We start from the raw sequence: 144,179 nt of genomic DNA on the forward strand, positions 1-144,179 counted from the left end.
TTATTTTTTATTTATATAGTTTTATAATTTTTAGGTTTTTTTCTTATGACTTTTTCCAGCTTTCAAATGGGCGTCGCTGACCCCTTCTAAAAAGCAAATGCTCTGTAAGGCTACAAATGTATTGTTATTGCTACTTTTTATTACTCCTCTTTCTATTCAGGCCTCTCCTATTCATGTTCCAGTCTCTAATTCAAATCAATGCATGGTTGCTATGGTAATTTGAACCCTAGCAACCAGATTGATTAAAATGCAAATTGAAGAGCTGCTGAATAAAAAGCTAAATATCTTTAAAACCTTAAATAATAAAAAAGGAAAACCAATTGTAAATTGTGGCCGAATATCGCTCTCTACATCATACTAAAAGTTATCTGAAAGGTGAAGAACCCCTTTAAGTGCTGTCTTTAAACCCAGAGTGATGAGCTTTAATTAGACAAGGAAATGCTGTGGTTAATGTTCCCTTTCTATTTCCCAGCAGCACCTCTCTCTCTCCCTGACCCAAGACTACTGTATTTTTCTTTCCAGCTCCCCTGCTGTCGCTCCCACCCCATCTGAAAATCTGCTGTGGAGTCAGAATGAACTGGATGAAATCAAAGCCGGCCTGCGGCTCTTCTGAGGACGTCTCTTTATTTCCCTAGATGCCCCGGCCGGATTGGATCCTGTGCAAGATGTGCTGGAGACACTGCAAGGTTCCACTGACCCTGTAATACTGCGGCATCAATGTGCTCTAAAAATACAAAGTGTGTTATTAGCAGATGTGTTCCTTCATTTTCTACGTCTTTGTCACTGCCTGACAGCCAGACCTACATATGTCTGCCAACGAGAAAGATTCCATTTCAACATGCAGAATCTGCATAAACTATTGTTTCACCCACATTTCATTTAATGGAAGGAACATCCATGTTGTTTTTTTATTTGTTTTTGTTGTTTTTTTAAAGAATTTAAACCATTAAAAGGTCAAAAAAAGGCATATTTTTGCTTTTTGATGAAGTACCACTTGCTTTCATGTACATACAAGGGTAAGTTCACCTTTAGGTTAGCTTGCAGTATGTCATAATATGGCCTATTCTTGGCAATATTTCAGTTTTCAGTCTTTTTATAGTTTACGGTTTTTGAATGATTTGACTTCTTCTTCTACCTCCTTTCTTAATTTCAAAATTAACCCCCAGCAGGCTCTCTCCTGTTTGTCTTCCAGTCTCTCATTCAAACAAACGACAAGCTAAATAATTCAAAACCATAAAAAGAAGACCAACTGCAAAATGTTTAAGAATATCACTGTCTACATGATCCAAAAAGTTAATTTAAAGGTGAACTACCCTTTAAAGGGCACGTAAAGTCTAAAATAAAATAAGGCTAGAAATGCTGTATTTTGTATACTAAACATAAACATGAACTTACTACACCACAAGCCTAATCAAACAAATATTTTATGCTTTCAAAGTTGGCTATAGGGGGTCACCATCTTGTAACTTTGTTAAACATCTTTGCAAGACTAAGACTGTGCACATGCTCAGTGTGGTCTGGGCTGCTTAGGGATCGTCATAAACAAAGCTGCTTGAGTTCTGCATGGCTGGGAAGTAAGGCGGGGGCTCCCCCTGCTGTTCATAAGTATGATTGTTTCCCTGCCCAGCAGTTAGGGACCGTCTGACAATTCCTATCCACAGCAGTAAATGAAGGGAGAATTTCACTGCATACAGTCAGGTTTCTTATAAAAATGGTACACATTTTTTAATTAAAGTATATTGGAGATAGGTTTTTAATTAAAGAAAGTAAAAATGGGATTTTATTTTTTTTGCCTTTACATGCCCTTTAAGTTACCCACAAAGTATCCGTGTTGGTAGCTAAACAGTGTTGGCATATTTCATTGTTTAAATTTGATTTATTCAATTCTTCTCATGCTGCTTTAAAGGAGAAACAAACCCCTTGTTAAAAAAACCATACCCCACATAGACCTCCTCCCACCAGCCTAGCTGCTACCCCAGGGAAATGCCCCTAACTTTTTACTTACCCCTCAGTGCAGATTCAGGGATCGGAGTTGACGACAGCCATCTTCCAGGTCTTCGTGTCTTCTTCCAGCTCTTCGGCAATTTCTGGCAATTTTAGCGCATGCACAGTTGTTGCGAACCAGGAAATTGCTCCAACTGCGCATGGGCCGCCACGCCGTTCTCGTTGTCAGATTAAGACAATTTGTTCTGCATCAAAACAAATTGTCATAGGCCATAAGCCTCACTTTGATCAATGAGCCGACACTGGAATGTTATTGTAGAGCAGCCTGGCCTTCCCTTTCTACCATCCAGTAGCAAGAGAAACCAAGGAATGTGTAGAAGTTTGCTTTATGAAGGTACAAAAGTGCTAAGAAGTGATCTAACTCGTCTAATTTAGGAGCCTCTTCCTCAACTACTAACCTTATATGTATAAATGTATCCGCTACTAATTATCAGCCTGCTGGTAGAACATGGAGCCAGACTGACAAGCAAAGCAGCCTCATTGGACATGGGGTCCCTACCCACTGACTGATCATTGTCAAGGGGAATGTGAATGGGACAGTCTAAAGCTGGCCAGACATTGGCTGCAACTCTTGACTGGGGCCAAAACTTTAGGCTTCCTGGTCAGAGACTGATCAACAGGCTGGAAATCTCATCAGTTGAGACCAAGTTGTAGATGCAGTCCACAGCTACCAGGTCTATGTATGCCCCACTATGATCCCATCATGGGTCCAGGGTCTGCAGCAATTGAATCAGTTTGAGTTGGTCCATCACATTGGGAAGGGATTCACCCATTAGGGGGGGTTTCCAGTTGATATTTCCACATTTGGCAAGTTAGCATAAGACTTGGATGAAAGCTGTCCTGGGGATTCTTGGAGTAGGGAGCGGTGGTGGCAATAATGAGGGTACAAGTTTCTCAGACGCCGAATGCAAGTCTCACGAGCAACTTTCCGATGAATGAAAAAGACAACAATAAGCTGGAATGATTTACTAACACACAACATATTGGTTTTTATTTAACGTTCATGTTTTGTCATTACGACTTACATTATATTCGGGTTCACAAAAATAAACCCAAAGAGGTTGTATAAAATGTAAACATAGAATTACGCAGTAACTTTCATTCTAATAAAATTAATAGCACAAAGGAAAGTTATGGCTCCAGAACAGGAAGGCCATAACAATGCAAGTTCACGCTGTTCAAAGAGATATAGGAAAAAGCAGCATGGTACAGAGTGTTTCAGGAAGGGGTGGGGGAGGGGTGTTATTTTGGAAAAAAATAGGATTTAGTAAGTGTCAGTGTATTTCACAATCCTGGAGGACAATGGTGCAGTTGGATACAGGGGGTGCCCCATTTGAAGTCTGTTTTAGAAGCATACAGAATTGGATGCAAGTGAGCACGCAGCATTTGTATCTACAGACTTGTGCTAAAATGACGTAGTGTATTCTAACTGCTTCAAAGGTGGGTGCAGGTGTGCAAATGGCAATTCACCCAGTCCAACAGGTAGAATATACCCTTCAGAACTTCAGTAGAAGTCTATGGGGCAATGTCTGCACGGGTCTAGAAACCCTTAGCAACCAAAACAGTCCACTTCTTTGAGAGCAAACTACTGATTGGTTGCTATACCTATTGCAAACCTTGCTCTTATTATTCTTATACTATTCTTCAAGGAGCCTTTAATGCCAGGGCTCAGGGCAAATACCATTCCTGCCCTACCCTAGAACCAGTTCTATACCAGCACAGTTAAAATGTATTCACAAATCTAGCAAAGTATACTTGCCCTTTAATATGAATGCCCACAAACAACAGATGCCGTGTGAAAGCCTTTCCCACACAAAAACACGGGGAGATCTGGATTCCAGGGATACATTGTGACCTCTACAAACCCAAACTGTAGTGTAAAATTTCTAGTACAATTCTCATAGGCGACCAAAATGGCTGATTTGCAATTATTTATTAGCATGTTGCAGTTATACAAAGCAACCACTTAGCACTTCGCTTTTATTTGCTCACTTATAATAGACAGACCAACAAACAGTGCTGATTGGGCAATGGTGCATCTTGCCAGCCATGTTATAGCATTTGCAAAGGGTTAGGGAGTTCCAAACCCATAGCATCCAATCAAATGTTTGCTTTCATTAACTAAGGCCAGTAAAAGCACAATAATAGGCTGGGTTATTTGAGCAAAGCAAGACTATGCCCCTGTCACAACACAGAACCTTTTCATCCCTTCCATGCACAGTTTATAGTAGCTCTTCCTAAAAGTCAAGTGAGTGGGGCTTGTTTTAAGAATGATTGGACCTGCAGAGCATGGAATGAGCCCCGATTCACGTCTATAGCCAAACACACCTTTGACTACTTTCCCTGCAATTAGCGGAGTTTAACTAGAGATACTGGGGCTCATTTATCAACACTGGGCAAATTTGCCCATGGGCTGTTAACTATAGCAACCAATCAGGTTGCTGCATTCATAGTTCTTCTTGCAGCTGGCTTTATAAAGCTAATCACTGATTGGTTGCTATAGGTAACAGCCCATGGGCAAATTTGCCCAGTGTTGATAAATGAGCCCCACTGAGCTCTATCCCTTGTTGTGACTGTTTTGGGTTACAGATATCTACCCAAGGAAATGTTGGAAACGACAGAATAAAATTGAACGAATGAAAAATTTGGGGTGAGTCACTGAAATAAATGATTAAACTCTAAAAATGCCATAATCTTTCCATAGGAACTAGTTGCATTCATCATGGACGCCCAGTCTGCGCCCCTCCATGTGACGTTGCACTGCAACACCCACCAGCCTAGGGGGGGAACTTTAGTTGAGAAACACAGGTTGGGCATGAGCGGGGTGCATGATGGGGAGGATCTATAACGATAGTAGTGTCATCATACCATAGTGCAATATTTTAGGGGCCCCCTTTATTAAGGATGTAGCGAACTGTTCTGCTGCGAACTAGTTCGCGCGAACTTCGACCGTTCGCGTCCGCCGAATGTTCGCGAACGTTTGGGAACGTTCGCATTTTGAGTTCGTGTTCGTTTCGAATACAAGTCGTTCGACCATTCGACCATTCGAATTCCTTCGACCGCTAAAAATCGAACGATTTCCATTTGTTCGAACGATTGTAAGCATTCGATCGAATGGCTTCGATCGTTCGATTCGAATGAAAATCCTTCGATCAAATGATTAAAATCCTTCGATCGTTCGAATCGAACGATTTTAGCGGGTGTTCGAAGTTCGCGAACTGTCTGTGAACGTTCGCATTTTTTGCCGGTGTTCGCGAACGGCGTTCGCGAACACCAAATCGGCAGTTCGCTAAATCCCTACCCTTTATCCGTTTTCACTACTAGGCGTGAGTGCACTGGAATGTAATGGCTTTAGCCAGACATTGTGGTCCCCAAAAAGCCAATCTAATTTTATATAGAGACATAATAATGTGGTTTTCTGTCTTTCTCAGATAAAATACATCTTTAGGGTTCATAAAGGCCTCAGGTTAGGTGATTTATATAATCTGAGGCCAGGAGATTTAATAACCAGCAGGGATCACTTTTATGCAAGTAATATGCTTAAAGCAAAATCGCCCATGAAATATGGGAAATACCTGCTGAGACCAGAAAAGGACTGGCTAAGAGTTCGGGTAGAACAGGGGTCTGCATCTGATTGGGACATTCCTGGAGTAGTGGAACACCCCTAACAAATCAAGCTCTGTACCCTTTGATAAAAACGTATCTTTCTGACTCTGATTATCAACACAAAACCATATTCCTCGCTTTATAATGCTTTTATTTGCTCATCCATTCCAACAAACACACAAATAAATTCATTCCAGCTCCTTCGGCCAATCAAAGCCATTTTTGGGAGATGGCCCATTCACAGGTAGTTTCCACTGAAAAATGATTTTACTACTAGCCAGTCCTTGTACCAGTACCACTAACTAGTAGGTGAGCTCTAAGCACTGAGGTTTGAAACAGAATTAAACATGAATAGAATTATTTCCCTATCCCTTATCTCTTCTTCGTATAAAATACAAGTACAGATGGCCAAGTTCTTAGGAAATGAGTCAGGCTGATGTTATTCTAACTATACATAAAAAATCGCCTAAATATACTGAGTGAGAGTGGTACTCTTTGGCTATAAGCTTTATATTAGTAGTGCATTCCTGATCACTATATGAGTTACTGCCAACATAGATATTCCCTAGTCAAGTCTATGGACCTGTTCAGAGGTATTTGCATGTTGCCCAGTTCGTCCATCATTATGTGGCTACTTTCATTTCACTGTGATATTGAGTTCAGCTCCAATGGGGCAGGGACTAATGTTAATGATGTATAATAATCTATAATTCTACGCTGCAGGAGATTCTGGTGCTATGTAAAAAAAAAAAAGATGGAGTTGACTAAATTGCTCTTGGAGGTTCTAGAGCAGTGATCCCCAAACAGTGGCTCGTGAACAACCCATTTCTCTCCAACTTTTTGTATGTTGCTCTCAGTGGCCTCAAGGCAGGTGCTTATTTTTCAATTTGGCTTGGAGGCAAGTTTTGGTTGTATAAAAACAAGATGTACTGTTAAATAGAGTCTCCTATAGGCTGCCAGTCCACATAGGGCTACCAAATAACCAATGACAGCCATTATTTTGCACAACCCAGGAACACTGTCCAGGCTTGTGTTGCTCCTCAACTCGTTTTATATCTGAATATTGCTCACAGGTAAAAAAAAAAAAAGTTGGGGACCCCTGTTCTAGAATCTGGAGATGGGGGTTGTGTAATAAAAGGCACGAAGTTTGCCCAGGAACAGTAACCCATAGCAACCACTCAGCAGGAAGCATTTACAGGTCACCTGTTTGAAAGCAAACATTGGAGCAAACTTCTTGGTTGCCATTGGATACTGCTAGGCAAACAGAGCCTTATATTTTATATATACACACACACACATATACTTTTTTCACTTAGATAGGACTGACGCATGGACACTGCCTTGACGTGGCGCGTCAGCTTATGCATACTTTGTCAAACTTTGTAACTAAAAGTGTCTTTTTTTTTTTACTAGCGTTACAAATCACTTGTGCAAAACAGTTTTTCCCAGGGGGCTATATGTTGGAGTGCTGGGGTCAATGTTGTAATTTGTATATCAAGCCTGACCACGTGCACCCAATGAAGGAAGGGATGAGCTGCATTTCATTGTGTTTTGTTTATATATATATATATATATATATATATATATATATATATATATATATATATATATATATATATATATATATATATATATATCAAAAATCTTGAGACCAGCACTCCCTTTAAAAGTTTAGTAATTTTATTATCATTCTGTAGTATCCGACCAGCACTCCCTTGAAAAAGGTCCAAATGTGGACCGAAATGACGGATACTACAGAATGATAATAAAATTACTAAACTTTTAAAGGGAGTGCTGGTCTGAAGATTTTTGATACATAAACAATTACCGTGCACTCCGCCATTGAAAGCAGCTTTGGAGTGCGGATACTCATTGGAAAATATATATACCGTACTTCCAAAAAGATCAGCACTCTCAGGTCTTAAAAATATAAACAAAATGTATTAATAAAATAAGCCGGCACTCTCGATAACGATTGTTCATATGCCTGAGAGTGCCGGCTTCATGTGGATTTGTTTTTACATATATATATATATATATATATATATATATATATATATATATATATATATATATATATATATATATATATATATATATATATATATATATATATATATATATATATATATATGCTTGGAGCAAGAGGGTTAAAGCCTTTCTGCATCCGTTGGTACAGGTATGGGATCTGGGGGTTTCCGGATAACTGATCTTTCCATAGTTTGGATATCCAAACCTTAAGTCTAATAGAAAATCACAAAAACATTAAATAAACCCAATAGGCTGGTTTTGCTCCCAATGAGGATTAATTATATCTTAGTTGGGATCAAGTACAAGGTACTGTTTTATTATTACAGAGAAAAAGGAAATCATTTTTAAAAATTCAGATTATTTGGATAAAATGGAGTCTATGGGAGACGGCCTTTCTGTAATTCAAAACTTTCTGGATAATGGGTTTCCTGGTAACAGATCCCATACCTGTATATACATTATATGTCCAGTGCCACGGCCCATGTTTTCTGCTGTGAATCAATGAGAGGTTCACCACGGCTGAATGATTGCTCTGCGTGTGCCCAACAGAAGGGCAATGGAGATCCAGAGCCAAACTGCCAATAGCATTGCTCTGTCCTTTCCCTTCAACTAGCAGCAAGGTTATGTACTTACTGTAGGGCCCCATACAGGAAAGGAAAATTCAGTAGCCTGGCAAGGGTAACTCATCCCATGCATCAATAAACAAAAAAAAATATATATATATATCAATTGGAAAAGCTAAAAAGGTTTCACGATAGCGACATTAGCAAATACTGTCACAGAAGCATTTCTAGTGGGAATTCATTGGGGGGGGGGGAAGAATCCCTTTGCAGCGCACAGCTTACAACACTACAGAATTACAAGGCAATTGAGTCAAGAATTCCTATAGAGGAACGTAAAAGTCAGTTCAATAAATAAGAGAGACCGTTTATACAATGCTTTGCACGTGAGCTATACAGGCCTATGAATAATAATAATTATAATAATATATATATACTTCATAAAGTGGATTTGAAAAGGTCGCGTTTCATTATAAACTATATTGCCCAGTCATAAAGGAGTTTGATTTAACCCCGTCGCTGCTGACCGGACCTGGAACTCATCGTATCCGTGGGAGGCATGCATAGCAACGAGTTGCAGGATCCCGCGGCAGCGCAGAAGTTACACACCATGGGCTACAACAACGTGACACACAGTGTCACAGACATAGCAGTGAAAATGCGTTGCTGCAACTATTCTACACAATACATTTTTTTTTCTCCCTTTATATAAGCATTTGTTTTCCTTAAATATATATAATTTACATGTATTTTCCTCAGTTTTTAAATACAATCAAGAAAAAAAAGATACAATTTGTATCAACAAACAAAGGTCATTTCTGGTTATGTGAGGTGGAGAGTTCGGCTGCCCTCATCGTTGGGGCGAGAGAAAGGCGCTGGGTGAGGGGGGGTATCATACTCACTGGGGATACCATCATTTTATTATATATTATTATTATAATAATATCATCATATACATTTATAGGGTATCGCTGAGAATTTACACTGAATTATGGGAAACCAAAACAGTTTTATTACACTCAATGTAAGAATGACCTGGGACAGAAGGAAAATGACATAAGAAAATATTAACAGCCCAATGACTAAATTAAAGGCAAAGTAGAACTATGGGCTGGGGCATTCATTTGACTTTTGTGATCATTCAGGATTCTATCTTGAGCAAATAAGATGGAGGCCTGCGTTCTTCCCCTTTAGACGTTTCCTTGTATACGCACCCCGTGAGGGCAGCCGAGCACCCGTCCCCAGAAGGCCAGAGAAAACCCTGACGGCAGCCAGACGTTCCGTTTGTTTCAGATTAAGAAACATTTAGGCAGTTTATCACCTTCTCATGAAGAAACAAAAGGGCTCTCAGTGTGGCCCTTCTCCACTTTCATGAAAAAAAACTCCCACACACCTGAAGCCATGAAAAAGCCCAAGCCTTGGTTAGACCAAGCGTGGGCGAGGCTTCAAAATTTCATAGTATTATACAGCAGATTTCTTATCAAATAAAATAAGATTTTTAGCTAAGCAGAAACCAAGCAAGAAAGTGCCTAGATAGGCAGAGTTATCTGCTACTTGTGTATAATGTACAGGTATATACATAGAATCATCCATCACAGGGAGGAAAGTGCAACTTGGAAGCAAACCTTTGCTATGGGGAGAGGCTTCATGCCTGTGGCAAATAATTCAGAACTCGCAGGCAGAGTTGCTTGCCCTGAGGACCTTACATGCATTAAAAGGGGTTATTTACTAAAATCCCAATTTATTTTAAAAAACCACGACCAAACTCTCATGCCCGATTTTAGCTTATTTTTTAATAAAAAAAAAACCTGGATTTAATCGGATTTCGGAAAAACTCGTGATTTTAACATTCAGCTTTTAATAAATAACCCCCTAAACATTGGTTTGGGAATGGTGGATGAAGCCATTGCTGTCCCCTGCATAGAGCAACAAGTGTTTGTCTGCTTGACCTGCGTTATGTTTTTTTTATGAAATGATTCCAGCTTTCAGGCCCACTTTAGATTATACACTGCCCAACCAAATGGCTTGTGGTTAATGACATGCTAAACACAGCATGTTGCTCTTTAGTGTTCCGCTATTTTGTAACGCTTTGCTATATCCCCACCATAAAATGGCGAGTACTTAAATAGAACTCAAGCTATATGGACCAGTGTAGTTGAAGCAATGTTAAGGGGTAAAACTACGGATGAAAGGGTTGGGCAACATTGAATATCCTGTAAATGATATCCTTATAAACGGTGACTAGTGATGTCATTTTATAAACAGTGAGTAGTGATGGCATTTTTGTCACATGACACTAAAACTTGTGTATTATAATAAATAAAATACCCCTTTTGGAAAATATGAGGATATCAGAGTTCCATGACCTGTATAGAAGGTTATATGATCATGAAACTCCTCAGTAACTTATAATATCCTTATATTTTACAATAGGGGGTACTTTATTCACTATATTAATAAAGGTGCTATTAATCATCCTGTCACAGCTTGTTTAAGTTTATATAGTGAATAAAGTAACCCCTCTTGCAAAATATAATTATATTATAAGTTACCGAGGAGAGCTTTAATACAGGTCATGGAATTCCCAGATGACTTCTTATATCCTCTCATTTTGCAACAGGGGGTACTTTATTTATTATAATACACACGTTTCCTGTGAGTCATGTGACAGAAATGACATCACGAAGCTCTGATGATAACCGATGACATCACTAAGCCCCGTTTATAAGGATATCATTTACAGGATATATTCATGGCTCTTGTGTATTATAAAGTAATATTTTCCAATTACAACATCAAAAAGGTTTAAAGGAGTGGGGGTGTTAAAAAGTAGACAAAGGTCTGGGAATGTAAATAAATTAAGGGGGGGGGTTACTTTGTGGCTTTCAGCAACAAAGAAAGGACCTCATCTACAGTCAAGAGAACTGATAGTAACTAAGTTAATATTCTATATATGTATATATACACACATATGTATGTATTCACACATACATTTATACTGATTCCACACTGCAAATACATACGAATGCATGCATTCAAATTGCTAACAATATGAACAGTTTGTTTTTTCCGCACAGCTTGAATCTCAACACACCAGAATGCAAGCAGACTGTGCTGTAATAAGTTGCTGTTACCTCCAGCATGTGAGGGATTAAAACACCCCTTCCATCTTCTGTACTCAGAATTGAAAGGAGCAGTACTTCCCTCCAGTGACACAACCTGTCATGCAGGCTTAGCATGGAAAAAGAACTAGGCCATAAAATATGCACTCCGCCAGGAATGCAGTAAAACCTCTAATCTCAGCTTTAAAAAGAATAAATAAAGGGTTGTATGTCTATTAAAATCCTAAATCAGTGGCACAGAACTGTGTAACACGACTTCTACTCATGTAGCAAAATGAATTCAGGTTCAAATACTGTTGTCCACTAGCAATGATGATGACCTGACCGTAACCGTGAAACAATGATGGCTGCAAGTTGTTGGGCATCTGTCATATGTGGGTTCTTCTCCATCACAGAGAGGACAATTCCTGGTGGAAAGATGTTGCAAAGGTTCTTGTAGGTCTGATACTGATGCTCTGGAATGATATGTTGCTCTCTAGGTTCCCCTGACATTGGGGGCCAGTAGGGGGATTGCCAGAGCTGCTCCATCTTCTCAGGCATGCTCCTAACCATGACTGGTTCATAGCAGGGCTGCATCAGGTTGCTGCTCAGTGGGTATGAATGGTAGCCATATGAATCTGTGGGACATGGTAAGGGGTCCCAGCTAGCATGCTGCTCCCGACACAGTGGGGGTCTCCTTTGCCTCATGGGATTGCTCTCATAGAGGCGAGAATCTGATATGCTATCCATTCGGGTCATAACCAATGCCCTACCTGGCTGAGCATTGGCACCAGGGTGCATGTTCTCCTGTCCTGGGTAATCTCCTGGGCAGCTGGATCGTGCCCCAACGAGCGGATGTTGAATATGAAGGGCTAAATGGGAAGAGGATTGTTTCCGTGAAGCTTGCATTGGCTGCTCTTGCCCATAGCTCTGAACTCTGGTTAAGGCTTCATGATAACCATGAGCAAATGGCTGCAGGCGGCTTTGTGGTTGCCTTGAAGGCTTCATGTTATCTTCAAGGCCAGGGTCAGATATACCTAGATACAGGTCACTATAAGAGGAGTAGGAGTCACTGCTGTTGTGACTCACGCAGCTTTCTGGGCAAGGGCTTGAGTTCCTGGAAAAACCTGCTCGTTCCTGTTCTGGCTGGTAATATTCTGAGCTATGCATGCTGCTAATACTCAGGTTAGAAAAATCACTGATCATGGAGTAATATCCATGGTCTCCTAGAGACTCATATTTCGGGTACTCTTCTGTATAGCTCACTGAGTTGCCATGACTGTTGGTCACCAGGATAGGAGGATAATGAACACTCCCCATGTGCTCCAGAGATGACTTCTGGTGGGAGAACTGTGATGGGCTGCTAGCTGATCGGGTATTCAAAGCACTAACAGCATGGCTCTTTGTAGGGGGAAGGATTGGGACGCTCAGAGCAGACACCAGGGATGGCACAGAATTGGCTTCAGATTTGCGAGCTGCCGAGAGCCTCTGCTCTGGTTCCACGGCTGCAGAACGGATGCTAGGGTCTGACTGCCTCTTGGGGGCAATACGCTTTGTTTCAATGATCCCATCTCCCCTTAAGCAGGATGGCACCATTCCACATTTCATCAGAGCACCTTCACTCATAGTCTTCACCGCTGACAGTTTTGCACTTATCCTTAGCTCATCTGCCACTGAGCGCAGAGGTTGGTTCACACGTTCAGGATGGTAATATTTACACTTGTGCCCATATGTGCATTTTTTACCTAAAAGACAAATTGAAGAAATGAATAGCTTACCTGCTGCTTAATGGCACTACCTTCTATGCTGGAGCAAACTTACATTTTCCTTAAAGTTACTTTAAGCAGTAGGTTCACTGATAATGCCCTTGTCTCGTTTCTTTCCTAAACACAATCTACAACTTGCAGATTCCTTGGTCTGCTGCACTAATATGAAAACAAAACTACTATGAAAACAAGAACTAAAACAGCTGAGATTCTATAATGTGGAGTGAATGTGCCTTTAGGCTACTGAAACATGTAAAGTAGGAGTGCCCATACTTTACTAATGAGGGGTCTACTTTTAGTGATGTTTTCCCATTATGATCTACATCCATAATATCACTGTTAGCATTCTGTTCCATGGAAAATATTATTTAAATATTATATTGATTTATAAAAGAATTTATATTTCTGTGTTTAAAAAACAACTATTTCTTATGTAACCTTAACATACTAAAAATCTGAATGAAAAGAATAAAACAGGAGGGTGATTTAGACAATCTGTTTGTTGTCAGTATCTTGAGATCTACTGATCACCAACTAAAGGTCTATTGGTGGATCCTGGTCTACCTTTTGGACACCCATGATGTAAGATCTAATAAATAAAGTAAACATGAATTTATACGGCCTTAATTAGCATTGAGTATAAGGTGGCAAAACAAATACTTATTTGTTTAAAATAAATATTATTTAGGGCTTCCTGGATAACAGATTCCATACTACCTTATAAAGAAATGCATTAAGACAACATACTGCAAAGAGATAAAAGTAGAATTTCTCCCTTATGGTTATGAGTCCTACTTACTCAAGGTCAGACTGTTCCGTCCTGAACCAGAGGATCTCCCAGTGGACTCCAGCCAAGGACGATTCCCATCAGCCCTTTTTTATTTTTACCAGATGTCTATATGACACCTATTATATTTACAGTAAAACGGTCTACTTTTTAAGTGGGTTATCTATAGGGGAGATTCTGGGGCTGCTGCTGCTGCCTGAGGCCTGAGTGCAATAGCAACACACAAAATCACTGGTACAAGGAACTATTTAAATATAAGACAAATAAAGTTTGTCTCAAAAATCTACTTGTTTACTTATTCACATGTTAACTTACCATAAGGACAGGGTTGCTTCTTGTGCTCAGGGATAACTGGCTTTTTTCGCAGGAAATTTTCCAAACTGGGGCCATGCCTTCCCAAAGGATCATCTGGAGGCATAAACCTGCAGACACATCAGTGGTTATAGTGGCTTTTGTATTTCAATTTTCAATAACCCTCTTACTCTTCAGACTGCAGATACTGAGAAGCTTTGACACCCTCTTTGTGCACGTCCAGGAGAAGGTATTCCATCAGTCATGCTGGGCTGGGAGCGAAAAACTGTAGCACTATTTAAATTGATACCAGTCTATTGGAGGCCTCTCAAGTCTAGCATGACTGACATAATGCTCTATAGACCTGCATAGAAAAGGTTTCAGGATGTCAGAGCTACAAGGTATTGATGGGCTGGACAATTAAATGAGTTCAATTAAAATATAAACACTGTTTGGCCTCACAATTAGGCATACAGACCTTTAAATATAAGTCTCTGGCCTTTATAGATAACTTTTTATGTTACAAATATTTTTGAAATGCATAAAAAGCGATGCATACATACTTGTCATTCACAAATGAGTACATAAGGAGGCGCTCTTCTATAAATTTCTTCCACTCTGGTTTCTCATTCTGGAGGTCGCGATAGTTGTCGTTGGATACAATAATTCCATCAGAATCAAAGGCAAGCTTAACTATGAATCGATCATCGTAACACACCACTCTCCTGCCCTGCACCCTGCGGGAAGGTGTAAATACCAAAATCTTCTCCTTCTCCAGTTTCCGTAGAATCTCCTGCTCTGTGGAAAATAAGAGGAGGGACACATTTACATTAATGTCTGTGTTCAAATGTACAAAAAAAAACATATATATTCAGTGCATTTCTTTTCTTTCCCTTAGTGAGCTAGTGGAACTTTGTCGTTAGCTGGCAAGGAATGGAAGACCTGTAATACATCTTAAAGGAGAACTATCGCAAAAATTTTAAATTAATATAAGCTTGAGCATACTGAAATAAGAAACTATGTAAATACAATTAATTAAATATTCTGCATTGTTTATATATATTGTAAGTTTATCTTCACTATTTCTTTCACTAACTGCCTTTTGCACAAATTCTGCATGTAGAGAGACATGATGTCTGGTGAGTTTAATAGAGTGAACTCTAATACATCTTCTAGGCAAAAGGAGCCTCCCTATAAGATATATAGGATCTAACCGTCAATAATTATCTGACACCCAACTCCTGCAAGAAGAGAGAATGAAGAGAAACAGATGCTGAGAGAGGAATAGTGAAGATGAACTGGATTATTTCAGAGATGGTACATAATATTTAGTTGATTGTATTTAGAAACTTTCTTATTTAAGTACGATGAAGCCTTTATGAATTTTTTTATTTTCACGATAGTTCCACTTTAAGGTGAATCTCAGGGTGGCTCTATAATAACCCAAATCTCAATGAGAAGCCTGTAATCTTTTTGCCTTAATATCTCATGTCACAAAAGAACTTTGCAGTGAATGTAAACTCTGCCACACATGCAGAAAGAACAACAAATTTCCATGTCTTTGTCTAATGCGGATAGATGTATAAGTGGGTGCAGTGTCTGCACTAAACGTACTCAGTTGCAGGCACTAAAAAGGACGGCTAGTAATGCAATAAGTGTAATAGACCTAACTGGGGAAATGTCATTGTGTACAGTTCAGTGATAAAAAACACCCATTCAGTATAGCGGCGAGATTTGCACAGCCATCTATAAAGAAGAAAAAAATGTAAAGAGAAGAAGTTGAGAGAAAGTTGACCCCGTTAATGAAATGAATGGAACGGACAACGGAATACATAAAAAGAAAAGGACGTCATTCACATATACTAATGCATTTAAGGTCAACAGAACAACTTGGCTAAATGATTTTCTAGGGCAGTGCAGATAACAAAAGTACATCCAACGAGACCTGAGCATAGGAGGTTTTGGAAGGGGGTTTCTCTTCTTCAGCAATGTGCAGGTTTTATGTAGAGGGAAGATATTGGTTAAATGCACCTTAATAAATGGACCATATCCCATCACAGAAATCTAGGAAAAGCTTTTGGCAATAGAGTGGAGATATGTCATCGCGGTGGTTACCGCTCCTGCCTTGCAGTGCTTGGTTCCCGGGTTCCATTCTTGCCTAGACGCTATGTGCAAGGAGTTTGTAAGTTCTTCCTGTGTTCTCCAGGCACCCTGCTTTCCTCGCACACTCAAGGCATACATGAAGGCTAATTGGCTACTGATGAAACTGACCATAGACTTTGACTTGTGTGAAACAAAGACCTTGGACTGAAAGCTCCACCCAGTGGGGCATGAGACTGATTAGAACAATCTTGATAAAGCAGAGGTTTATCTCTGTAGGAAGGTGGCACTGATAATACTATGAAGCGTTGGGCATTGCACAACTCATGAAATGTTCCTTCAGTTTCAACATACTGAATAGGATTTGTTTAATAGTACTTTTTATATAAATCGTATTAACAATGCAATGGTGATTTTTTTTAAATGCAGATATATCATACTTTTGCAGATTCACAGGCCCATACGTACTTCCTTATGGGTGGGACATCATGTGACACACTGCAAAGCAATAATGTGTATTGCTTTTATTTCCATGGTTATTGGCACTGTTAAAAAAAACCAGCGTAATGCTTTACTCAGCTGCAGTCACCTTTAATGCATGACATTTTTTGCTTAACTATACAGTAAATGCAATTAATGGATTCAAAAACCGAACTAATCCACTAATGCAAAGTAAAAGCCAGGGTAATTAGGGTGAGATAACATGTTTATGGCAGATGATCTTTCTTACCTGTGATTGGTGCGTCGGGGCGGGACTGCTCTTTCCTCCATGCTGGCACAAACACAGTAATATCCTTATGGCCTTTCTCCAAGAACCACTCCACAGCCAGCTGTATCCCTCGGCAGGAGAAGACCTCTTTATTCCCATGGCTGCAAAATGGAAGCATTCGTTCAGACAGAGTACAGATATTTATGGTGGTTGTATACTGTTCAGTACTCAGGTAGTTAATTCTACATCTATAAACAGATCAGCTTTGATAAGTAGTCAAATCAAATTGTGCCAATTTATTTCTGATTTTTTAAGTAAAAAAAATTCCGACCAAACTAGAATCCACGATTTGACCTTATTTATCGTTGAAAAAACTTGATAAAATCGGTTCGGCACACAACTAAAAAAATTTGGGGTTTTGCGAAGAATAACAAAATTTTTCTGGGTTTTTTGCCCGAAACGCTCAAATTTTTCATGATTTTTGGCTGAAACTCAGCGCAGACCATGATATCTTCAAATTGTAAATGGGACCTTTGCCATTGACTTCTACAGGACCCCAGCAGCTTGGAGATGGAGTATTTCCGGATTCGGACTTTTTCCATCCTACTTGTATAATGAATCACAAAAAAATTTAGTTTTTTTCCCACTAAAAATTCAGATTTTATAGTTAAAAAAAACCTCAACAGTTTTTGCGTTTTTGGCATTTGGACTTTAATAAATAACCCACTACTGGTCAGAATTCACTAACATAGATTGAGTGGATTATTTATCATTATTCATTATTTTAACAAGAGTTAAAGGTAGTTAAATAACCATGGCTTTATATTTAACCACTTGTTTATGTTAAAATCCTTAAATCCCATTTGTAATCTGCAGCAGGGATTAACGATTCAGAGTTGTGTTAGAGTACCTACTGCTCTAACACCCCACACAGCAGAATAGTGTTAAACAGCTAAAACAGTAGAACCCAAATTACCAAACTGGAAACACATCTATTTGCTTTGATATATGTGTCAATTTGTTTTAACACCTTCTTAACTATATAAAAGAAAAGGCACATATCCTTGAGCACATGAATAGAAATATTTTATGTATACAATACAATGGCACTGGCTCAAGTTGTAAATGGAAATAGGCACTTGGAGTGTAATGTAAAACAATGTTTAAAGTTTGCTACTGGTCTAGTAACCCATAGCAACCAATTAAGCAGCATTTAATTAATTTCAACTGATACCCATACCTCATGGCCACATTGCTTCCATCAATAACAATAGGCCTTAGATTTTCAGTGTTGTCTACGATTTCATCTTCTAAAGACAGTTCTGGACTTGCAATCTCTTTGGTACAGGGTCCCCTGGGTACCAGGATTCCACTGCTCCCACTTCCACTGCTCTGTGTCTCTGACTCTCCCTTGTTGCCCAGCCTCACCAGCTCAGCCAAGATGTCATTAATAAGTGCTTCTGCGCCCAGCTTGTTAAGGACAGCTTGTATCTGTTCCCCACAATAGCCCAACTTTAAGGCAAAGTCCATCTTTGCTTGGTATTCCCTGTCAAGATTGCTCTTTGCCTCCGCAAGTTTTATTTGGTTGTCTATAGGGACCTGAATGCTGCTCTGAGAGAAACTAGGACGGTCCAGACAAGGAGACCTGCACAGCTGACGATGGGGTTTGCTAGAGATATCTGCTTCCTTAAATAAGGTGTTACCATATCCCCTCAGTCCACTCCGCCCTATTTGTTGCTCTGCTTCACTTTCCGAGCTGGTCCATTCGTCAGATTCCCCACTGCAGTCTCCCAGATCCTGTGAGTACTCCATCTCTTTTGCAGCTGCCCTCTCTTTAGAGGGCCTCTTTTCCATTTCCAGTTTCTTGACCATGGACCAGGCCGTCATCACGTTGAGCTGGCAGCCAGAGATCCCCAAGCTCTTCTCTTTTACTTTCAGTACTGGCAAAGATGGATATTCAGCAGCATCATGAAGACTGGGCGAGACCTTCCCGAGATCCAATGTTAGTGTTTCTTGCTTTGAGCATTCGGATACATTCGGAGAGGATTACTGCAATAGAGGAAAAATAGGTTACTGCTTCATTCTACAAAATCATTTCAATGTAGAATATTATCCCACACTCCAAAAACAAACAGGCATGTTAATAGTTCCTTATAAGATTGACACTAGTATGTGTAGGTATCTCAGAGTCCCCGAGGCAGAGACTGATACACAAGCACTGTATTAATATTTTAGCTCTATATAAAGGATACAATGACTTACTTTTCCAACATCTGCCTATCTTCAATATTCTCTTAAACTAAATCATTTTTAGGGGGCTATGACTAATAATTGGGAGGGTGGGGGATTGGGACTATATCCCGGTCTACTACCAAAATCCTTTAGATTGTAAGATCTTGCAAGTAGGGCCCTCTGATCCTATTTTTTTTTCTCTGTAATTGTTGTTTGTTAAATTCTTGTTCTAAATTAATGTAAATTGGTAAGTAACTTGCCGGAGCTATATAAATTATTGATGATGAAAGTGACAAATTTCTGCTTAAGGGAGTTAGTCTGAGCTCCTTGAACTCCCTCTGCATTATTTGTTTAAATGGATGGTTCACCTTTAGACCATACCTCCCAACTGTCCCATTTTTCGCTGGACAGTCAAGTTTTTGAAAGCAGGGTTTGTTACTGAAATGTCCCGGCTTTCTCTTTGATCTCCTGCACTGAACAGCCAGGAAAATATACAAAGTTTCTAAAAATAAGAGGCTTTAGGCAGAGAGCCCAGAATAGATACTTAGACACCTTTGTAACCATTTAAGATAAGCAGGTCTCTTGGGGAAACTGTGACTTGCAGTTTAAAGGGCAATTCACCTTCATTAGCAAAACAGTAATAACCTATAGAAATGTGTTCAAACTTTCATAACCTGCCATATTTTGTAAAATGAACATGATAGTTAGGGGGTGTGGCCACACAAATGGGCGTAGTGAAACATTTTGTCCTTCTTTCTATTTCTAAAATGTTGGGCGGTATGCTTTAACCTTAGACCAGATGGGCCGAAATTAGCCCACTGCTTCAGCAGGCCGAGCAGCCCCTACTACGAGCACTAGTGTCCTTATTTCTTAGTCTGGAACCCTTGTGTTGGCTCCGGGGTGTGAACACACTTGCGAATTTTGACGAAGAGACACGATACTTTGTATTTCGCACTGAAATCTGCAGAGTGTGTTCGGGTCTGAGCCAACACAAGGGATCCGGATGCGACTGAAGAAGGAGGCTTCTGCTTGCGGTAGAGGCTGAAATCGGCCTGTGGATTTCAGCAGCTTCTGGTCCTAGCCTAAAAAGCAAAATAACTCAAAAAACACAAATAAATGAAAACCAACTGCAAATTGTCTCAGAATATCACTCTCTACATCAAGCTAAACTGTAATTTTAAGGCGAACATCCCCTTTAAGGCTAAAAATGAGAAAACATTAATCACAGAATTGTGTAGTATGAAACAATAGGCATATAGCAGAAACTCTATTTATCAAGCACGTGCTGTTCACACTGTTCTGCATTTTCAGCCATTGGGCTCCATGAAAAAGTTTATGCTTGGCTGTGATCAGCATCAGACTGGGGGACAGCTGCAAAGTCTTCTCTGCAGGGAGAGGGAGGTAAGGAGAAAGAGTGCAGGGAACGGGCCCGCCGTATTTTTCCCGGTGTCCCATCGGCCCAGTCTGATCCTGGTGATAGTCATTGAGTTGCCACTCTGTAAATAGAAACAAGTGCTGCAGTGACAATGCTGGGTCTGTACACATCTTGAGCTCTCATTGTCCACACATTAATTGAACGCAGGCAGATGGATCTGAATCATGCACTCCAAGTCAATGGATGAAAATAGAACACTAATGTCTGTAAGAATCATTCTTTATATTCTTCAGTCCAGCTGGGTTTTTTTTGCAGCAAACAGCAGCTTTGGTCCGACCCAACAATCATGCCTGTTACTGACACAGCATTTTTATTGTTAAAACTATTCTTGGCCTTTACTTGTGACAGTAGGAGACTACATAATGTAGAGACCATTTGTTGCTACCTTACCAGTTTATACCAGGGGTGAAGCCCTGTAGTAGGTCAAATAACCAGCGCCGTGATATATGCTGGCGCTCAGGGCCGCCATCAGTGGGGGACAGGGGGGACAAGTGTCCCCGGCCTGGGCATGAAGGGGGGCCTGGCAGTGCTGCACTTTTGAAAGAGCCGGGCCCCCCTTGCTAGCGCCGAAGATTTGCAGCCATTTTTGAATCCCAAACAGAAGTGCTGAAAAGCTGAACTCCTGAAGCGGCGAAAAGACCCGAAGTCACAAAAACAGCCGAAATTGAAGTCCTGAAGCGGCAAAAAAAGTCACGAAAGGAGGCGAAGTTGAAGTCCTGAAGCCACGAGTTCAATTCTACTGAACACCAATTTGTGTGTGTGTGTTTTTTTTTGATCCCCTGGCCACCAATGAATTATTTTATTCTATAGGCCCCTGCCACCAATGTTTTTGTAAAAAAATATTTTTTGGGGCCCTAATTTTTTTTTTAACTTGTAAGGTGGGCCCTGGCACCGAGGTTTTTTAAAACATTGGTGCCAGTGGCGCTATATAAATAAATGTTAATAATAATAATAATAATAAAAAAATAATAATAATAACTGCCAGGCTGGCAGCCAAAGTGACAATAGCAAATACAAAATAATGGAAATCCCCATTGAGTCATTTAAATGGATAAGAAGTATAATAATACTTGCCGATCTGCATGATTTTTATCCAATCAAGATATAGGGTGTGTATTATACGGTGAAATTTCATTATGTCGCTCCCATTTATGCTTCCTTCGACAGAGAGTGAAGAAGTGCTCAGACCAATTGCATGTTTGTAGGAGTCATAAACATAACATGCTCAAGAAATAACAAAAACCAATAAGCCAAAAAGATGCTCAATGTGCAATAGACGCAGACAGGAAAACTGCTTAGAATCCTATTTTCTTTCATTAGGCAAACAATTTTTGTGTGTGTGTGTGTTTATATCCACTATAAAGCTTGCAAAACTAATTTCCTTCTATGATCAATTTACTTTTTTCGCTCAAGTTGAAGGAGCCGTTCTGGAAAACAAGCGTCATAGTTTCCGGATATTTTTGCGTGCTCTTCTTTAATTAGCAACAATTACATCACTGAAACACACTGAAAAACATGGCTTCTCTTATGAGAGTACTTGACATTTTGTGGCAGGGTGCACTTACAGCTGATGTTATGGGAGGAAGTGTATGGTGCCATCATTATACACTAGCAAAATCTATTATTGGTTAAGGAGATGGCTCCCTCTGAACACATATACATCCTTTAATGACTGTCACAAATGGATGCTCTACGCATGTATAGTATCGATTTTTCCTTGCAAATATTAACAAATGAAATGAATTTTATTTTTGCTTCTATGAAGGGATCATTGGCTCAGCGCGCAGTTATAGCCTTCCATTGTCTCACAGGCTGGCCAACAACAAACTTCTTTATCACCCCCACTGGCTCTCCTGTTGTTTAAACCCCTTTTAAAGGAACAGTAACACCAAAAAAATGAATGTGTTTAAAAGTAATGAAAATATAATGTATTGATGCACTGGTAAAACTTCAAAAACTCTACAATAGTTTATATAAACATGCTGCTGTGTAGCCATGGGGGCGGCTGATTAAGTCACAGGATACACAGTAGATAACAGATACGTTCTTAAAGTGTAAAATAATAAATATATAATGCAGTGTTGCCCTGCACTGGTGAAACGGGTGTGTTTGCTTCAGAAACACCACTAATGTTTATATAAATATGCTTCTATGTAGCAATGGGGGCAGCCATTCAAAGGAGAAAAGGCTCAGGTTACACATACTTTAAAACACTTTCATTTTTTGGTGTTGCTGTTCCTTTAAGAATCCCATTGTATACTACAGAGCTTATCAGTTATCGATTGTGTATCCTGAGCCTTTTCTCCTTTTTCAGATTTGAATGGCTGCCCCTATTGCTACACAGCAGCTTGTTTATATAAACTATAGTAGTGTTTCTGAAGCAAACACAGCAGTTTTACCAGCACAGCAATACACTATACTTTGATTACTTTAAAACACTGTTCCTCTAAATAACCAGAAACATCAACATTTTTATGAAAAAATGTGTTTGTATATAACGAAAAAAAAGCCACCAAGATATATTTAACTTTAAAACTGCAAAGTCTTTATTGAGAAATAACTTACCGATACTCCGCTTGCGCTCCTCTTCAGAAAAGGCAACTGGGCGACGATCCATCGTGCGGCGCTCAATTTCTCATCCCTGCCTTCTATAGGTGATTGCCAAGGAGGAGAAATCGAGAGCCGCATGATGGATCGCCGCCCCGTCGCCTTTTATGAAGTGGGGCGCAAGCGGTGTAAGGAACTCCTATGACGTCATCAAGCAGGTTTTTGGCGCGAAGTTCTGCCTATTAAAGGACGCCAGAAGATCCACCCAGTGCCGATAATAGGTTCCACTATCCTGAGTTCCTGGGTGTGTTATTGATTGTATTCCTGATCCTTGACCCTAGCCTGAATCCTGACCACGATATCTTGCCGCCTGAACGGACCTTTGCCTGAACTGACGGCTCTTCTGCTTAACCCTTCTGTACCACGAACTGTGTTCTTCCTATACCGCTTCCTTCTTGGTCCGCACTGCAAATTGTGCCTTCGGGCCCTGACAAGTGGAGTATCAGTAAGTTATTTCTTAAAGTTAAATATGTCTTGATGTTTTTTTCCATTACATATAAACAATTTTTTTTTTTAAAAAAACATTTTTTTAAAAAAAATTGCTGTTACTGGTCCTTTAAGGAGCTTTGTCACCTCTCCTGTAGCCACAGATTCCATGCTGCGCAATCGCACATGAGATTTTTGTGTGAAAACCATCTAAAATCATGGAAAGTTTTCAAAAATTGGGGGAATGCTTAAACATGACGAAGACCAGGGGACACAACACCATATCTGTTAACTCCTGAAAAAATAGGGTGGCGGGGGGGCTTGACAGCTTTGCTTTATATGATATCACTAGGGCACGATCCGTCAACCATTATAGTAAATGAACATTGCTAGGGACAACTCCTTAGGCACGGTCAAAGCCTGTACAAAAATATTAGGTTACCATGAGTCCTTAAAATAGCAGTGAGGGTTCAGAGAATGCTCATAGATAAGCCTGAACACAATATGTACAAACAAATAATAAATGCTATCATTTTACAGTCACAGTTAATGTTACAGCCTTTAAAGAACCATCTCTACCAAGCTGTAACTAGAGAATAAAGCAGGGCCAACAAACATTCTATCTGTCTCTGGTTTCAGGCTTCATGCAAACTTCAAAATTAACGTATGTGTCCCTTAGCAAGTGGTGAGAAAGAAACTCATGTTTCAGATACAGGTATGGGATATGTTATCTGGAAACCCATTATCCGGAAAGCTCTGAATTACAGGAAGGCCATCTCCCCATGACTCCATTTTAACCAAATAGTTACATTGTTTTTAAACTATTTATTTTTTAATAAAACTATATCTTTTACTTGATCCCAACTAAGATATAATTTACCTTATTGGAAGCAAAACCAGACTTTTGGGTTTATTTAATATTTCAATGATTTTATAGACGACTTAAGGTATGAATCCAGAATGCTTAGGTCCTAAGCATTCTGGATAAAAGGTCCCATAGCTGTAGTATGAAACGCCCAATTATTTCTTCCCTTTCATTTATTCTTTCATTCTTTAATACAGGGCATGCATAAGTGAGTGCACTTAAAAGCGCTAGCCCACCAAAATCTATTTTCTGCAATGTAATTCTAAGTTTCCAATATATAGACCTGTTATCCAGAATAACCAATCTTTCTGTAATTTGTCATGTCTTAAGTCTACAAAAATATCATTTAAACATTAAGGGGCAGATTCACTAAGGGTCGAATTTCGAAGTTAAAAATACTTCGAAATTCGACCCTCGAATTGAAATCCTTCGACTTCGAATATCGAAGTCGAAGGATTTAGCGCTAAACGTTCGTTCGATCGATCGAAGGATTTTTCGTTCGATCGAACGATTAAATCCTTCGAATCGAACAATTCGAAGGATTTTAATCCAACGATCGAAGGAAAATCCTTCGATCAAAAAAAGGTTAGCAAACCTATGGGGACCTTCCCCATAGGCTAACATTGACTTCGGTAGGTTTTATCTGCCGAAGTAGGGGGTCGAAGTTTTTTTTAAAGGGAAAGTACTTCGACTATCGAATGGTCGAATAGTCGAACGATTTTTCGTTCGATTCGTTCGATTTCGTTCGTATTCGAACGAATTTAACCAATTCGATGGTCAAAGTACCCAAAAAATACTTTGAAATTCGAATTTTTTTCATTCGAATCCTTCACTCGAGCTTAGTGAATCGGCCCCTAAATAAACCCAATAAGCTGATTTTGCCTTCTATAGGGATTTATAATGTCTCAGTTGGAATCAAATACAAGCTACTGTTTTATTATTACAGAGAAAAAGGAAATTATTTTTAGAAAATCCAAGATCTATGGGACATGGCCTTCCTGTAATTCAGCGCTTACTGGATAACGGGTTTCCAGATAACGGATCTCATACCTGTACATTGATTATACATTTTCAGTGGTATTAAAGTTGTGACTGTAACAGAAAAGGGTTAAACAAATACTACTTCCCATTGCCATTACTAATAACTTTGAAAGCCTTTAAATATTTTAATGCACGCAAGAATGCTGCTTAGACTAAAGCAACATTGTTTAAGTTCCCCTTGAACTTTTTCTCTGTATAACCTATAATGTTGCCAACTTCCCTGAGATATTATATCTTTCTGTCCTATTAAAGGAAAACTATACCCGAAAAATGAATATTTTAGCAACAGATAGTTTATATCATATGAAATGGCATATTAAAGAATCTTACCAAACTGGAATATATATTTAAGTAAATATTGCCATTTTACCTCTCTTGCCTTGGACCACCATTTTGTGATGGTCTGTGTGCTGCCTCAGAGATCACCTGACCAGAAATACTGCACCTCTAAATGTAACAGGAAGAAGTGTGGAAGCAAAATACAGAACTCTGTCTGTTAATTGGCTCATGTGACCTAACAAGTATGGCTTGTTTGTGTGCACCGTGAATCATACAATCCCAGGGGGCGGCCTTTATTTTTTAAAATGGCAATTTTCTATTTATGATTACCCAACGGCACATACTACAAAAAAGGATATTATTATGAAAATGGTTTATTGACATGAAGCAGGGTTTTACGTATGAGCTGTTTTATGCAATATATTTTTATAGAGACCTACATTGTTTGTGGGGTATCGTTTTCCTTTAATAACATGCAAAAACATTATTCCTATCAGCCCGTTGGTCCCCCCATATCCATAGGAGCATAGTCTGGCCTCCTGCTTTAATTATGGCCATTGGAAATGGCTCAGCAGAAGAAAGCAAAGGCAGATTCAGTTTCAGGATATAAATAAGGACAGTACTCAATATTCAAATATTTTAGACTAGACTTGCTTATAGCGGGTTCACACAAGGACGTTCTTAAATGTATTCCTAAATCCTGCCCTTTGCTTCCGTGCTGGTTGCAGAAAAAACGGCAGTATATAACTAAAATGCCATAAAAATGCATTTAAGTGGGATTTTTTTTTAATTTAAACGATTATAGTCATTGGTCTGTTTCTTTCTTTAAACCTGAGCTACTATGTAGATATGTATAACAGTACATACAGCATAAAAGAAGCGAAGGTAACAGTTCTCTATCAAAGGAGAATATCTCCAAACTGAAGAAAGACAACCCTGGATTGTGCAGTCTACTTATTAAACGGAGCATGTGATGTAGTCAAGGTCACATTGTTTGGTACGAGCATTTAATTAATCTATAATTTCTTTGGCTGAGTCACAAAGTGAAACCCATGACTTGTGGTTTTTAAGGAAGTCCCCCAAGAGGAAATGATATTTATTTTTTACTTTGTCACTTCCCTGTTGGGGAGTCTGAAATATTTAATAGATTAACTTGTGTGCAGTAAAGGATCAGTGAAGCAACTCTGCTTTCTTTTCTTTTAAAGGGACACAAACCATGTTTAACTAGTATGATAGAAATAATAATATTTCAACTGTTTCTATTTTTAAAAGAATGTTTTTGTTTTTTTATTTGCTACATCAGTCTCGTGTCTCAAATGCTAGCTGATACTGTATCACCTGGATCAAAAACAGGCTCCGCCCCTCTGTTTTTGGAGGGTGTGAAATCCGGTTTCATGGTAATAGGCAAGTAGCATGGCCTAGCAGATAAGAAAAATGATATAGTCTGTATACATATCCATAAAATAAAAGTATATTTTTTACTAGAAATCAGATACCTATAAGGAAATCAAGTTTTGTTTTTATTTTGAAAGTATTTTGGGCTCAGGTTATAATTATCTGTTATTTAATCAGGTTCTACTCATAACAACGGCCATGAAATTAAACATATGCAAATCAATAATTGGAGGCGTATCAGGTATAGTTAAAGAGAAAATTAGGTGAAAAAAACTTGCAATCATTTAGGTGAAAAAAACTTGCAATCATTTATTGACATGGCAATACCGCCTAACGCGTTTTGTGCATAAGACCATGCTTTACAGTTAATCCAATGTTCTGTCCAGGATGGGAGAAACACAAAAGCATAAATTTGTAATATTTACTGCCTTTAAGCCCTATAACCCAGTCATTACTCAGTCATTACCCAGTCAATGAGTTTAGCGGGTACCTTCTGTAGGTAGAGTTGCGGTATTGCCAAATTCTTCAGTATTTTAGTGATTTTTTCCCCCTAAGTGGTGATCCTGAATTTACTAGGGGGGGGGGGTGGTTACCATATGTATTGGTAACCCACCAAGTGAATCAGCCTTTACTTGTCCTTTAATACTATAAATTATAGCAATACAAACAATTCTTGTGTATCATAAGGCATTGTCATATCATGTGTTCTCTAAGTTGCATACCACTGCTAATTTATAGCAATCGTGTAAACTGGTGGTGTTTTCACTCTAAAAAAAAAGCTTTTTTAACTGAATGTAAGATTTAAAAAAAAAAAATGCTACTTTAGAGTTCTAAAATCCTCTTGTAAATAGAGCAAAATGTATCCAGAAATGAATTTTGAGTGTAATTCATTCATGTAATTCTTTCACTCTCTGTAGGTCAGTATCATGAGACTGAATGTGTAAGATCTCAATTTACACTTTCTCCGGGGCGGGCTGACGGGGATTGCAAAAACCCCATCTAAAAAAAGGCAAGAGGAAGAAAACAAACAATGAGGAAATGGTTTCCAACTGAGCATATGCTAGAGGCTAACATTCCAAGCGAAGCCAGCATCTCTGCTATTTCTGCTTCTCTGTGTGTTACAACAAAAAACACACAAAACAAAAATTCCCAGAAGAGGGACTTGCCCATGTGACTCAATAATACACACAGATATCTTGTACACAACAGGGCCTAGCCAGGGACCCTACTGGAATAATGTAGTCAGAAAAGTCAATGCTCACAGAGTGTTTGGGTTCAGGTTGTGGGTCGATACTTGTCTAATATATCAGCAGCCACTTACTGATAGCCTCATGCATTCCATGCTACACTACCTATGGCTAAGAGCTCTGCAGCACAAAATGTGCAAGGCTATTTTGTACTTGTATTTGTGTTTTGGTAAGAAAAAGTTTACTTTTCCTTTACAGGCGTCCTGCTGTGGTATCAGTGTGTGATAGTTGATATTTTGGCCCTAAAGAAATCAAGCATTTTCACACCTTATCCATACCTCCCAACTGTCCCGTTTTTTGCGGGACAGTCCCGATTTTGACAGCTGAACTTACAGTCCCGGATTGTTACTGAAATGACCAACTTTTCAATTGGTCTTCATTATTTACTTATAAATAGTTTTTGAATTATTTGTCTTCTTCTTCTGACTCTTTCCAGCTTTCAAATAGGGGTCACTGACCCCCATCTAAAAAACAAATGCTCTGTAAGGCTACAGTTATTACTACTTTTTATCAATCATCTTTCTATTCAGACCTCTCCTATTCATATTCCAGTCTCTTATTCAAATCAGTGTTGCCCGAAGAAGAGTCAATTTGTCTCCCCGAATCTCCTTGCGTGTCTCCAAAGACTCCAAGTGTATCGATTTAGAACAGTTTACAGGGTCGGCGACCCCCCCTCCCGAGCTACTTTAGAAGGTGAAAAATTACACTTTACACTTCAATATTAGAAAAACAGTGACACATAGAAAATAGAAAAGTAATTAGAAAAAGTTGTTATTTCTGGTGATCTATCGGAAAACAACTAGTTTGAAGGTGAACAACCCCTTTAAGGTATAGATGTCCACTGGGACAGGGACAGATGTGAATTTATAGGTACTGTATATATCTCTGTACATCTCTGTAGAAAATATCAGAGCTATATAAAGGATAATAATTCAGAACTGCCTCTAGTTCACCCACCAGTTATGAAGACAATATTTTAAAAGTGAGCACAACTGAAACTTATGATGCAGACGCCCATCCAGCTATGAGAAGGAATAGTGTTTCTAAGCAAAGAGGAGTATTATAATATAGTCATACTGTGGCAAGTGCAATTTCAAATGCTGTGTTCCAACTACTCAAAAGGGAGCAGATTCAGTTTTAAAACTGGCTACCTGCCAGGTTGTAGAAAGCTAAATATGTATATTTTTTGATATTCGAACATTCATTTTTAGCATCTGTTTCAGTTTCAGTTGTAAACAAGTGACTCTAGCAATAGAAAGAGAATGTTCTTGACTGCATGGAGGTGGGACATTCTTGCAGTACAACTGATAATATACATTTCCTAACAGCTTGAGTAAAGATTTTAGTCAAATATTACACAAAGCCCTAAAAGTTGTTTGATTTACAACACAAAGTATGTAAAACCAGGAAATGAATCACCGAGCGCAGCTGCCAAATCCCAATAGAAACTGCCAGATATGTTCCGTGCAGAAAAGAAGATTTGGATGTTTGGCCTTTTCGGGTAGAACTATGACCGCCATACTGCAAGTGAAGACACTAGTCACACTGAAGCCCCAAAAAAGTCTTGCACTAGATTGGAACAATCTAGTGCAAATACCCACTCAAATACTCACACATGGTGACTTTTTAAAGGATAATTGCACAAAAGGTATAATTGGGAACATATGAGAGTGTGGGACTACAACGTTATAAGTAAATACTACACTATAACATTTTTATTGTTTTCCCTTTTCATCCTACTTTTTTCCCCTGAGCTTTATTTAGCGTTGACCTTTTAAACTTTGGATTTTATTGTATTTACTCGAGGAGAAACGAGCATTGGTGGGTCGGATACTAAAGGGGAAGATCCAGAAACTTTGGTCATTTTTTTTAAGCAAAAACATAAAGTTTCAGCTTGTCAATAGCAGCAATGATCCAGGACTTCGAACTTGTCACAGGGGTCACCATCTTGGAAAGTGTCTGTGACACTCACATGCTCAGTGGACTCTGAGCAGCTGTTGAGAAGCTAAGCTTAGGGGTCGTCACTAATTATCAAGCAAAAAATGAAGTTGGCCTGTAATATAAGCTGATGCTACAGGACTGATTATTGCATTCTGATGCTAATTGCACTGGTTTCTGTGCTGCCATGTAGTAAGCTATCTGTATTAATTACTAATCAGCCTTATATTGTGACATTTCTGTGTACTGTATATTGTGAGTGGGTCCCTAAGCTCAGTAAGTGACAACAGCACAGAGAATGTGCAGTGAATCAGCAGAAAAGAAGATGGGGAGCTACTGGGGCATCTTTGGAGACAGATCTTTACTGGTAAAGCGCTGTGGTTGCCTTGGGCTGGTACAGAAGCACAAAACATAATGTACAACATTTCTGCCCTACTTCCTTAGATAAACTTTAGTTCTCCTTTAATGTGAAGAATTCCATAACCTTCAATAAACAATTAAATAAAGTCCAAATTTATCTCATTATTTTCTGAAAACTACTCTGACCAAATCCACATGGGTTTTTCCCCCTTATTTATCAATACATTTTCCCGAAAATTGCCTGTGCTGGAAAAAAAACCCAAAACATTGCGACAGAAACTAATCGTACACATTTTTCATATTTTCCACCCGAAAACTTTGATTCCTTCAGATTTTTGCCCTAAAACCACAAAATCTTAGGATTATTGCACGAAACCCAGCACAGATCAAGATATCTTTGGGACTTCTCTCGTTGACTTATACCGGCAGTTCTGAGATACCAGACTTTCAGATTCTGACTTTTTTCCATCCTCGGGGTATAATAAATCCCGAAAAATTTGTTTTTGGCATTTGGAGTTTAATAAATAACCCCCTACGTGCAGTGGCGTAACTAGATATTACTGGGCCCCACAGCAAATTATTTTTCAGGCCCCCAAAATTTTTAGCAGTTGACTTGTTTTACCAATATTTATTGAAACTGTATATGAATTAGGGCCTCGTGGGGCCCCTATACCTCCTGGGCCCCCCTGCAGGCGCAGGGTCTGCTTCCTCTATAGTTACGCCCCTGCCTACGTGTCAAGTATCCTAAAATATTCTTGCATATAAGAAAATGCTTTCAGTAGCAATCACAGTTACAAATAACGTTAAAACCACTAAAACTGTAGTAAGAATGTATATTGGAAATTGCTTAGGATTACATTTCCTTCATCAAGCAATTTTTAAAACCAAATCATAGTGATTGTAGAGAAATGCGGTTTATGCATCACTATTGGCAGCTGTCCTATAAGGGAGGAACAACAGATACAGAACCAAAACATGTCACTATCAAGACCAGTTAGTGTATCGTGTGTAAACAGTGTTTTTTTTTTTTTTACTTACTCATGATGTGGGAAAATGTAAATCCTACTCCTGTAACAGGAAAATGAAGGAGTGCTGAAACCAGTTTGTCTCCAACCAAGCATTACGAGTGAAACAAATGTGTGACACAGGGAATGTGTCCCTGTGAAGTTTACAAGGGTACCTACAAGCACATGGTACTTAAAGGGGTTGTTCACCTTTAAATTAAGTTTAGTATGGTGTAGAGAGTGATATTCTTAGACAATTTGCAATTGGTTTTCATTTTTCATTATTTGTGGTTATTTGCTTTTTATTCAGCAGCTCTCCAGTTTGCAATTTTTTAGCAATCCTGTTGCTAGGGCCCAAAGTAATTTAGCAACCATGCAATGATTTGAATAAGAGACTGGAATATGAATAGGAGAGGGCCTGGGTAGAAAAATGAGTAATAAGAAGTAGCAATAAAAACAGATTTGTAGCCTTAGGGCTCTTACTGACGAGCGTTTTTACCTGCGCTCCCCTGCGTTCCGTTTTTCTGCGTTCAGCCGCAGGGGAGCGCAGGAATAGACGCATTACTTTTTTTCCAATGGGGCTGTACTCACACATGCGCGGGTTGTGTTCGCCGAACACAGGAAAAATACAGCATGTTGCGTCTCAACCTGCGTTCGGCACCTACACGCGCCTGTGTGATTGTGTGTGAGCCCCATTGGAAAAAATGTAATGCGTCTATTCCTGCGCTCCCCTGCGGCTGAATGCAGAAAAACGCTCGTCAGTAAGAGCCCTTACAGAGCGTTTGCTTTTAGATGGGGGTCAGTGACCCCATTTGAAAGCTGGAAAAAGTCAGAAGAAGAAGGCAAATAATTCAGAAACTATAGAAAACTGAAGACCAATTAAAACGTTAATTCGCCATTCTATAACTTAATATACGTTAACTAAAAGTCGAACCACCCCTTCAAAAATACAAATCACCCCCCTGACTGTAGTGACTTAAGCTAGTGTCAGAAGAAGAAGGCATATAATTCATTTAAAAACGAAAAAAAAGGCAACCAAATGAAAAGTTGCGGCGCTCGATTTCTCCTCCCTGGCTATCTCCTATAGAAGGCAGGGAGGAGAAATCGAGCGTCGCACCATGGATCGTCACCCTGTTGCCGTTTCTGAAGAGGAGCGCAAGCGGAGAATCGCTAAGTTATTTCTTAATAAAGACTTTGCGGATTTATAGTTAAAAGTGTCTGTTTTTTTTTCATTTTGTTTTTCGTTTTTTAAATTTTTTATGTTACTGGTCTTTTGGAGTTAGCCATCCTATAACATACTGAAAGTTAAAGGAACAGTAACACCAAAATATGAAAGTGTTCTAAAGGAATGACAATACAATGTATTCTGCACTTGTAAAACTGGTGCATTTGCTGCAGAAACTCCACAATAGTTTATATAAACAAGCAGCTGTGTAGCCATGGGGGCAGCCATTCAAGGCTGAAAAAGGAGAAACCGCACAGGATACACAGCAGATAACAGATAAGCTCTGTAATATTCAATGGGATTCTTCTGTTATCTACTGTGTATCCTGTACTTGAATGGCTGCCCCCATGGCTACACAGCAGCTTGTTTATATTAACTATAGTAGTGTTTCTGAAGCAAACACATCAGTTTTACCAGTGCAGGGCAACAGTATATTATATTGTCATTCTTTTAAATCACTTTCAGTTTTTGGTGTTACTTTTCCTTTAACTAAAAGGTGAACCACCCCTTTAATGTGTATGTGCATGAGAACTTTGCACTCTGGGGAAAAAAAAGGTGGCGGAACCCTGGAGGTAAGTAGGGTAGATTAGGAATGGGAATTTGAAGAAAGCTGCACAGCATCCCTTTGCAATAATAAGAATGAAAACATCCTCTCTGTCACAGGGTTTAGTTGTAAAGATCTTCACAAACTAATGAAGAGTCAACTAGTCAATAGCAGTCATAGGGTTAATACAGAAAACTATTCCAGTAGTGAACTATGGGTAATAAGAATAACACCAGCACGGAATTACAAAATCATACTGGAGTTCCTCATTCCACACAATCATTCTTGGAGGCTGTTGGGTTCAGGAAGTCTGGTTGTTTTAAGCAGCAAATACCAACTACTTTTATTTTTAGACTCTACCTTGTCTTTTCTAATGTAATGTCAACACCAGCTCATATTTTTCATTTTTCTTTTGAATTATTTTTTCTGGAGCCCAATTTGTTTGTTGAAAGGGACCACTTCCCAGGGGCCCAGGTGACCAATGGGTTAATAATTGGGGTCCCCTGGAGGGAAGAGCCCTGGCCCCTGCTAACTTAGAGCCTAATGGTTTCTAATTGTGGTTTGTCTTGTTAGTACAGGTATCGGACCCATTATCTAGAAAGCTCCGAATTACAGGAAGATTGTCTTACATAGACTCCATTTTAATTAAATAATTAAAATTTTCAAAACCTTTTTCCTTTTTCTCTGTAATAACAAAACAGTATATTGTACTTGATTCCAACTAAAATATAATGAATTCTTATTTGAGGCAAAACCAGCCTATTGGGTTTATTTAATGTTTAAATTATTTTAAGCAGACTTAAGGTATGGAGATTCAAATTACGGAATCCGGAAAACACCAGGTCCCAAGCATTCTGGATAACCGGTCCCATACCTGTCGTTTATTTTTTAATTGAATAGTTCTTTAAAACTTAAATCTCTGCTAAAAATATCTAATTCAACAACAACAACAAAATATATACTGACCTTGCTATAGAACAGTTTAAAAAAAGTAATTTTTCAAAATGTCACTTCCATGAAGTGAAAGATCTGCAAACATTTCATGTGCAAATGCTTACCTTTCCCAAATATAACTTATCTCACTGGTGTACAGTGTCAATATTATTCAGCCACAAAGAATAGAAACTTATTTTTCCTGGTTCAACAGACCTTTCCCTTAACATGATAGTGAACCAGTCTGTAGATTTTTTTTTTTCTTACATTTTGGGGACTATAGTCAGCCAGGGATTTACTGCTGTTAGTGCCTATGGGTGCATGCAGAAAACGTATATATTTCCTTAGAGTTAAATTTTCAGGATGTTGTAATCCAAATAACTTTTGAAAAAAAAAATAATATATATATAAAAATGCCATGCTCAGGATATCAATCCTGTTATGTCAAACTAGGGATGGGATGGCTTTTCTGTGACCCTTCATATGGTCAATATGATGGTCAGTCTACAGACCCTCTTCAAAATGTCACCGCTGGGACCAGTGGTCTCACAACACAGATATCTGCCTTGGTTTCACATTAAAACAACAGCATTTAACACTTCAATAACCAATGTATACCTAATCAATATATTCCTCAGTCCCAGTGGCAATACAGAATGCCTTAAATTGTTGAATAATATAGAGGTCTGTAACTGACTCTGCATCATTACAAAAACTCTTAAGAGTAAACAGAATACATTGTACATACTTTGTTGCCTTGATTCTGCAAAGGGTTTTATGAAAACAGATTTAGACGTTCCTAGTCCCCAGATTAAGGGGGGATCTCCCTAAAAGCAGTACCAGTCTGGCTGTTGCTCTTCTTTGCATTACTGGTTGTGACTCCTGAAATAACATAGCAGAAGGCAGCAGATGAACAGCTGAAAGGAGAAAAGACTTCTGCTACATTATTTCAACACCAAATATGAGTTTGAGTCCCAGGAAAATTAGGTATCCCCAAAGTCCAGCAATTCTTAGGCTCTCCTCTCCTCCAAATCAAAAATTATTTTCTTTAATAACCGGATTGCTGTGTTCCTCCAAAAACAAAGTTTCTCGAGGACGGGGAAAACAGAAAAGAATATAATCTTTTTCTGTTTTCCCCGTCCTCGAGAAACTTTGTTTTTGGAGGAACACAGCAATCTGGTTATTAAAGAAAGAACATTATTTCAAGATTCAGAACCAGAGAACAAGAAGGCATATGTATATTTATTAGACCACGTACAGTATTTCAGTGACTTATCCTGCTTCACAGGCGCCACAGTACGCTAATCAATAACCACGCTGTGGCCTCAAGCTATAAGAGTATCTTCTAAAAAGCCGATGTGGTGGCTAAAAGTTCACATGGCTATATGTGAAACCATTTAGTCTGTATTTACTCCCAGCATCAGAACTAAAAGAGGCTAAGAAATGGCCCCAAGGTAATACAAACTGGCCTAGGGACTCCCAGCTCTAATCAAATCATATCAGGGCAGTATTTTTTTTTTTTTTAGTAATTTTAGTAAATAATTTAAAAAGTATCTTCCGCAATTAAAATGTTCCCAGTTCAATAGTGCTGCCATAATAGTTCCTTGCCAAGAGCTGCCCCCTGAGGCTGGGGCCCACTTCAGAAGCTACAGAGTTACAAGCAGAGCTGAATTAGCAGGCACAAGGCTCCTGTAGTGGTGTAGTCTTACCTGGTGGGAGGCACCGGGGAGGGTGGTGCGGGCTGAGGGGACAGGGTGAGAGCTGGGATGTCTGTGCTGCTGCTGCTGATGCTGTATGGATTTGCTCGCTGCTGCCACAGTCTGTGCAAGAGTCCTTGCTTACATCACACCACTCCATGCCCTCCTTTTCCCAGGGCCGCCCCTTTCATGACGCTGCCTGCTAAGGGCTGACTCTTGTGAAGTCTGAAGGGAAACCGACCGAGGGGGAACACACTGTGTGTGAGCAACTCATGACCTGTCACTGTCTGAGGTAAATAGTGGCCCACATGACATGTCCAGGTGGAAAGTCCTCACTGTATTAGGCCGCCGCCGCAGGGGATTCCTGACTTCAATTTCATACAGTAGATCAATACAATGAGGTAATGTGGTAAATCTCCCTAAAACTGATGTCTCACCAACACAGGTTTAAACAGGAAAATAAGTAGTGTAGAATAAAAAATAAATATTAGTTTTGCCTTGTTTCTGCCATAATGTATCGTCCTTTGACAGAATTCCAGTTTCCTGTTCCTTACACATGACAGTGGGCACACAAATGCCCCTCGCTCCTCCTCTTGCTGAGGCTCCTGAGTTGAGATCATCATCTTCAGGTCCGGAACTAGGGGAAGGCAGAAGAGGCAGCTGCCTAGGGCGCAACGATTGGGGGGCGCTGGGCAGCTACCTCTTCTGCCTAGACCAGACCTGTCAATAGACCTGCGCCCGAGAATTCTGCTTCAGTGTATGTTTGTATGAAAGGTGTTATTGCGCATGCGCACGCGAGCGCTACTGATGCACATGCGCATGTAAGCCCTGCTGCGTAGACAGAGATGGGGGAGAGCTGGCAGGTTGGGCTACCTAGAGCGCCCGGCCAGACAGGCCCGCCTCTGATCATCTTATCTGTGCTGCCGGAGAAGCCGGTCGGCTTGTGGCCATCCGTGGAAAGGCCACTAAGGCCCGGGCCTAGGGCAGCAGGTTTTTAGGGGGCGGCATGAAGCCCAACCAGCTTGGATCGGAAGCTCTGGGACTGATAATAGGATTGCCCCCCGGCCGGTATTTTACCGGCCTAGCCGAAGGCCGGGGCCGATATTACAAATTTACCATCAATGTAGTTGCCAGTGAATTTGTAATACCCTTAAAAAAAAAGCCCTTTGCCAGCCCCCATTTCCCTCAGAACTGGCTCCACACCTTTTTGCATTGCGGACCGCCTCTTTTGTTCCCGTGCCCCCACTGGCTGGTAAAACCTTTAAGAGAAGGTGGCAACCCTAGCGAATCATGAGATACAATCGTTTTTTAAATTTCCCATGCGCCAATCCCCAGTTCTCTTGATCTGATTATGAAAATTTGTGCATGTGCACAAATGAAGGGGAGGGGACAGGGGTGACAAACAGCAGCAGGCCTAGGGGCGCCCGCTATGTAAAACCGGCCCTGGGCATTGGCGTCTAATCTGACTGCACTATTCAAGTGTGCGCACTTCCAGGTAAGCTCTTAAAGAGGCAGGTGGCGCCAAAATTATTTTCAGTATGTGTGCTGCTACACCAAATCTGTATATGTGTATTCTGACTACTGCTCTGGAAGGCATATATTGTGCTATGCGATGCACTCACGGTCCCAGGTAGTTACCATAGTTAGTTACTGTTAGTTAGTTAGTTACATACTTAGTTACATAGGTAGTTACTGGCCCCATAGTTACCTAGGTAGTTACTGGCCCCATAGTTACCCATGGGATTTTATATGTTTGGAGCTCAGGTTGATTAAAGCTTAACCTGTTTTGTGCATGTGTTTTACAGGCTGTCTGTAATGAGTCACAGAATGAGAGAGCTTTTGGGACTAATGATTGACGGAAAGTAACTTCTGGCCGGAGCTCATCACATGGAGATGAACCCAGAAGATGCAAAACCTCCAGACAGGAATGTGTGACGTGTAGACATGTGTAGACCTGCTATGCATCCATAGGGTTAGCAGTTGTGTCAAGAAGAGCATTGTGGCTGCATCACTTGCATGCGGATTCCCAGTCAAAGCATAACTTGTGCTCTCTGCCCTTTAAGGGAAACATTCTCTTCTGGGAATGTCTGGACCAGATCATCTCCAAGGGTTCAGCTGGTAAATTCTCATTCTTGCCTCAGGACAGAAAAGACAAGAAACCTTTTAGGAATCAAAAATCCTCCTTTTGTGACTCAACAACAATATAAACTGGGCAAACCCTTCTCCTGCCAATCATGGAGATCAGGGTTTCAAAACCAAGATAAAAGAGAATAGAATAGATAGACAAAAAAAAAACGCATGAAGGTGAGCAAGCCCCTCTGTCTCAGATGGGAGGCAGGCTACAGACCTTTGGCACAGTGCGGGGTCAACACATCACAGACACTTGGGTCCTCAACACAATTTCAAAAGGCTACGCTTTAGAACTGGAGAATTTTCCCAGACAAAGCTTCATATTATTAGAAAAACCAAGATCAGGAGAAGCAACAAAGGGTCTACAATACATTCTCTTCAACAAAGGTGTCATTGAAGAAGTTTCAAAACAAGAATATTTCACAGGAATCTACTCACCCACCTGTTCCTAAAACAAAAACCCAACTATTTAGTGTAATTCTCAACTTAAGGATCCTCAATCAACACTTACAGGTCCAAACATTCAAGATGGAATCTATAAGAACCATATCAATGCTCATTTGCCCTGGAGAATGGATGGCCAAGATAGATCTATCGGATGCTTATCTCCACATTCCCATATGGGGACCTCCCAAGAGATTTCTCCGCTTCTACTTCTTGGAAAGAAACTTCCAGTATCGGGCCATCACATTTAGCCTGTCTACAGCTCCCAGGGTGTTTACTAAAATCCTCGCTCCCCTACTAGCACATCCCCGAAAGAGGGGAATACAGATTTTTGCCAAAATCTGGATGACCTGCTCATCAAGGCACCCATTTGTCAGATATTACACGAAAACACCTCAAGACGATGGTAACTTCCCTATCAGAATGGGGGGCAGTTGATCAACTAGGATAAGTCGGTCCTGATCCCAACTCAAGAAATTTCCTTCCTGGGGACCATTATCAACACAGATTACATCTGAGGCTCCTCCCAGAGAAAATCCCAGATGTTCAGGATCAAGTTCAGTGGTTCTGCCTTCACCCCATCACATCGGCAAAACTATGCCAACAGATATTAGGGAAACTCAATTCCACCATAGACTTTGTCAAATGGAGCAGAATTCACACCACTTGGATGGTATTCCTAAAGCAGTGGGACAGGGATCACTTGAGAGACTACCAGACCATTGTGTTATCAGAGAATACTATACAGTCCATAACATGGTGGATGGAGGAAAAGAACCTAAAGATTCCGTTTCACTAATGCCTCATGTTTGGAAAGTCATCACAACGGATGCCAGTGGCCTAGGCTGGGGAGCTCACTATAAAGGCCTTGTGTGCCAGGGTTCCTGGTCCAAAGAGGACAACAGGAAGAGCTCCAACTGGAGAGAACAAAATGCTGTGTACCTGAGTTTGAAAATAAATATTTAAAAAAGTCTATGGCATCTTACAGCAGCTCCTCTAATTAAATGGGCCTGGTCTTGTGATCTGCACAATATAGGTGCAACTGATAAACTGGTAAATGGGGTTAGTACTGGTGCCTTTTGATTAATAACCCAATAGACTGTAACAGAGGGGGCAATCATTCCTCCCTGTTACCTGGGTAGACCTACAGGACACCCCAGCACCAGCTTAAAGATAAGTGGAGGTCATCCAGTTTGTGTTTCAATGCAAGACACAGCTTTTAGCAAGTTGGCCAGATAGTTTAAATAAATGTTACCCACTTACAGTTGCAATAGGTCTAGATGAGGCTATAGGGAGCCCAGTGGGCGTTGTGTAATATGTAGTCTCAATATATTTAAGAAAAATATCACACCCACGTTAAAGAAATGGCATATTTTATGAGAAGATTTCTAATTCTGTATATTTAGCTGCCAAACAGAGCTGCCACATTGCTTGCTTCAGTTATAGCATGCTGTGTAGATTTTATTTGGATGGCCAAATAGTGGCAATATAAGATTAATGGAGAATATTTTTTGGAGAATATTTTGCCAGTGAAGTAGTATTGCATCACCAACATAAATAGGGTTACATGATACATTAAGCTATGTCGTCTTTTTAAGGCAGAGAGAAAATAGGCACTAGTTATAGGGTTTATTCTACCTATACATTTATGTTGTTACTCCAACACCTCACAGCCCTGCCCCGTACATTATCACCTGCCCTTTTCTCTACTGGCAGGTATTGCTGATGACAAAAGGAGGCAACCCTACTGCGAGTACAGCCAGCATTCAGCAATACACTGTAAAATCTGCTTGCTTGGCTAACTTGGCAAACAAGCAGATCTTTTTCTGATTTGGCAACAAATGCACAGGACGAAATGTTCAGTCACTTGGCCCCCTGGCTAATGTTTAGATAATTATGGAGGTCTAGGGAGACCCAACAGAAGAGTGCTGCATCTATGCACTGATACCGTCCTAGCCCAACAGAATTTTTTTTAACTTGCCCAGAAGCGGTAGAACAAAATGCTAAATTGTTCCAAAACCATTAAAAATAAAGACCAGTTGCTTCTGAATATCACTGCTTACATCATATTAAGTTAATTTAAAAGTACACTACCTCTTTAACTTACAACTTTAAGTGATCAAGAATACAAATTTATAATACACATTCATTATTGTTAATCTGTTTTATGTGATTTATATCACAATATTCCTTTTATTATGAGTCAAGCTTAACAAATAACTTGCTGTCAAGTGGTGAAAATGCTGAGAACCCAGTAGTTAAACCCAGACTACAGGTCATGGTATACTACTAAAGTTGCGTCAGAAATATTAGAGACAGTCAGTATTCCTAGGATATTTTAACCCTTTTCCTACCAATATTTATAGTTGGTGGGAGAAGTGTCCATAAGAATAGGGTTAGCAGTAATCAGCTCCTGTTTGTTTTTTTTAACCCGAATCCAGCGTTATACAGGAACGGGACCTGGGGTTTTCTGGATACGCGATCTTTCGGTAATTTGGACCACCATACCAAAAAATTATGTAAGTATTAAACAAACCTAATAGGCTTATTTTGCCTTCAATAAAGATTAATTATACCTTAGTTAGAAACAAGTACAAGGTACTAATAGATTATTACAGAGAATGGGAAAATAATTTTTCAAAATGTGAATTATTTGATTAAAATGGAGTCCGTGGGAGATGGCCTTCCTGTAATTTTGGAAATTTCTATATAACATGTTTCTGAATAAAGGATCTCATACCTATACATATTTCATTAAATTGAGAAATTTGGGATTTAGGGACAGTTCCCTTCCTCCTCACAAGATTGTGTGTGTGTGTGTGGGGGGGGATTTATTGTGATCAGGGGATTTCTCTGGTGTAGGCAATAAGGGGGTTCCCCACCCACTACCAAGAATGCAGCTCCAGAAACCTCAGGTAAGGTACTAATGTATTATACAGTATGTATGGTTTGTAAAAGTAGAATGAAGGTTTGTTGGATCCACAATAATTATTAGGTTAAATGTAGAGGGGCCCTTCTCATGGGAGCTGGAAGGAGTGCCTATGCCATAGGAGCAAAACTATAGAAGATGCAGACCTTGCTTCCCCAGCTGCAGGGGAGCCCCGGGAATGTAGTGTGTTCTATATGTGTGAGTGTGTGTAAAAGAAGTCAACTTCTGGAGGTTTTGGGGGTGGAGGGCTACATTTTTTTTTTTGCTGTGGGGCCTAGTTACTCAACTGCCAGTCTAAAATTGTGTTCATCTAAGAAAGCAAAATTATGTTAAGCCCTTTTTGACTTTTTTAAATGTCAGAAACAGAATGCATTTTGTCGAGCACTGACCTCTTTTTCCCTTGGTGGGAAGAAACACAATGACATAGGGGTCTTTCTATAGCTGCATTGCACCACCACCATAACCTGTTTTCCCTAGTTATTCCCAGAGTAGAATTGGAAATACTTATGCAGGTATAGACTCCATTTTATCCAAATATTCAAAAATGATTACCTTTTTCTTTGTAAAAATAAAACAGTACCTTGTAGCTGATCCTAACTAAGATATAATTAATCCTTATTGGGGGCAAAACCAGCCTATTGGGTTTATTTAATCTTTACATGTTTTCTAGTAGACTTAAGGTATGGAGATCGAAATTACAGAAAGATCAGTTATCTGGAAAATCCCATGTCCTGAGCATTCTGGATAACAGGTCCCATACCTGTACACAGTATAGTTAAAAATCATAACGGTTTAATTCACTGGGACTGACAAACATTGTCACCTCCAATAAATGTGCGTTTTTTTGTCCGGTAAAGTAAGGGGTACATTAGGACATGACTGTGAATATCTCCTGCCCCCCCAGTGTCAGGGTCTGCTTCTTCAATAATTACAGCCCTGGAGATGACTCAGGGAAAGGAAACAGAATTTAAGAAGGAATACTGAACTCTGCTAAGTTCCTATATTACACCACAATGTGTCATGCACTTAGAAACCGCTGTCTTATTGCTCAGGAATTTTAACTTGTGTTTTGATAAATTGTCCAGCTTAGGTCAAATACAGTACTAAACTAGGGTATCCACCTTTTCTGGTAAAAAATACCGGCCTATATATTTATCTTTTTTCCCTTTTGATAACATTGGGATCAGCCATCATTTTTACCAGCCAGGCCAGTAAAATACGGGGCAGGTGGCAACCCTTTACTAAACACACAACCCCAAATGCACGCCAGTTGCTACTGATGCATCTGTGTTTTGCTATGCAAACTTACCAAGCATTCCAGATAGCAGATGCCATACCTATATGGTATTTCAGTGTTATCACTAGAAAGCAGTGTTCAGCAGTCCGGATTTGTGGAAAAGCCACAAAGGCCCTGGTCTAGGGCAGCAGAATTTTAGGAACGTGCTTAAAAATGTATTGTTTCCGGGTGATTTTTGAAAATTTCAGAAAAAAAAACATACTTATCCCACCTATCTGTTTCATTTCCTGCTGCCTCCTTTCCCAGGCTGTGCAGGGGAGCCACCGGCACTCAGCAAACTGCACTGTAGCATAGGAACCAATCAGCTGCTAGGCTGACCTGATATGGAACTGAAGTCTGTCTTGTGTGACTGCGGGACTGTGATTGGCTGTCCCCTTCTACTATGCTTCGCAGAGAAAGTAGGACACGCCCACCCCTAACAGATCTATGGGGAGCTGTGATAAAGGGACCATTTTTAACCCAGAGTGAACTGAGCACCATTTATTATTCATTATTGCCTGCAAAATGAGGAGTTTTTCATTTATCCTATAGGTTTCCTTTAACACTGGGAATAATTATGCTGGTTTTGGATAGTGTATATATCAGAGGCATCAGGTGGGTACAGAGTAAGCCTCCACAGTAGAGAAAAGCTTGACCTGACCCGAACCCGGCCGACATGCACCTGCCAACAACCAGCTTCCTTCCTCCTTTTATAAACCCACACCGGCCATGCCACAAAAGAGGCGGTGCAGGCAGGTAGGCGCCTATAAAACCAGAAGCCGGAAGTTGGCAGTTTAATGTCACAGATGGGCAGAGCAGGCAGAAAAGCTAAACCCGAACCCATGACCTGCAAACGGTGCAGCGAGGTCGGCTCGAACCCACTGGAACCCTCTGGTTCCCCTCTGGTTCCATGTGTAAACCTGCTGGTCCCGAGGGTATCGGGCTGGCCAGCACATCACTACTCCCCAGGATAGAAACAGCCCTCTGTAAACAATTTTATAGCAAGACTTAAGTGACACAACAGCCCACCAGCAAGATGTGGCTAAAGGTTTCATTCAGATACTGGCCTCTATTTAGATAAACTGTTATTTTTCATTTAGCAATACTGCATAGGTCACCAAAATACCTCTGTAAGTGACCTAAGCATTAACGGTAGATGAGTGCCAACAACGGTAGATGAGTGCCAACAAATCAGACAAAGAGAACAAAATATTACATAACTCTCTTTTCCTTGAAATGACACATCTCAGTAACACAGACTGACAAAGAGGAGACCTTGAGTCACAAACTGACTCCTGAGCCTCTCCTCATACAGTGCTGCTGTTACTAATAACTGCCTGCTTAACGATTTAACCCATAAAGTAATTGCACTAAGCCATGTTATTATGCGGTTTTGGGAGTAATACTTCTGTGACTAAAAAGCTTTTAGCCGCAGCAGAAATATACACTGCACAATACATACACAATAGAAGTATGAAACCATCAATGTAAAATGGTTGATGAGCAAATTAATGTGGTTTAATTCTGGGTGTCAGGGCACTTAACAGCTCAACCAAATGTTGGTCAGGGTCTTATCAGAGGAAACAAACCCAACCCAGCACTGGACTGAAGAACAGTTCAAAGCACACGGACAATTAGCTCAGTGTTTGTAAATAAGCCACACACTAAGTTTCCTCTGACAAGCTCAGTACTTTAAGGGGCCGATTCACTAACTTCGAGTGAAGGATTCGAAGTAAAAAAACTTCGAATTTCGAAGTGTTTTTTGGGCTACTTCGACCATCGAATGGGCTACTACGACCTTCGACTACGACTTCGAATCAAACTATTCGAACTAAAAATCGTTTGACCATTCGATAGTTGAAGTACTGTCTCTTTAAGAAAAAACTTCGACCCCCTAGTTCGCCATCTAAAAGCTACCGAACTCAATGTTAGCCTATGGGGAAGGTCCCCATAGGCTCGGCTAACTTTTTTTGATTGAAGGATATTCCTTCGATCGTTGGATTAAAATCCTTCAAAACGTTCGATTCGAAGGATTTTATCGTTCGATCGAAGGAATAATCCTTCGATCGTTCGATCGCACTATTGCGATAAAATCCTTCGACTTCGATATTCGAAGTCGAAGGATTTTAATTCCCAGTCGAATATGAAGGGTTAATTAACCCTCGATACAGTGTCGGACTGGCCCGGCGGGATACCGGGAAAATACCCGGTGGGCCCCGACCCTAGTGGGCCCCCGCCGGGCCAGACCCCCTCTCCCAAACAGTTTTTTAAAAAAATAAATAAATAAAATTTCGGCGCATCGCAGCGCCGTTTGCGCATGCGCGCTGAGCGCCGTTTGCGCATGCGCGCCTAGCGCCATTTGCGTGATGCGCCGCCTAGGAAATTATGCCGAGCGGCGATTCGCCTAGGTAGCGGGGGCCAGAGGGGGGCCCTGGACACCAGTCCCGGTGGGCCCCGGGCCCCCCAGTCCGACCCTGCCTCGATATTCGACCCTTGGTGAATCGGCCCCTAATTTTATAAATATAATGAATATCATGTACATTATCTAGTTAGGGCATGCCCTCAACAACTTGTACCAAGAGAAGAAACATAGCTCATAGCTACCAACTTCAGTAGAACTCAGCTATTCTAAAGGACCAGTACATCCATAAAATAGCCACAAAATAATGTACAGATAATATTCACAGGGTTGTTAGAAAATTAAGTATGTGTATACCAGCTATATCTTAGACACTTTGCAATTTGTTTTCATTTTTGTGTGTTTTCTTTGATGATTTTTATAGTTATTGTTGCGTACCTATTGGGCTTCTAACCTAAACTATTATCTGTCTAGTAAGGATTTATAACCAGCCAGTGAGCAAACTTAAAATGAGAATGAAAGAGCAATAGGAGAGGGACTGAAAAGTAAAATAAACAATAAATATAAAGAATTACAGTAAAACCAAAGCCCTACAGTCCATCTGGTTTTTTTTATTAGAGTTATAGTGACCCCAGCAACCATGCACATTTCTAGCTGCAGGCTTCAAAGAGAATTAGTGGAAAGCTACTAATTAAACAATAAAATATGCAAAATACATGTTGAAGACCAAATTAAAAAGTTGCTTAAAGGAGAATTCAGTGGGATGTGGCAAGTTGTTACCTATTACCCCAGGCTGGCAGCTCTCCTCTTTAAAATCTCACCAGCCTGGGATACTGCACCACCTCTTTTTTCAGGTCTTCCAGGGTCCTCCTTTAGGCATGAGCATGTACACTACTTTCAATAAGCATTTTTTTTTTTTTTCAAAATACAATGGGAAAAGTGAAAAATGTGTTCATACAGGTATGGAACCTTTTATCCAGAAACTTCGTGGACCTGGGATTTTTCTGGATTACGGATTTTTCCATAATTTGGATCTTCATACCTTAACTCTACCTGAAAATCATGTCAACATTAAGTAACCCCAATAGGCTGATTTTACTTCCAATAAGGATTACTGTAATTACATCGAAAGGTGGCCATACACGGGCCGATAAAAGCTGCCGACAGACCAAGTCGGCAGCTTATTGGCCCGTGTATGGGGGCCCCCGACGGGCTTCCCCGATCGAGATCTGGCCGAAAGTCGGCCAGATCTCGATCGGATGGGGTTAAAAATCCCGTCGGATCGCGGCCGCATCTGTTCGTTGATGCGGTCCCGCGATCCGACCGCCCGTTTGGCGAACGCTAGGATCCGATCGTTGGGCCCTAGGGCCCACGATCGGATCAGCCCGATATTGCCCACCTCAAGGTGGGCATATCGGAGGGAGATCCGCTCGTTTGGCGACATCGCCAAACGAGCGGATCTATCCGTGTATGGCCACCTTTAGTTGTGAACAAGTTCAATGTACTGTTTTATTACTACAGAGAAAAAATTTGGATAAAATGGAGTCTATGGGAAATGGATCGGATCTTTGTGGATAACGGGTTTCCAGGTAACGGGTTTCCCGATAACAGATCCCATACCTGTATATAAATTAATTTATCCAGTGAATTTGTTTTTTTTTTTTGCTCCGGGTGAAATTCTCTTGTAATTGACTGGTTACGGGAAAAGTCTCACTAACAGGGCAGAATATATGTTTACACCGAATCACAAAAAATAATACATTTTGCCTAAAAAGCTTGAGGCTCTTGGTAAACATGCCGTTTTAACAGTTACCTGAATGGGTCCTTGTCAGTTGTGTGTGTGTGTGAGAAGCAATAACAATGTTTTTTTCAAGGAATAGATTAAATGAAACGGCTGGAAAACACACTGTTGTGTTCTTTCCTATGCTGATGTTTACCCTGTTTCTATTTTAGAGCCCACTGACAACATGTTGCTGTAGTGCTCCTGGTTGATTTAAGGCCCTGTGTCCTAACTTTGCTTCTTGATGTTGCTTGACTAAAACTCCCAGCATTCTTTAACTCATAATTAGAGATTAATGTATGCTGGGAGTCCTATTAACATCAGGGGACCCAAGGTTAAGAAACAGGGGACCCAAGGTTAAGAAACAGGGATACAAGGCAATGAAGACAAGATGCAGTTAATAATGGTGTATGTGCTGCCTTTTGCCTACCCAGGCAGACAGATGCTACAGTTCCCAAGTAACTTGGCACATACATAATGAAAGGAGATTAGGAAAGTGCACAGTACAGAGAGATGACATTGGCACTGCACAGAGTGGGTACCCAATCATAAATATACAGTAGCTTTATGCAGTACAGTCAGGGGGTGATTTGTATTTTTAAAGGGGTGGTTCACCTTTAAGTTGACTTTTATTATGTTATAGAATAGCTATTTCTAAGCAACTTTTTAATTGGTCTTCAGTTTTCTTTTTTTGTTTGTTGTTTTTGAATTATTTGCCTTCTTCTTCTTCTTCTGACTCTTTCCAGCTTTCAAATAATTGGGGTCACTGACCCCATCCAAAAGACAAATGTTCTGTAATACAAATGTATTGTTATTGCTACTTTTTTATTACTTATCTTTCTGTTCAGGGCCTCTCCTATTCATAATCCAGTCTCTTATCTGAATCAATGCATGGTTGCTGGATATATTTGTACCCTAGCAACCAGATTGCTGAGATTGCAAACTGGAGAGCTGCTGAATAAAAAGCTAAACAACTCAAAAACCACAACCGATAAAAAATTAAAATTAGTTGAAAATCTTTTAAAAACATATCACTTCTATTTGTACGCCAGCAATAATGTTTTGTTTTTTCTTTTTTTCTTTAGGTTTTAAAAATTAATTCATTCATCCTCCCCGGCTTGCATAAACCCATTAATTAGGTTGCCTTCTTCTCCTTTTTCTCAAGCTAATGCATTTCTTTGCAATTTCCCAACAAAATGCATCAAACTTTAACAGTTTAGTAAGTCAATGATCCGGCATCCTAAGCTAAATGAATGATTTTTATATTTTAGAAAAATGGTAAAAATAGAAACTGAGAAAGAATGTTCATCATGTACCATTTGAATATAAATGGTATAGGTATAGGATATATTATTATCCATAATGCATGGAATCTGGTAAGGGTTTTTCCAAAATTTTAGTCAACATACCTTATGTCTGCTAAATAACGTTGAAACATTATATAAAGCAATAGGATCATTAAGCCACCAATATGGATTCACACAGCTTAGTTAGGATCAAGTACAAGGGGCTGCTTATTATTACAGAGAAAAATATATTTTTTTTCTATAAATTAGAATTATCTGTTTATTATGGACTGTATGGGAATTTGAGCTTTCTGGATAACAGATTTACGGACAAGGAATCCCATACCTGCATAAAGGTATTTATTTTTATACATAAACACAGACACTCCATTACAACATGTGATTGTGGTCTTGCCATAGATAGTTGCAACAGCTCTACAATCCTATTCTAAAGAAATTGTGAAGGTCACGTGTTACTTTTGGCATTGATTACTTTTTTGCTGCAACACTGGGATTTTAATCATAACGGTGTTCTCAGTGGCGCAATAATGTAGTGTTCTTCTATACAGAATTCCTCCCAGCTGTTCTCTTGAATTAAATCTTGTACATTGCTGTAGAAGCGTTTTCAACTCATCATACAGTATATGTAAAGTGTGGAATTATTACTGAGCCTGCCCCCTAGTGGAACATTCTTTTGCATAAAAATAAATGTAATTCTAACCAACGTTCTATTATACACGGATTTTAAAGCTATGTATTTGCAAATATCGTCATTGAAAGCAGTATCTGTCTTGTTCTATCCACTGCTTGAATCACTGCAGAAACAATATAGCAGAAATCAACTCTCCTCCAGCCAACACTCTTATCCCCACAATCAGGCCAGACTGAGAATTAAAATCGGCCCTGTTATTTCAGGTACAGAGAGGCCCAAACAGGCCTTATAGCAGCTCCCCAGGCATTTGCCAGAACCTACAGATTGCCAGTCCGGGCCTGCCCACAATGCCTTGCATGCTGCTGTTATTGTCCTTCTTCTAAGATGTTAATTACAGAATATGCAAGACATTGTGGGAACTGGAAGCTTGGTCCACCTGGCAATCAATATTGGAATACTGATTAGTATTCTATTTTGTTCATTAGACAAATATTCATTGGATGGCCATGTTCTTTAATAAGCATTGTAGCCTTTCTTGAACTGTCCAATCCGGACACTGGGCTGTACAGGTGAAACCCGGACAGGCGGCAACTCTAAAGGAAAAGCTCTCAAAACTATTTGGGGTTTGTTATCCTGTAAGATATCTAAACTGCAGAATAAACTACAGTAGCATATTTCAATTTTTTTTTATATAAAAACATAAATAAAAAAAAGTTTCTACAGCATTTCTTAGCCTGCATAAAATACATAAATGGATTTAAAAAACAAAACAAAGGATATTTTATATTCCTTTATCATTTAAGATTGTGTTCTCTGATCATACCCTTAGTCCTAAAGCACCCATTGGATCTCCAAATGACTATTCTATTGAATTCTCTTTTCCAATAGAAACACTGTCTCCACAGCTACTGCAATCATGTCAGAGGAAAGCATTAGGGAAAAATATACAGTATATATATATTTTTTGTTCTGCAGAATTCATGAATGGCTCAGGCAGAGGTAGTCTGCTAAAGAACCTTTGTGAACGTGGCTTTATGACAATAATAGATACTACTGGCTGGGAGCCCAGGAGGGGGGATCTGCATGGATGTGAAGGTACAAATGGCCAGTGCTTAGCAACCACAACTCCCTACCTAAATAAGGCTTTTCATGGAAGTCACGACTGATCGCTAGGACAGATAGCACCAGGCACCGTACATCAGATTTCATCTCATTTTACCAACACAGGCAGCGAATCCCCATCCACTTTAGCAAATGAATATCCAAAGAGCTAAAGCTGAGGATGAATGTTTATCCTGTTACTCCGATTCACAAAATAAACACCAGGACAAGCTTCACACAAGTGCTAAATGATGGGCTGCATGTTTCGTGCAAGGGTGGAATGAAAAAGTAAGCAAATCAAGAATACTGCCATCAAAATAAAAGCCTTTTTATTTGTGCGTCAAAAAAAATTATACTTGGGGGCCGATTCACTAAGCTCGAGTGAAGGATTCGAATTAAAAAAATTCGAATTTCGAAGTATTTTTTGGGTACTTCGACCATCGAATTGGTTAAATTCGTTCGAATTCGAACGAAATCGAACGATTCGAACGAAAAATCGTTCGACTATTCGACCATTCGATAGTCGAAGTACTTTCCCTTTAAAAAAAACTTCGACCCCCTACTTCGGCAGCTAAAAGCTACCGAAGTCAATGTTAGCCTATGGGGAAGGTCCCCATAGGCTTGCTAACCTTTTTTTGATCGAAGGATTTTCCTTCGATCGCTGGATTAAAATCGTTCGAATCGTTCGATTCGAACGATTTAATCGTTCGATCGAACGAAAATCCTTCGATCGATCGAACGTAGGATTAGCGCTAAATCGTTCGACTTCGATATTCGAAGTCGAACGATTTTAGTTCCCAGTCGAATATCGAGGGTTAATTAACCCTCGATATTCGACTATTGATGAATCGGCCCCCTAGTGTATTCCTTTTATTATATTAACTAACACACCTTCTCAGAAGACACATTTTTGGAATTGGAAGGTTTTTATTAGCTGAAGAAGATTACAATTAAGATTACTGTTAATGAAACGGATCCAGGGATTGGGCTGAATGAGATTTCCAAATCGGCAAAGATTTTTACCTCCCAACTGTCCCATTTTAAGACGGACAGTCCCTCTTTTGACAGCTCAACCTGCAGTCCCTCATTTGTACTGGAAAGTCCTGTTTGTCTCTGCACTGAACAGCCAGAAAAAGAAACAATGTTTCTGACTTAAAGGAGAAGGAAACCCCCTGGGCGCAAAACCCCTCCCCTGTGTTGCCCCCCCTCCCCCCTGGCCTACCTGTCCCCCTGGGCAAATGCCCCTAACTTGTTACTCACCCCTCTGCACAGGTCCTGTCCATGGAGTTCACAGTCGCCATCTTCTCCCACGCGCGTCTTCTTCCTGATTTGACCAGCGTCTTCTGGCGCATGCTCAGTAGGAACAGTTACCGGTACGGATCTACTGCGCATGTCACGGAGTTTTCCGATTTCACTCCGTGACATTCGGCGCATGCGCAGTAGATCCGTACCGGTAACTGTTCCTACTGCGCATGCGCCAGAAGACGCTGGTCAAAGCAGGAAGAAGACGCGCGTGGGAGAAGATGGCGACTGTGAACTCCATGGACAGGACCTGTGCAGAGGGGTGAGTGAGGGGGGACAGGTAGGCCAGGGGGGAGGCAACACAGAGGGAGGGGTTTTGCGCCCAGGGGGTTTCCTTCTCCTTTAATTGTCTTTTGGCAGAGAGCCCAGGACAGCCACGGAGTGCACTTGGAAACTTTTGTAACAATTCCAAGATAAGCAAATAAGTAATTGTAACAATGTAAGATAACAGGTCCTTTGGGAAAAGTCAGACTCACAACTTAAAGGGCAATTTGCCTTCATCAGCAAAACTGTAATAACTGGAAAAAAAACACAGATATGTGTTCAGACTTTCATAACCTGCCAAATTTTGTAAAATGAACATGGTAATTAGGGGATGTGGCCACAAAAATGGGCGTGGTCAAAAAAAATGATGCCGCGCTGTGCGCAGCGACTTTTTTTGTCCTTCTTTTCATTTCCAAAATGTTGGGAGGTGTGTTATCCTATCTGAAGACCCAAACAGGAGTTATGTGAATGGAGGACACATGATACATCATCTGTCTGGAAATGTATCAGTGGGCCCTGTTTATTTTAAATCATATCTGCCCAGCGCAATTAACATTAGAAATTAAATCTGAACAGGCTTCAAAAGAACTGTAGTCAAACAATAAAAAAGAGCATAAAAATATAGTGCAACAAGTCTATTACGGTAAATGTGTGATAACACCTTTTGCAAGTGTGTTGTCTCAAACTCCTGGCGGGTGGAGCAGGCCTGGGTCTGCAGGGCCAACTGCCCGACCCTGACAGCAAAAAATGTTCAGGTCATTCCCTTCCGCTCTCTCCGCCTGTAACCTCACACTGACAGCTTCTGTTCCCTAAATTTATAGACTCACACCTGCCCCGCCCTTTTTGTGACTTCACCACGGGACGGGCGCAGTTCTATAAATAAACGGGACAGAGTGGGCCGGGTTGGAAGGGGGCAGGTTAGGGTCAGTAATATAGTGAATTTTAGAAAGTCACAGTAACCTATCAAATAACAAGGCCAACCATTATGTCACTACAGTCAAGACACTAAAAGAAAATATTGGGGAATTTATTCTAGCCATTAGATCACTATGCTAAAGTCACAAAGAGACTAGGAAAATGAACCAATGAGCAATATATTTTAAAACAACTAGGGCAGCATATAAGCGCTCACACAAAATGTCACCATACAATTGTAATAGGTAATAATGCTGGCAATTTCATGCCATAAAACAATGTAAAAATAAGCACTCTTATATATTTTTAAAGTTTCACCGTGGCATAAATACCTCTGGCTAAGACTTATTCTCATTTTTTCAAGAACCAAATGGGCTTAATTTTCTTAAATTCTGTATTGCACTTGCTGACGTAATTGATCCCTGTAGTATTTAAGGTTTCATGGCGCATTAAGGAAGAACGCCTCTGCCTGAGCACCTTTATATGACTTGGAGGTAACTTATCCTTATATTTTATTGTAGGGGTGGGGGGTTATTTATACACTATCATGTAATACATAGTAAAATCTTCATCATCTGAGATTTAATTGCTGAGCTAACTAACCCTAGCTGCCAGGCAGTATACAAAGTTAATATGGAAGCAGACAGAAGAGAAAGACAAATAAATGTATATGCAAAGCCGCATTGCCAATTCTCATCTGCATATGTATGAATCAAAATCATTAGTCATTAAAGATAAAACCCCCAATTTGGCTGTCTTGTATGGGAAAGCCGTGAGAAATGAGGAAGTACTTCATCGCTATATATTGGTGTAAGGAAATTCTTTGGGATATTGTGTCTATACAGAAGCACAAAGAAAGTGTAGTGATTTCAAAATCTTGCATTTTTATTTCAATGACTGAAATAAGCTTTATACACATGTTAAAACATGTAATAAAACTGGCCTTTGCTTATTTTTGATTATTCATAAAACTTTGTTATACACAGAGAGCATGGATTTGCCATAATCTTAATCCCTAATTTTGACCAGACTAAAGACAATTAAATCCTATCTTGTGCCGAAACAAGCAGATCTTTGCCCAGTTTTCTGTCCCAAGTCATGGAGCAGACGACAAACATCACAGGGGGGCCTTTCCAGTCCACTGACTGCAACCACAGCCCAATGTGGTCTACAGTCAACAAGATATTTTGACTGCAGAACTGTATTAAGAATAATATGCAGAACTGTATTTATATATTGGGATGATCGAAGAGTGGGCGAGTCAGTGGACAATATTAGACTTGTACACAGAAGACTAAGCACATAAAGCTGGAGGAAGGGTGTTATGCGTAGGAAGTATCCCGTAAGGTGGCCATAAACGCAAACATCCGCTCATTTGGCGACATCGCCAAACAAGCGAATCTTTCCCCGATATGCCATTAACGAGCATGGCTATATCGGGGGTAATCAGAACGTCCGGCAGGATCGGTCGTGTCAAAATCAAACCTGTCCGATCGACCAAACGACCGATCTTTGCCAGACGAAAGATGTCGGCACTCACCACACACAATCCGAAAATCGCACGAATCCTCGAATCATACGATAAGATCTGTGCGTCTATGGCCAGCTTTAGTCCTCTTCAAGATGTGAACAGATGTGAACATGATTAAGAAAGAAGGACAGAGGGGACTAAATTGTGGCTTGTTGTTCCAGACTGTACAACAAGTCTACACTTCACAGATCCCAGAGATGGGTGTTCCTTCAACAACATCTGGAGAGTCACAATTTGCCAATAGAATAGACAGGTTACACTTGCCCTTAAGAAAAAGAGACAGAAATACACTATTAGAAAGAGGGGAGGATTGGTGGATGAGTAAATTACAAACATACGCTTCCAGAGAGTGGGAGTTATTAATAAACAACCTCTCTTTCCAAGCACCAAAGGAATATGTGTCATTATTAGCACATAAACTATAAACAGGCTTTGCTATTGAATCAAATATATTTTGTACCAAAGACATTGTGATAGTTGTGTTTAATGAAGATTATATAACATATATAGTATATCAGTTGGTCATGCACCAGCCAGTAACGTGGGATGACACCAAACCCATAGAACTAGGTTAAAAGATTCTTTAGTTTAGTCCTTGTCTGAGTGTTCTACATATGTTCCTAGAAATGCCGGACTGATTTGTAACTTGCAGCCCTTTTCTGAACATTTTTGAATCCCTTGAGTCATAACATATATACCATATACACACACCCCTTCTTCACACACAATCACAATAAATATTCTTCAAATAGCAACAAAAGCTAGGGTATATGTATATATATTCTCTGATATAGTTGGCCCATATGCAGGCCTTGAGGCAGTAATAAAAGTACTGGAGAAGTTAAAATGCATAGATACTGGAGCCCTTTTATGTGAAAATCCACATGTACTGATGCCCAGGAGAAGCCCATCAAGTTAGATTGGAATCACTCTTAGCAAAGGTGACTATGTAGTGACTATATAGTGACCCAATACGATCCAACAGGTCCGCCCACTAGCTATGATGAATGACCACTTTCTATTATTCTGTCCATCTGGGCTGACAGCTGAAACAATCAGAGCTGCAGAAAGTGAAGTGATACTGCGGCTCCTCTTCGCTTCTTCACCTTCCTCATCATGAATTTGCCAACATGGGGCAAAGTAGTGAAGTGTGGGTTGACCTGCCAACTCCCAACCTGCACCTGACCCGAACACTACCAGCACTTTTATTTATAGACCCACATCTGAACCATCCATATCCGATGTCATGAAAGGGATGGGGCAGGTGACTGCAGGAATCAGAAGTGGGCACAGTAAGGTCGATGGGCAGGGAGAGTGGAAAGAAGAGTTCAACCCACGTCTGCGCATGACCCGCAAACAGTGTGCAGAAGTTGGCCTGAACCCACCCACACATCACTAGTGCACAGGCAGCTCACCTTTCAAACGTGTCGGATGATGTGTTATAATTTCCAGACAAAGTTGGCCAAACTGCCAGAGCAAATCTGGAAATGTAATGCCAACTTAAGTCATAGCTGGCATTAAATTGATACAGTATTAACAACTGAACAGGCACAGATGAATCTGTAAAGATTAGGCTACAAACAATGTAAGATTTCTATAACTACATCAAGGTTTCAGGCCTGTGTGTGCCATATTGGCATCAGGAAGGATCTTATCTCATTAAAACAAAATTGGTTTCCTCCACCAGAGCTTGGACTAGTAGAGCATGTACCATTAGGATTGGAGGATGGTTGACCAAACTTAAGATACACTCATGCGCATAATGAGTGAGCTGGGCCACTTATTCCTTAGGGAGGAACTCCACATTGCGTTCGGTTCTGACACGTCGCCATACAACGAAACTAATGCGACGTGTCGGATGTGTTTCGTCGCATGGCGACGTGTCGACACCAAACGCGTCGTGGAGTTCCTCCCTTATGTGTATAGCTGTTTCCTCCAGCTGGAGTAATCGACTTGTTAGGGAAAACAAGTGTGCATTATTTGCCCCTTAGTTTACAGCAAAATAGGAACCCAGACTACTAACATCAAAATTGTATAGTGGTAATCTGTTTAATGAATAAGGACATTTAAAAGGAATAAACTGAGTTTATGCAGGTATGAACTTTAACAGTATACACTTATAATGTATTGCCATTCCCAAGTTATTTGCACTGTGTCTAGTTTTACTGCTCCAACGTTGTTCCGTACAGTGCTCAGAGCCCAGTTAAATTGCTTTGTGGCCACAGACTGCAAACTGGATATATACCACTTTCAGGTATATAGGATTTGCCCTGTCACTCTGGGGAGATAGCACAGTGAGGGAGATTGTTGAGAAACACTGTTTGGGCTTGGAAAATAACGGAATTCTATATTTACCTATTTTCTTTTGCCAACTGTACAGTGCTTCATGCACAAGCAGCACTATATAAATACAAATATACATTTTTATACAGGTATGGGATCCATTACCCTCATGGGCAGATTTTCATTAAGGCTTGGAGCAGTGCTGGGCCAAGTCGGCCGGGCGCTACTAGGCAACTCGGCCAACTACGTCGACCCCACTAGTAGCGCATGTGCAGAAGTATGAAGTATGCCTCCCCAAACCTGTTTGCCTGAAGAATTATAAGAAAAATTAAAAAAAAAGAAATAAATCCTCTGTCTCAGAAATGTATCGGTTTGAGCTTGTTTGGGGGAGGGGTGGCTGGGTGCTGCTGACTAGTGTCTTTAGAAAAAAATCCCTACTTGGTGACTCCAGTGATGTCATCATGAGATTTTGAACTGAAAATCCTGTGAGATTTAGGATGGGGAAATTTATGAGCAGTTAGGGAAAGGGTGTGACTGAGCTTTACCCAGGATGGCTGTTTGTGCTGGGGATTTTAGCCAAGAGAGAAAGCAGCTGCTAATCCACCACCTGCTTGTCTGGTATGTGCAACTTACATTACATCTCAACTCATCCTGATAAGTGGTTTTGGAAGGAGTTATTCAAAGGGGTTACTGCCACAAAACATAATGGTCAATGGTAGTTACATTAAACTATTGAAGTAGGTATTAGTTGAAACTGTTATCTGTTATGGTGCCATTGTGACCAGATCTGAAGACCGCACCTATGTGATTTTCATCTAACACCTAACTGAATAGTTCAATGGAACTCCCTTTTCCCCCCAGCAGCCAAACAAAAGAACAATGGAAAGGTAACCAGATAGCAGCTCCCTAACACAAGATAACAGCTGCCTGGTAGATCCTCGAACAGCACTCAATAGTAAAAACCCATGTCTCATTGAGACACATTCAGTTACATTGAGAAGGAAAAACAGCAGCCTGCCAGAAAGCATTTCTCTCCTAAAGTGCAGGCACAAGTCACATGACCAAAGACAGCTGGGAAATTGACAAAATGTCTAGCCCCATGTCAGATTTCAAAATTGAATATAAAAAAATCTGTTTGCTCTTTTGAGAAATGGATTTCAGTGCAGAATTCTGCTGGAGTAGCACAATAACTGATGCGTTTTGAAAAAAAAACATGTTTTCCGATGACAGGATCCCTTTAATAGTTGCTCTGTGCTGCAACTGCTGCAAAAGATCCAAGTATAGGAGAAGGAAGAGGAACTCCAGCAGTATTACTGCAAACAACTTTTTATCCCATGCAGTGGTAAACAAAACATGTTTCGGGTTCAATCGGAGGCAAAACCAGCTTGTTGGGTTTATTTAATATTTAAATGATTTTATAGTAGACATAAGTTATAAAGATCCAAATTACACAAAGATCCTTTATCTGGAAAACTCCAGGTGCAGGAGCATTCTGGATAACAGGTGCCATATGTACTTTTTTGCCAGACATACACACAATGTAGGGTGAATCAATGCCTCTCCTCTTCCCTGGTACAGCTGCCACTTAAAGGAGAACTAAACCCTAAAAATAAATATGGCTAAAATGCCATATTTTATATTCTGAACTTATTGCACCAGCCTAAAGTTTCAGCTTCTCAATAGCAACAATGATCCAGAACTTCAAACTTATCACAGGGGGTGACCATCTTTGAAAGTGTCTGTGACACTCACATGCTCAGTGGGTTCTGAGCAGCTGTTGAGAAGCTAAGCTTAGGGGTCGTCACAAATTATCAAGCAGAAAATGTGGTTTGTCTGTAATATAAACTGATGGTACAGGTCTGATTATTAAATTCTGATGCTAATTGCACTGGTTTCTATGCTGCCATGTAGTAATTATCTGCAGGGCCGGAACTAGGGGTAGGCAGAGTAGGCACGTGCCTAGGGCGCAAAGCTTGGGGGGGCACGTACCTTTAACTGCTGCCTACCCCTGTCCAGTCTGGCATTCTGTTCCGTGTGCGCATGCGCCTAACTGATGGCAGGGTGGCGTGTCATGTTCCATGTGCGTATATGCGCATGCGCCTATCTGACGGGAGGGTGGTGTGCGCAGTGAGGCTGTAGCCAGCGCGCATGCGCACGCTCACGTCTGCGAGCGCAGTGAAGGGGGCGACGCAGCTGGCCAAGTTGCCTGGGGCGCCCGGGCACTCTGGCCCGGCACTGGTTATCTGTATTAATTACTAATCAGCCTTAGATTGTGACATTTCTATTCAATGTGTACTGTATATTGTGAGTGGGTCCCTAAGCTCAGTAAGTGACAGCAGCACAGAACATGTGCAGTGAATCAGCAGAAAAAAAGATGGGGAGCTACTGGGGCACCTTTGGAGACACAGATCTTTACTGCTAAAGGGCTGCGGTTGCCTTGGGCTGGTGCAGAAGCTCAAAACATAATGTTCAACATTTCTAGCTACTTCCTTCGTTAGGGCCACACTAGGCGATAGCGCCGCGATTTGACTGGCGGCGACTTTTCGCCGCGACTTTTAAGCCGCAATCGCTGGGGAAACTTTTGCGCTGGCGTCTATGGGGAATCACCAGCGTAAAAACACACGCGGCGATCTTTTTTCTATTGTTGCTCGAAATCGCCTAGCGAGGCAATTTCGAGCGACAGTAGAGAAAAGATCGCTGCGTGTGTTTTTACGCTGGCGATTTTTCGCGATTCCCCATAGACGCCAGCGCAAAAGTTTCCCCATCGATTGCGGCTTAAAAGTCGCGGCGAAAAGTCGCCACGAGTCTATCGCCTAGTGTGGCCTTAGCCTAAGGCTTTACTTCTTCTTTAACCAAAAAATGGTGTGATGCAATAACTCATACTATGTGACATTTGTCTTGGAAATTGTAAACACCATGAGACCCCTGGCTGCTTGTGCCAATTTATTGCTAGGGCTTGAGTTAGAGACAGTGCAGTTAGGCTGGACCCCGACTGGGAACTGGGTACAGCTGGTCATAGATTAAGTTGTATGAATCTTAATTTTGTGCAATTTTCAGACTGTGCGGATCGTTCCGACATTGTTCGTGCCATGGCGATCAGTAGTTTAGTCGATCGGACAGGTTAGAAGACTTCTCTTGGCTAACAATAATATCTCTGCAAGTATTACCTGTCTGTCACTACTATTTGTTGGACATAACTTTTGTACGATTGTTGTCTTTGAATTAATGGCCAGAACATTGTTTGATTTGTTCTCTTTACTACTTTATTTCATGTGGATGTTTAGTGGTAGGACATAAGGCTATATCTGCACATCTATGACCAGCTTAAATTGGACTTATTAAACTTGTGGCCCTACAATTCTTGCTGCGTTACAATAGTAGCAGCTCAACAGCTATGTTTGACCCCCCTGAGTAACCCCTCTACCTCTGCGGGGAGGGGTCCAGGGCAGTGTTTTATCTGCTACCCTAAAACCCCTACAACTGAGCTTAGTATGTGCATCATTTCAGGGTATAAGAAAATTCTCCCATTGTTGTATAGTACATCTAGAGCATAGTAAACAATGTAGAGGTATATAAGAAAGACTTTATTTAGCCCTCAGGGCTTTACATACAGTGCAGTGGACAAATGCTGGCCCGTGATCATGCCATGGTCACGTGACAGTTGCATCCAGCCACTTGTGTCCTATTGCAGGATCCAGAAGGGAAGGGGAACAGATGTGACTCACCCCTCTGCGCAATGTTTAGAAAGCTGCAGAGAGAGGCGAGCTGTGACTCATTGCTTTGTCTGTATGAGTTGAGCTCTGTCTCTCTAGCACATGTAGAAAAGAAATGTGGCTGGCTGAGACTGAAGACTAAATGTTTAATGGGAGTTCTGTTTGTGGTGCTTGTACACCAGGAAATGGAACATAAATATTAAAATATCATTCCCAAATGTCTCATTAAGACCAGTGACATATGGGTGTTTTGTTTGCTGTGTTGTCCTCAGGGAAAATGACCTTCCATGCTGTCTATGGTATTACATTTCTGCCAGGAGGCAAATATCGCTTAAAGGAGAAGGAAAGGCTAAAATTAAATAAGCTTTATCAGAAAGGTCTACATAAATACACCAGCAAACCCTGTGAGTCCTTTGTCAAAAGAAACACTGCATTTCTTTCCTTCTATTGCGTATACATGGGCTTCTGTATCAGACTTCCTGTTTTCTGCATAAACCTTCAGGGCTAAGGCTTGAGCATGCTCAGTTTGCTCCTCTCTCCCTCTCCCCCTGCCTTTTCCCCCCTCCCTCCTCTCATCCATGCTGTAATCTGAGCCCAGAGCCATGAGCGAGCAGGGAGAGACTCAGGCCGGAATTGATGTTACACCAAGCTAATATGGCAGATGCTATCCTAAACAAACAGGGAGGGAGCTTCTAGAGCTGTTTACTCAGGTATGGTAAAGCATTCTGCAGAATAAATATAGTGTTATAGCTTGCCCTATTGTGGCCAAACTATCGGCAATCAACTGCTTTTGTAGCTTTCCTTCACCTTTAAGCTGGTCATAGATGCACAGATGTAGGTCATACGAAACAAAGTTTCATATGGGAATAATCGTCCCATAGCGATCGTTTCATCGGACAGGTTAGAAAATTCCTGTCAGATAATATCTTTGCATGTTTTGCCAGACAATACATCAGACAATATCCATGGTTGACTGTCTACTACTACTCTACTATTTCCTGGTAAAAAAACTCGTACAATTGCTGTCTGTTAATAAATTGCCAGAACATTGTCTGTAGATCTGAATGGTTCATTTTAGATTGCTGCTTTAAAATGTACGATGGCTCCCCAAACATTCATCGGACAAGGATTACAATCTGAACATCTATGGCCAGCTAAAGGAGCATTGATTTTCCAATTCCTGTGTGATACCAACCTGCCATAGACAGTTCATTTTCCATATGGCTGCAGGTAGAATAGATCTTATGATCACAGAGGGTATCCAGCAGGACGACAACAATCCAAAATTACTGTGAGCCAATGGGCTTTCACCGCTGATATTACACAAACACATGTTTGGGCCTTGAAAGGGGTTGTATTTCTAAGAAGTTTTCCAATATTCATTGATTTGAAATGTTCAGTGTTTGTTAAAGTTATTTATAAACGAATTACTTATTAAATCAGCATCTGTCATTTACCCTCTGCCATGTTGGTTCTGACTTCTGAAATTAAAAGAAACCATATGAATAGCAAACCTGCAGGAGACCTTCTGCAACCATTGAACCTAAAGAGAAACAAATACTGCTTTCAGTTGCAATTATAATTACAAATAACTTTATAATACACAAGAGCCATGAATATCCTGTAAATTATATCCTTATAAATGGTGCATAGTGATGTCATCGGCTATTATCGGAGCTTAGTGATGTTATTGAAAAGTAAATGTGCTTGACTGTTAAAAATACACTTTCCATAAACTTCAAGTTTATTTTCGGTAGCAAGATTTTTATTTATTTATTCTTTCCATTAGATAAATCTTGAAAAGTGAAAAAAAATACTGAACTTGAATTTTAATAAAGTAGCCATTTAACTTTAGGGGGAAATGTAACAAAAGTCGCAAACAGAACAAATTTGTGCACAAATAATAATATAAATTCCCATGTCGCAATGTAATATTTTTCATTAAACCTTTATTGCATTGCAAATCTTAATTGCGCATTGCAGAAACTTTTGGAGCAAACATAATACCTTTTCAGTAAGAATTTCAGTACAATTCACTTGAGGGGCAAAGGGTTTGGAAAATGTTTGTTACGTTTTTGCGAAGGCAAAAGAGTTTAAAATGTGAATATTTATTTGTTTTGTGAACAGTTTTTCCGTTAGCAACTTATATCACCCCCATTAGCTCCTACACAGCTGTTGTGAGTTGTAGTTCAGTATCAGCTGGCAAATATATTTTTTTTAGCTGCTGGCAAGTTATAGAAGTGCCTGAACCGAACGAGGAGGGAGGGGAAGTACGTGCCTAGAGCCCCCCCTTTCATTGCATGGTTGCTATGGTAATTTGGACCCTAGCAATCAGATTTCTGAAACTGCAGACTGGAGAGATGCTGAATAAAAAGCTAAATAACACAAAAACCCCAATTAAAAAAAAGTTGAAAAAATATCTCAGAATATCACTCTTTACATCATATTAAAAGTTCATTTAAAGGTGAAAAATCCCTTTATCTCTATTGGTGTTCAGGGATAGGGGATTAGGTGCCTTTAATGGAACTATCGCTTCTTTGTAAAGCAATATGAGAAATAATGGGTGGCCCAATGAAATAAAATCAGGTCACAATGTTCTTTCAAAATTTTATATTTTTTCATATAAAGGGTCAGTGTGTTGCAGAGCAAGAGCAAACATAGCCGAAGGGGTTGCAAAGCGTTTGCATGTCCCATAAACCACTACTTGTAGCAGCATTGAAAAAGCTACTTGTGCCATAAAACTATACGCAAGATCAGAGCCGGGCCAGGCCAGCCAGGTGCCCTAGGCAACTTGGTCGCAGCTTTCTCTTCGTATATTGCGCTTGTGCACATATGCGCATAGAGAGAGGGGACCAGACATGGGGTAGGCCACAGAAAAGGTACGTGCCTGGCGCCCCCCCCCCCAGCTTTGCGCCTTAGGCACGTGTCTATTCTGCCTACCCCTACTGTAGTTCCGGCCCTGCTAATGCTTGCTCCTTGTAGCTGAGTGGAAATAGATAGTAATTGGTTTCTAGCCAGCTACATGGAGCAGCTAGTATGTATATATCTTTAGTATGGGTCACAAAACGAGGCATACTGCCATACTCACTGGTTAAAGGGGTTAAATTGGTAATTCTGATAATGTTTCAAGGTGTAGTTAAAGAAACCTAAAATCCTTAAAGGACCAGTAACATCAAAACATTTTTTAAAAAAATTTGTTAGTATACATCGAAAAAAAACCACCAAGACAAATTAAACTTTAAAATCGCAAAGTCTTTATTAAGAAATAACTTACCGAAACTCTGCTTGCGCTCCTCTTCAGAAAGCGATCCATCGTTTGGTGCTCGATTTCTCCTCCCTGGCTATCTCCTGTAAGGGCGGAGTTTTGGTAAGTTATTTCTTAATAAATGCTTTGCGATTTTAACGTTTAATTTGTCTTGGTGTATTTTTTCTGTTTACTAAAGAATTTTTTTTACAATTTTTTATGTTACTGGTCCTTTAACAAAACCATTTATTTTTAAAAATGAAAAAGTTCATGAAAATTTTTTTTGCTAGATTGACTACAGAAGGTTGCCAGAAAGCAGGCAGGATTCTCACAATAAATGGGAAGTGAAAGTTTCTAGGGGGCGTGCTTACTACCATAAATATAGTTATAGGAGATAAATCAACAAGTGAGAAAACCTACAAGTTAGAAAACAGTGATATATATCTTTAATGTTACAAAACATGCACCCTGGTTTTATTAGGAACAGTGGCATAAATACCAAGGGGCAGGAGGTGCAACTGCACCAGGGCCCGCCAGGAGGTTAGTAGAAAAGTGAGGGCACTTTCGTATGAGATGATTAGCGCTAGGCAGTTTATAGACATAGGGACCTGTTACTCTTAAAACCTGGAAATTGGCACTATCCCTTTAAGTCTGCTGCTGGCCCTGGAGAACAGCAGTAGGAATCCAGCACTGGTGTTGCTAGGCTACAGCTCCCAGCATGCTTGAACCCCTTGATAATATGTAGGAGTAATCTAGGAGTAGTAGTCTACCAAAATTTTAATGGAAGGTTAATGTCCCCTTTAAAGTCAAGTGATGCTTTCCTCTTTGGCAGTATGGCTGCTAGACAACAGGTCTAACGCTAAGTTTAACTATTCCTAGACATCTCTGTAGGCAGCCCATTACTTCAGTTTATTTAATTAGGGAAGGGCTGCAAGAGGATTAGGTCCTCTCTGCTAATTTAGCTGCTCTCTGTGTTAATCAGTTCTCAGACACAGAATCACAATACCCTGGTGCTGCCTGCTTCCCCCTCTTTCCTGCCCACGGAACTTGTAAAAGGACAGGAATCTGTGACTTAGCACAACTGGGTTACAGAGACAGAGAGCGTGACAGCATGACTGTGAATCAGTCTCATCTCAGGAATTAGACAGGAGGGGCCTTGCAGATTATGGCTGTATATATATATATATATATATATATATATATATATATATATATATATATATTATAGGTTAGGAAACATTCTATTAATTTTTAAGAAATAGGTTTTGCTGCAGGTGCACCAACAAAAGAAAACAGACAGAGAGTGGGGAGTGATTTGGTACAGTCTTGCAAGCATTACAACAGTGTAACACATATAGGTATTACCTGTAATTATACCCCCTGGAGGTCGTGGAGCAAGGGCTGTTTTCTGGGTGAATGGGATCATGGGCCAAAATAACCTGGGTTCAGATCCAGGGAGGATGCCGTGGGGCAGATTTTCTAAAGGGCGAAGTGGCTAACGCTATATTCTAGCGTTACCGCCCGCAGGGAGGCGTCACTTCACTAGCAAAGGAGACAGACGCTAGTGTTGCTTCGCACTATAACGCCAGGCGAATTTTCATAGCGTTGACTTTATTCAAAAAGGGCCTGAGAATTATAGACCTGTTAGTAATGTTTTTTTGGGGGAATTTCAAAGTACAATACTTAAAGTTTGTTACAGAATGGTTTTATGCACAACTGATCTTGCCAGATTTCATTGCCTTCTATGAGGATGTGAGCAGAAGCCTAGACATTGGAGTGACAGTGGATTATATCTATCTAGAATTTGTATTTGGATGCAGAACTGCCTGAAGGATAGATCACAAACAGTGGTAATAAATGGAACATTCTCTTATTGGACCAGTGTTGTTAGTGGAGTACTGCAGGGGTCTGTCCTTGGCCCTTTGCTTGTTTGATTTCGGAATTTTGTGGATAACAAGCTGTGTAATTCTAGGCAGTCAGTGGCTACTAAAGCACAAAGTACTGTCTTGCATAAAAAGGCATTAGCTCAAGGCATGAAAACATAATTTGCCCCTTTATAGATCCCTGGTAAGGCCACACCTTGAGTATGCAGTTCCAGTCCTTAATAAGGATATAAATGAGCTGGAGAGAGTGCAGATGCAGTGACTTTACTGGTAAAAAGAATGGAAGAATTAAACTGTGAGGAAAGACTGTTAAGGCTGGAGTTGTTTTTTATGGGTTGAAAATATTTTTAAAATATAATAACTTGGCTTAAGATCTGCTGGTTTGGTTGTCAAACAAGTGGATCCCAACCGATTTGGTGATCCACACACAATGGGCCAAATCGGACTGATCTCTAGATCATACTGCAGACCTATAGATACCCCCTGGGCAAGGACCACTGTACTGTGGTCCTCATCAGAGCCATACAATCTAACATAATTGTTAAAATAATGGTTATTCTGTTGTGTCCTCCTTGCATAGCAAGAGTCATATGAATTCCCTCTTGATCTATAGTGTTTTATCAGGTGGAGTAACACTTAAATGGCACCTGTTGGCGAAAATATTTTCCCCAACAAAAGGTTCAGGCTAATAGAGCCCGCACTCTGGTTTGGAGGTAGCAGTAAATTTTTTTTAAAAAAATTGCCCCCCGCCAGTGCTAGGACACCTGCACTGGGAGGGAGCTCCGGTTCGAGCAGCCATGTTGGGGCAAGTTGCTGCATTCGCTCATTATGCGCATGCATGTGACGTCAGAAGCTCATTATGCGCATGCGATCTGCACAACATGGCCGCTCACACTGGGAGCTCCCTCCTGGTGCGAGTGTCCTAGCACTGGCAGGGGGCAATTTAAAAAAAAAAAAAACTACTGTTACTCTCAACAGGTGCCCTTTAAGTGGAGTGTATAAAGCAGTGGGTGTGTGGCTATGTCTGTGATTTACATACATAAAAACCAATATACATATTAACATAGTTGAGTTAAAAATGCAGAAAATTGATCAACCCTGACTTTCAAAACTCTCAATAAATTGATCCAGTGCAAAGCAAACCCAGCACATTATTAACTCATTATATTCTGCACTTGTTTAGATATCATACAGTCTTCTTGAACCTGTCTAATGTATATGCCAGCACAACTACTTCCCATTCCATTCACCACAGCCACCTTTATATGAAAGGACTAGAATCTTTGCATTGTCACATGGTAGTTACTGAATTACTCATAGCAAGAAAAACAAAGCTTATTGTCCTTCCAAATTCTTTTGAATGAGTGAGTAATACAATGAAAGAAATATTTTCACGTATGTAATACCAAGGCTAAAAAGAAAGATGTTTTTTCTGGGTTTTTTTTGGAAAACACCACTTTCACCGTACATTAAATTTGGTGCTGCAGTCATAAAGTATAGTAAATGATTGAGAATCCAATTTTCTTACTGCTGCAATGCGATCATCTTCTGTTTGTGGCCAGCTCCCAGCTTATCTTGCATAGTTACATAGTTAAGTTCAACCCTTAAATGAATCCCAGTGCACATGCACCACATACATATACTAAATAACTGTAGATCTTAATATCATAATAAACTTGGATATTATGCTTGTTCAATAGATCATTCAAGCCTTTCTTGGATTAGCTCTTCACTTCTTCTAGAGTGCTGCATTTGCAGGTATGGGATCTATTTCACACACACACAACCTCACCCCAGCCACAATCCACCCCTCCAACTGCCCCTGCCCTGCTAGTACCCTTTTTCCTTCTAGACGCAAGGCGATTGGGGCCAGTAGAGGAGATAAGGGAGAGGTGCTATGAGCAGGTCTGGGCCAGCAGGGCCCGGCGACTCAGTCCGACCCTGGTTATTTGTTTACGCGTGATGTTCCACATCTGTCTTGCTAAACTATTCTGACTACAAGCACACTAGAAGCTGTCTAGGGGTTCACTACAAAATGTGTGCCTCCACCAAAATCAAAACTTTGTGTGACACTTGTATGGGGGAACCTGACCCTTTCCCTATGCCTAGTACTGATGTTAAAGGGATTCTGTCATTGGAACAAATGTTTTTTTTCAAAACACAATAGTTAATAGTGCTGCTCCAGCAGAATTCTGCATTGAAATCCATTTCTCAAAAGAGCAGATTTTTCTTATATTTAATTTTGAGCTAGACATATTGTCATTTTCCCAGCTGCCTCCAGTCACGTGACTTGTGCTCTGATAAACTTCAGTCACTCTTTACTGCTGTACTGCAAGTTGGAGTGATATCACCCCTCCCTTCCCTCCACAGCAGCCTAACAACAGAACAATGGGAAGGTAACCAAAAACTAAAAAAAAATTAACTTTCTGGTTCAAAGATGAAATTTTATATTGAAGTGTGAATATTTGCAGTATAAACAGTGTAATTTAGAAAAAAACGACATCATAAAATCATGACACAATCCCTTTAACAAGTCTATGTTGTCACCCAGGCCCATTATTGGGGCTCTCGTTACACAGAATGTTACCATTTTTGCTGCTTTGCATTGGGGGATAACAAGTAGGTCCCGATAACAGTCAGTTCCATAACCATTGCTACTGACACACAATTAGCCAAGTTACCACATAATCAATTACTTGCCCAATTTGGATGCTGGAAAATTCTGCTCTTCCAGTTTGGGAGCATGAGGGAAGGTCTGAATGTCTGACTGTCACACTGTGTAATTGTGTATTACTTGTAATGGTACAAATATATGCTCCAAACTACAAACCCCTACAACTTTTTATATTATTATAATAATAGCTCTCACTAACTTGTCAAATATATCATTATAAATGGTGCTTAGTGATGTCATCAGTGATAATTAGTGCTCAGTGATATCACTTGTATTATATGACTCGTTTGTGGTCTGGTGCCTTTACGCCTTATTGAATTTTAATAGGTGTATATTTTACTATAGGGGTACATTATTCCCTATACTTCATATAAGGGGGTTCAATATTTCAAACTACACAAATATAGAAATGCGTACACACACAGGTACAGAAATATGATGGTTATGTTCTCATGCCCTGCCATGAGGCAAAGGGAATAACTATGCAGCCAGTAAATTTGCCAAATGGTACACAAAGCCATGCACAAGGTTAGTAACAAAGAATAAAAGAGACGATCATGTCATAACAACCTAATTACAACTGCGCAGAGCAGAGACAAAGCATAAGCCTCCAGCTGCCTCATGTGACCTTACAGTACTGTCACTGATAACAACTTCTCTTATCAGATTAAAGCTGCAATCCACAGATTTGCAGTTGTTGCCGATAGGAACAATTAGAAAGTGTGAACTGTAAATTGCTTCTGGGTCCAGACAGAAAAATGCAGTGGAAATCATTATTCCATTAGCAGCTAGCTAACAGTGGGAAGAGGAGGGAACCCAGGCCTTGTTTATTACCATTGTAGGCAACGACATGGGAAAACTTTGGAAAAGTGACCCATATTAGCCTTAAAGGAGAAGGAAAGGTTAAAACTAAATAAGCCTTATCAGAAAGGTCCATCTAAATATACCAGTAAACCCCAAAAGTATTTCTTTCCTTCTATTGTGTACTCATGGGCTTCTGTATCAGACTTCCTGCCTTCAGCTTAAACCTCATTGCCCTGGGCAAGAGCATGCTCAGTTTGCTCCTCCCCCCCTTCTCTACTGTAATCTGAGCCCAGAGCAGGGAGAGACTCAGGCAGGAAGTGATGTCACACCATGTTAATACTGCAGCTCCTATCCTAAACAAACAGAGAGTTTCTAGAGCTATTTACTCAGGTATGGTAAAACATTCTACAGAATAAATATAGCATTCTAGCTTGCACTATGGCAGCTAATCTATTGGCTTTAAAATACCTCCGTAGCTTTCCTTCTCCTTTAAGAGGATGAAAAGTCTTCCCCCAAAGTATAGGGATTCTAATTAAATCCCTTTTAATTATAGATGTGCTAATTCTCTTCAATACATCTAACAGGAGAAGTGCTGGTCCTCTTGAAAGCAGCAAATCATAAATACACATGGTGCTAAAAAAGTTGATACAGATAATCAATTACTTGCTCAACCTGGATGCTGGGAAATTTTTCAGTTCTTCTAGTTTGGCCAGTTTGCACTTTGCACGCTGTGTTGTACCCTTCTATTCTGCACAGGCACATCCCTGTGTGCAAATGGCAAAAAATTATATTTGTAAAAAGCTTGAATAACCCCTAAAGACTGCGATTGGGTCACAAATGAGCAGCACTTTACATATATGCCAGATTTAGAAAGTATTACATCAGGTTGCAAATTAGCAAAGGTAAAATCCCAAATTAGCAAAGGTAAATCCCTTTTAATTATAGATGTGCTAATTCTCTTCAATACATCTAACAGGAGAAGTGCTGGTCCTCTTGAAAGCAGCAAATCATAAATACACATGGTGCTAAAAAAGTTGATACAGATAATCAATTACTTGCTCAACCTGGATGCTGGGAAATTTTTCAGTTCTTCTAGTTTGGCCAGTTTGCACTTTGCACGCTGTGTTGTACCCTTCTATTCTGCACAGGCACATCCCTGTGTGCAAATGGCAAAAATTTATATTTGTAAAAAGCTTCAATAACCCCTAAAGACTGCGATTGGGTCACAAATGAGCAGCACTTTACATATAAGCCAGATTTAGAAAGTATTACATCAGGTTGCAAATTAGCAAAGGTACAAGTAAAATACTCTACTGAACCTTGGAGTGAAAATGAGTGTACAGTATATACATAGCAATCAAAGGAGCAAAAGAGGAAAAGTTATAAAACATGGTTTTCTGAGGAGTTACACAATCAAATGTATTAGGTACAAACTACAGGTAAATACAGTTTATTGTGTGGCATGTCCTAAAAACCCTACAAAACATATTAAGAGCTATACTACATTGATGATTTCCAATATCCCCTAAGTGTAGTTTAGGAGATATGTAGCTTGATGGTAACTAAGCTGCATGAATCCACACTGGTGGCAAAACAATCCTATTGGTTTTATTTAATGTTTAAATTAGCAGATGTAAGGTATGGTGATTCAAATTACAGAAGGATCCCTTATCTGGAAAACCCTAGTATCCAAACATTCTGGATAATAGATCCTATACCTGCATATAAAATACAGTGTTTCTAGCCATATTGATTTTTGAGCTTTAGTTCTCCTTTAAACATGAGTACCCAAATGTTTGTGGACTACTTTCCATTTACTTTATCATATGTTAGAAGTGTCTTGGTGTAGTAGTCCAGCTAAATCTGAGAACCAACGATACACAAGAATAAAATAAAGTATGATTACTATACTAAATGCAATATGCAATAAAGGGAGCATATGAACAATATTGGAGATCATTATATGGTAAAAAGCCATAAAGTGTATTTCCATTGATAACACGGGCAAGTTGGTTAATGGGAATATGGAGAAATCAGAGGTTTAATAAGCATCGCATGTCCTGACCAGCTTGCACTGTATTCAGTTTAATAGATTAGATCTGTGGAAGGAACAGCTGTAAATAAGGAACCAGACTAAAAACAACTCCGACTACATAGGTTGCACAGTTCTGGGGAAACCAGACCAGTCATTTTAATCTAGGGGGACTCTGAAGTCTGACAATGTTCCAACAGACTAGTGTTGTTGGCCAACAAGCTACAGATCTATTATCTTGACACCTATTTGGTGAGGGCTGCCAGGGGGCTAATTGAAAGAAACTTGTATAAATCATGTACTTACTAATGACCTTGAAACGGTCGCTAAAAGTAATGGCTCTGTGTTTACAGATAGCACAGGATGATGCAAGGCTGAAAGTTTTCAGTAAACGGCATGAAAAAGAAGTAAATAGCATAAAGGAGAATGAAACCCTCTCCTGTTAGGGTGGTGGCACAAGGGGAGATTTGGTTGCCTGCGATAAATCTTTGCTACTGTGGGGAATAATCTCCCCTACATGTCTTCCCGCCATCAAGAATGCGAATTGCTGGCGGGATGGCATAAGCGACTTCAGAAAACCAAAGCAACGCTTATGCCATCTCGCTGGCAATTCCCATTCTTGATGGTGGGAAGGCATTTTGGGGAGATTTTTTGCCTGCAGTAGCAGAGATTTATAACAGGTGACTAAATCTCCCTATGTGCCGCCACCCTTAATTTCTACTTTTAGTTCCAGTGTGCAACCCCCAGTGCACAACTGTATCACTCTCTACAGCACCCCCTCCCTAGAATTGAGTCCCAAACTTCAGAGATGCAAAAAGCTTGTTCTGTGCTCAGAATTGGACATGGTAATGAGCAACCATGAGTGTACAGAGAGCCTGTGCCTGCTCACCAATCAAAAGGCCAAGCAGTGTCGGACTGGGATGCCAGGGGTCCACCAGAAAACCTTAGACTGTGGACTCACTTTCCAAACTATTATTCCTCCTCTCCTCACTCAGCCTCTTTATTATCCCAGTCTTTTATATCTACTCAATATATTCTTCCATCATTAAGCATTTGTTTCCCATAAAGAAATAGGGAATGACCATGAAATATGCTTAATGTTTAGAAGCAAAAGGGCCCACTGACACCTGGGCCCACCAGTAGTTTTCCTGGTATCCCGGTGGGCCAGTCCGACACTGAGGCCAAGGATGGGAATTAAATGCAGTCACTGACCTGACTTCTACCCACTGCATAATTAATGGCATTACACAAAAAATGAAATAAACAGATGTAACTGAAGTTATCTACTCCACAGACTGAGCCAGCACCCAAAAAGTACATGGTACTAGTCTAAGTATTATTCCTCGGCTAGAACCCAGAAAGTACATCATAAACCCATTAGCATGTCTCTGTCTTTAATATGGATATATTTAGCTTGGTTAGGATCAAGTAAAAAAAGTTATTATTAAAGAGAAAAAGGAAATTATTTTAACAAAATTAAAATGAACTGTATGGGAGATGGCCTTCCCGTAATTCAGTGCTTTCTGGATAATGGTTTTCTGGCTGAGGGATCCCTTACCTTTACTACTTTAAGCATTATTCCTCAACCAACACTCAGAAAAGTACATATTTCTGCCCTAATCAAAATTTCCCAATCCGCACCCAGAAAAGTACATAGAACTACTCTAAGCATTATTCCTCAGCCAGCACCCAGAAAAGTACATAGTGCTACTACCACATATCTAATAAAAGGTACCAGGTGCCGTAACCCACAGTAACCAATAATATTTTGGCTTATTGTCTGTTTTTTATGATTGTAAACCGATATAGCAAAATTTTTTTTGTAGGATTTACAGCTATGGGTAATAAAGTGACTGTAGCATAACGGCTTCCCAAGGTCCTCTTTCACCTTGTTTTCCAGTCATTTGGATGTCTAATGATGCAGGGAGATGCTAAGGTGTCTGTTTGGGAATTCTCTGACCCCCCACCCCCCACCATCGGAAGTAATACAGCACTTGGTACATAGGGCATAGTGCAAAAGATGTAGCAGAAAATGACACTGCACTTTTTAGAGATGCATAAAAACAACATTTAAAACTGCTGAGGTGCAGAGTAAATAAACAGTTAGCACCGCAATTGAAGGAAACATTTTTAAAGGTCCGTGGAAACTGTTGACACTTCGTACATAAAATCTGTGAAGCAGCCGCCTTTGATTTCTACATATGTTTTAATACAAAAAATAACAAGATATTTGTAGTAAAATATGTGTATATATAGCAAATATTAATGGCCAAGTGCAGCAGTGACAAAAAATCCTCAGGCTGACTTAGGTTTTTAGTGAGGGTAGGCTTCTGTAGTTTCAAAACAGGCTGGAAAACCATCATGATCTATCTATACGTATACATAAATTATCTACAAAAATCAGGGCCTGATGAGAAACTAGGGGCATAAAGTGAAACAGCTGCACAGTAGATGGAGGCAGCCAATATGTGAGGGTGTGCAGCATACAGCACATTTTGACGGCAGCAGATATACCAGTGCATATACTTGTCTCTAGGAAAACCCTGCATGGATATGAAATGGTATTTTGCCTGGCCTTTTTAATACAGCCAGTAATGTTCATGATTATAATAAAGAGATCACACTGAAGCCTTCCTGTCATTACATCTACAGCAGGCTAAAAATTGATGTTTTTTTTGCAGTAGAAAAATAAATATATTTTCCCCTGTAAGAGAAAATCAGAGGCTAACAGTAAAGTTAAGAGGCCGTACCTGATCTCTTTAATGCTCTCCAGCTTGCACATGATCTCCTGCTCATCTCCCATTCTCATCAGCCAGCAATTATCCGTCCTGGGGAATGAAATAAAATGCCAGCAAAACAATGCAACGGGCACAGTGTTACAGCTGCTCTGATCTGGGGGCAGCAGCACTGCACAGGGTGTCTGGGAAGTGTAGTCGGCTGTAACACATCTCCTCCAGCATACTGATTATAAGACTACAATTCCCAGAAAGCATCTGGTTCCAGCCTTATCTTCACTTCCTGTGCCCTCCATAGCTTCTGCCAAGATTAGAAAATGCCTGGCATAGTGATGTTCTAACCTGCGGCTAAAAGCCATCATCCCCATCCTTATGTGATGAATTATGGCAAACAAAATATTTATAGTAGTTTCCCATATGAGACCATGGGACCTTGCTGAGGTTAAAATAGTACGAGGGCAGCAATTGTTGAAGAGGCCGCATAAGGGCCTTTTGTTTAGCAAGCCAGCAAACACAGCAAAGTAGGTTGGGGGGAGGATGCAGAGGAGAACAGTACAATAGTGAAACATTGGGAAGGGACAAAGGGACCTGATGCTGTGTAAAGGTGAAACATAAGATGGTTATATATTTTTTTTTGCAGTTGCAGAGAAAGGAAATTAATCACAGCCAGGAGAGACATATGAAGCTTGTAGAAGAAGGAATAGATTGTGGCCTCTGCTATTTATTGATCAGGAAGAAAATAAGAAGAAGTAAGTAGCCGGAAATGGTAAGAAATCAACCTTTCATAAACCCATTAGCATTCACCCAGGCCCCATGTCGAGCTCAGTCTCATGATAAACAACTTTCCTCTCCACTTTGCCAAGCCTTGTGGCAATGGACAACCAAGCAGAGCTGTTCCTCTGATAATTCCCCTGTAGTTTTCCTTAACACTGACAATGGACTGCTGTATTGCAGCCAGCTGCTCCATATTATATGTTTGGCCAGGAAAGCAGAGCGCTACAGACACTCAATATGACAGTTGCCACCTGTCTTATTTTGAATGGGACTGTCTGGTTTTCACATGGGTTTTCTGGTTCAAAACCAACTTTGAGTTTCAGTGTTCTGAAACACATCCAAAACTCTGTCACAATTGCCCCAATTTGCCCCTAAACATCATCACCAGGTTGTCATCTGCTCCACCCCAGATTCAAAGAAGAGGAAAAGTGGCAAACCTATTCAATATGTCAACCAGTAAATAGCCTTCACCCCATTTTAAAAGCAGAAAACGTGTTTCTTCTGCTTATCTATCTTTGTTATTATTATAATTATTACATAAGGATGGATCATTGGGCACAATAATAAATTCATATTCAGAACATGCTCTATGGCAATGATACTGCCAGGAAACTCTGTTACGGAGGCCTGGGTGAGAGTTATGCTTGGCACCTTATCAGACCTTAACACAAATAACACAAGCAGGCCAGGGGCACTTAAAGTAGAACTAAACGACCGTTAAGAGAAAACCCCCATCCCCTCCCTCCATTGCCCCCCCTGCTTCCTCCCTCATAGTATCGCAGTGGAGCTCATGGGCACCATCTTTGGATTCTATTGTTTTCCTACACCAATCTTCTGAGCTTTCTGGTGAATGCGCAGTAGGCACGAATACCAGACAGGCCTCAACTGGGTGTGGGTGCTCACTTATGCGAGGAATCCGAAGAAGATGGTGCCAGCATAAGGAATAAGGAATGTCAAAAGGAGCAAAAAGCAGCTGGACCTTTACTTATGTACAGGGATGTGTTATACCCTCAGCCCTTCTTTTTAAACAAAAGTGCAAAGCACAAGCTGCGCAATTTCCATGGGCATAAGTTCTACATGAATAGGTCCTAAGAGGTACAATTCTGCACATCTTAGCAGTCTTCCACATGTGCCCATGGAATTTACAAATGAGGCATTGAGTCTGATTTCAGACAGAAACCATTAGCCCCAAATAGTTTTTTCTGATGAGTTTTAAATTAGATGGCTTATTCTATGTTGATAAACGCAATACCGTCTCTATTCTAAGGGGAAAATTTACTAAAGGGCGAAGTGGCAAACGCTGCGTAAATTCACTAGCGAAGGAGATAGACTCTGGCGCAACTTCACACTCTAACGCCAGGCGAATTTTCACACTGGCGAATGGACGTAACTACGCTAATTCACTAAGATGCAGGTTAGTGTGTGCGCAACGTCGGATCTTCGTGAATTAGCGTTGTCCAGACAAATTTACGGCTGGTGAAGTGTTGCGATGTGCGCAAAGCCAACGCTGGCGGATTTTTAGAGGTAAGTAAATTTGCCCCTAAAGCTGGCCATGGATGCAAAGATCCGATCGTTCGAATCCTTGAATGATTGGACTTCCCCATTTCCCGACCTGCCACTAACCATTCAGATCAAATAAAGTAGAAAAGAACAGATCAGCCGATGTTCTGCCCCTGACAGCAATCGTACGAAAGTTATGTCCAACAACATTTCCAGTGACAGTCTCTCACTGAAAATCGTACGATCGACAATACATGCAGACATTTTTTAACCTGTCCAATCACCAAATGATCGATCTCCGCCGGACGAAAAATTTCGTGACTCTCTACACACAGTCCGAAAATCGTACAAATCCTCAATTCGTACAATCGGATCTTTGCGTCTATGGCCAGCTTAAGACTTTTAGTTCATTTATTCAATTGTACCTAGATTAGAGAACAGAGAAAGGAGGAGCTGCCCATTATTTAGATTACTTTATTGTCATTTGCCCTCCATATTCCTAACAATGAAAATGAAAGCTAAGGCCATTCTTGGCTTTAGGACCTGTTCCTATTGAATCTGAAGAAAACACTTTTACCATCTTAAAAAAAATTGTGTACTTGGGTATTAAGATTGACACCTAGGTAACTAAGGATAACCATTCTGTTTATGGGAAACAAGACATTTATCCATGACCTGACATTATCTGGCTATTTATTGTTCCCACATTAAAGAGTTAACACAATCCTCCTTGTCGGCCAGAGGCTAGCAATTATGGACTTAATTCAATTCATCAGAGGAATATCTGAGCAAATGAGAATGCCATGAATGTGTAAGAGTGCCCAGATGTGCCCATACTATAGGTAGCAGAAAGGTCTGAGTGGGTAACCATGATATACTTATAATTCATATAGGGGGCAATGACATGGCAGATATAAAATCTGTCCAGAGTGGGATCCCTCTTTATCGGCTGCTTGGCAAAACACAAAAGTTTTGAAATAGGGCAATAACTGGGAACCTGTATGGCGATATATATTTTCCTGTAGGTTATCCAGAAAACCGGAAGAATCCTTTCGAAGCAATGACTGCTGACCTTGACAGGCACTGAAATTCCTTCTAAAACTGGCCTTGACGGGTCAATGGAGAATAAACTTCCCGGAAGCACTTTTATTTTTTAATTGTTTTTTTCCAATTATTAAATCTGCATTTTAAAAAGCTGTAATTCGGGGTCCACCCTCCCATGTGCAGAATCTCATTGAGATTGTACGATAAAGCTATAGGGTAACCTTTTCTATTTTTTTTAATCAAAAGTTTTACTGCAGACTGGGTGGGTGGGCAAAGTACTGATGGGCTGAAACACTTTTACTTTTGTTCTTCAGCCCATTGGTACCTTGTCTTTCCCCCCAATCCACAACATCATTTCTTGAAACTGTATCAGGGATTGGCACAGGTGGGTAGCATAGAACTGGGGGTTGGATCTGGCCACCTAAATCAATACATCACGGTCGAGGTGTTCCCTGTCTCCCTTCCATGTCACATGGCCTGTACAATTCCAAAATGGCAATGGTTATGGGTTGCAGTTTGGATCAAATTATAAACGGCAAAGGCACACATAATAAACTATAGTAATGTTTACATTTTTTCTTAGTAGTTTTAAGATATGGAGATTCCAATTATGGAAAGGCTACTTATCTGGAAATCCTAGGTCCAGAATATTCTGGATAGCAGGTCCCATACCTGTATAATATTCCTAGCACTATTTTGCTTCTATTTTTCCCTCTGTTCTAAGAAGATGGTCATCTAGAAGACACCCCATTCTAGTTTCCAGTGGAGCTATGAATCTTTCTGAGGTATGTAAAGTGCAGAGAATTCACCTTGGTGCTTCATGTGTAGGGTAAAACAAAGATGGGTTTTATAAATACCACATATTAAAACATGTTTTTAAACGCCTACACTTACTGAGCTTTTACAACACAGCATAGCATGACTATGACCATTTTTTTTTTTTTGCTGTTACTTCCCAATCAAAGCACAGGGCCTGATTAAGAGGCAGAAGGGGCACCTGTTTTAGGGTCCTAGCGCCCCCTCCCAGCATTTTGACATGGGTAGGTGCCTACCCCTTTTTCCAGCCCTAATGATTGTTATGAAAATTTAGACAGCTCTGCATAAGATACCAAGTACAATAGCAAGTCGTCTCATGTATATGCAGCTCTATCATTTTTTTACCATTACTGACCCTTTAAATATTTCTCTGTCATAGCAGGCAACAATTTCATTTATTGAAGTTTATCTTTAATAAATTCTGTGCTCTATTTTGCTAAGGCATTATGATAGAGGTCAATATAAATAGAAAAACGATTACTCCGCTCACTGAATTATAAGATCAGCCAGGGAGTTCTCTCGCATCTCAATCAGAATTTTCTTGCCTTAAAACAAAATTCTCCATTAATGGAACAAGAGAAGGAAGCACTCAATGACCTCTGCCAGAAAGATTGTTTTCACATTCACCAAACCCATCTGGTCAGAAAAGTCTGACCTCTTTACTTCCTGCCATGAGACAACATTTTTCTTTACTAGGGTTAAAGGTTTCCATCACTATGTACCTTTCAGTACTGTTTCCTTATATACAGTAGTTTAGTTGTGAGCAATTAATGATGTATAAATAAAACAAATAAAAAGAACACTCTATGCAGAGGCCTCTGTAAGATATGCGTTCCTATTAAAAGGAGCCATAAATTGCATCAAAATGACTGTGCAGTGCACTTGCAGCTCTGCAGTCAGGAAACATGCTGAGATCCATTTAAAGAAAAGAGAAGCTTCATCGACTGCATGAAAAAATTCAAGTGAATATATATATATATATATATAGTGAATAAAGTACCCCCTCTTGTAAAATATAAGGATATTATAAGTTACCGAGTAGTGATGGGCGAATTCGCGGCGAATTTGCGCGATTTGCCGCAAGCGAATAAATTCGCGAAACGCCCGCGAAAATTCGCGGCAAAATCTTTTTTCCGAAAAAACGGACGCCGGCGTCAAAAACGAGACGCCAGCGCCGTTTTGCGAATTTTTCACCATTTCGCGAATTTTTCGCCCATCACTATTACTGAGGAGTTTCATGACCATATAAAAACACGAGGCCGAAGGCCGAGTGTTTTTATACAGGTCATGGAACTCTGAGGTAACTTCAGTGAGTCATGTGACAGAAATGACATCAGAACTCACCGTTTATAACTGATGACATCAGAACTCACCGTTTATAAGGATATAATTTACAAGATATTCATGGCTTTTGTGTATTATATATATATATATATACACACAGATATATCTTTATACTGTTTATAGAATAAAGATATGGGACCTGTTATGAAGAATGCTCGGGACCTCAGGTTTTTCCAGATAATGGATCCCTCTGTTATTTGGATCTTCATACCTTAAGTTTACTAGAAAATCATATAAACATGAAGTAAACCCAATAGGCTGGTTTTGCATCCAATAACGATTAATCATATCTTGGTTACTGGCCATAGACTTAAAGGTTGCCATACACGGGCAGATTAAAACTGCTGATATCAGTCCTTTAGACCAATTCGGCAATTTATCTGCCCATGTGGTCTGACGGGTCTCTCCGTTCGATATCAAGCCAAAAATCAGCCTGATATCAATAGGGCAGGTTCGATTTTCCTGCGATCGAGGACCGCGTTGGCTAGTTGATGCAGTCCTACAACTTGTCGGCACCCATTCTCTTTGTTGTAAACAGATCGCTTGGATTAACCCAATATCGCCCTGCCGTTGGTGTGCATATTGAGGAAAGATCCACTCATTTGGCGACCTTGCATCGATAGGATCCTATAGTGTATGGCCACCTTAACAATGATTGCAAGAAAGATTGTAATTACAGACACTAACGATTCAGCAGTAAACACTTGCTGATGTTCAGATGCCATAAAAATTTTTGGATTTGGCCGACCGATAAGCCAACCAATACCAGTCTTTTGCCATACACACACCAAGGGGCAGATTCACTAAGCTCGAGTGAAGGATTCGAATGAATCCCCATAGGCTTGCTAACCATAGGTCCCCATAGGCTTGCTAACCTTTTTTTGATCTAAGGATTTTCGTTCGATCGTTGGATTAAAATCCTTCGAATCGTTCGATTCGAAGGATTTAATCGTTCGATTGAACGAAAAATCCTTCGATCGTTCGATCGAAGGATTAGCGCTAAATCCTTCGACTTCGATATTCGAAGTCGAAGGATTTCAATTCGAGGGTCGAATTTCGAAGTATTTTTTACTTCGAAATTCGACCCTTAGTGAATCTGCCCCCAAATGTTGTACGAAATATCTGTGCGTCTATGGCTACCTTTAGGATCAACTACAAGGTACTGTTTTATTATTACAGAGAAAATAGATTTATTTAAAATTTGGATGAAATGGAGTCTATAGGAGATAGAGCATTCTGGATTACAGATCCCACCTTTAAAATGTCTCTGTGGTGAATAGTGAATCACTGATAAATGTGCCCTTAAGGTAGCCTAGAGGTAGAGTTATAAAAGCCATGCATAAACTTCAAGCCTTTGGAAATAACAAATAGTGGAGAGCATTTTGAGTGCAAAACTACATGGGAGATTTTGATCAGATTTTGTGGGTCAGATTTTACAAAAGCCTGAATCTGAAAATACTCCAGCTACTCCAGGTCATGTAGAAGTTAACCGGGCAAATTTACTAAAGGGCAACGTGGGCTTTTCTAGCAAAAATGCGCCAAAAAGATAGTTCGCAGGGACACCGCCAATTCACTAAAAAGTGACAAGGACAATTCGCTACCGAAAAAGCTCAGCGCTAGAGAAGTTTCACAACTTTGCGGCAGGCGAATTTTTGCTCATGCAAACGATTGCTACTTTGTGCGAAAGAAAGAAAAAACACTGGCTTTTTTTTCATATTTTAATGTGGGATTATGTTTAAAATATGTAACTGTTACATATGTTTTTTTAAAAAAATGTTTAAACCATTTGAAGCTCATGCCACATTTGTTTTAGGGTGGGCTCATGTCTAGGACAATAGAGGATCTCTTTTGTCTTTATTTTGCTCCCTTGGACATTGCTAATAATAAGTGGCCACTTCAAGCAATTTCCCCAACATCTCTAATAAAGACATATATATGACCTGTTTGTATCCACCATATTTAAATTGACGTAAGCATAAGTTTGGTAACAACGTGTCACTAGGAAGAAAGTAACGCTAGTGAAAATTCGCTTTGAAATGCCCATGCTGATGAATTTTCACCAGCATTCATCTCCCGAAATGAAACTTTGCATTTTGATAAATACACGTATTTGCTGCGAATTAATGGCTGACGAAGTTGTGCGAAATGTCGCCCTTTAGTAAATTTGCCCCAATGGCAGATGTCCCTTGAACCATTTGAAGATATTTTTTGCCTTGATGATTTTCATTTTTTTACGGTGGTTTTTGCTCGAAAAAACCTCAGTTTGAGGTAATCAAGGTTGTTTTTCAATTCAAGTATTCAAGTTTTTTACATGCCGTTTTTTTCATCAATAAGCAAACATTCCAGTTGTGAGTTTATTCGAAGTAAGAGAAACCTCACAAACTCGACCTTTGATAAACAACCCCCTAAATGTTTGTAGGGGTACTGCAGAGGCATATCCTAAATTCAATAGATGGTTTGATTAAGTGGGTGGGCGTAGAGTTATCTGCTGTATGAGGCAGAGCGGTTGCTATGCAACCAGTCCCAGAGACTGAGGGAATCAGAAGCAAAGCTAGTGAAGAGTTGATTATCTGTTATGTAAAAATGCACTAGTACATTACTACTGGGTGTAATCACTCTCTGTGTACAACAGAGAAGAACAGGTACATATTTCATTCATATCATCATTAAATAAGACTTTTCTTTTATTCTTCTATGTTTAACATTCTCTCATTCCCTTAGTTTTGCCCAGTCATTCAACGTGCCATACCAACATAAAACCCAATGTCTTCTAGTTATGCTCCTGAACTGCCAATTACCTTGTAGCAGGGCCGGATTTACATAGCGTACTCCCCTAGGTACGTTTTCTTCGCCGCACTACGCCAGGTGAAGTTTTGCCAGGGCACCGCTAATTCACTAGAATCCGAAGTTGTGTTCAGGGAGGCAAAAGGTAGCGAAATTGCGCTAGGGTTAACTTGTCAAGCAAAGCAAAGTTACGCTAGCAATGCCTAATTTGCATACGGCGCCAAGTTAAAGTACAATGGACGTATATGTAGCAGCAAATACATTACACTTCACAAGCCTGGGAAAGCTTCATAAAATAAAATAGAGTTGTTATTTTGCCCTATACATGTGCCCACTGTATCGTTTATGTGCCATATGTTAGGAAATGTAGGGGGAAGGAGGGAATCCCCAAAAAAATGTATGATCTTTTTCAACCTATCACCCTTAAAAAAGTTGAAAAATGTAAACTTTTTTTTGAAGCAAGCCCTATCTACTCTATTGCACTTCGCCTGGTCTGAGGTGGCGAAGGCAAGTCTGACGCAAGAGGTAACGTTCAACAAAATGCGCAAGTTAGTGAATTAGTGTAGTTATGTCCCTTCGCCACAGCGCAACTTCGTCTGGCATAAGGGTGCGAAGTAGTGCTAGAGTAGGTCCACTTCGCTAGCGAATTTACGCCAGCACCCGTTAGTAAATGGGCGAAGTAACGAAATGACATCACGCTGGCAAATTTGCGCTAGCATTAGCCGCTTCGCGCTTTAGTGAATTTGCCCCTAAGGATCTAAATAAAATAATAAATATTTTAGAATATAAATGGAAAAAAAGAATAAAAAAGGGTTTATGGAATGTAGTAAAATGATCGGTTTTCCCTGGTGCACCTGTGACTTTGTGCTTATGTGCACACTAGGCACACTTGCAGTTCATAAAGCAAAGATGAGTAGTTAATAACCATATGTAAAATAAAAAGGGTTCATATTATAATTCATGTACAGATATTTCTAAACTTCATGGATACCAGCTCCTATTCAGAGTTGCTGTGCCAGTGGCTATATAGTTAACTGACTATGCATATGGCTTCTCTAATAGACTTCCCTCTGCACAGTTATCTCCGCAACTCCAAGGTTAGCTTTCTAGGTCCCCCAGTAATGACATATAGTGGTCATGTCAGCAATCTGATATAGCGTCCATGCCCTGACTTGGGGAAAGAGAGTCAATAAACCAGGTTCATGTCATAGCCCTGACAGAACCTTGATATTCGCCTTCCCCAGCTGTAAATCTAAAGGACACAACAGAGAACTGTAAATAAAAATAGAAAGAAATTTAAAAAAAATGACATAGTAACATTACTATAAATTGTACAATCTCTCAGAATTACCAGCAATTCGATTCAGACACCCCTGTTTTTGGCACCTGCCAAATTATGGCTCAAATTTACCCAGCTAGGCCTCTCCATTAAACCCAGCTCCCTCTCAACCAAGTCTTCCCAATGAAATGCCTCAAAGCACACTGCTCTGTCCCTGCTTAGCAGACTTGTCAGTTTTTAAAAAAAGATTATTAATTCAGTATAACAAGCATTATATCATCATCATCGTTTATTTGTATATCGCCAACAAGAGAAAGATGAATGAGTCTAGCAGCACAAGGAGCAGATTGCAGTAGTCATTATACATTGTGCAAAATGCTTCATTTTACAATAAAACCATAACAAGCTAAACATTGTGGGACAAATTTACTAAAGGGCAAAGTGGCCAGCCTGATGTCATTTCAGCACTTCGCCGATTTCCTAACGGTCGCTGGCGTAAATTCGCTGGTGTAACTTCGCACTCTAACGCCAGGCGAATTTTCACTCTGGCGAAAGAGCGTTACTACGAAAATTCCCTACGTTTTTGATTTTACTGGTCGTTACCTCTATCGCCAGACTTGCCTTCGCCACCTCAGACCAGGCGAAGTGCAATAGATTAGATAGGCGTTCCTCAAAGTCCCAAAAAACGCTGGCGTCTTTTCCTTTTTACAGGGTGATAGACTGAAAAAGATCGACTTTTTTTTTGGGGGTACCCTCCTTCCCCCCTACATTTGCTAACATATGGCACATAAACTGTGGGAACATGTGTAGGGCAATATAAGACCTCTATATAATTTTATTAAGGTTTCCTGGCCTTGTGTAGTGTAATGTATTTGCTGCAGCATATACGGCCATTGTACTTTAACTGCACGCCGTATGCAAATTAGCCAATGCTAGCGTAACTTCGAACTGCTGAGCGTTTTTTCACTAGCACAACTTCGCAAGTTTTGGGTACCCTGTGCACAACTTTGGATCTTGGTGAATTAGCGTTGTCCAGGCGAATTTACACCTGGCGAAGTGTTGCGGTGTGCGCAAAGCCAGCGCTGGTGAATTTTCGCCGGTTAGTGCCCCTCTGTCTTGTTGCCTTACTAATACACCATGAGGTATTCCTATACCCTCCAGGTTTAGTGTTGATACCAAAGGGTTATACTTTCATTAGCTAGGTCTTGTAACAAGGTGGAACTTCGAGAGTTGTGGGAGATTCAGTATGATAGATTTGGGGGAATTCCCTCTCAACCAAGTCTTCCCAATGAAATGCCTCAAAGCACACTGCTCTGTCCCTGCTTAGCAGACTTGTCAGTTTTCTATACCCTCCAGGTTTAGTGTTGATACCAAAGGGTTATACTTTCATTAGCTAGGTCTTGTAACAAGGTGGAACTTCGAGAGTTGTGGGAGATTCAGTATGATAGATTTGGGGGAATTCCCTCTCAACCAAGTCTATACTTTCATTAGCTAGGTCTTGTAACAAGGTGGAACTTCGAGAGTTGTGGGAGATTCAGTATGATAGATTTGGGGGAATTCAGAGATCGTAGGAAGGGCCTAAAGTTTTGTTCAGAGGGGTACTACTTGCCTTCATGAAGCAAGCATAACATTTTAAAAGAGGGTTTTAAGCTCTTCTGTGTGGGCCATAATCTCGGAGAATTATTACTTATTTAAACCTATATTGCTCCCACACCTGTAAGATGAGCAGTGATGTTGAGGTTTTGGGTAAAATTATATTGCGGTTTTCCCCGTCTGTCAATTTCATTTAAAAAGGTGGCAACCCAGACAGGGCCGGATTTACATAGCGGGCACCCCTAGGCCCTCTGCCGTTTGTCCCCCCTGTCCCCTACCCTTTATTCATGCAAATTTTCATGGAGATTGTATCTCCTGCGCATCCCCAGTGTTTTTGAACCAATGTGGGTGTGGTTGGGCAGCATGCCGCCCCCCTAAAATCCTGCCCCCCTAGGCCCGGGCCTAGGTGGCCTTCCCACAAATCCGGGCCTGAACCCAAATTTCCAATAGTCATCAATGCTTTAGAAATTTTAAATGCATCGATTTAGTGTAAACATCTTCACACTGGTGGGTGTCTTTACACAAAAACATTAGCATATGAGAGAAAATAATACTTTAATCCTATTACACTCTACAGAGCTCTCCTTTCCTCATTGAGACATATTCTGATTATTTCCAGAAGAGGGCACCCCAACATCAACAATTATTTTATTGAAAAAAGGCCTGTGCTTGTGCATAGAAAAAAGCTAAGGGTATTATACATTATGGCAGATAGGAATGGGAGCAGTTACGTGAGTTATAAAGACGTTCATTAATGTCACATTCCTGGAATCCCTCCAGCAAAATATATTTCTGTGCTCCACCACAGCCCTGTGTGCAGCCAATAATCCCACCATGGGCGAATCACAGGCCCTTGTGCAGGGTTGTCAGAGGCCCAGAGGTGGAGTGGGACCAGGGAGCAGGGAAGTTTGGGAGACTCTGGAGTGTGAGAATGAATAATGGTATGAAGTGTGATTGCATGCACTCTTTTGTCAGTTGATCAATAGGAGCAGCCATAATAAAACACAAGATCGACACTTTATATATGGAGGCAGGCCTGAACCGGCAATCTGTGGGTTCTGGCAAATGCCAGAGGGGCTGCTCGTGGGGGGCTGTTTGGGTCTAAGTGTACTTGATATGCTTGAGCCTATTTTGAACTCCAGTCTGGACTTGTATGGAGGTATAATGTAAAGAAACTTGTGCCTGGCACTGTCTCCGAGGCTAAATGAGTGAATGAGTGAGGCTATATGTGTTTATGATTTCATAATTCCTAAATCTGAATGGATTATCTTCAAATTTAGTTTAGGGTTAACCAGGGCAGCCATCGGGGGGACAGGGGGGGGGAGTTGTAGGGGACCCCGAGGTTAAGGGGGCCCCGGCCATGCCACACTTACTTGATTAGTCGGGCCCCCCATCTTTCTGAGAGCTGCTGACTTCGGGAATGCATGGACGTTTAAGGGGCCCTGTCCACCAATTTTTTTTTCTCCTATGGGGTCCTAGCCACCAATATTTTTTAATGGGGGGGCCCTGGCCACAAATGTTTTTTATGGGGGGGCCCTGACCACCAATATCTTTTTATTTTTTATTAACATGTGGGAACCATAGCCACCAAAAATTTTTTTGTTTTTTTTCTGTGTGGTGGGGAGGGCGGACCTGTAGGTGGGGCTTGCGGTGGGTGCAGCCCAGGGGGCCCAGGAAATTTTGTCGTATGGGGCCCTGCGATTTCTGATGGCGGTCCTGGGGTTAACAATCACTTGCAGATGGCAAGCCAGGAACAGTGTGATAGATCTGCTACAGACTTAAGGTCCCCATAGACGCAAAGATTTATCTTGCCAAACGAATGATTTTAGTAAAGTCTGACCAATCCTTCAAAATTATCGTGCGGTTAGTGGGATTCGATCGATCGAACATCTTAGGTTTTTTTGGCCGACATCTGTCAGGAAATTGATCGGCCAGGTCAAAAAATCTTTGTCGGTCCCAGTGCAATCTATCTTTGTTTGCAGGGACAAGCAGGCAGCTCCCCTTTGTTTTACGGGCAAATTTGTCTTTTTAGTTGATGGACAATTCGTACGATCGATTCGAGATAATCGTGGTCTCACAATGATGATTGGATCTTTTAAAAATCTTTATATCTATGGCCAGCTTTAATCTGTACCTGAGCTCAGAAGATGAGTTTCTGCCACATGGCAGAGTGTCAGACAGCACATTCCCCTCCTCAAACCAGAAAGCTTGCATTAATTTTAATACTTGCAGGCTCTTGGAGTGTTTATTCTAATCACTGCTGGCTAATCAATCCTATCCATTTCTGAACAGACCTTCGTGGTAGGGGTCTACTGAGAAGGCCTATACTACAATGTATTGTGCTGCACTCTTTACCTGGTTCTCAAACTGGAAAAAGGCTGACCAAGTATTCTGTAAAATTGAGAATTTCTTCAATAATGCTATTATCAACCCTTTACATAGTTAAATTGGGTTGAAAACAAACAAAAGCACATCAAGTGAAACCCCTCTAAATGAATCCCAGCGAACATACCTACACAACGACTGAAACTATATATACCAATATCTATATTAATTGTAGATTTTAGTATCACTATAGCCTTTGATATTATGCTTGTCCAAGAAATCATCATCATCTGTGAGGACAAGTTAATCCAGGGACTAGTCTGATTGCCATTGCCAGGAAGGAATTTTCCCCCTCTGAGGCAAATTGGAGAGGCTTCAAATGGGGCTTTTTGCCTTTCTCTGGATTAACTAGCAGTTAGGCAGGTTAAAATATTGTTAAAAAGTTGAACTTGATGGACGTGTGCCTTTTTTCAACCTAACTTACTATTTTCCAGAAACCCCAGGTTCAATACCTGTACCTACATTGCAAAGTACACATGTTATTAAAAAAGCAAAGATGGCAGCACTCAATATACTGTACACAAAGGTTGTCACAACTGTTCAGGTTCCCGTTTGCGCTTACCAAACACTGAGAGACTCCTTTATGGCTGTGTGTGCCAGACAAAGGAACTGCTTATATTAATATACACTCAGCAATTCTCTCACTGTTCTCAATAACAAATCTTACACTACTCTGGGACATTTTTATTTCGAACAACTAAAACTTAATATTAGATCGAGTAGACCCAGAAGCACTAAATTCCACCTTTTGAAGATACATCCCAGACCCAGTACTTTTTTTTTAAGGTGGATGGCTTGTGAACACTGGGAAGGGGCTAATAACACTGAAACAATGCTCACTGACCACAGCTACATTGTTTTCTCATTTGGATAAGCCACACAAAGAACTGAAATGGCCAGACAGATATACTGTCGATTTCAGCGGAGATAACATTTACAAATAACTATAAAAATAATAATGAATATAGGAAATGTGTTTTACATTTGCTTTAATTTTTTTCCCATTTCGTAGTTGTAGTTTTCATTTAACAGAATTAGGAAATGTGATATGCTGAGCTGACAGCCTAGCCTGAAATGGGGGCACAGCACACATATGCTGACAGGCTAAGACTATTAAAGGCCTTCTTTAGTCTGTGACACTGGCATGCAAAAGCATGGAACATTATTCAATGACTGTATTAGAAACAGCTCGGATGAACTGAATACACGGTTCCCACAGCAACAAGACCTTAATCCGAAGCTGTTGTACCAGCACAGGAGACAAAAGTAGAAAGTAGTGCTGCAATATAGATGATCAAGCATATGTACTGTATATATGTTTTCCTCTTGCTCTGTTCCTTCAAGGTCATATTTTCTAGTTGTCCGCTTAGTTAAGTTCATGAAGTACACAAATACATAGGGTGCCGCAGTGACTCAAGTATAAGACTGATGCCTGCAACAATGGGGTCCCAGATTGATTCTGACTAGAGCACCATCTGCAAGGAGTTACTCCATATGCTTCAATTTCCTCCTACAAAATCATAAAGGCAGGTTTATTGGCTGTAGCTTCATGGGCCAATTAGCTGAGAGCACTACAGCTAACCCCTGCCTTGAACAGTAAATACGTATAGGGCTCTCCTTATGTGTTGTGCCTATAGATGCTCAATGATGTACATGGCATTGAAGGTCATTTAGGTACATCCCTATGTCCTACCCATCATCTCCCCTCACTGGCACAAGGTGCACCCATCTGCAAGCAGTCCATGACCCCCCCATTGTTGCTTGAATAGCAGGTGCATTCCTTCATCCCACAAACCAGAATGTAGCCGCTTTTCCATCATCTATAGGTGCCCATTTATACTCTTATTTTATACAAATCCACTTGCTAAGAGTTTGCGAGCCAGAAGAATCCATAACCCCTGGAATCCAGGCCACTAAATACAACTTGCTCCCTTAAGGCTTTATTATATCTGCCAAGGGGCCCCATTGATGGGTGTTGCCATAATGCTCTGTATCTGGGGCAGCTGGTGAGTTGCTCCTAGAGATACCTATATATTCATATGTACAATTGGGTGATAAATTGCTCAGGGATGGCACAACAGGCTGGACGGAGGAGGATTTACTGTGTGCCAGGAAAGTGCTGAAGGTGTAGTTATCTGTATCTACTTCTTTCTCAGGACTGAAAAACCTAAAGGGGTTTTTGACCTTAAAATTATCTTTAATATGATGTAGAGATTGATCTACTGAGACAACTTGCAATTGTTTAGCTTGGAATTTCAGCAGCTATCTGGTTGTTAGGGCCCAAATTACCCTAGCATTCAAATAGCAACCCGCGGCTCTGGAGCCTCATGCGGCTCTTCATCCTGCTTGTTGCGGCTCAGTCTTGCAGCTTTCCCTGTCACGTTGTCTATTGGTTAGCTTACCGCGGTCGCACACTCAGGAAGCCTTCAGCAGGTGCGAGGGCTGTATAGACGTCCCAGGAGTGACAGACAAGACCGAGCCGAAGCAAGATGATTCATCATGGTCATTACCGTGGTCACACACTCAAGACAAGAGAGGGAAGATCAGCATGGAGCTTCAGAAACAGAAGTCACATTAAACAGATGAGAACACAAGCATTTAATAGGGCTATTCAGTGTTTCATTTATTTCAAAGTAGCCCTACACATACACACTTCTGTTTGTTGTATGCTGTTGTTGTAACAGCTAAAATTTAAAAAAGGTTAAAACTTTTAAACGTTTATAAGCTGTGTTATGTTTTGCGGCTCCAGACTACTTTTCTTTAGTGGAAGAGGGGACAAAATGGCTCTTTTGATAGTAAAGGTTGCTGACCCCTGAAATAGAGGTTTCAATGCAAGACTGGAATATGAATAAGGAGGACTTGCAGAAAACAAAAATAACTATAACTAAAATTGTAGCTTCACAAAGAAACAGTTTATGGGCTACCAGGGTTGGTGACCCCCAATCTGAAGCTGGAAAGAGACAGAAGTAAAAGGCAAATAATTCAACAACTATGAAAAATGTAGACCAAATGGAAAGTTACTTAGAACTAATTCATTTTACTAAAAATGATATTGAAGGTTAACCATGGTTACATAAGTTTAGAATTCACAATTAAAAGTAATGTGGTTTTAAGACAAAAGGGGTCATTTACTACTCCCCTTGATATAGAAAAGGTGTTCATTCTAAAATCGCCTGCAGGTGGTAAGGACAGGGTCGGGCCCATGGCGTCGCAAATTGTTTTTTTTTTGGGCCAGCAGATCAGGGGTCTAGGCCGGCAGATCATGGGTCTGAGCCGACAGGGGACCATGAGGGAAAAAACACGGTGGACCTCACGGGCCGAGACCTGATCCCCACCTGCCCTCCTCCATCGCTCCCCTTTGCAAGTATAAGGTATGTGGGGGGGGTAAGCAGGCAAAAGGCAGGGGTCTTGCACATGCCAGTCTGACCCTAGACCCAACCCCACTACATCCTCCTCAATCTTTTGTCAGAGACATCATATCCTGTATGCCAAGACATAGAAATAAAAAAAAAGCTGGTGTTTTTCCATATTTTAAAGTGGGATTGTGTTTAAAAGTTGAAACTGTTAAAATTTTTGTCACAACATTTTTTTTTAAACCATTTGAGGGGCATGCCACATTTGTTTTAGGGTGGGCTCATGTCTAGGACAATAGAGGATCTCTTTTATCTTTATTTTACTTCCTTGGACATTTTTTAATAACAAGAGGACACTTCAAGCAATTTCCCCAACATCTCTAATAAAGACATATATAAGATCTATATGTACCCACCCTATTCAAATTGATCTAAGTGTAAGTGTACTAACAAAGTTTCACTAGGCAGAAACAAACGTTAGCGAAAGTTCAATGAAATGCTCATGCTGATTTTACGCTAGCGAAACTTCAGTAGCGTTCGGCTGCTGAGACGCAACTTTGCATTTTAGTGAATTAGCATAGTGGTAGTGAATTAGCTCCTGACAAAGTGGTGCGACGTGTGGCCAAGCCTTCGCGGGCAGATGGTGTGCTGAAAAGTAACCAGCTTTTAAGCCAAGGGCTGTTAAGCCACGTTTGTTGCTTACACCATTTTTACAGGAAAACTCTGATTTTACTTTTACCCCAATTTTATATTTTCCCAGACTTTTTTTTTCTCCGGTCATCTGGCAAATTTAAAATTGGCTTTTGTCTGTACATTGGCAGCACTTGCTAGGTTAGAAGAATAGAACATAGTAACTTATTCACTTTTTAGTCAGATTGGCCAAAACTATTTCTATCTCAGCTGTGAACTTCAATTCAATGCCATCAACGTCTTCATCAAAAAATAAACATATTAAGTTAAACAATATGGTTCTCAAAAAAGGTTCGAAATGTGATAGTGAAGACAATGTGGTTGAATTTTAAGATAAAGCGACTCATAGCATTTTGAACTGTTGAGAAATATCTATATCTGCCATGTTGGTATGGCAAATGCTGGCATGTGTCACCTTAAAATCCTAATGGCTGTGTTTAAGGTGGCAACTTTCTTTCAGACTCACGCTGACTTTCACGCTGATAGGGACTACCTGGGAGCACCTGACACAGTTCATGTGTTACTCATTTTCCTTTTGGAGGGAAGAAGTGACAGGTAGAACAGGTTGTTGGTGGTTCTCCCTGACAGCATGGCAGCCATATCTAAATTACTGTAGCAACCCTGCGTTGGTTTGACTAAAGACTGGAATATTAAGAGGAGAGGGCTTGAATAGAACGAGTAATAAACAGTAGCAATAACAATAAATGTGTAGCTTTACAGAGCATTTGTTTTTTAGATGGGGTTAGTGGGTCAGAAGGAGAAGGCGAATAATTCAAAGACTATTTAAAATATAAAAAAAAAATCCATTTGAAAAGTTGCTCAGAGTTAGCCATACTGTAACATATTAAAAGTTAACTTTAAGGTGAACCACCCCTTTTTTATTTTTGAAAATGTTACACAGTCTTTGGACAGTTTATATGTCCAGTTATTGATGCATATTGATCATTGATGTCAAAAGAACATGCATTCAGTGGGGAAAATTAGAAAAAATGGAAAGAAAGGAAAGAAGGTTAAACACAAACAAAGTTAACATAACCTTACATTTCCGTGTATAATTTCAGATCATAATATACCAAATTTCGAGATCGGTTCAGAGTCTTAAAAAAGAAAAGAAAAACTTAACAGACTACCGTATATACTCGAGTATAAGCCGTCCCGAGTATAAGCCGAGGTACCTAATTTTACCTCCAAAAACTGGGAAAGCTTATTGACTCGAGTATAAGCCGAGGGTGAGAAATGCAGCAGCTTCTGGTAGGTTTCAATGAAAACATTGAGGGTTTCTGTTCCCATTGGAGGTACCGGCGTCTCGTTTTTAGATGCCGTCGACCATTCTTGGACGCCGGCGAATATTCTTGGAGACTATTCTTGGACGCCGGCGACTATTCTTAGGTGCCGGCGAATATTCTTAGGCGCCGGCGACCATTTTTGCGCTTGACCCGAGTATAAGCCGAGGTAGAGTTTTTCAGCATATTTTGGGGGCTGAAAAACTCGGCTTATACTCGAGTATATACGGTAGGTTTGTTTACCATGGGTAAGATGTCAAAAGCCTATTAGTATGGTGATTCCTGGGGGGTGAGCTTGTGGTTGGTCCAGTTCCTTGAAGCATGTTTTGAATATGATTATTTGTTTCTTGTAGCAATGAGTTGCCCTTTAAAGTTTCTATATCATATGGTATATTTGTGCAGTTGAACGTATTGTGGTTTTCTCTCTCCAAAGGTTATCTATCGTATTATTATCTTCTGTCTTTTATTTTGTGCATCGTATTTCTTGCAAAATGTAATATTGCATGCTAAGAAATGAACCACCCCTTTTAAAGAGACATGTCTTTTACTGCAAAAGTTTGCCCTGGAGGCTGGATAAGCAGTTTGACAAAAGTTGAAATATACAGCCTGTGGGTACTCTCTGGTTATTCTACTTTCATATGGGCTAGACATGAATACGCATGCTTTAGATCAGTGGTTTTCAGACCTTTTGCATCGAGGTTCACCCATTCAGTCATATCCTAGTGGATTAGGTGTTTCTTTTGGATGATAATGGTTATGGGTTCAAATCCCCTTTATTAACTAAACTTTTTTTCCTTAGCTATTTACTACAAAACATTTTATGATACAACAGGATACAAATAAAACACCAACAGCTGCACCGACAATGTATGCCATGATATTCCCAGGTATTAGCTGCAAAAAAAGTTCTCTCTCTCCTTTAATCATTTTACAAGAATCATTACTTAACTTGTATTTATGTAATTTCAGGCTGTGCTCTGTGTAAGATGGGTAAGGATGAGTACATCCCTGTAAGAGTCGCCCTGCACTGCCGTCCACTTGTGCCTAAAGAACATAATGAAGGATGTAAGACCTGCCTAACTTTTGTACTTGGGGAGCCACAGGTTAGCGTGTCTTTTCGTTTTTCACGTTCCACTTTACTATTCACAGGAGTTTTTTTTTTAAACACTCAACCTGTATATTGTATTTTTTTCAGGTGAAAGTAGGCACAGAAAAATCCTTCACCTATGATGATGTGTTTGATCCATAGACTGACCAAGAGGAGGTGTATAACTCAGCTTAGTTAAAGGTTAATTTAAAGGAATAGTTCAGGGTAAAATAATATCATGCAAAAGCAAAGACTGTGCTGAATAACGACTTTTTTAAATATAGTTATTAGTGCATAATATGTATGATTAAAAAGACAAAATATATGGTGTGTGGCTAAATGAAGAAACCACAGCTTCCTGCTTTAAATGGCTCTAACCTGCATCAAAGTGTTAGTAAATCTGCCCCAATGAGTGATAAACAGAATGATCAACTGGCAGATAGGTGGGTTTTGCTACCAAAAAAGGTTTTAACTTGTTGGAAGCATATCTTTCCACCACAGCTAATATGATACAGAGGCAACCCAGCCGGCCAGCTCGCCCTTCCTTCCTCCGTCACACAAGATGAAGTTGAAGTGATGTCACGCGTGAGTATGCGTACACAAATGCGTGCTCAGTGACGACATGTGTGTGTACACTCTTCTGGTCTAGGGGTAGGCAGAAGAGGTAGCTGCCCAGTGCCCCCCAATTGTTGCGCCCTAGGCAGCTGCCTCTTCTGCCTACCCCTAGTTCTGGCCCTGCTATGATACCAATTATTGTACTGAAAAACAGGAAAATGTCTTGATGCCAAAGTTTAGGGGCCCAATGATCTTGCTGTGGGGGATCAACTAGCAGTTAGACAGGTTTAATATTGACATAAAATGTTGAACTTGATGGACATGTGTCTTTATTCAGCAGTACTTACTAACGCTATGCTTTACAAGCACAAGAAAATGCAAATAATTCAAAAATTCAATAAAAAATAAAATAAATGAAGCCCAACTGAAAAGTTGCTGTCATTCTATAACTAAAAGTTAACTGCACAAAAGTACCCAAAAATTACCCCAGACTGGAGCAGTGGTCCAAGGTTGGAGGTTAGCAATTAGATTCAATGTAAGTGCCTAGCACTGTTAGCTTTGGTATATAATTATATTATCTGGAATATGAGTATGTTATAAATTGCTTTATTATCTCTTACTAACAGTGTTCAATTTGTAGTCCTTCTTAAAGAGTAGCGAAACGTATCATCTATGCAATGAATGAATGCAACGGAAAAAATTAAAATTAGACGTTTTTAAAAAAGTTAATATTACAAAACTATAAAAAATACATTGACTGATTTCAGTTTCTTTTTTTCCATTCAAAGTCACTCAAACCATGTACTGCCACATATATATATATATACAGGTATGGGACCTATTATCCAGAATGCTTATTATCTTTCCAGATAATGGATCTTTCTGTAATTTTACTTAAAAACTACTAGAAAGTCATGTAAACATTAAATATACCCAATAGAATGGTTTGACGTCCAGTAAGGGTTAATTATATCATCGTTTGGACCAAGTACAATGTACTGTTTATGACTATGAAGATTTTCAATGTACTGTTTAATTAGTATTATAGAATCATTTTTCAAAATTTGGATTGTTTGGATAAAATGGAGTTTATGGGAGACAGCCATCCCGCAAATTGGAGCTTTCTGGATAATGGGTTTCCAGATAAAGGATCCCATACCTGTATGATGATGCACTGAATCCAGGATTCGGTATTCAGCCAGGATTCAGCCTTTTTTCAGCAGGATTCAGATTTGACCAAATCCACGTGCCTGGTTGAACTGAATCCTTAAAATCAAGTGACATTTCATCACACAAACAAGAAAAAAAAAAAAAAGTTTGCATCTTTCACAAAGGATTTTGCATTTGGTGCATCCATAATATAACATGTATAAATACTGTATATATACAGTATTTAGTGATTAAATAATTCTAGCCTAGGCCATACTTCCTACATTTACCCTCAATTATATGCAGCTAGTATAGCCGCCTCTTCTACTATATAAATGATTTTATATATATATATATATATATATATATATATATATGGACTTATTTATGACTGCAGTGATATGTGCATAGTAAAATATTCCCACATAAAACTCACCATGTCGTGTTTATAGATCGTGCTTAGTGTGCTGAAGTGTTTCTTGCTTATTAGTAACCATAGTCCATTTTTTTTTAATAAAGGTACAGTTAGGGGGCAGATTTATCAAGGGCTGAATTAAAAATTTGAATTCGAATTTCGCGTTTTTTTATGGTCCAAACTGTCAAATTTGACTAGGGAGTTATTCAAATTCGATTCACGTTTTTAAAAAAATTTGAATTAGATTTTCAAGATGTACCATACTCTGGCCCTTTTAGAACTCAAATTCAACTATTTGCCACCTAAAACCTGATGAATTGCTGTTTAAGTCAATGGGAGACATTCTGAGATCAATTTGGAGTTGTTTGCGGTATTCCTGAGAATTCTGAGAAAAAACTCGAATCCAGTTTTTAAAATTCGATTCAAATTCAATTCAATTTTTCGGGTTGATTATGAGTTTAAAAAAATTTGATTTTTTTTTTTTAAAGTGGACCCGTCACCCAGACATAAAAATCTGTATAATAAAAGTCCTTTTTAAATTAAATATGAAATCCAATTTCTTTTTTTTATTAAAGCATTCATAGCTGTTGTAAACTCATTTAAAAAATATCAGCTGTCAATCAAATATTGCCTACCCCGCCTCTATGCCTAGGCATAGAGGCGGGGCAAACAATTACTTTCACTTTCCATTCAGCACTTCCTAGATGTCACTGCTCTCTCCATATTCCCCCAGCTCTTTTAACAATTTCATTGTGTAACCAGTGCATGGTGATGGGCATTGGGTCCCTGTCCCCTGGTGCACAAACAAGATTCTGAGATGATACAAGACTTGTCTTAATAACAGTGTCCACAAAATGGCTCCTTCCTGGTTGTTATAATTATGAGTTCCCAGACTGATGGAAACAATATTCAAATAATTTATACAGTGTAATTAAAGTTCATTTTGCTTGACTAACATGATAAAATAGGATTTGGAATAATTTTGTTTGGGTGACGGGTCCCCTTTAAATACATTTTGATTGGTCGAATTTAGAATTTATGGGAGTTTAGGGGAGTTTTTAAAAAACACACATGAATTCAAAATTCAACCTTCAGCCCCTAAGAGCCATCAATTTTCAATGAGTTATTCCCTAGTCTAGTTTAATTGATGCAATATGCTGCCATTGTAGCTCTCCTGCAATGTTATTCTATTTATATGGTCAATGATGATGTCATAATGCATGATGTTACTATGCCCCAGTGACGCCACTGCAGCAGAAAAGCCCAATCAAGATCTTACTGCAATGTCTATTCTATCTTCTCATTTTTTTAAATCAATTCAACTACCATACCCTAGTATTAAAGAAAAAGTACAGCCCTTTTCAATTATTACATACTCCAATAGTATCGCTACGGAGCGCCGTCCAAAGCAGTCACGGAGTCAGGCGTTTCAATATCAAAATGTTGGCTTTATTAAGCGCATTAAAAGTACAGTGGAGGGGGATTACAACTAACGCGTTTCGTGTCAGTAAACCTGACACTTCATCAGAGTAATTAGTGCATACATGTGTAGGTGCTTAAATAGTGACACCTATGCATATCATTAATAGATTAAAGGGAAAAAGAAGTGTTCTCACAACATAATATACAAATATTCAGAATTATACATATACATAAAATAAAACATATGAATATCTGTATCAAAATGACAGTCAAAGAAGTATCCTAGTGAAAATTTGTGTTGTATACATTATTACTTAATTCAATAGACTCATGTATATGAATAAAATATTAAATAAATAAATGATCAATGATCTGTGATTAATTTTATAAAAAGGGGGAATATCCTTTGGTGAGTAATTCATTAACCATAATAATTTGGTCTAAAAGTGTATTAGTAATAGAATGATGTGCTTTCATTAGTGAGCAAATGGGGGAGGGAATATATTTTCATTCATTTGTGTAATTTTGTGTTTCCAATCACGTTTAAAATTGCACATCCATATAACACCAAAAAACCTAATTAGGGTATCACTATAGTTATCATAAACTTTTTTAAAAGAAAGCATTTCCTTTATCTCTATTTATTACTTAGATTTATTACTTAAATTTCCACCCACTTGTTAGAACAGTATAATAGATAGGGAATTATTATTAGTGGCCAAATTTAGTATATCTTAAAATATCATTTACTAAAAACCTGTATTGGAAAGACTGACACTGCTGCATATAGGCATATGTAAATTATAAATAAATTATTCAAAATAATATAAAATTAATCAAAAATTATGTTATATTTGATGAAATAAATTCTATTAATATATCTTTAATTAATCGATGATATAAATTTAAAGTAAATTTTATTGGCTGACGAAATTCAGAATATAAAGCAGTCTATCCAATAAAGGTTTTTTTTTTCTTTGGTCGATACGATTATAGATATTAACAAATTTACTAGAGCCTTATCACTTAAGAGATTTTTCCATCCTAAAGATACAATCCAAAATGAAGTATCAATGAAACAAGAACCGAATTTCCTTACACAGGATATACTGGAAGCCATAGAACAATTTAATAAAGATGAGATACCAGATACAGTACCCATCCTAGAAAATCATGAGCAGGATAATATCAAAACAGTGGTCCATACTGATTTGAAGTCTAAATCAAACTTCAACCCTATGAACCATAGGGGTCCTTTCATTGAGAGATTCTATGACCTGGTAGTTCGTGACTTAAAAATGTTAGAAGAACAAAAGATAAAGGGAGAACCAAATCAAAATAAACAATTAAATAAAAACAATAATAATAAAAAAAATAAATACAATTTAACCAGACAGGAATACCAGGCGATAGAATCTCTCAAAGACAACCGAGACATAGTGGTCAGAAACTCAGATAAGGGTGGAGCCATAGTCATTCTCGATAGAGATTACTATGAGCAGGATATTACATTACAATTAACAGCTCAAACTAATTATACAAAGCTGGATAATGACCCTACGTCCTGTTTTCAAAATAAACTCAGGAGATTATTGGAATATGGTAAATTTGAAAATATTCTAAGTGAAAATGAGATTGAGTATATATGGCGTCAGTTTCCAAAAATACCCGTTTTTCATACCTTCCCCAAAGTTCACAAGAGCCTTGAACTACCTAAGGGACGTCCCATAATTGCTGGGATAGGGTCTCTAAACGAGGGGTTAAGCGAATATATAGATAAATTGATCCAACCAATGGTAATGCAACTGCCCTCTTTTCTACGAGATAGCGGGGATGCTATCAATAAATTATCAAATATTGAGTGGAAAGAAGGATATATGTGGGTGACGATGGATGTCACGGCCCTATATTCCTCCATCAGGCATAGTGATGGGATTTTTGCATTACAATATTGGTTGAGAGAAAAAGGTCTTTTTACAAATGAACAGAACGAGTTTATAATAGAAGCAGTCGAGTATCTATTGACACATAATTATTTTATGTTTAATAATGAATTTTATTTACAGCGATGTGGGACAGCAATGGGGGCGCGTTTTGCGCCCTCATATGCTAATCTATTTATGGGCTGGTTCGAAAAACATCATATTTTTAGTGAACAATCTATATATAAGACCAATATAAAAGGTTACTACCGCTTTATTGACGATCTAATAATCATTTGGGAAGGTACAGAATTAGAGTTGAAACAATTTATTGACTACTGTAACAATAATGACAAAAACATAAACTTTACTTATAAGTGTGATAAGAACACAATAGAATATTTAGATATACAATTTATCACTACAGGTACTCAAATAGATACTGATATATATAGAAAGTCTATTAGCAGAAACTCTTTGTTGAGACGTGAAAGCAATCACCCTGGGCCTCTCTTGGAAGGGATCCCAGTGGGCCAGTTCATACGTCTTAGACGAAACTGCTCCACATGGGCTTCCTTCCACGACAGGTCCATGGAGTTGTGGGATAGATTGACACTTAGGGGCTACAGCACAGAATGCATTAAAAAAGCCTATGAAACAGCAGTACTTAGTAACAGATCAGATCTCTTGATAAATAAACAAGGTGGACACAGAGATAGGAAGAACACGTTTGATAAGAATAGAATGAAATTTATCACTACATATAGTATGGAAGCGAGGAAAATTCAGAACATAATTTTAAAACATTGGGGCATTTTAAAATCAGACCCTATCTTAACATCACTTGTTTTAAAAAAACCTCAATTTATTTATAGAAGGGCAAACAATCTACGAGACATGGTGTCCCCGAGCATGCTACCAAATAAAAAGGATAAGACAAACTGGCTGAATGTGGTTGGAACATACAGATGTGGTGCGAACATCTGTAAGTGTTGCAGATTTATAAATGTGTCAAAGGAATTTCATAGTAGTATAACAAAGAAAACATATAATTGTCGAACATATGCAAACTGCAGGACATCAAATGTTATATATTTAGTAACATGTCGCTGCGGTAAACAATATGTCGGCAAGACCAAGAGATGGTTTAAGGACAGGGTACTTGAACATCTAGCATGTATAAACAGGTCAGATGTAACCTCAGCAGTAGCAGAACACGTAATACAAGAACATGAAGCTAATGAATACTTTGTATCTTTCCAGGTAGTTGAAGCAGTTAAACTGGGGAAGAGAAAAGGTGATATAGATACATTGTTGTCTAAGAAGGAAGTCAAATGGATGACCCTATTGGATACAGTTACACCATATGGGCTGAACAGAGAGTGTGAGATAAAAGCCTTTATTGGATAGACTGCTTTATATTCTGAATTTCGTCAGCCAATAAAATTTACTTTAAATTTATATCATCGATTAATTAAAGATATATTAATAGAATTTATTTCATCAAATATAACATAATTTTTGATTAATTTTATATTATTTTGAATAATTTATTTATAATTTACATATGCCTATATGCAGCAGTGTCAGTCTTTCCAATACAGGTTTTTAGTAAATGATATTTTAAGATATACTAAATTTGGCCACTAATAATAATTCCCTATCTATTATACTGTTCTAACAAGTGGGTGGAAATTTAAGTAATAAATCTAAGTAATAAATAGAGATAAAGGAAATGCTTTCTTTTAAAAAAGTTTATGATAACTATAGTGATACCCTAATTAGGTTTTTTGGTGTTATATGGATGTGCAATTTTAAACGTGATTGGAAACACAAAATTACACAAATGAATGAAAATATATTCCCTCCCCCATTTGCTCACTAATGAAAGCACATCATTCTATTACTAATACACTTTTAGACCAAATTATTATGGTTAATGAATTACTCACCAAAGGATATTCCCCCTTTTTTATAAAATTAATCACAGATCATTGATCATTTATTTATTTAATATTTTATTCATATACATGAGTCTATTGAATTAAGTAATAATGTATACAACACAAATTTTCACTAGGATACTTCTTTGACTGTCATTTTGATACAGATATTCATATGTTTTATTTTATGTATATGTATAATTCTGAATATTTGTATATTATGTTGTGAGAACACTTCTTTTTCCCTTTAATCTATTAATGATATGCATAGGTGTCACTATTTAAGCACCTACACATGTATGCACTAATTACTCTGATGAAGTGTCAGGTTTACTGACACGAAACGCGTTAGTTGTAATCCCCCTCCACTGTACTTTTAATGCGCTTAATAAAGCCAACATTTTGATATTGAAACGCCTGACTCCGTGACTGCTTTGGACGGCGCTCCGTAGCGATACTATTGGAGTATGTGTTAAGCCGGCTAGAAGGAGCCAGATGTATCGCGAGAGCTGTGACTCAGCAGGAGCCGGCGTACCACGGGTGAGCTCCGCCATTAACCGCATCGTTTCTGTGTTTGTTGCCTTTTCAATTATTCTCCAGTATTTTATCATGGTACAATATGCTGCCATTGTAGCTCTCCTGCAATGTTATTGTATTGATATGGTCAATGATGATGATGTCATAATGCATGATGTCACAATGCCCCAGTGACACCGCTGCAGCAGAAAAGCACAATCGAGATCTTACTGCAATGTCTATTTGATTTTCTTATTTTTTATAATCAATTCAACTACCATACCCTAGTATTAAAAAAACATAGTAAAAGTTAACCCTTTTCAATTATTCTCCAGTATTTTATTATGTATGAAGTATCGTAACATTTCTGCAGAAGTACGATACCACCATCTAAACAGACGATGATGTCATAATGCAAGGATCATGTGACATCGCACCTGTGAAGTCTCTTGTACCACGACAGCTGCAAAACACAATCAGAATCAGAGATCTTGCCTACGGTGAAGATGTCGTTTCTGAAAATCTTTTTCTTATTTTTAATTTCTATTTCAAATATTAGAGCTTATCTATTGCCAACTGAATTCATTGACAGTAAGTAATACTTTAATGCATTAGAATCTATCCCAGGCTGTTATTATGTTTTTGATCTTTAGTTATTATTAATATTATGTTTTTTTAGCCAACTTTTTGTTGACTTAGAACATCTAGTAGATAAATCATGCTCAATTCATAATGAGTTGCTGGTTGGCATATGAAAAATATGTTGCCATTGTAGCTCTTTGGTACATATCACAAAAAAAATGCAACAGAATCGTTATTATTCCTTTAATAATAACTTGCTTACTAGCCGGCATCCCTCTTTTATTTAATACATTTATCACCGCTCAATACATGCTCTTTGCATAATGGTAGAAAATGTTATTCTAAGCAACTTTCAAATATACATTAACTCAAGTTTTTTGTGAAAATGTATATACAGGTATAGGATCCCTTATCCGGAAACCCGATACCCAGATAGACTCCATTTTATCCAAATAATCCAAATTTTTAAAAATGATTTCCTTTCTCTCTGTAATAATAAAACAGTTGCTTGTACTTGATCCCAAATACAATATAATTAATCCTTATTGGAAGCAAAACCAGCCTATTGGGTTTATTTAATGTTTAAGTGAATTTCTAGTAGACTTATGGCATGAAGACCCAAATGACAGAAAGATCCGTTATCCAGAAAACCCCAGGTCCAGAGCATTCTGGATAACAGGTCCCATACCTTTTATTATAATACATTTTTTGTACTGTTGAGGTGAAGCCCCACTTTAAATAACTACTATTTATTCATTGCTAAAATAGTAAATTGCAAAAATGCTTCCAGGACCACTCTGAGCATCTTTACACTTTTTTTTGGGGGGCTTAGATCCGCTTATTTGCCCTGATATGTTTCTAATGCCCCAAATATCTGACCTATCCCCTGGATATATCTATATATCTAGCTACAGATATATAGATAGTCTCTTTTGCTACTAACCCATAACCACTGTTGCTTCTGTTTTGCAGATATAAATAGTAGCCCGATGAGCAGGGCGAAATTTTTTGTGTGGTGTTACGCAATAATTGGCATCTGTTGCTTCCTGATAGCGGCATTTGTGTTTCAACTGTAAGTACCGAAACCTCTCAATCTGACAGTTCTTAGGTATGAGACATAGAAAGACATCATTACTTGTAAGAGTCCAGCATTATTATATCAATCTTAGAACACTTATAAAACCTGTAAAATGTATTCGAATTACTTTCTCTCGTCAATCAGTTGGGGCTGCTTTCTCGGCAAACCTGGATGATTCTGAAACCAAATTTTCATTTTTTTTCATATTAAGGTTAAAAATTGGAACATCTGGCATCTTTCTACTTGTTTTCCCATTAAAACCCTATAGTATATTGCCCCTTGGTTTGGGAACAGGACCATATTTTAATTTCAGCCCAATAAGCCTCTAGTTATGCCCCCGATGGGCCATTAAGTAGAGCGTGAACTATATCAACTTTTGGATAAATATAGATTGCCTGACTTCAACATATCCGTTCATGTATGTAGCAATTATGGGTGAATTTATTATAATAACCCATCGGTTTCACTTTTTTCCCAATGCCAGGATGTTTTCATTGAATGGATGCTACTATATATACAAGTGTTGCTACTTCTGCTGGAGGAGAAGGAATATTCCTGATGACGATGACCTGCAGGAAGTGATAGCACAAGGTAACATTACCCTACTGTTTTCTCTGCATAATCTAAAAAAATCAACTCTTAGCTTTACTTTATACCATTGGTGGTGAATTTAAGATAAATGGCTCCTGATGGAACTGATCATAGTATATGTGTGTATGGAGGGTACATTAGATTTTAATTCTGGCACTATACAAATAAATGGTATTAAATAGCAATATTCGTAATTCATAACATAATTGTAGGGTGGGAACATACCAGAACAAATGAAGAATTACAGCTTCTTTGGGGCAATATGTACTAATTGTGGGAATATGGGTTTATGCCTCTGCTGGGCTAAAATACAATTAAGTGGTGTGTTAATTCACCATACAGGGGTGCTGATATACCAAAGTACAGAATACTGATGATCTAAAGGGAAATTGCGTACTGACAGTCGTAAAATATAGTATATATCCCCTTACTGCATTCACTTTTACATTTTGAGGTGCTTTTCTAGAGCCTTATTGTATTGTATGTTTATTTTTTTGCAGGAGAAAAATATGACGTTGTCTATAAATATAAAGAGGGATGCAAGTGCACATTACAATCTGATTTGAATAAGAAAGTCGACCAATTGAGAGTAAAATTGGCACGGCATAATGCTCAACAGGAAATAGTGGCGGCCAATCTGGATAAATTTGAGTAAGTTACCATATTATTTAAGAAAGTCCCTCTAGCCTGGGATCTTTTGGTCCATTCTGTTAATTGATTCCATTATCACCCTAGCCGAGCACATGGGATGTACAGAACTTATTTGGACATTCCCTTATTGCACATGCACCCCCTCCCCCTGGAACAAGATATCAGCAGTGCACAAAATTACCCTAAAAGTGCTCCAACTATTGACATTAGAGATTAGTCTCTGCAAATTATCACCGACAACATTGATGTAACATTCCTTCTCCTTTTAAATTACTTGTGTTAAACCCTTATTTCAAGAAAATCATCCTTTACCAGTAAATTAGACCCGAAGTGTCAATATGTCATGATGCTATTATGTTGTAGCACCTTAGTATTAGAAATTCTCATAGCACCTCCACTACAAAGGATGGACCTAACAAACATTTTTGGAATGATCTCTACAGTGGTATAACTATAGAGGAAACAGACCCTGCAGTCTGGGGGGCCCTGGGAACAAGGGGTACGCTTCATTTATAGTTCTAAAAATAGCCTCCCCAGCCACTCTCCTGCTCCAGGGAGGGAGAACACAGGAAAGGCAAGATAAAGGGCAGGAAAATCTTTGGAGGAGCCGTAGCACAGCCATCTCTACCCCCCTAGTTATGTCACTGCCTCTCTTTTAACTTTGGTATATAATTGTTTTAGAAATAGCTTTGTTATATGATACTAACAATGATCCCTTTACAGGCCTCAGCAATTGTCAGGTAGATAATTGCTGAGCGATTTCCATGCACTGGAGGAAGAATGAGCCATGTGAAAACCAATGGATATGAACAGAATATGAACGTTTAAACTGATGAGTTTCACTATGAATCTATTGACGCAACAAAGAAATCAGTATTTGAAGCTGACCATTACTGTTACAAAGTGATATATCAGCGAAGAGAAGGAGGTGCAAGTGCCTTTAAAGGGCATGTAAAGGCAAAAATATATAATCCCATTTTTACTTTCTTTAATGAAAAAAGAAATCTATCTCCAATATACTTTAATTAAAAAATGTGTACCATTTTTATAAGAAACCTGATTGTATTCAGTGAAATTCTCCCTTCATTAACTGCAGTGGATAGGAATTGTCAGACGGTCCCTAACTGCTGAGCAGGGAAACAATCATACTTATGAACAGCAGGGGGAGCCCCCACCTAACTTCCCAGCCATGCAGAACTCAAGCAGCTTTGTTTATGACGATCCCTAAGCAGCCCAGACCACAATGAGCATGTGCACAGTCTTAGTCTTGCAAAGATGTTTAACAAAGTTGCAAGATGGTGACTCCCTGTAGCCAACTTTGAAAGCATAAAATATTTGTTTGATTAGGCTTGTGGTGTAGTAAATTCATGTTTATGTTTAGTATACAAAATACAGCATTTCTAGCCTTATTTTATTTTAGACTTTACATGCCCTTTAACAACTGCGATGATTTCTCCATTGAATAAGTTATTACTCGAGACAATGAAGATTTCTTTTTACATTTTTTTTATGAGAACTGCTTATTTTTCTGTTTAATGTCCTTTAATGTTACAATTCGAATAAACATTTAATATTAGACTGATGTCTGTTCATTTTTATTCTACATCCAAACCGAAGGAGATAGACTCTAGTGCTACTTGCTCGAATTTTCGCTCTGGCAAATGGACGTAACTACGCAAATTCACTAATATGCGGATTTTAATGGATGTTACCTCTTGTTCCAGACTTGCTTTCGCCACCTCAAACTGGGCGAAGTGCAATAGAGTAGATAGGACCCAAAAAATGCTGGCGACTTTTCAGTTTTTCAGGGTGATAGGCTGCAAAAGATCTTTGATTTTTTTAGGGTACCCGGCTTGCCCCCTACATTTCCTAACATATGGCACATAAACTATACACTGGGCTCATGTGTAGGGCAATATAACAACTCTTTTTTCTTTTATTAAGGTTCCCTGGGCTTGTAGTGTAGCGTGTAGTGTAGCCAACAGTAGCGCAAATTCGATTTGCTTGCAAAATGAAATATATTGAAACTTCGCCATCGGTCGGCGCCCTGGACGCAACTTCGCATTTTAGTGAATTAGCGTGTGGCACTGTGTAATACACAATATCTAGGTTCCCTTGTAATATTAGATTTGCACTCTTATAATGGGCCAGATTTAATCCAGTGAGAAAAAGGTTTATCCTGTGAAAACTGATGAACGAGATTCAATTAGAGATGCAATGAAAGTCATAATAATTGATCTCACTGTTTAGTACCTGAAAATTCTGTGGAATAAAACGGGAAGTGAATTAAGAGAAAAGTTTTTTCTCCTCAAATTGAATCTCATTTTTTAATTGAACTAAATTTAATCTGACCTTGTCTCCAATATCACTAACATATGTAGAGATTATAAACATAGATATAGGCCATTTTTTATGTGCAATGGTGGGCAGAAGCACAATACCACCAAGAAGTACTAACCACCAAGCTGGAATTCTGGGGGGAAAAAATCTAAAATCATACGTTAATGTCAGCTCGGCAGTGGGTGCACCCAAAATTCACTAAGGGGCAAATTCACTAAAGTGCGAAGCGGCTAACGCTAGCGCAAATTCGCCAGCGTGAACTCATTTCGCTACTTTGCCGATTTACTAACAGGCGCTGGCGTAAATTCGCTAGAGAAGCGGACCTACTCTAGCGCTACTTCGCAGCTTTACACCAGAGGAAGTTGCGCTATGGCGAATGGGACGTAGCTACGCTAATTCAATAACTTGCGCATTTTACTGAACATTACCTCTTGCGCCAGACTTGCCTTCGCCACCTGAGACCACCAGGCGAAGTGCAATAAAGTAGATAGGGATTGCTTCATAAAAAGTTGACTCCAAAAACGCTGCCGTCTTTTCCTTTTTTAAGGGTGATAGGCTAAAAAAGATTGTATATTTTTTGGGGGGGGGGCAAATGGACGTAACTACGCAAATTCACTAAGCTGCGGATTTTAATGACTGTTACCTCTTGTTCCAGACTTGCCTACGCCACCTCAAACTGGGCGAAGTGCAATAGAGTAGATAGGACCCAAAAAATGCTGCCGACCTTTTAGTTTTTCAGAGTGATAGGCTGCAAAAGATCTTTAATTTTTTTAGGGTACCCGGCTTCCCCCCTACATTTCCTAACATATGGCACCTAAACTATACAGTGGGCACATGTATAGGGCAATATAACAACTCTATTTTATTTTATGAAGCTTTCCCAGCTTGTGTAGTGTAATGTATTTGCTGCTACATATATTTCCATTGTACTTTAACTTGGCGCCGTATGCAAATTAGGCATTGCTAGCGTAACTTTGCTTTGCTTGACGAATTAACGCTAGCGCAGCTTCGCTACCTTTCGCCTCCCTGAGCGCAACTTTGCATTTTAGTGAATTTGCGTAGCGCTGGCAAAACTACGCCTGGCGAAGTGCGGCGGATCTTAGTGAATTTGCCCCTAAGATGGGTTGTCCATATACTTTTGGCTATGCAGTTTAGATAGATGAATAACCATATGATTATGCTGTTTGATTTAAGCTACCAGAGTAATTACTTTTCGGCAAGTCTGCATTCAGTTGTCTAGAGCTTTGAAGTAATTTTTGGTTCAACTAAATAAGGAAAGGAAAGGAAATTGCATTTTGCGTTTTTTCATATTAAAAAGTAAAAAAACCTAGACACTAGTTTTTTTATTCTGTGATCACTACCATATTTAAAGGGGTTGTTCACCTTTGAGTTAACTTTTACCTTAATGTAGAGAGTGATATTATGTTATCGTTTTTGAGTTATTTCACTTTAAATTTAGCTTACCCCAGCAACAATTTGAATAAGAGACTGGAATAAGAATAGGAGAGGGCCTGTGTGGAAGGATGAGTAATAAAATGTAGCAATAACAATAAATATGTAGCCTTACAGAGCATTTGTGTTTTAGATGGTGTCAGTGACCCCCTTTAAAAGCTGGAAAGCGTCAGAAGAAAAAGGCAAATCATTTAGAAACTTTAAACAATAAATAATAAAGACCAATTTAAAAGTTTCTTAGATTTGGCCATTCTATAACATACTAAAGTAAAATTCTAATGGTTCATTGTGGACATGTTTACTGAAGGGAAAAAAGTGACCACAAACAAAATTTTCATTGTTCAATTCATTTTCAATAAGGTTACTGTTTTATTAAACTTGAATTGTTGAGAGACTTTTCATTGATTTCTCTGGAAACTCAACAGTAGTGATGGGAGAATTTCTGCGTTTTGCCGACGGCTTATAAATTTGTGAAATAGCTGCGAAAATTCGCAGACGAATTTTCACCGGCGGCAAAATATATTTGATGCCGCCGACAATACCGACATCGGCGACAATTCTAGGTCGACCATTTACATTAATGGGCATCGGAATTGTCGCCGTGTCAAATATATTTTGCTTCAAACTTTGTGAACTTTTTGTCGAAGTGAAACGGAAAAGAAATTCGCCCCCATCTCTACTCAACAGCATTATTTGTAGGGATGCACCGAATCCACTATTTGGGATTCGGCCGAATCCCCGAATCCTTTGTGAAAGATTTGGCCGAATACCGAACCGAATCCTAATTTGCATATGCAAATTAGAGGCTGTAAAGGAAAAATTGGGGAAACATTTTTTTACTTCCTTGTTTTCTGGCATAAAGTCACATGAGTTCCCTTCTTGCCCCTAATTTACATATGCAAATTAGGATTCGGTTTGGCCAAGCACAAGGATTCGGCTGAATATGAATCCTGCTGAAAAATACCGAATCCGGGCCGAATCCCGAACCGAATCCTGGATTCGGTGCATCCCTAATTATTTGATTATAATCTGTGAGAAATGACCTTTCCGTAATTCAGAGCTTTCTGGATAATGAGTTTCCGGATAACAGATCCTATACCTGTACTTGTGTTTAACTGTTGTACATAGAGGGTGATTACAGCCAACTGATCACTTACATATTTTCCTGTCAAAAACTGATTTTCCAGTAGCTCTCCTGTTGCATCTCCCAGTCTGTTGAATTGGTCGCTTAGCAACCGTACTACATCACTGAGCAAATAAACACCCACCCACTTAATCAAATGTACTATAATATATAAGGTATCTCTCTGTGATATCTTCACTGCTTTTGTTCCCCTTTATTCGTTTCCTAAATGGCAGCACACAAAAAAAAAACCCACACATATATATATATATATATATATAGGCAGGTCGAACGGAGCAGAGTGTAACTATACAAAAGTATAGTGAGCCTGACTGTGGGGACTGCAGTAAAAAACCCACCCTTTAATGTCTCCAAAAACAGAGCAGCTAATATATATTAATAACAACTATATGCTCTCAAATATAGAAATCCTTCTGTTGGTACCCCACCCCTTATAAACAAATGATTTTCGTTCTGTTCTGAACACGGATGGAAGAGGTGCAAACTATGCTCTCTCATAGCTACGTTATGTAGACCAGCCTCAATATTCTCTTTAAGCTGGCAACACTAAAGGGCCCATTTACAAACAACTGAAATTCGATTTTTTTTCCACATATCTCTAATAATTTGTTGTTTACCCATTTTATGAAACAGCTTTTTTTCCCACTGGGAATTATCCGGACCTGCTGGTCCTCTATAAATTCCCCTGTTCCTGCTGCCAGAACCCACTGGCAGTGGCCCAATTTCAGCCGGACCAACGAAACCCGGACATGATGTCACTGGTGGGATAGAAATGACTGGAGCTCACATCAGCTATCTGACATGACTTATCCTTCATAAAGCTATGCTGATTGCTGTTCATTATGCCATTCACTAGGACAAAATTTTGATGTCAAGCTAAATTCAAATTTCGAGTTATTTTTGTTCACTTCAACTAGGGAATAGTTCAAATTCAATTTGAATTTGCAAAAAAATTAGAAAATTCGAATATCGAAATTTATCATGTACTGTCTGTTTAAAAATTCAACTTTGACCATTTGCCATCTAAAACCTGCCGAATTACTGTTTTAGCCTATGGGGGACCTCCTAGAACTCATTTGGAGTCAATTAGATCGAATGCACTATTCCTTCGATTTGAACGATTTGAATACGGACCTATTCGATCGAAAATGGACTTATCTGACCCAAAAAAAACTTTGACTTAATTTCGGTTGGTCTTTTTTCATTCGAATTTCGAAGTTTTTTCAATTCGAAATTCGACCCTTGATAAATATGCCCCTTGGTCTTTGCACTTCGCTGTTGTAAAAGACCATTTAAGAGCATCTGATTTTTTTTTTAAATGTTTACATTTTAATTGGATATTTTTCAGCAGAATGGGTTTGCTAATGCCTGGCTGCAATAATGAACAAAACAAGAATACTGTAACAAAGTTTTTAATGAAGGTATTTAAAGCACCTTGGTAATGGAGATATCCAGAGAAGGAGAAATTGGTTTCCTGGAGTTTAAAGGCAGCACACCATGACAGGAAGATAATCTACTCAGCAAACAAAAGCACCAAAAACACCATTTGTATCTAAGTCATTAAGTGATAATGCCTCTAACTGCAACTGAATGTGGTGTCAGCTCCACTGTTTACGCACTATGCATTGCACTGTGAATCAGGCACCAATGAGTTAAAAGAAGTAAACTGGGCAACTATAGAAAAAAGTCTATGCCTTTAGGGCTTTTTCCTTATCCATTTACCTGCAATTTGACTTTTTTTCACCAGTTAGACCATTTGACTATTCATGTATCAGTGACTTCCCGCACTTCCTATTGTATTTCTAATTACAAGGGAAAGTGGAGCTGATTATCACAAATCCCCCTGCTGTGCACAGTAGCTGGTCAAGTAGTGTTCCTTTTTGTAAGAGAGAATAAAGCAATCACAGGAGAAAGTTATCTCACACCAGCCATTATAATCTATGCTTTGGAGCTGCCAGGGATACATCAGTCACAAAACAGTTTCCATCACAAAGTACAGAAAAGCTTTGAAAAAGACAGCTGGTTTCAGCAAAGAACAGCAGATATCCACTTATGTGCTGCTGTTCTACTGCTACAAAACAACCCCTTGATTAATGTATAGAGAGGAATCCATTAAGGTGTTTGTGAAGATTCGCATTCATCCACGTCATGGTATATCTGTAGAAATAAATCAAATCAACTGCACTTGTTGTGTTTTTGTCCTGAAGACGTTTCTCCATTCACAATCGAGAAAGCCAGTTGGATGACTGGTGAAACGTCTTCGAGAAAAACAGTTGATTTGACTTATTTCTACAGATAATCCATTAAAGTGTTTTGACTGGATTACGTGGAGGCCTATTTATAAAAAGTCGGATTTTAGTGGTTTTTAAAACCACAACTAAACTAACAATGAATTTATTAAAAGATCACAATATAATATGTATGAACAAAAAATAATGCTGAATGATGCGCTAAAAAATACGCATGCCTCTAAAATCTAACTTTTCATACAATGCTTAGTGAAAAAAAATCTGAAAACCTCTAGCCCAAATTGATTTAAAACGGTCCAATAGGATCAGCGCAGCTTCCCACTGAATTCTATTTTTACATATGGGATGGTACATACAGCAGCACTTCTTGCCCAGAAAATGCTTGTTTTAGAAATCAGAATTATAGCTGCCGATTCAGTTTGCCATTTCAGAGAAAAGTAAAACTTTAAGCAGATAACTACTATATTCTGTTATATTCAATTCTATTTTCAATAAAATGTTGTTTTATTCTGTTAATAATCACACAATTCAGCCAGAATAGAAAATAGCAGAGCAAATGTTATCTCAGCTTTCTATTTCATATTTACTGCCTAGTAGCAAGAAAAAAAACAAAAACAAAAAAAACAATAATTTTGTATTGTGTTTATTCAGAGGATAATGCCACCCTATCTTACTGCACTGGTAAGTCTAATATTTAATGTAGTGATTTGAAAACTGATAAAAGTTCCAAGACATCATATTCCTGATTAAAGCTGGCCATACAGGTACTGATTTTACCAAAACAAGTTTCATATCATTTTCAGTATTTGTATGTTGGGTGGCTGGTCCGGTCCCATGTCTTTGTCCCATGGGTATTGGTCAGTTTGTTGATTGGGCAGGTTTGAAAATGATGTTCAGGTCGGCATGTTAGTACAGATATTTTGAATCCTACATAGCAATATTATATAATCATATTTTGCTCTGTATGGTACCCTGCCTGCCAACCAGACAATATTTCCCAATATTTTAACATGTATCGCTATATCCATTAAGTAGGTTTTAAATGACAGATGTTTCTTTTAAGCAATAACATCCATTCCCTTCTAAACTAAGCTTATAAATGACATCCCAGAGCTAATAGCCTAAAATTAATGTCATCTCCAGTCATGCGTATTCCCCCCTTCCCCCCGCAGCTCCCCACACACTCATTAGGAAGAGCAATATATGATGATATTCTGCTGTCATAAATCAGCAGACAATGTGCAACAGGACCTCCCTTGACAGCCGTGAACATCATTATATCCCTGGCACATTGATTAACACCAGGAGCAAAGGAGATGTTCTTTTCCAGGTTATGGAGGGGCTTCTACAGGCCACATACTTTGGTAAACCTTTGCACTGTGGGCATCAAACTGTTCTATAGAGCCCTGGCATTCATATTTAGTATGTTTTATCTTGGAACTTAGTAATATGTGGGAGAAAAGATGCTCCAAATTGGAAGCTTTGAGGTGATTTTTAAAAATGTCATAAAAACACTACATTTAGGAAAACATTGTGGTTTGGCAGTTTAAAGCAAGAGATTTATCATTTTGGATTTGAAGGGGGGAAACATGTACTTTCCAAAACGACATGGTTTTCTGGTTTTGTTCCCACTTTAAATGTGTTGATTTTGTAGTAGTTGAAATGGTTCATATGCATTGTTTCAATTTTGGGACATTATACTGTTCAGTAGACCCCCTGGTATTTCTATTTGGCATAATTAATGTTGGTGCCTAATGACCTGTGGGAGATACAAAGCTGTAAAAAGCAACTTTGAAAAATTTTCAGACATTTTTATAAAAACTGCTTACTTCAAGAAACATTTGCAGCTTGGTAGTTTGGGGTATTTTCTTTTGAGAACTATATGGTTAACTGGGGCTAATCCTACTGTTTAGTGGAAAGTTTTAGCAATAAACTCCAAAATGTTGTGCTTTGCAAATCTGGTAGTGTACCGCTCGGGTCTGGGAATCAAAATAGGCCCAGGCATTTTAGTTACACAGAGGCCCAAACAGTTTCCCACCAGCCCAATAAATAGTGGCTGTTTATGGCAATTTACAGCAGCCCCTGTGCGGCAATTGTAGGAACCCAGATTGCCAGTCCGGGCCTGGTACCGTCCGGGCCTGGTACCGCTGGCCCTTTTTGATCTATACAAGCGGGAAATCTCTATAAAACTATATATATTTTTGTACTAGCACGTTACAAAGACGTGGAACTTTCCAAATCAGTTGTATTCTTGATTACGAAACAAATCTGTTTTTTTTTTTTTTTGCTACGTCTCTATATTATATTTTTAGGAATTTAGAAGCCTGTCTTGTACAGAATTATACAAAAGTCCCAGCAGATATTTAAAGCTTTGTTTCCCCTAATAAATGAAAAATATACTAAATGTCCTAGGTAAACCCCCCCTTTAGAAGATGCTCCTAGAATTTGTCTAGAAGTAAACATGAATGGCGGAATTCTTCCGGCAGTGAAGGGATTAAACAGTGTCAGGTCCCTTTGTTCCAATGTTTCACGCTGCCTGGGCTCTATTGTACTGTTTCCCTCGCATCCTCCCCCAACACCCTCGTGCTATATTTGCTGCCTCATTAAACAAAAGGCCTCTCTTCAACGATTTGGTACAGGCTTCTTGTTTTAATCCCGCACAGTCCCACTTTTTAGTTTTCTGTAATTCATTCACCAATAACTAACGGCCTCCCTCCAGCAGCACCAAGCATTTTCTAGCCTAAATAGACCCTATAGGGAGGGAACAGGAAGTGCAAAGCCCTGATGCTTTCTGGGAAATGTAGTCTTCTAAACCGTATTGTGTAGGAGGAGTGTCACAGCCGACTACACTTCCCAGAAACCCTGTGCAGTGCTGCTGTCCCTAGATCAGAGCAGCAGTAACACTGTGCCCGTTGCATTGTTTTGCTGGCATTCCCCAGGACGGATAATTGCTGGCTGATGAGAATGGGAGATGAGCAGGAGATCATGTGCAAGCTGGAGAGCATTAAAGAGATCAGGTATGGCCTCTTAACTTTACTGTTAGCCTCTGATTTTCTGTCTGTCTTTTTTTCTGCAAAAACATCCATTGTTATGCTTGGGAGACACAGCTGTAAGAATTCTACATCTTTTATTCACTGTTAAAGGGGAAGCAAACCCTCTATGTAACACAGACTGCAGGATTCTCCTAGGGATATGCATAGGCACTTAATCTGGCATCAAAATCTCCCACTGTATACTGCAAACCATCAAATACTGCCTGCCTCCATCTACTATGCAGCTGTTTCACTTTATTCTGCAAGTGATGCTCTTGCCCTGTGTCTGTCTTAATATAATAATAATAATAAAAAATAAATATTTAAAGAAATAAATGCTTGTGATTTGAAAAAAAATCCAAATCTTAGTTTAAAAAACAAAAAGCATATTTTAATATACGTATTTATCTGCACTGCCCTGTGTCTGTCTTAATATAATAATAATTATAATAAAAAATATTTAAAGAAATAAATGCTTGTGATTTGAAAAAAAATCCAAATCTTAGTTTAAAAAACAAAAAGAATATTTTGTGTCTGTCTTAATATAATAATAATAAAAAAAAAATATTTAAAGAAATAAATGCTTGTGATTTGAAAAAAAATCCAAATCTTAGTTTAAAAAAACAAAAAGTATATTTTAATATATACGTATTTATCTGCACACAGTATGGGCTCTATTATGCAGAACTATCGGAACCCAAGGTTTCCGCCCTGTAATTTGGATCACCATGTTTAAACTAAAAAAAATTGTAGGGATAAATAAGACAGAGAATTTTTCTTTGGCAGTGAAAATGGATTGGTGCTCGATGAGTTTAATATGAAGTGGCAGGTATGGTCTCAGTATTATGGCAACAAAGGGTATGAGTAGGGATGGGCGAATTTGACCCGTTTCGCCGAAAATTCGCCGCCAGCGTAATGTCGCCGACGCCCATTAAAGTCTATGGGCGTCAAAATTTTTTTGTCGCAGAGCGATATGAGTCGAAAATGTAGAAATCATTTATACCAGCGGGGTAATGTACTACTTCAAGTGCAATATTGGACTCAATCAGCATCCTACCCATGGTGTGGTTTTTTTGCATAATTCCATCAACATTTCTGGGCTTGAGGGGGGTGATGCACCTGATGCAATTGTGGCCGATGTGTTAAGATGAGCGAAGTTTTGCAGCGCAAATTGTGCAATTACGCTGAGAATTCTTTAAATATAGTTGGTGTTCCTGCATTCTCTGTGGAAACCACCTTCGAGGGTGGCAGTTGATCCAGGTTTCCCCTGCATCAATAGGCGCTCTTTGACTTTTGACACAAATACCTTTAATGAACGCCATGTTTTTTGTACGATTACTGTGGCATTTGTGCATGACAACAACTGCACTGGTGGGTCATAAATTACTCCTTAGGTCTCTCCATGTTAGGATATCTCATGCATGTATATTTATTTGTGTGTGTGTATATATACACACGGCTGTATCTTTGGTCCACACCGCCTCAGGTGCTGGACCTGGAAGCCCCGCATTCCGGTGGTGGAATGGTGACTTTTTTATAGCTTCTTATTAAAAAAAAAAATAGATATAACGGGACTCTATGCTTGGAAAGGTTTGACAGTAGTCAGAGACACACAGCTGTATACATAAATAAATGCAGGAACAAGGGATAAATCATTGGATAAACCGGATTTGACCTACCACTTGTGTGTCCAGAGATGCTCTTGCTCGGCAGCCAGGCATGCGGTAATAGAAAACTAGACATCTGCTTGGCACCTGTATGTGAAAGGACAAGCAAAAATATTGCTAACTGGCTGTTCTAAGAAATGTGGCTGCACATTGGATGGAACAAAAGAAAGGAGCCATACCATGTATGGACTTTCATAATACTATCCAACCTGTTAAACCTTCAGGCCTATTCGGTACCATATTGTCCGGTGTATGACCACTTTTATAATGCTGTGTGCTGCTTTTGATCACATCAATTTGAAAATGATCGACAATATAAAAAACCCTTTTTGTTTTCTACAAAATATTTAGCAAATTGCTGTAATGCTGCCTTTAAATTTAGATTTCTGCTTTTCGGTTCTAGATAATGTTGTTATTATTAACTATTATAAATTAATCAATCATTGCTGTATCATCACAAAATTGTTTCTAAAATCCTAATGTCTCAATTGTACCCTAACCTTTATTTTATAAACTCCAATTTGTAGGGCCCTCTAATCCTATTGTACTCCGTAAACCCTTGTTTGTTATCCACCATTTTATTCCCTGCTTGTTATAACTAAGGTAAAGCACTGCAAATCTTGTCGGCGCTATATAAATAAATGATGATGTTGATGGTTAACATATCTGGATGGATTTGCAGGAAATATCACCCAATGCTGTCCCTGCCATATTGTCTACTGAATGTTTATGCTCTAAAGGCTTTTTTGACTGACAGGCTTTTTATGTTGCATTATACACAATTAGCTTTTTATCATGGGAGGTGCACCTTTTACAACAAAAGTGTAGCTTCAGTTATAAAATTTACACTGCATAAAGGCAGACTTTACATTTGCTTTGATAAATGTTCATTAAAGCGAATGGGAATAAGTTATTCTGCACCTTGTCTGCATAATTAGCAGGGATGCACCGAATCCACTATTTTGGATTCGGCCGAACCCCCGAATCCTTTGTGAAAGAAATACCGAATACCGAACCGAACTAGGGATGGGAAGGGGGAAAAATGTACTTCCTTGTTTTGTGACGAAAAGTCACGTGATTTCCCTCCCCATCCCTAATTTGCATATGCAAATTAGGATTCGGTTCGGCCGGGCAGAAGGATTCGGCCGAATCCGAATCCTGCTGAAAAAGGCCGAATCTTGGCCGAATCCCGAACCGAATCCTGGATTCGGTGCATCCCTAATAATTAGTGTTTATATATCTTACTGGGAGCAGCCATGATTGTTCTGACAAGCTAATCCATAGACTCTTTAGAAAACAGTGGCCAGTTTTCATGAAAAATGGTAAATGTACAACTGTACACTGATACCAGCAGTAACAATGTACAGGGGTGGTTTTTTTTTGCCGCTGTTTTCCAGTGAATGGCTGCAGTGGACAAAACACCCCATGGCTTTATTATTTTTTTTAAGTTCAAAAAGCAGGCATGGTTAAATGTTAACTTGACCTTTTAAGCAATAATATTCAAATTAAGCATAACTCAGACATGGGACTATCCATGTGTTATTCATAGGGGAACTGTTCAAAAGTTGTAATATATTCTAAAGCCCTGATTGGCCAGTAGAATGTGTTTGCTGATGTGTAGCCTTCTGTTGTAATGTTAAGTTCTGTGACATGCATGGAGACAGGGCAATGGTAAATGGGGCGATTCCCCATATTTTGCCACCCACATTTCCAGTTCAGGGGCGGGTGGGAAAACACATTGCATTGCCTGTACATTGACTTGAATGATGAATAACTGGACATTGGCAGTGTCCAACGGATTTCTGTGCAATATTTAGGGTGTAAAATCTAGAAAAAATGCATTTGTATCCAGAATGACTTATTTTCAGTGTATTTTGGGTAAAAAGAATGAATTGTTATATGTGCAGTGTATAGAGCGTCAGAATCCATGTGGCAAGATGCTGCACTTTGATTTTATCTAAAAGAGGAAGATACTGGTGATAATTCTCATACCTTACTTAAAGATCATGTATGCATTGTGGCACTGGCACATTTGGTTATGAATATTTAATTGTGCAAAGCCACAAACAAAAATATGTGCTGCCATAACTGCACAAGGATGTCCTTGACAGACATTTCTTGGCATTGGGCTAGCCCTTTAAGATTGTTGGGATCATTTTGCTTGGTGTTGCACACATTTTCAATTCCAGCATTTCATATATATATATATCATTGCTGGAGTGCACATAGTAGTAGTATGATGGTACTGACTGCCCCATTGGGACTTTCAGAAACAAGACCCTCCAAATGGAGAAGATAAAGGCCCGTTTGAAAGCAGAGTTTGAAACGTTGGAATCAGAGGAGCGCCACCTTAAGGAATATAAGCAGGAGATGGACCTCTTGCTTCAGGAGAAGATGGCACATGTGGAAGAGCTGAGACTGATCCATGCTGATATTAATGTGGTATGTACTCAGAATGTGCTCATTAAGTGATAATTCTGATCTTCCGGGTGTTGCAGGCAGTGGTTTTAATAGATTTATTTTGTCAAGAATAACAGCAAATGCTTGAGAGATAAGGAAAGCTTTTGATGCTTCCTTTAGCAGTCCACTGTTTATTACATACATTTATAATACAGACAAAAGCCACGTATAGTCAGTGAATTATATTCTTATAAGCCATTTTAGTGATGTCATCAATTATAATCTGTGATCAATGAGGTAAATTGTGTTCCATGGCCTTATGCTTTTATATATTCATGGAACTTATTGGTGTCTAATAATACCCTCATATTTTACAATAGCAGGTACAGTATTCCTTTTATATATAACTTTATCCGAAAGCATTTACTGTGCTATATTCCATTACCCTGTTCCTTGACAAGAGTGAAGCTAGTGTACAATGTATTTATTGTTTAATAATTGATGTGAGTTAGCAACACAAAGGAGTGATCTTATTACTCATATTCTCCAGAAAAAGACTGATGTTCATTTGATATGCCTGTTATAGCCTCATTATAGCCTCATAGTACTCTGCCTAGATCAATACTGGGCTAATATAGCCTGCTGACAAACCTTAGTATAGATTTTCCATTAAGATTGCCAGCTATGGTTCAAAGGTGTACTCTTGTTTTCTGGCCAGAAAATACACCTTTAAAATAAATATTATTTACCATTGTCATCTTAAGAGAGTTAGAAATAAAGCTATTATATATGAAAAACATTATATTATAATACAAAAATGTGCACTATATAATTCAAATAACAACTAGAATATAGCTTATCCTCATCATGAAGCCAAAAAGTAAAGGTGGGCAAGAGCATAATTATATGAGCAGTGGATCCTGCAACTGCTAGGGGGCCTAAAAGAGTAGAGCGTGAGACATGTGTAAGTTGACTAATATGTAATGTGTAAATTGACTAATATGTAAAGTGTAAGTTTGCAAAAATGTCCATCTTCCCAAGAGTTTTACATAGGGACAAATACAAGAGGTCCTCTGCACTCAACCCATTATCAATATATTTAAGACAGAGACATTTTGTGCATACTGCTACTGAAAAATGCCTTACCCTTTAAACAACACAGGGATTGTTTGTCCTGTGTTGTTTGAAGGGTAAGGCATTTTTCAGTAGCAGTATGCACAAAATGTCTCTGTCTTAAATATATTGAAAATGGGTTGAGTGCAGAGGACCTCTTGTATTTGTCTATATGTATTTTGTGGTCACACCCTCATTGCACCCCCGCCTAATGGTTTTAAAAAATAGTGGTGAGCACAACTTTCCCTTGTTTGTTATAGTTTTACAGAGGCCCAGAAATATTTTGATGTGGGTCCTGGTGCTTCTTGTTATTCCTTCTGATGCTGGGTACACTAGGGAAAACTTTCAACCTAACCGACCAACATTTTTTGCGTTTGGGTCCACACAAACCAATCAGAATATGGTCATAACCAATTTGAGTTTGGCCACATTATTTAGCAAAATTTGATAGAACCCCTAGAGGCCCATTTACTAAAGGTCGAATATTGAGGGTTAATTAACCCTCGATATTCGACCATCAAAGTAAATACTTCGATCGAAGGAAAAGTCGTTCGATCGAATGATTAAATCCTTCGAATCAAATGATTCAAAGGATTTTAATCCATCGATCAAACGATTTTCCTTTGAACAAAAAAAGCTTAGAAAGCTTATGGGGAAGGTCCCCATAGGCTAACATTGGTGCTCGGTAGGTTTAAAGTGCCGAAGTAGGTAGGCGAAGTTTTTTTTAAAGAGACAGTACTTCGATTATCGAATAGTCAAACGATTTTTAGTTTGAATCGTTCGATTCGAAGTCATAGTTGAAGGTCGAAGTAGCCTATTCGATGGTCAAAGTACCCAAAAAAACCCTTTGAAATTCAAAGTTTTTTCAGTTCGAATCCTTCACTCGAGCTTAGTAAATGTGCCCCCTAGTGTTCATCATCTGGACCTAAATGTAATCCCTTTTTTAAAGTTGGGGGCAACTGAAAGAAATGCATCTTCATTGACAGATGATGCTGTATTTGTGATTATGATTTATTTGGCTGAATCTGTGGAAGATGTGGGTTTTTCTTTGGCAGAGCCCCAAACTATGGACTTGTGCATCCATAGATGAAGACCACAACTGTGGAATTCCTATAGACTTTAAATATTGAGACTGTTATATAATTAGAATCAAGCAGCCTTGGTCTTAAATATTTTAAAAATATTTCAAAATACCTAATGTTAGATCTAGGAAGATCAAACCTAGCAAAAAATAAAAACACAACCTCTCACTTGGGGCAATTTTCAGCCAAAAGCACCTGAATTTGCCACCTCCAATGAAAGGTGAAACTTGTGAAAGCACGAGTACTGGTCATTATAAAAAATGTTTTTCTGTTGATGCCACAGACCAGTGTAAGAAATACTGCAAGAGCACCAGGACCAGTGTGATAAAATCTTCTAAGGGGCTAGGAAATCTGTAAACTACTGCACAGGAAGCAGGAAGTGAGAAGAGCACCAAAAAATAATTGTGATAGGTGATGTGGTGGCAGCCCAAGAGGGACCAGATGTGTGTGGATTTGTGCGAGAGTGACAGGCCTGTAAAATACCATATATAGTTGCTATATATTGGATGAGTGGGGGATATTTAAGCCTCTGTCTACTTAAAATGCCAGGGCCTATTGTGAAATCTAGCCCAGGCTTGGGCCTATGAGGAAAATATTGTTAAAAAAAAAAAAGGAGAAGGGAAAGCTGTGAAAAGGGATGTATTGCAAGGGAGCAAACACAAGCGGTTTGGGGCTGGAACAGAGAGGAGGAATAGATAACTTAGGAGGGGCCAAAGCACCCCTGGGTGGAGAGTTCAGGGTATTTCCTCAACAACATTTGTCTCCCATGGGAAAACGCAAAGGTGACAGTATTCATTGCTGGCCATAGTGTTGCCAGAGTTTCCAATGGTTTCACCATAACTGCAGCAAGTTATAATAGATACAGATATGTTACACATGCTATTCTATCCTAAAAGAAACATATAAGAATAGCAGACACGGTCAAGCCAGCTGTGATCATGACTTGTGCCTGCATAATAAAGTGCAGTTTGATATTTTGGAGGTAAGCTGTTATATAGGTAGGTATAGAGCAGCTCTATGCAAAGGATATAGCAATCAAAGCTTAATTTTGTTTAGGGCTTTTGTTGCATGTAAATATCCCTAAACAAGAAATCTGGATATGGTACACACGATAGACTCCTGCTAGCTATATCCTTCACTTCATTAATATGGATTTCTAAAATTCCCATCTGCTCTAAATGGATTGATACGTCTTTACCAATGCCTTCGGCGGAGATTTATATGCTCTCCATTGCCGGCGCTTTAGATCAATAATCCTGTATTAGACCAAGAACATTAAGTCCTGTACCTGTAAACTGACAGTTCTCCTGGGTGCAAAGTCAGTGAGCCGTACTGCCAAATATAACCGCTCATAATATAGATAATGGGCAGCCTTATGAAATAACTCTTTTCAATGTTCTTTAGTAAAGACTCCCATCTGGAAATGTAATAAACAGAATTAAAAGATGATACACGTCAGTGGATTTAGGGAGGAAAAGATAAAGCTTATCTTAGTTTTATTTGCTCTCTAAATAGTAGCGGAGTTTTTGCCGTTTGTCCCATTTAGGGAAATGTGCAAAATACCTAAAATATAGGTACATTTATTTATATTTTTAATTATGATGATCTAGTGATTTTGTTTTTTCTTTTTCGAACGGGATGCAAAACAGTAACCAGTGTTTTCTTTCCATGACTTAGAATTAAAGGCGTAGTTCACCTTTAACAGAACTTTTTATTTTGATTCTACACTTTATTTGGTTTAAAAAAACAGACAGTTGATTACATGACACAGTTAAAGTATGTATGTATGTATAACTTTATTTGTAAAGCGCTGTTAAGGAGCCGCAATGCTGTACAGTGCATAAAAGTACAATATATAGTGAATAAAGTACCCCCTCTTGTAAAATATAAGGATATTATTAGTTACCGAGGAGTTTCATGACCATATAAAAACACGAGGCCGAAGGCCGAGTGTTTTTATACAGAGAGAGAGAGTTTGTAGGTGCAGCACCAAGGAATCCAGGAGGTAGAAAAATTAAAAATATAAACCTTTATTCAAGCATTTTAAAATGGTAGTAGGAAAAAACATGCCCCACACTAAACAAAGGGCTGTTCACTCAACGCGTTTCATGGCTCTCGCCACTTCCTCAGGAGCTCCTGAGGAAGTGGCGAGAGCCATGAAACGCGTTGAGTGAACAGCCCTTTGTTTAGTGTGGGGCATGTTTTTTCCTACTACCATTTTAAAATGCTTGAATAAAGGTTTATATTTTTAATTTTTCTACCTCCTGGATTCCTTGGTGCTGCACCTACAAACTCTCTCTCTCTTTGGAAGCAACCGTTGGGATCTTCGGTTTTGTGACATGCACAGGTGAATCCTAGTACCTGGTAAGTGCTCCCACTATTTTTTGCAAGTTTTGTTTTTATACAGGTCATGGAACTCCGAGGTAACTTCTAATATCCTCATATTTTACAACTGGGGGTACTTTATTTATTATAATACACAAATTTTAGTGAGTCATGTGACAGAAATGACATCACTACTCACCGTTTATAACTGATGACATCACTACTCACCATTTATAAGGATATAATTTACAGGATATTCATGGCTTTTGTGTATTATATATATATATATATATATAAGCACTGCGTATCTTGACAGCGCTATATAAATAAATGATGATGATAATAGATAGATAGACACACACGGGGAAGACAAATCACATAATAAATATATACAGAATCCTTAAAATATATACAGAATACTTAAAAATGAACTGCAAGTATGACAGTAAAATCCATACACAATACAAAGAGGTAGCACGTGTATCCCAATTGCTTTTAGGATGGTAATACAGGACATGGTAGTCAGTGCTTGTCTACATGAGGATTAAATGTATTTGTCAATATAGTGCAGAGAGGGGGCTTGCAATACAGAGATTTTGTAGTATAAAATCTCCAAATTTATTCATATTTTATCACATTTATCAAGGCAGCCTCTATTATATTAGGTAATTGTCTCTATACAGAAGCACCTTGTTTACAAGATCCATCCAATCAGCTTCTTCAGGGGGCTGTGGGGAAAGTCGTAATGCTAGTTATGTACTTTAGACGTACTTAACTTTTAATATGTTGGTGCTATTCTAAAACAGTTTATAACTGGTCTTCATTTTTTATTGTTTTTGAATTCTGTAGCTTTTTGTTCAGCAGCTCCCCAATTTGGAAGTTTAGAAGCAATCTGGATGCTAGGGACCAATTTATCCTAGCAACCAGGCAGTGACTTGAACTAGAGACTGGATATAAATAGTACTGAAAAAGAAAAGATAAGTAATTCCAATGAGCAATAACAATACAGTTGTAGCCTCACAGTGCATTTTTTCATTGGAGAGCTGGAAGCAGAAGAGGAAAGCAAATAATCCAGAAACTAAAATTTAACATGAACTGTCAAAACTCTGTTCTTTTCCCACCACAGATTGGTCAGATTTTGGCAGTAACATGTCAAGTTCTGTAAATTTTCTGCTTCTGGCAATAATGTTAGTAAATGGGAATGGTGCAATGCCTTGTATTGTAATGTTGCTCTGCTCAGGACATGTAGTTAGTGAGCAGAGAAGAGTCATCAGTTCTGAGCAGAGCAACATCACAAGACTTCGCTTTTCTGAATAACTTAATTTTCTACTGAGTTGGCTAAAACCACCAGCAGGTGACACTGTTGCTTCAAATGCACGATAGCAGTGTAAAAACTGCCAATATCTCAAAAAACAAGAAAAAAGATTTTTTTGAATGACATACAAAAGCCAATATAATTGCTAAGTTGCACTGGTGCAGCTGTCCATAGAAACCAATCAAGAATTTGCTTTTATTTTCTAACATTTAGTAGACTGGTCAAAACTATATTCTGGTAGCTTTTGGCATCTCTGTTAGTAAAGGAGCTCTCCTGTTTTACGCCACTTTTAATCTCATTTTGCAGATGGAAAACACAATCAAGCAATCGGAAAATGATCTGAACAAGCTGCTGGAATCTACTCGGCGCCTGCATGAGGAGTACAAGCCTCTGAAAGAGCATGTGGATGCCCTCAGGATGACATTGGGTCTACAGAGGCTGCCGAACCTTTGTGAGGAAGAAGAGAAGCTGTCCCTCGAGTGAGTCTTAGAGATTAGAGATCTCATGTGTTCACTTCTTTATATAGCAAAATGAGAGTTTATTATAGTGGTGAGCAACCAGCTGCCCTCCTGATGAATTTTTACTCCTCATTCTGAATATGGAGAGATGGCACAGAGTGCTACTTGCACATATATCTTCATTGACCCTAAATACAAAATATCTGTTGCATGTAATATATTTAATAGCAGAAACAACAAGGCCAGCATTTTATTACAATTCTTCATATCCCATAAGTGTGGCATACATTTCCTTAAAGTGCAGCTGCAGTTTGCTGTGTAATGTGATGCTTTCCTCTTATCACCAAAAACCTAATCAACTGCGGTTCCTGTTCTTTGCTTTCAGCTACTTTGAAAAACAGAAAGCAGAATGGCAGACAGAACCACAGGAGCCACCCATTCCAGAATCCCTTGCAGCAGCCGCAGCAGCAGCACAACAGCTACAAGTAGCAAGAAAGCAGGACAACAGACAGACAGCTACATTCCGCCAGCAGCCACCGCCAATGAAGGTACCTATAATGTCTCTTGCTTATTGTACACTCACAGCAATGATAAATGATCTTATCTTACCACTTCATATCTGGATTCAATTAAACAAGAACATATCAATGATGGAAGCAAAATTGCTCCCCCATCTTAAAACCTGGCATATTGTAACTGCTAGACTGCTATTCATTATGATTTCCAGCATTTGATACACAAGCAGACAAACACAAGCTGCCAATAAAAAAAAGCTTAATTTGCTTGTTGATCTGATCATGTGGTTGGTCAGACTCACCTGATCTGTTTAGATCTCAGGCCAACAATAACGTCTTGTATGGGGCCCTTGAAGAGCTATCAGGCTGTGAACCATGTCCACAGCTCAATGCTGCCTTCAACCTATAGGATGTTACCCTGCCCCAAATGATATATTAAGCCTGATAAAAGTTGGGGCGGTAAAGCATTTTTTCCTACACGTAATAGGATTGTTTTGCCATTTTTGTTACTATGCAGTACTATCAAGTACAAGCTAATGTCTAATTATTACAGGAAGAAAGCCAATTTGTAAAAATGAAGAATGATTTGCTTAAATTGGACTCTATATGAAATGGCAGTGCTGTGTTTTGGAGCTTTGTGGAAGACGGACTTTCGGATAATAAATACCACATGTAAATTTATAGCTGTTTTACCTATATGTCTGTGTCATGTTTAGGTGGGATTTCTATAATACAAATGGTTTGCACTCATTCCTTTTCAGTGTGCTGCTGTTTTCTTATAAAATTCTTGTGCTTCTGTGTCTCTTCCAGGCCTGTTTGTCTTGTCACCAGCAGATCCACCGCAATGCGCCCATTTGTCCACTTTGCAAAGCCAAGAGCCGATCCAGGAATCCAAAGAAACCAAAGAGAAAACAAGATGAATAGACCTTGTCCATTCCGTCTGAGCCTCAGATACTCTTTCCTTTCCCGATACTGTTTCCAGTAATAATGTAACTGTGCTCGCCCCGAATTCTGTGCAATCTTGAACTGAACTTGTGGTGTTTTTCTATTTAACGTGTTGTAAGCACAAAGGGGCCTGTTCCATTACCATGGCTTGGCTGTCGTGAGAAACAGCTTAGGGCTGCAATACCAAAATGAAAACGTGCACCGGCCCTAGGCTGCAGCTCTGATGCCACCACACATTCCCAGTGTTTGTCGTACAGTTAGGAGTCTTTTGGTGCTATCAGTGCATCTTGCGTTTTGAAAAAAGTCTTAGGAAGTGATATGAAAATAAAGGCAGATTCTTCTGGAAACTACGGCACAGAGAGTGAGAGAGAGAGAGCAAGACACTCAGTGTGCTGTGGTTATTTGCCAAATTAATTGATTAAATAAAATGTAAGATGTTCATACAAAAATTTGCTTCTGTTGCTTTGTCTGTAAAGGGAACATAGTCTTTGTCTCTGAATCTTTTTTTCGGGAAGAAATGTTATTTTTATGGTGCAGATTTATTAAGGTTCAAATTGAAAATGCGATTTTTTTAAAAAAAAAAAATTAGATTTTTGAGATTTATCAAAGTCTGCCCCTTTAAGAATTAAAATTTGACTATTCATCACCTAAAACCTGCCGAATTCCTGTATAAGTCAATGGGAGAGGTCACTTGACCAATATAGAGATGTTTGCAGCCTTCCTGACATTCTGTTTTTTTCGGAGAAAAAACTCGAATCGAGTTTGGTTGAATTCGAACGGAATTTGATTCGAGAAAGCTCTGAATTACAGAATGGCCGTCTCCCATAGACTCCATTATAATCAAATAATTACATTTTTTTAAAATGATTTCCTTTTGCTCTGTAATTATAAAACAGTAGCTTGCACTTGATCCAAACTAAAATATTATTAATCCTTATTGGAAACAAAACCAGCCTATCAGGTTTATTTAATGTTTAAATGATTTTCTAGTAGACTTAAGGTATGGAGATCCAAATTACACAAAGATTTATTATCCGGAAAACTCCAGGTCCCAATTGTTCTGGTCCGATACCTAAACCAAGCTCTCCAGGGAGTATAATTTATACTGCATTTGCTTGAGGCTGTATAAATCAGAGCTAGACTAGCTTTTGTTCATGACTTAACCCAGCTTTGTACATGCCAGACAATAAAAGAGAGGGCCATTGGCATACATAAAAGGTTCTGGGCCACACAGTAAATCATTTTGCCCATACCCAAACCGATGGGACATATACTTTACCAAAAGCTCTGATTATTTTTGTGCATGTGGTTTTAGAAAAGGGCTTTCCTTCTGACAACTCGGACAAACAATTACTGTGTCAATAGCAATGCTGTGAGGTTGGCAGCTCCAGAGTCATCTATTTATGGAAAGGAAATAATTCTATTATTTTATTTGAATTGACTGCTTCTGGTTACATTTGCATTAACAATTGTATAACCTCTCATAACTGCCATAGATATCCATGAGCCAGGCACTGTTGCAAGGAGCATTGGACAGATGAATTCATATTGGCTGCCTGTCCTCTATGGCTATTTTTACCCACTTTCTTTTAACCAATAATTAAAAGTCTCAATGGTTGGTTCTTGTTTTTTTTTTTATTGCATAAAACAATATCACTTCTCCATTGAAATCTCTCCCAAACTCACACAAAATTCTCTCTTTTTTTTTTTTTTTTTTAAATATTCAGTTAACTTACGTATATGTAATACATACAATATTCATGAATTAAAATTCAACCATGTTTTATATGCCCCTGTGCTTATGCTGAACTTAAAGGGGTGGTTCACTTTTAAGGTAAATCTGCCTTAGGGGCAGATTTATCAAGGGTCGAAGTGAATTCGAGGGAATATTCGAAGTAAAAAAATTCGAAATTTGAAGTAATTTTTTGGATACTTCGACCATCGAATAGGATACTACGGGGCACATTTACTAAGAGTCAAATATCGAGGGTTAATAAACCCTCGAATTCGACCCTCGAAGTAAAATCCTACGAATTCGAATATCTAATTCGAAGGATTTAATGCAAATCCTGCGATCGAAGGAAAGATTGTTCGATCGATCAAACGATTCGAAGGATTTTAATCGATCGTTCGAAGGATTTTCCTTCGATCAAAAAAACCTTAGAAAACTGATGGGGAAGGTCCCCATAGGCTAACATTGTACCTCGGTAGGTTTAAACTGCCGAAGTATGTAGTCGAAGTTTTTTTTTTAAAGAGACTCTACTTCGACTATCGAATAGTCGATCGATTTTTAGTTCGAATCGAATTCGTAGTCGAAGGTCGTAGTAGCCTATTCGATGGTCGAAGTACCCAAAAAATACTTTGAAATTCAAAGTTTTTTTACTTCGAATTCTTCACTCGAGCTTAGTAAATGTGCCCCTACGACTTCGAATTTACTTCGACTTCGATTCGAAGTAAAAATCGTTTCAATATATTCGACCATTCGATAATCAAAGTACTGTCTCTTTAAAAAAACTTCAACTTCAATACTACGCCAAATTAAACTTGCCGAATTGCTATGTTAGCCTATGGGGACCTTCTACAAACTTTTTCTAAGTCTTTACACATCGAATAAAAATCCTTCGATCGATAGATTAAATCGTTCGATCTAACGATTTTTATTTGATCGTAGGATTGCCAAATTAGGTGAAAAAACTTTGAATTCGATATTCGAATATGAAGTTTTTCAATTCGATGGTCGAAGTTTTTTGTACTTCGAAATTCGACCCTTGATAAATCTGCCCCTTAGTATGTTATAGAATGGCCAATTCTAAGCAACTTTTCAATTGGGCCTCATTATCTATTTTCTAGATAATAGTTTAATAGGTATTTGCCTTTTTCTTCTGATTCTGCAGCTTTCAAATGGGCTGACCCCTTCTAAAAAACAAATTCTCTGTATGGCTACAAATGTTTTGTTGCTTTTAATTACTCATCTTTCTATTCAGGCCTCTCCTATTCATATTTCAGTCTCTTATTCAAATCAGTTAATGGTTGCTAGGCTAATTTAGTCCCTAGCTACCAGATTGCTTAACTTGCAAATTGAAGAGCTGCTGAATAAAAAGCTAAACAGCACAAAAACCTTAAATAATAAAAAAAAGAAAACCAATTACAAATTGTCTCAGAATATCACTCTCTACATCATACTAAAAGTTAATTTAAAGGTGAACAACCCCTTTAAATGGGGTGGTTCTCCTGTAAGTTTTAGTATGTTATAGAATAGCCAATTTCAAGCAACTTTTCAATTGGTCTTCATTATTTATCTTTTATAGTTTTTTAATTATTTGCCTTCTTCTGACTCATTCCAGCTTCCAAATGGGGGTCACTGACCCCTTCTTACAAACAAATGCTCTGTAAGGCTACACATTAATTGTTATTGCTATTTATATTACTCATCTTTTTATTCAGGCCTCTCCTATTCATATTCCAGTCTCTTATTCAAATCAATGCATGGTTATTAGGGTAATTTGGACCCTAGCAACCATATTGCTGAAACTGCAAACTGGAGAGCTGCTGAATAATAAGCTAAATAACTCAAACACCACAAATAATAAAAAAAGGAAAACCAATTGCAAATTGTCTCAGAATAACACTCTCTACATCATACTAATAGTGTATTTAAAGGTGAACAACCCCTTTTAAGACCAACAATTCCAAATTAGATATATTTACTGTAGGTATTACTGTATGTACAAGAATATCATTTGAGAAAAGTTTACACAGTAAATACACATTTACATACAAGTCGAATTGTATATATGAAATATGGGAATTACAAACCTAAAAGACCATTAATGGATGCATTTTTACTATCTGTTTATATAAATGGCACAAGAGTATCTGAAGCAAATGAACAGGATGCCATTGATTCATAATTAAAGGATAACTAAACCCCCTAAAAATGCCTCTGAGCAGGGAGGGAGACCAATGAAGGGCAGTGGATGGGTGCTTTTGTTCGTAAGGGGGATTATTACTCCTTTAAAGGGAAATTTACCATTACATTTACATAAATGAACCTACTGTAGTCAACATTTTCATTCCTCAAAGTTATTTATTTTCTATAGTTTAAGAAATGGCATTCACATTCCCTGGTTGCTGGGATCACTAAGCCATGCAACCAAGAACAGATCATTTACAAGGCATCAATTTTTATTGATATTCTAATTTTTTATTGTTTTTCTTTTCAGTCCTTTTTATTTTCTGTTCTGACATGCTAAATAAAACCGTAGCAACTGCACAGCTGTTGAAATTCCAAGCCTTAAAGTGGACCTGTCACCCAGACACAAAAATCTGTATAATAAAAGTCCTTTTCAAATTAAACATGAAATCCAATTTCTATTTTTTATTAAAGCATTCATAGCTGCTGTAAGCTCATTTAAAAATCTCAGCTGTCAATCAAATATTGTCTGCCCCTCCTCTATGCCCGTGGCATAGAGGCGGGGCAGACAATTACTTTCACTTTCCATTCAGCACTTCCTAGATGTCACTGCTCTCCACACATTCCCCCTTTCTCTTTACCATTTAATTGTGTGACCAGGGCATGGGGATGGACATCAGGTCCCCCATTCTGGTGCACAAACAAGATTCTGAGATGATACAAGGCTTGTCTTAATAACAGTGTCCACAAAATGGCTCCTGCCTGCTTGTTATAATTATGAATTCCCAGACTAAAGGAAACAAGATTCAAATAATTTATATAGTGTAATTAAAGTTCATTTTGCTTGACTAATGTGATAAAATAGGATTTTGAATATTTTTTTTGGGTGACGGGTCCCCTTTAAGCTGGCCATAGACGCAAAAGATCTAATTGAATGAATCGAGGATTCGTACGATTTTTGGACCGTGTGTGGAGAGTCCTGACATTTTTCAGGATCAGTCGTCTGGTCGATCGGACAGATTAAAAGGATTTCTGTCGGCTGCCGATAATATCTCTGCGTGTATTGCCGATCGTACGATTTTCAGTGGGAGACTGTCACTAGCTTTGTAAGACATAACTTTTGTATGATTGCTGTCGGGCAGAACATCGGCTGATCTGTTCTTTTACTACTTTATTTGATCTGAATGGTTAGTGGCAGGTCTGGAGATGGGGAAGTCCGATCATTCGATGATTCGTACGATCGGATCTTTGCGTCTATGGCCAGCTTAAGGGTTAAGACATACGAGGGCTCATTTGCATGTGGTAGTTGTGCTCCCTCTATGATTATCATGGAGATTGTAGAGTCATTTACACTTAAATAGGGTTTTAGTGTACAATTTTAAATAGATGGGTTAGCTGGATGAAGGAGTGTGTCTGCAGTCTACTAACGCATAGTAACCAGTCATAACAAATTACTGGTAATCTGTTTAGAAGCAAGCATCTTATTGGTTGGTATGGATTACCAGACTCTACAAATTTTATTACATAACCCTTATACTAAATATTTGTCATTTACTGTCCATTGACATGCATTATGTCTCCAAGTCAGTGTAAACTGGGTAGTAAACCCTTAGGGGCATATTTATCAAGGGTCGAATTTTGAATTGAAAAAACTTCGAAATTCAAAAAGACCAACCGAAATTAAGTTGAAGGTTTTTTTTGGTCGAATAGGTCCATTTTCGATTGAATAGGTTCATATTTGGCCAAATTCGAATCATACGGATTGAGGGAATAGCACATTCGATCAAATTCGATTCAGAGTTTTCCCCCAAAAAAACTTACATTTTTCAATGTCCACCAATTGACACCAAATAAGTTCTAGGAGGTCCCTCATAGGCTAAAACAGCAATTCGGCAGGTCTTAGATGGCGAATGGTCGAAGCCGAATTTTTAAAGAGACAGTACATGATAAATTTCGATATTCTAATTTTTTTCCAATTCAAATCGATTTTGGACTATTCTCTAGTACACAAAAATATCTAGAAATTTTAATTTTTTTCATTTGAAAACTCACCTCGACCTTTGATAAATCTGCCCCTTAGTAGTGATTATTCTTCATGAGATATGTTGAACGAGTCCAACCATGTTAGCCACTGAATTATGAGGACTCTGCTGTCTTTATACTTAAAAAAAAAAACACACTCTTGCTCCCAATCTAAAAACTTTTCTCATATCCCTCTAAGATTAAATGAAACCTGGCCAACAATTACATACATGCATTTTGATACTCTCCTGTGCCAATTTAACCAGTTTTAACCTGTCTCTAATTAATGCTCCCTACTTATTTATCTTAATGATGCAACTCTTTGGAAGTGACCATACCTCCAAATTGTGCCCATTTCATGGATCTAAAAAGAGGTTGAGGAAGATGCAGGGCATAAGTAGAGAGGGCCATTGTTAGTTAGGGGTGGCCCTACTAACTTATTGTGTAGTAATAGTATGGGACCCCGTGACTCCTAATAGTAGCTCTCCTCTGATCTGCTGAGGTTGCATAGAAATAAATGGAACGTGGATATTCTTAATTTTGGGATTTGTGTTAACATTTTTCCCTTATATACTGTATTTTAAATCTTTTGAGACTGTTTGGAGTGCTACAATTCCTAAATTTACCCGGATTCATTTCATTGATCAAATTCCATCCTGAGTAAAGGTGGCCATACAGGGGCCGATAAAAGCTGCTGACAGACCGTGTCGGCAGCTTATTGGCCCGTGTATGGGGCCCCCCAACGGGCTTCCCCTATCGAGATCTGGCTGAAAGTCTCCCAGATCTTGATCGGATGGGACTAAAAATCCCGTCGGATCGTGGCCGCATCTGTTCGTTGATGTGGTTAGGATCTGATCAGCACGATATTGCCCACCTCAAGGTGGGCATATCGGGGAGAGATACGCTCGTTTGGCGACATCGCCAAACGAGCGGATCTCTCTGTGTATGGACACCTTAATCCATTTTAGATTTTTCTTAAATACAGTCAAATTCAAGGAAAAGTAAGATTGCTACAGTAATTCATGCAACTGCCAGTACTGTTTTTTTTTTTAATAAACATGCCCCAGTGTTAAAGGTTCTTAAAAAAACAGCTTCAGCACCAAGCTAATACTTCATATTCTCTGCAGCAGACTTGTGTTTCTTGCTGTGCAATTCTCCAAAGCAGCTCAAGGTGGGGATGCAGCATCGTTTATCTTTTCATTGCTGGATCCCAAACAATAACCTTCCATCATTTCCCATGTAATTATCCACAGAGAAAAAAGTATCTGAAGATGCCTCATTACCAGATAATTAAAGTATCAATCCTGGTGCTTTTTTAACACAATTTATTCCATGAAACCACAGATTTAGAACTCAGAAAAAAACTGATTTATCTCAAGATTCCTGTGTCCTAAATATAATGCTGGCGTGTTATTTGTACAGCCTCCATTACAGAATGATTATTGAAGTACTCTTCATCTGGTTTTCTTAAGGTAGAAAAATGTTATCTAATCTGAAGCTCTAATGAAAAACAGCATGTGTGTGTAATGAGGAATTGGGCAGGGGATATCCATTTGCACAGGTTTCAGTTCAGCTTGTAATCATGAAATTAATACAACATTCAGACATTGCCCAAGCTACTCTCCAGATTCAAGAACATTGCACATACTATGGTTGGATTGGAGGGCATAAACCTATTATTACAGTTATCATGCTTTTACAAGTTAGTGGTGCAGAGGACATGGTCACCTGTTATGTAGATAAGGGGTCTTTCTGTAATTCAGATCTCCATCATTTCTTGGTTTTTTGGGCAGAAACTCAAATTTTTAGAGGTAAAAATAAACTAGAATGTATTACACGAAGCTGCTAAAAGGCCGAATCCAAAAATTTGCCATCTCAAACCTGCCAAGGTCATGTAGAATTCAATGGCAGATGTCCTGTTTACAATTTGACGATATCGTGATCTGCACTGGGTTTCGTCCTATAATATGGGCGATGACGTGAAAAAATCGAGTGATTCGGGTGTCATATCTGAAAAATTTATAAGACTTGAGTTTTCGCTTGATTTCATTGAGCTTTTTCCTGGCCTGACTTTTTTGAGTTCTTTTATTAACAAATAAGATAAAATTGGATGGGAGTTTGGTCGAGCTTGGTTTAATGAAAATTTGAGATAAATTTGAGTTTTAGTAAATAACCCACTAAAGAAAAGAAAAAATATTTAAACATTAAGGGGGTTATTTATCATATTTATAAGGTCAAGTTTGCGAGGTTTTTTCTTATACTTCGAATAAGCTCACAACTCGATTGTTTGCTTATTTATGACAAAAACTTGAATGTAACGTATGGGACCTGTTATCCAAAATGCTCGAGACCGGGGGTTTTCAGGATAACAGTTCTTGCGGTAGTTTGGATCTTCATACCTTAAGTCTACTAAAAAATAATGTTAACATTAAAGGGATATTGTCATGGGAAAACGTGTTTTTTTCAAAACACATCAGTTAATAGTGCTACTCCAGCAGACGTCTGCACTGAAATCCAATTCTGAAAAGAGCAAAAATAATTTTTTATATTCAATTTTGAAATCTGACATGGGGCTAGACATATTGTCAGTTTCCCAGCAGTCATGTGACTTGTGCCTGCACTTAAGGATGGAACTACCTTGAATTCAAGGGAATTTTCGAAGTAAAAAAATTCAAAATTCTTAGACCATGGAATAGGATACTACGACTTTGAATTTACTTCGAATTCGATTCAAAGTAAAAATCGTTTGAATATTCAACCATAATCGAAGTACTGTCTCTTTAAAAAAAACTTCGACTTCAATACTTTGCCAAATTAAACCTGCCGAAGTGCTATGTTAGCCTATGGGGACCTTCTACAACCATTTTCTAAGTCTTTACACATCGAAAGTAAAATCGTTCGATCGTACGCTAAAATCGTGTGAATCATCCGATTCAAACTATTTAATCGTTTGATCAAGCGATTTTACTTAACTGATGCATTTTGAAAAAAACATGTTTTCCGATGACAGTATCCCTTTAAGTGGCAGATTTATCAAGGGTCGAATTTCGAAGTGTAAAATACTTCGAAATTCGACCATCAAACTGAAATATTTCAACTTCGAATTACGAAGTCGAAGTATTTTTCACCGAATTTGGACATCCTGCGATCGAAGTAAAATCGCTTGATCAAACGATGGTCGAATTTCGAAGTGTTTTACACTTCGAAATTCGACCCTTGATAAATCTGCCACTTAAAGGGATACTGTCATCGGAAAACATGTTTTTTTTCAAAATGCATCAGTTAATAATGCTACTCCATCAGAATTCTGCACTGAAATCCATTTATCAAAAGAGCAAACAGATTTTTTTATATTCAATTTTGAAATCTGACATGGGGCTAGACATTTTGTCAATTTCCCAGCTGCCCCTGGTCATGTGACTTGTGCCTGCACTTTAGGAGAGAAATGCTTTCTGGCAGGCTACTGTTTTTTCTTCTCAATGTAACTGAAGGAGTCTCGGTGGGACATGGGTTTTTACTCTTGAGTGTTGTTCTTAGATCTACTAGGCAGCTGTTATCTTGTGTTAAGGAGCTGTTATCTGGTTACCTTCTCATTGTTCTTTTGTTAGGCTGCTGGGGGTAGGAAAGGGAGGGGGTGATATCACTCCAACTTGCAGTACAGCAGTAAAGAGTGATTTAAGTTTATCAGAGCACAAGTCACATGACTTGGGGCAGCTGGGAAATTGACAATATGTCTAGCCCCATGTCAGATTTCAAATTGAATATCAAAAAATCCGTTTGCTCTTTTGAGAAATGGATTTCAGTGAAGAATTCTGCTGGAGCAGCACTATTAACTGATTCATTTTGAAAAATTATTTTTTCCCATGACAGTATCCCTTTAATGTAACTGAATCAGTCTCAGTGGGACTTGGCTTTTACTATTGAGTGCTGTTCTTAGATCTACCAGGGAGCTGTTATCTTGTGTTATGGAGCTGCTATCTGGTTACTTTCCCATTGTTCTTTTGTTAGGCTGCTCGGGAGCAACTTGCAGTACAGCAGTAAAGAATGACTGAAGTTTATCAGAGCACAAGTCACATGACCAGGGGCAGCTGTGAAACTGACAATATGTCTAGCCCCATGTCAGATTTCAAAATTGAATATAAAAAAATCTGTTTGCTCTTTTGAGAAATGGATTTCAGTGCAGAATTCTGCTGCAGCAACTGATGCGTTTTGAACATGTTTTCCCATGACAGTTTCCCGTTAAATAAACCCAATAGGCTGGTTTTGCTTCCAAACAGGATTAATTGTATCTTAGTTTACAATTACAAGCTACTGTTTTATTATTACAGAGAAAAGGAAATAATTTTTAAAAATGTTAATTATTTAGATAAAATCAAGTTTAGATGGCCTTTCCATAATTCTGAACTTTCTGGATAATGGGTCTTCGGATAACGGATAATCTCAAACCTGTATTCAAATAGATCGAGTTATTGTCGCAAAAAAACTGGAATCGCTCAAATTAATTGAGTTTTGGAGTGAAAACAACTGAAAAAAACCCGAACATCATGAAGGCTACAAACATCTTGAAATTGTTGAAGGGAACTCATTGACTCTACATGAACATGGCAGGTTTTAGCTGGAGTATTTTCAGATTCGAGCTATTTGCAGCTTTGGGGCATAATAAATCGAAAAAAAATCAAGTTTTTTTTATCTGTAAATTTTTTTTTTCTATTTAAGAAAAAATTTGAATGTCTAATATTTGATCAAATGGTTCCGACCCGAAAATTGGAATCATATTCGATTTGTATTCGATTCCTTGAAAAAAAAAACCTTTAATGTCAGGAAGGCTATTAACATCTCCAAATGGCTCAAGGGACCTCTGCCATTGACTTGTAAATTAACTCGGCAGGTTTTAGGTGGCGAATATTCAAATTAGGACTGTTTCTATGGTCAAAGTGTGATACATCTCACATTCAAATTTACATTACAATAGGGGGATTCAATTTTGAATGTGTAAATCTTGACACTCGAAAATTTGAATTCGAATTTACTATTCGACCCTTGATAAATCTGCCCCTAAATTAATATACGTTTTTATTGTTCTTTTCTATTAATAACATTGACATCAAACATCATTCTTACCTGCCAGGTGGCAACTCTAACTACAGGCCTCATGGTTACATTTCTAAGTAACCTTAGAAATCCAGAGAATCTCAGAGAGAGTATGGCTGTTTAATTAGATATTATATATAGATATCTTCTCTATTTCAATTTGTGGTTTAATAGCTTTGCATTCTTATCTCTTTGTGTCCTGATTAATACACAACATACAATTTAACAACACATAAGCCCTCATTGCTATGGAAACAGGACCCAGATTTAACATATTCTTCTTCCCTGCTTCTGAAATACCTTCTTTGATTTATCTCTTGCAAGGTTATGCGTTTCATCAGCGTTTGATGTTGCAAGATGAAGAGCAAGATATTTAATGAACAAGGGAGATCTAAACCTGTATCATCTTATTAGGGCAGCATATTCCGTGGTGCAATTTGCAGTCACAATTACACAAATAAACTTCACACTCAGCAGAGCCAATTAATCACCTTTGCAGAGCTGCAAAACAACCATTCAGCTGGAAGGTTATAAACATAATGTCTACCCAAACATCTTATTGATACACCAGTAAGTATCCATAGTGTAGACAGCGTTGTGGCACTGGAACCCACAATCTTTAAGGGGTCTTATGTACATGATGGCTAAGGTGATTATTATGTTTTCTGAGGGACTGAGGAGGAAGGTGGCCAAACAAATGTCTTCCTTGGTAGCCCTCCAACATGTTATTCTGCATCTGTGAGAACTGACCTTTTTGGTCTTTCAAGATAAATGACATATAATTGCTCATGGTGGGCAACTTATAAAATGCTAGAATGCTTCTCGGGTTTTGGGAGACAGCTTTTTGCCCAACCCTCTAAGGTCCATAGTTTTAAATAAAGTTTAGTTAAAAGAAAGAACAACCTGGAAACATACAGAGGGTCATTTATGAATGCAGCTGCAATTGTGATCATGCTTAAAATGGATTGTACCATTTAATAAAGCTTCTTGGACTTCCAACTAGCCATTGCATTTGTTCTGCTGAATCATCCGAAAGTGTGCCTATTGATGCTTTGGGACCCTGGTGCTACTATCACTAGGGTTGCTACTATCACTGGACAGCCCTTCCAAAAACTGAGCCCGGTTTTTGGAAGGGCTGTCCGGGTGAAAAGTGCCTGTCCGGATTTCCAAATTAGTAAAAAAGGACAGGACATCAATGTTAATAACATGGTAATCAGCCAACGATGATCGCCACTTCATCAGCCCCACCCCTAACATCACTGGGCCATCCCCCAACATCATCGGTCCACCCCCAACATAATCCAACCCGCCCCCCAGCCCATTTTCCCACAATTGAAAAGGTGGCAACCCTAACTACTTACTTTCTTTCCAAAGGGTGCATTCAACTCCTCAGGCTACTTCCAAGCCAATTTCTCATACATGAATTCCCATAGGGAGGAAGCACACCAGACACTTGGCTTTGCCTTTTAGAACATTTATTCCAGCAGAGTTAGCACAAGCTTTCGGGGTCAACCCAGATTTCACCTGAGGAAGGGGTTGACCCCGAAAGCTTGTGCCAACTCTGCTGGAATAAATGTTCTAAAAGGCAAAGCCAAGTGTCTGGTGTGCTTCCTCCCTATGGGAACCCTAACTATCACCCTGTATGTCCAGGGTTCACACAACAGGTTGTGTCAATGGTACAGCAGACATCATTTTAACTGTGGAAGTGACGCAATCCTGACTCACAACTTACAACTGATTTGCTACCACACACATGCACATACATTTGGTGCATTATGCTGGAATCATGGGAAAGTGCTGCCTTATGCATAAAAAAGATGATTTGCAAACTGTACTTGCGATTGTACATGACCCTTACAATCTACAACACTGGCACTTGCCCAGATATCTGGCATAATGGCGCATTATTGGTATTATCAGGGTCGGACTGGACTGGTTGGTACATTGGGAAATAATCAGATGGGCCCTTGGCTTTGTGGGCCCCACCAACCTAGGCCTGCTTCCTGATCCCGCCAGGATTTTTGGAAGCTCCACTGCAATGTTTGATCATGATCACAAGTAAGAGGGAGGAGTAAAGGAGCTGTGGGGTGGCGACATGTTTCACAAGTGAAGAAGTTCACACCCGGGGGGGGTCACTGAGGTGGTAGCCCTGGTGGGTCCCAGACACCCCAGTATTATACTGTTTTTCTGACTTTGTAAAACAAAGGCCTCCATAGCTGAGTTGTGCTTAAGTCAAAAACACTAAGCAATCATTCCTAATGACGATTTAGCCACAGGAGGTGACTCTGCAAATAAAAAAATAAACTAGGCCAGCATAGTTAAATGAACATTTATATAACAATACAGTGATGTAAACCCTACTATCTCATAATACTCCAAGGCACTATCCAATATTCTCTGTAATACATCAAATACCTGCCTCGAACATACAGAACTTCCCCTGGACAGATTCCTTCTAATTGCTCAGTTGGGGACTAAAGGAAATTATGCATTGTAATAAGAACGATACTACCTGAGGGCATGTAACTCGTCATTGTTCCTTATCAGTGCCACACTGAGCATACATAATGTATATATCAGGCGTACACCCTGGAAAGATGTTTTATTAACATAGTTATAAAATGAAAAACTGATTGCATGAAAGATTTCTTTTTGGCCTATTGTAGATGGAGAGATTTCAAGTGTTTTGTTGCCCCCCCTCCCATTCAATTCTATGGTAGTTGCCTAGAGGTTTACACTATGACTTAACGTGCCTCCACCCAGGGTCAGGACAGACTGGGCTGTTATACCCCTCCCTGGGAACTTCCCTGATCCGCAATCACCACACAGAGGAAATGTTGATGAGTTTATTTGCAGGACACTGTTCCTTTTAATAACTGTGATACATACACTCTACTAGCCAGGAGAAACTTCCTGTAATATTTCCAATGATTTTATCTCTGAGCTACTGGGGGGATTCCCGCAAATGTGGCAGTTTCTTCAGAGTTCTTAGAAGGACTCCTTTTGGCTTTCTGTGACCTGAAAAGAGAATGCTTTGCTATTCAGAGCCCTGTCAGAGACCCCCTTTTCTTTTTCTCAATAGAGTGTGTTGTCATTATGCCACTTGGGATGCCTTCTAGTATCAATAACCGTGATCCATACAGCCTGCTAGCCATGGGCAATCCTGGGGCTGCTGCGTATCACTAGTGATCACTGGGGGGTGTATCACTAGTGCAATGAGTGCTATAGCTCTCTCTTAGCAGAGCTGAAATTTCCATGTTAAAACAGAAATTCAGCTCTTAATTTTGCTGCCCCTTATAACTGGCGGCTTACTGTCACCTCATGGCAGAGGCAGCACTGCTGCTAGCCAAAAGCAGCTTCTCATAATATTTCCAATGGTTTTATCTCTAAACTGCTGGGGTGATTCCCACTTATGTGGCAGTTTCTTTAGAGTCATGAGAAGGACTCCCTTTGGCTTTCTGTGCCCTGAGAAGCGCATGCTTTGCTCTTCAGAGCCCTAACAAGGACCCCCTTTCCTTCCGCACCCTAAATAGAGTGAGCCTTTATGCCACTGGCATTCCCTACTAGTATCACTAACTGTGACACATACAGCCTGCTAGCCAGGAGCAACTTCACATAATATTTCAGATGGTTTTATCTCTGAGCTACTGGGAGGATTCCCACTTATGTGGCAGTTTCTTCAGGGTCCTGAGAAGGATTCCATTTGGCTTTCCGTGCCCTGGGAAGAACACGCTTCTCTCTTCAGAGCCCTGACAAGGACCCCCTTTCCTTCCACACCCTAAATAGAGTGCGATTTTCTGCCACTGGGGATACCTAATAACTTTTCACACACAGTAACTGTGACCTTGAACCACCTTGCTTTTACTCTGCTGCTTCTCTCTCACAGCACTTCCTGTGCAGCACTTCCTTCCTGTCAGCTCACAGAGGGTCCTCCCCCTCCTTGCACAGAACAACACGGAGGAGTGACAAGTGTACATAGCTCCCCTACACTTATTAAATGTACCTTAATGACTTTATTTGCTAGGTTAATCAATATAACGACAAATGTCAAGCCAGTAATAGCCCCAGGTGATGTACAGAGCCATCAGCACTACAGTATACCTGCCTCCCCTGCATTCTGCCATTACTTATTATAGTATGAGCTGAATGAAAACAGCACGGTTCTGACTTCACATCAGGGCACTAATGAGATGCAGAGTTAAGGAAGCAACTAAATGCCACATCCCACAAGTTCTTTATTAAAAGAACAGATGATTAATCACTAGTAATTGGTTTTGTGCAATGAACAGGTATTGATTCACCTACTCTGTTTCCAAAATTGTCAGATTGCCAGGCACATGCTGGAAGCGACACGAGCAACGTGACAACTTACATGCCCCCCGGGTAATGTCACACTGTACTATTGCTTCAGTGGCTCATTCCCCTACAAGGCGATTAGCATCCGTCCCGCTGTGTGAAGTCCCTTATAGGACGAGGAACAATACTTGGTCTATCAGTTGGAAAATAGATTGCGCCTCTGGGTTTTATAGCATGACTGCTGTTCCATGTCTGCACCTCTCAGTCTTCTGTTTTAATGAAACTGACAGTTCATTGCAAACGAGCGATACATGAAATTGCCTCTGCAGCTCATTACCGACATGTAAAACTTGAGAATGCTACATAATGCTCTGTTGCACTGTGGTCTGTCCTGCAGCACTCATAATGGTGGCACAATCCGTTTTTCAGTTATCCCTTTACAGCCTGAGGTTGGACGGTTCTGCTCCAAGAAAGAAAAGGAGACTGTAAATGACATGTTTTCTGTCTGTTTATGAATTTATGGTTGACTGGTACATATGCATGTATGGCTGCTGATGAGGTTGGCATAGTAAAAGTCTATCAGACTGATAAGGGGTGGTTCACCTTTAAGTTAACTATTAGCATGTTATAGAATGACCAAATCTAAGCAACTTTTCAATTGGTCTTATTTATTTATTATAGTTTTTTTTTTTTTCATTATTTGTCTTCTTTTTCTGACTCTTTTCAGCCTTCATATGTGGGTCACTGAACTCATCTAAAAATCAAATGGTCTGTATGGCTACACATTTATTGTTATTTAATTATGCATTAAGACGGTCTCAGAAGTTAACATAAATGCCTCTATGAGATGAATGTCTTAATAACAATGAATTAAGTGCTACTTACTCCCACAAAGAATGATCTGACACCATCTGGCATTTTTGCTGACCATCTACTCGAGGGTTTGAAATGCTGTTATTCTTATTTTGTTTTCATTTTTCCAAGGCACTACGCTTGTGCTAACTATTTATTTTGTGGTTCAGATGCCATCAGCCCTCAGACTTCTAGAGCAAAACATTAATGAGGTAGCTCTCTATATCTGGGAGGAAGAATATGCCTTGAAGACAAATGAAGCTCAGCAGAGTGTAGCCTTTTGCTCCCGAGACACTGCTCGTTCCTGGCTGCTTCTAATTTTAGTTCTGTAATAATGCAACAGTAAAGAGAAAAACTGCTGGCTGTTCAATCAAGTTTGCTGGGAGCCTCATTAACAGCTTCTAAAACTTCATTATAAACAGCCACATACCATTAATGATGCTCTGTGCAGAAAGGGATCTGAATAAATATAGAGGATAGGAGACCATGGCTCTCTGTAGAGAGAAACATTAAAAAAGTCTGCGGCTCATTGCAGCTATTCTTGTTAGATGTCCCCCTCTTCGAAATACATTTTGGTTTTAATTTCATGAGGCCAGCATTTTTAATTGCTTCGACAGTGGGTTAGTCTGTTTAGCAGAAATGGGAAATGAAAACTTGGGACAAGGGTAAGGCAAAGGCAGCAATCAGGAGGGTGTTTGCTGAGGCTACCATTAGGAGAATTCATTAACCATTGAAGAATTCATTAATATGAATATATCTTGGTTTATCTCTTTTTGAGGAGACTTAAGCTCCATAGATGCGCCGATTCTTCTTGCCAAATGACCGATTTTAGGGAAGTCCGACCAATTCTTTTTCGAAATTATTGTGCGGTTAGTGGGATTCGAACGATCGTACATCTTACGATTTTTCAGCTGACATCTGTCAGGAAATTGATCGGCCAGATCAAAAAATCTTTGTCGGTCAAGCAGGCAGCTCCCCTTTGTTTTCCTGGCAAATTGTTCGTACGATCGTTCCGAGAAAATCGTGGTCTCACGATGAGGATCGGATCTTTTAAAAACCTCAACATCTATGGCCAGCTGTAGTAATGCTAGGGGAACATGAGGCAGATCCACTTATCTCTGCCTGCATTTGTAAGCTGGAGAAAGTGGATCCCATTCGCTCCTTTGAATGGCTCCACTGACAGGCACGATGTTGGCCTGTATGCAGCTATACTACGGGGCAGATTTATTATGGGTCGAATTGAACATTTTTGATTTTTTTTTAATGGTCAAAACTCTCAAATTAGAATTGTGATTTATCTAAATTCGATTCAAGTTTTAATTCAAATTAGAATTTTGAGATTTATCATACTCTGGCACTTTAAGAACTTTAATTTGACTATTCGCCACCTAACACCTGCTGAGTTTATGTATAAGTCAATGGGAGACTGTAACATTTGGTATCCCAAACCCAGAACTAACTCCAAGGTTCTGGTCTGAGCCCGCTCTTCTTCCTTTAGCAGCCGCCTTTGGCTTTGGGTTGAGCCCTCCGCTACTCAGATGCTGCCAGGTCTTAATGCGAGAGAACAAGGGAGAGAGTTCTGGGCGAGCACGGGAACCGAACATGAAGTGATAGGACATAGGAGCAGTATCATAGAAAGAACCAAATGGGTAACGCAGTACCTAGGTAGGTAGCAGTAGAAAAGTCAGGGTC

The 144,179-nt window shown here is 39.3% G+C and overlaps 3 protein-coding genes and 1 long non-coding RNA gene across 7 annotated transcripts in view; 3 read left to right on the top strand and 1 right to left on the bottom strand.

Moving 5' to 3' along the window:
• Window positions 1-918, top strand: part of las1l.L (LAS1-like, ribosome biogenesis factor L homeolog) — a 27,458-nt gene extending 26,540 nt beyond the window's left edge. The window contains exon 13 of the mRNA XM_018229790.2: window positions 523-918. Within this exon, the coding sequence (XP_018085279.1) occupies window positions 523-613 (91 nt within the window). The 3' untranslated portion in view covers window positions 614-918. The remainder of the gene's footprint in view (window positions 1-522) is intronic.
• Window positions 919-10,878: 9,960 nt separating this feature from the next.
• zc3h12b.L (zinc finger CCCH-type containing 12B L homeolog) lies at window positions 10,879-73,951 on the bottom strand. 3 transcript variants are annotated; one of them, XM_041572709.1, is made up of 8 exons: window positions 73,536-73,951; window positions 63,423-63,496; window positions 61,663-61,691; window positions 18,196-19,004; window positions 16,977-17,116; window positions 14,710-14,944; window positions 14,171-14,277; window positions 10,879-13,047 (listed from the first exon to the last, which is right to left on the bottom strand). In XM_041572709.1, the coding sequence occupies exons 4-8, from the start codon at window positions 18,840-18,842 to the stop codon at window positions 11,627-11,629; spliced, it is 2,550 nt and encodes an 849-aa protein (XP_041428643.1). In that variant the 5' UTR covers window positions 18,843-19,004; window positions 61,663-61,691; window positions 63,423-63,496; window positions 73,536-73,951; the 3' UTR covers window positions 10,879-11,626. The 3 variants fall into 3 exon arrangements, with proteins under 3 accessions (XP_041428643.1, XP_018085280.1, XP_018085281.1); XM_018229791.2 differs by lacking the exons at window positions 61,663-61,691; window positions 63,423-63,496 and having other exon boundaries at window positions 73,536-73,948; XM_018229792.2 differs by lacking the exons at window positions 61,663-61,691; window positions 63,423-63,496; window positions 73,536-73,951 and adding an exon at window positions 36,196-36,291.
• A 29,573-nt stretch (window positions 73,952-103,524) lies between these two features.
• On the top strand, window positions 103,525-105,244 carry LOC121397368. The gene is made up of 3 exons (XR_005963622.1): window positions 103,525-103,625; window positions 104,126-104,276; window positions 105,000-105,244. It is a non-coding gene; the product is annotated as an uncharacterized LOC121397368 (long non-coding RNA).
• An 8,868-nt stretch (window positions 105,245-114,112) lies between these two features.
• On the top strand, window positions 114,113-126,762 carry zc4h2.L (zinc finger, C4H2 domain containing L homeolog). Of its 2 annotated transcripts, NM_001092484.1 has the most exon segments (5): window positions 114,326-114,478; window positions 118,431-118,602; window positions 124,702-124,874; window positions 125,239-125,401; window positions 126,179-126,762. In NM_001092484.1, coding segments are annotated over 5 exon segments (675 nt in total). In that variant the 5' UTR covers window positions 114,326-114,425; the 3' UTR covers window positions 126,293-126,762.
• Window positions 126,763-144,179: the final 17,417 nt, after the last annotated feature.

This window comes from Xenopus laevis, chromosome 8L (genome assembly GCF_017654675.1).
Source record: "Xenopus laevis strain J_2021 chromosome 8L, Xenopus_laevis_v10.1, whole genome shotgun sequence".
NCBI lineage: Eukaryota > Metazoa > Chordata > Amphibia > Anura > Pipidae > Xenopus > Xenopus laevis.

Excerpts from the sequence above, each read along its gene's own strand:
- zc4h2.L (XM_041572033.1), top strand. The coding sequence starts at position 114,420 with ATGAGAATGGGAGATGAGCAGGAGATCATGTGCAAGCTGGAGAGCATT. Across the intron at positions 118,603-124,701 it reads TCCATGCTGATATTAATGTG|ATGGAAAACACAATCAAGCA; the intron begins GTATGTACTCAG and ends CTCATTTTGCAG. Across the intron at positions 124,875-126,178 it reads GAAGAGAAGCTGTCCCTCGA|GCCTGTTTGTCTTGTCACCA; the intron begins GTGAGTCTTAGA and ends TGTCTCTTCCAG.
- zc3h12b.L (XM_041572709.1), bottom strand. The coding sequence starts at position 18,842 with ATGACGGCCTGGTCCATGGTCAAGAAACTGGAAATGGAAAAGAGGCCC. Across the intron at positions 14,278-14,709 it reads TACTCATTTGTGAATGACAA|GTTTATGCCTCCAGATGATC; the intron begins GTATGTATGCAT and ends ATGTGTCTGCAG. Across the intron at positions 13,048-14,170 it reads GAAGCAACCCTGTCCTTATG|GTAAAAAATGCACATATGGG; the intron begins GTAAGTTAACAT and ends TTTGTCTTTTAG.